We start from the raw sequence: 144179 nt of genomic DNA, 5'->3' as shown, positions 1-144179 counted from the left end.
ATATATATATATATATATATACATACATATACTAGAAGGTGGCCCGATTCTACGCATCGGGTTTTCTAAAATTTACGTATTGTGTAGTTCATGTATGATTTTTGTTATAGATATAGATATAGATATAGATATATATATATATATATATATATATATATATTGATGTTGTTGTGTGTAGTTACCAAGTGTTTGTGTAGGGCACTGTACATGTTCTGGGTGTTGTCTGGGTGTGGCGGGGGGTGAGAGCGGTGTTGTATGTGTGTTGCGTTGTTTGTGGAGCGCTGTGTGTCTGTCGCGTTGTGTGTGTGTGTGTTGCGCGGTTTGCGTGGGTGTGGTGTGTTTTGGGGGGAGGTATGTTTTGTGCAATGTGTGTGTTGTGCGGTATGTGTGTATATTTATGTATGCCGCGGTGTTTGTGTGTTGGGTGTTGTGTGTGTGCAGCATTGTCTGTGTGTGTGGGTGTCTGTGTATGGCGGTGTTTGTGGTTCCCTGTGTGTGTGTGTGTGTGTGTGTTGGGGGAAGGTGTGCACCTCCCATCGTGCTCCATCCCCCATGCTGCACACCCTCCATCATGCCCCATCCCCTATGCTGCGCATTCCCCATTGTGCTCCATCCCCCATACTGCACACCCCCCATCGTGCTCCATCCCCCATGCTGCGCACTCCCCATCGTGCTCCATCCTCCATGCTGCGTACTCCCCATCGTGCTCCATCCTCCATGCTGCGCACTCCCCATCATGCTCCATCCCACATGCTGTGCAACCCCTATCGTGCTACATCCCCCATGCTGCGCACTCCCCATCGTGCTACATCCCCCATGCTGTGCACCCCCCATCGTGCTACATCCCTCATCGTGCTACATTCCCCATCGTGCTACATCCCCCATGCTGCGCACTCCCCATCGTGCTACATCCCCCATGCTGCGCACCCGCCATCGTGCTCCATCCGCCATGCTGCGCACTCCCCATCGTGCTACATCCGCCATGCTGCGCACTCCCCATCGTGCTACATCCCCCATGCTGCGCACTCCCCATCGTGCTACATCCCCCATGCTGCGCACTCCCCATCGTGCTACATCCCCCATGCTGCGCACTCCCCATCATGCTACATCCCCCATGCTGCGCACCCCCCATCGTGCTACATCCCCCATCGTGCTACATCCCCCATTGTGCTACATCCCCCATGCTGCGCACTCCCCATCGTGCTACATCCCCCATGCTGCGCACCCGCCATCGTGCTCCATCCGCCATGCTGCGCACTCCCCATCGTGTTACATCCCCCATGCTGCGCACTCCCCATCGTGCTACATCCCCCATGCTGCGCACCTCCCCATCGTGCTACATCCCTCATGCTGCGCACTCCCCATCGTGCTACATCCCCCATGCTGCGCACTCCCCATCGTGCTACATCCCCCATGCTGCGCACTCCCCATCGTGCTACATCCCCCATGCTGCGCACTCCCCATCGTGCTACATCCCCCATGCTGCGCACTCCCCATCGTGCTACATCCCCCATGCTGTGCACCCCCCATCGTGCTACATCCCCCATGCTGCGCACGTCCCCATCGTGCTCCATCCCCCATGCTGCACACTCCCAATCGTGCTCCATCCCCCATGCTGCACACTCCCCATCGTACTACATCCCCCATGCTGCGCACTCCCCATCGTGCTACATCCCCCATGCTGCGCACTCCCCATCGTGCTACATCCCCCATGCTGCGCACCCCCCATCGTGCTCCATCCCCCATGCTGCGCACCCCCCATCGTGCTACATCCCCCATGCTGCGCACTCCCCATCGTGCTACATCCCCCATGCTGCGCACTCCCCATCGTGCTACATCCCCCATGCTGCGCACCCCATCGTGCTACATCCCCCATGCTGCGCACCCCCCATCGTGCTCCATCCCCTATGCTATAATAGTTCTTCTATTATACTCAGAGAGGAGTATAATAGGAGGACTGTAATAGGAGGAGTAGTCCTGGGGGGAGAGGAGTATAATGCCGGCTCTCTGCACATGTGTACCGGGAGCCAGTGTACACTGGTAACTATGATACACATCGGGTAACCAAGGGACCTTAGTTACCCGATGTGTATAATGTTTACCAGCGTTCACGGCCTCCGTCAAGATCCCAGCATCGCAAGGTTATGTCTGGCGCTGCTGGGATCCTGACGGAGCCGGTGTAGAAGCAAGCGATATCCGAGGATGTTGTGAGTGTGTGGATGTGATGTGTGAGGTGTGTGTGAGAGTGAGTGTGATGTGATGTGTGTGTGTGTGTACTCACCTAGGAGTCGGAGCTCCGTGTCAGTTGGGCCAGAGCGAGCGTGTATTGCGTGAGGGGGCGGGGCCTGCAGAGAGCCGGGGCGAGAGGCCAATCCGTGTGGGGGGGCGGGGCCATGGCGAGCCCAGCGGCCAATCAGCTTTGTGTCACCGTAAGGACACAATTTTGGAGCATGACAGACAGACAGACAGACAGACAGACAGAAAGAATAAGGCAATTATATATACTAGAAGGTGGCCCGATTCTACGCATCGGGTATTCTAGAATTTACGTATTGTGTAGTTCATGTATGATTTTTGTTATATATATATATATATATATATATATATATAGATGTTGTTGTGTGTAGTTACCAAGTGTTTGTGTAGGGCGCTGTACATGTTCTGGATGTTGTCTGGATGTGATGGGGGGTGAGAGCGGTGTTGTTTGTGTGTTGCGTTGTTTGTGGAGCGCTGTGTGTCTGTAGCGTTGTGTGTGTGTTGCGCAGTTTGTGTGTGTGTGGTGTGTTTTGGGGGGAGGTATGTTTTGTGCAATGTGCGTGTTGTGCGGTATGTGCGTATATTTGTGTGTGCAGCGTTGTCTGTGTGTGTGGGTGTCTGTGTAGGGCAGTTGTTTGTGGTTCCCAGTGTGTGTGTGTGGTGTGGTGTGTTGTGTTGTGCAGTGCGCGCGCGCGCGTATGTGTGTGTGTTGGGGGGAGGTGTGCACTTCCCATCGTGCTCCATCCCCCATGCAGCGCACTCCCCATCGTGCTCCATCCCGTATGCTGCGCACCCCCCATCGTGCTCCATCTCCCATCCTGCGCACTCCCAAACGTGCTCCATCCGCCATGCTGCGCACTCCAAAACGTGCTCCATCCGCCATGCAGCGCACTCCCCATCGTGCTCCATCCCCCATGCTGCGCACTCCCAAACGTGCTCCATCCGCCATGCTGCGCACTCCCCATCGTGCTCCATCTCCCATGCTGCGCACTCCCAAACGTGCTCCATCCGCCATGCTGCGCACTCCCAAACGTGCTCTATCCCCCATGCTGCGCACTCCCAAACGTGCTCCATCCGCCATGCTGCGCATTCCCAAACGTGCTCCATCCCCTATGCTGCGCACCCCCCATCGTGCTCCATCTCCCATCCTGCGCACTCCCAAATGTGCTCCATCCGCCATGCTGCGCACTCCCAAACGTGCTCCATCCGCCATGCTGCGCACTCCCAAACGTGCTCCATCCGCCATGCTGCGCACTCCCCATCGTGCTCCATCCCCCATGCTGCGCACTCCCAAACGTGCTCCATCCGCCATGCTGCGCACTCCCCATCGTGCTCCATCTCCCATGCTGCGCACTCCCAAACGTGCTCCATCCGCCATGCTGCGCACTCCCAAACGTGGTCCATCCGCCATGCTGCGCACTCCCAAACGTGCTCCATCCGCCATACTCCGCACTCCCCATCGTGCTGCATCCTCCATGCTGCGCACTCCCAAACGTGCTCCATCCGCCATACTCCGCACTCCCCATCGTGCTGCATCCCCCATGCTGCGCACTCCCAAACGTGCTCCATCCGCCATGCTGCGCATTTCCAAACGTGCTCCATCCGCCATGCTGCGCACTCCCAAACGTGCTCCATCCGCCATGCTGCGCACTCCCAAACGTGCTCCATCCGCCATGCTGCGCACTCCCAAACGTGCTCCATCCGCCATGCTGCGCACTCCCAAAGGTGCTCCATCCGCCATGCTGCGCCAGCATCAGCCTCTCTACCTGCAGCATCAGCCTCTCTCCTCCCAGCATCAGCCTCTCTGTCCCCAGCATCAGCCTCTCTGTCTCCAGCATCAGCCTCTCTGTCTCCAGCATCAGCCTCTCTGTCTCCAGCATCAGCCTCCCTGTCCCCAGCATCAGCCTCCCTGTCCCCAGCATCAGCCTCCCTGTCCCCAGCATCAGCCTCTCTGTCGCCAGCATCAGCCTCTCTGTCCCCAGCATCAGCCTCTGTCCCCAGCATCAGCCTCTCTGTCCCTAGCATCAGCCTCTGTCCCCAGCATCAGCCTCTCTGTCCCCAGCATCAGCCTCTCTGTCCCCAGCATCAGCCCCTCTGTCCCCAGCATCAGCCTCTCTGTCTCCAGCATCAGCCTCTCTGTCCCCAGCATCAGCCTCTCTGTCCCCAGCATCAGCCTCTCTGTCCCCAGCATCAGCCTCTCTGTCCCCAGCATCAGCTTCTCTGTCCCCAGCATCAGCTTCTCTGTCCCCAGCATCAGCTTCTCTGTCCCCAGCATCAGCCTCTCTGTCTCCAGCATCAGCCTCTCTGTCCCCAGCATCAGCCTCCCGCAGCATCAGCCTCTCTGTCCCCAGCATCAGCTTCTCTGTCCCCAGCATCAGCCTCTCTGTCGCCAGCATCAGCTTCTCTGTCCCCAGCATCAGCCTCTCCGTCTCCAGCATCAGCCTCCCCATCCCAGCCTTCCCCAGGATCAGCCTCTGTCCTCTCAGCCTCCTCCAGCACGCCGTGCTCCTCTGCCGACACTCACAGATCCGATCGCATACACGCACACACACCCACACACACCCACCCGATCGCATACACTCACACACACCCGATCGCATACACTCACACACACCCGATCGCATACACTCACACACACCCACACACCCCCACCCGATCGCATACACTCACACCCACCCGATCGCATACACTCACACACAAAGACACACACACTGACGATATTGCACATACGCGCTGATACTCACAACATCCGGGGATATCACATGCTTCTGGCCATGTGATCCCCCGGCAGGTCCTGGAAGCTCACAACAGCACAGTATCGCCGCCGAGAAGCAAGCGATATCCCAGGATGTTGTGAGTATGTGGATGCGATGTGATGTGTGAGGTGTGTGTGAGTGTGATCTGATTTGTGTGTGTGTGTGTATGTGTGTGTGTGTGTGTTTGTGTGCTGTTATGTGTGTGTATGTTCCGCAGCTGCAGGACCTTGATGTGTGGATGCGATGTGATGTGTGTGTGAGGTGTGTGTGAGAGTGAGTGTGAGCCGGTGTACACTGGTAACTATGATACACATCGGGTAACTAAGGGACCTTAGTTACCCGATGTTTATAATGGTTACCAGCTTTCACGCGCTCCGTCAAGATACCAGCATCGCAAGGTTATGTCTGGCGCTGCCGGGATCCTGACGGAGCCGGTGTAGAAGCAAGCGATATCCCAGCATGTTGTGATGTGTGAGGTGTGTGTGAGAGGGAGTGTGAGAGTGAGTGTGATCTGATGTGTGTGTGTACTCACCTGGGAATCGGAGCTCCGTGTCAGTTGGGCCAGAGCGAGTGTGCATTGCGTGAGGGGGCGGGGCCTGCAGAGAGCCGGGGCGAGAGGCCAATCCGTGGGGGGGGGCGGGGCCATGGCGAGCCCAGCGGCCAATCAGCTTTGTGTCACCGTAAGGACACAATTTCGGAGCATGACAGACAGACAGAAAGACAGATAGACAGACAGACAGAATAAGGCAATTATATATATATGTACAATATATATTGGATCTGGGGTAAAGGACTGGATTCATCTTTTGTCCTTAAGACCCCGTCTCTGGCTGAGTTTATAATGCTCAGCCTTATAGAGATAATTGTTTTTGCCATTTGGGTTTTGCACTGCAAAGCTGAGTTTTTGACCAAAGTTCTGCAACAAAATGGCTGCAGTTTGAACTGCATAGTGCGGTCTAGAAAACAAATTCCCATAGACTTTGCTTGAAAAGCAGAACACAACCATTTTGGCATTAAACGCTGCAGTTGAAAAAGCAGCAAAAAAGCAGGTAAAAAGCAAAGTGCGGTTGAACCCTTAGAAGTTACAAGTGTGGTACATTCTGTTATCCTCCATTTTTCGTTATAAGTGCTTTGTAACATCACTTTATTTTATTTTAGTTAGCCATTAAAAGGTATCACAAGATTATAATTTTGTTCCTCTCACTGAGAATTCATTCAACAATATTAGAAGTGTGATGTAACTTTGGGAATGTAAATGAACAAACACTCCCATCCTCCCGCCATGACACTGGAATCTTTATATCCCAGTCTCCTTATGGCTGAAATCATAGTATCATAGTATCATAGTTTTTAAGGTTGAAGGGAGACTCTAAGTCCATCTAGTTCAACCCGTAGCCTAACATGTTGATCCAGAGGAAGGCAAAAAAACCCCCAATGTGGCAAACAAGTTCCAATGGGGAAAAAATTTCCTTCCTGACTCCACATCCGGCAATCAGACTAGTTCCCTGGATCAATACCCTGTCATAAAATCTAATATACATAACTAGTAATATTAAATTTTTCAAGAAAGGCGTCCAGGCTCTGCTTAAATGTTAGTAGTGAATCACTCATTACAACATCATGCGGCAGAGAGTTCCATAGTCTCACTGCTCGTACAGTAAAGAATCCTCGTCTGTGATTATGATTAAACCTTCTTTCCTCAAGACGTAGCGGATGCCCCCGTGTTCCAGTCGCAGGCCTAAGTGTAAAAAGATCTTTGGAAAGGTCTCTGTACTGTCCCCTCATATATTTATACATTGTGATTAGATCCCCTCTAAGCCTTCGTTTTTCCAAACTAAATAACCCCAAGTTTAATAACCTGTCTTGGTATTGCAGCCCACCCATTCCTCTAATAATCTTGGTCGCTCTTCTCTGCACCCTCTCCAGTTCAGCTACGTCCTTCTTATATATCGGTGACCAGAATTGTACACAGTATTCTAAGTGCGGTCGCACTAGTGACTTGTACAGAGGTAGAACTATATTTTTTTCATGAACACTTATACCTCTTTTAATACATCCCATTATTTTATTAGCCCTGGCAGCAGTTGCCTGACACTGTCCACTAAAGTGAAGTTTACCATCCACCCATACACCCAAGTCTTTTTCTGTGTCTGTTTTACCCAGTGTTCTACAATTAAAGTACATAATCATAAATGTTATTTCCTCTACCCAAGTGCATGACCTTACATTTATCTACATTAAACTTCAATTGCCACTTCTCAGCCCAATCCTCCAATTTACATAAATCTCCCTGTAATATAAAATTATCCTCCTCTGTATTGATTACCCTGCAGACTTTAGTATCATCTGCAAATATTGAAATTCTACTCCGCATGCCCCCAACAAGGTCATTTATAAATATGTTGAAAAGAAGCGGGCCCAATACTGACCCCTGTGGTACCCCACTATGAACTGAGACCCAGTCCGAGTACGTACCATTAATAACCACCCTTTGTTTCCTATCACTGAGCCAGTTTTTAACCCAGTTACACATATTTTCCCCTATCCCCATTATTCTCATTTTATGTACCAACCTTTTGTGTGGCACCGTATCAAAAGCTTTTGAAAAGTCCATATACACAACATCCACTGCATTTCCCTGGTCCAGACTTGAACTTACCTCTTCATAGAAGCTGATCAAATTAGTTTGACAGGATCGATCCCTCATAAACCCATGTTGATACTCTGTCATAAGGTTATTTTTCTTGAGATACTCCAGTATAGCATCTCTCAAGAAACCCTCAAGGATTTTACCAACCGTAGAGGTTAAACTTACCAGCCTATAATTTCCCGGCTCAGTTTTTGTCCCCTTTTTGAATATTGGCACCACATTTGCTATGCGCCAGTCCTGCGGTACCGACCCTGTTATTAAGGAATCTGAGAATATTAAAAATAATGGTCTATCTATCACAGAACTCAATTCCTGTAGTACTCTGGGGTGTATGCCATCCGGGCCCGGAGATTTGTCAACCTTAGTGATTTCGAGGCGGCGGCGTACTTCCTGCTGGGTTAAGCAGGTAATTATTCAAGGGTGAATTTATGGTATCACTGGTCATGTCATCTGCCATGGCATTTTCTTGTATAAAAACCATAGAAAAAAAGTCATTCAGCAGGTTGGATTTACCCTCATCCCCTTCCACTATTTCACCAAGACTATTTTTAAGGGGGCCAACACTATCGCTTTTCAGTTTTTTACTGTTTATGTAGTTAAAGAATATTTTAGGATTATTTTTACTTTCTCTCACAATGAGTCTCTCTGTCTCAAACTTAGCTAACTTAATTTGCTTTTTACATATTTTATTTAATTTTCTATAATTATATAATGCCTCATCACTACCTACCCTCTTTAATTCTTTTAAGGCTTTCTGTTTTTCTTTTATTGCTTCCCTTACAGCTCTATTTAGCCATAGGGGTTTCCCCCTATTTCTAGCATGTTTGTTCCCATAGGGTATATTTTCTGCACAAGCCCTATTCAGGATGCTCAAAAAAAGTCTCCCATTTGCTTTGTGTACTTTTATTACTTAGTACATCATCCCAGTTTATTGCACTAAGATCATCTCTCAACCGTTTAAAATTTGCTTTCCTGAAGTTTAGTGTCCTTGTAGCCCCTCTACTAGACATCTTACTAAAGAATACATGAAAACTTATTATTTTGTGATCACTATTCCCCAAGTAACCCCCAACTTGTATATTTGATATGCGGTCTGGCCTATTGGTTAGTACAAGGTCTAGTAGTGCTCCCCCTCTTGTGGGGTCCTGTACCATTTGTGAAAGGTAATTATCTTTCATTGCTATCAAAAATCTATTTCCTTTGCTGGAACTGCAAGTTTCTGTTCCCCAATTTATATCAGGATAGTTAAAGTCCCCCATAATAATTACCTCTCCGAGACTCGCTGCTTTATCAATTTGCTTTATGAGGAGATTCTCTACCTCTTCCATAATATTCGGCGTCTTATAACACACCCCTATCAGTATTTTATTATTCATTCTCCCCCCCCTTATCTCCACCCATAGGGACTCTACATTCTCAGTACCCTCACATATGTTGTCACGCAGGATGGGTTTTAAGGATGATTTTACATATAGACACACACCTCCCCCTCGCTTATTTGTACGGTCATTCCTGAATAGGCTATAACCCTGTAAATTAACAGCCCAGTCATAGCTCTCATCCAGCCATGTCTCTGATATCCCCACTATATCATAATTTTCTTCCAACAATATTAATTCTAATTCCTCCACCTTATTTGTGAGGCTTCGGGCATTAGTGTACATGCACGTTACGTATGACTCTGTACCTGTATTCCTGCTTACTGTATTAACTGTCCTAACCCTTCCCCCCCGTACCACCCCCAATTTCATTACTTGTGCCCTGGTCACTATCTGCACTACATTCCCCTTCTATAAAGTGAATACCCTCGCCCCCCATTCCTAGTTTAAACACTCCTCCAACCCTCTAGCCATTTTCTGCCCCAGCAGAGCTGCACCTTCCCCATTAAGATGCAGCCCATCCCTAGCATAGAATCTGTAGCCAACTGAAAAATCGGCCCAATTCTCCAGGAACCCAAAACCCTCTTTCCTACACCAATTCCTGAGCCACCTGTTAACCTCCCTGATCTCTCTTTGCCTCTCTGGTGTGGCTCGTGGCACAGGTAGTATTTCCGAAAATACCACCTTTGAGGTCCATGCTTTAAGCTTACAACCTAATTCCCTGAAATCATCTTTAAGGACCTTCCACCTACCTCTAACTTTGTCATTTGTGCCAATGTGTACAATGACCGCTGGGTCCTCCCCAGCCCCTCCCAGTAATCTGTCAACCCGATCAGCGATGTGCCGAACTCGAGCGCCAGGAAAACAACACACTGTTCGGCGATCCCTGTCTTTGTGACAGATTGCCCTATCTGTCCCCCTAATAATTGAGTCCCCCACTACCAGTACCTGTCTTGCCTGCCCTGCACTCCTATTCCCCCCCTTACTGGAGCAGACACTCCTCTGGCGTTCAGAGGTCATGCCTTGCTGCAGCAATGCTACCCCTGTAATGACATCCCCCTCATCTGCCAAGTTTGCAAACCTATTGGGGTGTGTCAGTTCAGGACTAGCCTTCCTAGCACTTTTCCCTTTACCCCCCTTTCTAACTGTCACCCAGCTACCTACATCACCGTCCTGCCGCTCCCTACTACGATCCTCCCCCACATCTGACCCAGCAAGCTGCTGCTCAGTGAGCAGCACACTCCTTTCCATATTGCTAATGCATCTCAGAGTTGCCAGCTGCTCATTTAGATCCAGTATCTGGGCTTCCAAATGTGCAACTTGCTCACCTCTCGAACAACAGTATGCACCCTCGAACGGCTTTTCAAGGACTGCATACATGAGACAAGATGTACACTGGATCGCATTAGCAATAGTGGAGCACATTTTCTAATGGGGATAGCACTAAACAAATGTTAAGTAATTAAACAACTAAATACAAACAATTCTACTCACACTTACTTTTGCTCACACTTTGCTCACTCACGCTCACAATGAAGAAGACAGGCTAAAATTCTTTTCAGAAGTCTTCCTTCCGGCTGTAACGGCCAAAACCCGGTTCTCCTTGAGCTCGCGGTGACAATTTTAAGCAAAAAATTTGGTCATGACACACTGTTATGGGGCGAGGATCTGCTGCTGATACTGTTATGGGGTAATGTCCTGCTCATATACTCCCCAGCCTACTCATATACTCACCAGCCTACTCATATACTCCCCATGCTGCTCATGTACTCCCCAGCCTGCTCATGTACTCCCCAGCCTGCTCATATACTCCCCATGCTGCTCATAATATACCCCTATCCTGCTCATATACTCCCCATGCTGCTCATATACCCCCATCCTGCTATATACCCTCATCCTGCTCATTTACTCCCCATGCTGCTCATATACTCCCCATGCTGCTCATAATATACCCCCATCATCCTGGTGTATGGCCGCATCCTGTGGCACGTAAAAAAAATAAACGTTCATACTCACCTTATCTCACCTCACTCCCTGCAGCACCGCTGAATGGAGCCGTCCCCGTTCCCCTGCAGCATCGCGATGTCCTCCGGTCTGTTCCGGTGGCTGCGTGTGGACACGTGCGCACAGCGATGACGTCATCGCTGTGCGTGCCGCTAGTCTCCACGCAAGTCAGCTGACAGACAGGAGGAGATTGTGATGCTGCAGGGGAACGGTGAGTGTACTGATTCACTGCCCCCCGCACTGATGATGATGTGCGGGGGGCAGTGAATACAGCCGCAAATGATCACTCCAGCCTGCAGTTGCCAGGGGTGATCATGTGGGCCGGCTGTTTATCCCTCGCCCATCATCCCGCCCACCTGTCAGTGCCGGCTTCATCGCTGAGAGATGATGGGCGGGAGGATGGGCGTGCATATTAAATGAGCGGGTCCACATGGTCACGGCAGGCTGCTACAGCCTGCTCGTGCCCCCGATGACCCGTTCAACCGCAGCACCCTCATTCCCCGCAGCCCTATACTCAGACCATAAGACGCACCCCCCCACTTTCCCCCAACATTTGGGGGGGAAAAAGTGCGCCTTATGGTCCGAAAAATACGGTATATATATATATATATATATATATATATGTATATATACAGTTAGGTCCAGAAATATTTGGACAGTGACACAAGTTTTGTTATTTTAGCTGTTTACAAAAACAGCCGGCTGTTAATCCCTGAGTTCAAATTCTTGTACTCAGGGTCTAACACAAACAAAGTGAGATCCTCATATAATTCTGAAATTTTAGCCATAGAGGCTAAAGCAATATTGGTTCTCTTATCATGCAAGCATAATAAGATACCTTGCATACAATGGCTGAATAATTTGTCCCATCTCTCTGTGAAGTCCAAATCCTGTGGAAATGGTGAAACTCGTTGGATTTGTAGTCCTTTAGGGCATAGTTTCTCATCCATATACAGTTAGGTCCAGAAATATTTGGACAGTGACACAAGTTTTGTTATTTTAGCTGTTTACAAAAACATGTTCATAAATACAATTATATATATAATATGGGCTGAAAGTGCACACTCCCAGCTGCAATATGAGAGTTTTCACATCCAAATCGGAGAAAGGGTTTAGGAATCATAGCTCTGTAATGCATAGCCTCCTCTTTTTCAAGGGACCAAAAGTAATTGGACAAGGGACTCTAAGGGCTGCAATTAACTCTGAAGGCGTCTCCCTCGTTAACCTGTAATCAATGAAGTAGTTAAAAGGTCTGGGCTTGATTACAGGTGTGTGGTTTTGCATTTGGAAGCTGTTGCTGTGACCAGACAACATGCGGTCTAAGGAACTCTCAATTGAGGTGAAGCAGAACATCCTGAGTCTGAAAAAAAAGAAAAAATCCATCAGAGAGATAGCAGACATGCTTGGAGTAGCAAAATCAACAGTCGGGTACATTCTGAGAAAAAAGGAATTGACTGGTGAGCTTGGGAACTCAAAAAGGCCTGGGCGTCCACGGATGACAACAGTGGTGGATGATCGCCGCATACTTTCTTTGGTGAAGAAGAACCCGTTCACAACATCAACTGAAGTCCAGAACACTCTCAGTGAAGTAGGTGTATCTGTCTCTAAGTCAACAGTAAAGAGAAGACTCCATGAAAGTAAATACAAAGGGTTCACATCTAGATGCAAACCATTCATCAATTCCAAAAATAGACAGGCCAGAGTTAAATTTGCTGAAAAACACCTCATGAAGCCAGCTCAGTTCTGGAAAAGTATTCTATGGACAGATGAGACAAAGATCAACCTGTACCAGAATGATGGGAAGAAAAAAGTTTGGAGAAGAAAGGGAACGGCACATGATCCAAGGCACACCACATCCTCTGTAAAACATGGTGGAGGCAACGTGATGGCATGGGCATGCATGGGTTTCAATGGCACTGGGTCACTTGTGTTTATTGATGACATAACAGCAGACAAGAGTAGCCGGATGAATTCTGAAGTGTACCGGGATATACTTTCAGCCCAGATTCAGCCAAATGCTGCAAAGTTGATCGGACGGCGCTTCATAGTACAGATGGACAATGACCCCAAGCATACAGCCAAAGCTACCCAGGAGTTCATGAGTGCAAAAAAGTGGAACATTCTGCAATGGCCAAGTCAATCACCAGATCTTAACCCAATTGAGCATGCATTTCACTTGCTCAAATCCAGACTTAAGACGGAAAGACCCACAAACAAGCAAGACCTGAAGGCTGCGGCTGTAAAGGCCTGGCAAAGCATTAAGAAGGAGGAAACCCAGCGTTTGGTGATGTCCATGGGTTCCAGACTTAAGGCAGTGATTACCTCCAAAGGATTCGCAACAAAATATTGAAAATAAAAATATTTTGTTTGGGTTTGGTTTATTTGTCCAATTACTTTTGACCTCCTAAAATGTGGAGTGTTTGTAAAGAAATGTGTACAATTCCTACAATTTCTATCAGATATTTTTGTTCAAACCTTCAAATTAAACGTTACAATCTGCACTTGAATTCTGTTGTAGAGGTTTCATTTCAAATCCAATGTGGTGGCATGCAGAGCCCAAGTCGCGAAAATTGTGTCAATGTCCAAATATTTCTGGACCTAACTGTATATATACATATACATATATATATATATATATAATGTCATATGATAAAGTTTGGGCACCCCTATTAATGTTGACCTTTTTTCTTTGTAACAATTTGGGTTTTTGCAACAGATATTTCAGTTTCATATATCTAATAACTGATGGACTCAGTAATATTTCTGGATTGAAATGAGGTTTATTGTACTAACAGAAAATGTGCAATCCGCATTTAAACAAAATTTGACCGGTGCAAAAATATGGGCACCCTTATCAATTTCTTGATTTGAACCCTCCTAACTACTTTTTACTGACTTACTAAAGCACTAAATTGGTTTTGTAACCTCATTGAGCTTTGAACTTCATAGGCAGGTGTATCCAATCATGAGAAAGGGTATTTAAGGTGGCCACTTGCAAGTTGTTCTCCTATTTGAATCTCCTATGAAGAGTGGCATCATGGGCTCCTCAAAACAACTCTCAAATGATCTGAAAACAAAGATTATTCAACATAGTTGTTCAGGGGAAGGATACAAAAAGTTGGCTCAGAGATTTAAACTGTCAGTTTCCACTGTGAGGAACATGGTAAGGAAATGGAAGAACACAGGTACAGTTCTTGTTAAGCCCAGAAGTGGCAGGCCAAGAAAAATATCATAAAGGCAGAGAAGAAGAATGGTGAGCACAGTCAAGGACAATCCACAGACCACCTCCAAAGACCTGCAGCTTCATTTTGCTGCAGTTGGTGTCAATGTGCATCGGTCAACAATACAGCCCACGTTGCACAAGGAGAAGCTGTATGGGAGAGTGATGCGAAAGAAGCCGTTTCTGCAAGCACGCCACAAACCGAGTCGCCTGAGGTATGCAAAAGCACATTTGGACAAGCCAGTTACATTTTGGAAGAAGGTCCTGTAGACTGATGAAACAAAGATTGAGTTGTTTGGTCATACAAAAAGGCGTTATGCATGGAGGCAAAAAAACACAGCATTCCAACAAAAACATTTGCTACCCACAGTAAAATTTGGTGGAGGTTCTATCATGCTTTGGGGCTGTGTGGCCAATGCCGGCACCGGGAATCTTGCTAAAGTTGAAGGTCGCATGGATCCAACTCAGTATCAGCAGATTCTTGACAATAATGTGCAAGAATCAGTGACGAAGTTGAAGCTACGCAGGGGATGGATATTTCAGCAAGACAATGATCCAAAACACCGCTCCAAATCTACTCAGGCATTCATGCAGAGGAACAATTACAATGTTCTGGAATGGCCATCCCAGTCCCCAGACCTATCATTGAAAATCTGTGGGATGATTTGAAGCGGCTGTCCATGCTCGGCGACCATCAAACTTAACTGAACTGGAATTGTTTTGTAAACAGGAATGGTCAAATATACCTTCATCCAGAATCTAGGAACGCATTAAAAGCTACAGGAAGCGACTAGAGGCTGTGATTTTTGCAAAAGGAGGATCTACAAAATGTTAATGTCACTTTTATGTTGAGGTGCCCATACTTTTGCACCGGTCAAATTTTGTTTAAATGCGGAAGCAGGGCAGGGCCGCCATCAGGGCATTACTACTGTGCCTGGTGTACCGGGCCCGGTGAAGAAAGGGGGCCCGGTCAGGCCCTGGGTAATTACTTGGGTTTGTTAAGCCCCAGGCAGGACGGGCCCCTTCTCTTCACCGGGCCCCAGTCATAGGCGCAGCAGAGAAGCCCGGCCGTGTCGTTTCTTCCACTGCACACATGGCTAAATTGCAGGTGAAGCCCTTCTACGACATCGCATGCAAATTAGCCATGTGGCCGGATGCGAGTAGAGCAGGGAGGCGGCGCGTCATCACACAGCACTGTGATGAGGTCATCACTCTGCACCTCATCACAGTGCTGCGTACAACACGGAGGTGGCGAGGACCTGGCATCCGGCGGGGACAGGTAAGCGCTGTAAGGTGAAGACGATCGTCGGGGTGGTGAGGTGCTGATCCCAGCCTGAGGGGGGCCCGCTAAGCTCTGCCTGGGGCTGCCCGCAGACCCGCCGACTGCCAGATCACAGACCCGCCGACCACAGGCCCCGCCGACCGCAGACCCGCCGACCGCAAGCCCGCAGACCCACCAACCACAGGCCCTGCCGACTGCAAGCCCGCAGACCCACCAACTGCAGGCCCCGCTGACCGCAAGCCTGCCGACCACAGGCCCCCCAACTGCAGGCCTGCTGACCCCTGCCTTGCTTCAGCTAGATCAGGGGTGGGAAACCTCCGGCCCGTGGTCTCATGCCTCCCTGCTGTGGTCCTCCTGCTCCTCTCCTGTGGGCCTCCTGCTCCTCTGCTGTGGGCCTCCTTGAAAATGTCTGTATATAATTCTTTATGTATAGTGAAGTGAGGCTGATGGGCTGTGCAGCAGTATATTGGGGTAAGGGGGATGGGTGAGGCAGGGTACAGTAGATGAGGGCAGAGTTGGTCGTGCACTGGTATAGTGGGGTGAGGGGGATGGGTGAGAGTACAGTAGATAATGTGCATGCCTCCCAGCATTCCTCAGTAATGTGTATGCCCCCCAGCCCCCAGTAATGTGCATGCCTCCCAATATTTCCCAGTAATGTGAATGCCCCCCATTGTCCCTCAGTAATGTTTATATTCCACAGTCCCCCAGCATCTCCCAATAATGTGTACGGCCTCCCTCAGTGTCCTCAAGTAATGTGTACTTGACCGACCATGGCTTGCCCCCCCCCCTAGTTTTGATCCTGGGTACGCCCATGGTTATTAGATATATGAAACTGAAATAGCTGTTGCAAAACCCCCAATTGTTATAAAAAAAAAAGGTTAGCATTAATAGGGGTGCCCAAACGTTTCCTCTGGGTGTCACTACTGTGAGGAGGAGGAGCTAAATTTGGCTCACAACCCTATTTCCAAGCTAAATGTGGCTCTCAAGGTCAGAAATGTTGGGGACCACTGACATACACTACACCTCTAGACTTGTCTATATTGTGAACTTAGGTACAGTGCTTATACCATGCTATTTTTGACATAGTGCCACCTAGTGTAATTTTATTTTTTTTATATTTACACCATTATTACCTGTGGGTAGATCATTTCATTATATTATATTGTTGGATGTAGCTGTACATATTGTATACTATTGAGTCTTGTAGGGTTTTTTGTACATCTCTTGTACTTTTATTGCATTATAATCTCACCTTTTTTATTGGAATCAAGCACATCTGTGACCTGTCCTTATTCATTTGATGTAATTGAGTTACTACATTAAGGGTGAGTGCCCATGATCAGTGTTCACAGCGTTTTGGACACAACTTGTTTTCATTGCATCCAAAATGCTGCATTGTACATTACAAGCACAGTGGATAGGATTTATAGAAATCTCATGCCCTCTGTGCTTGTTTTTTCCACTGCATAAACTGACATGTGGAGCGGCTTCCCAAGCCGCAGCATATCAATATATGCTGTAGAGCCACGAGTGCGCACCCTAGGGAGAACAGAGAGAAAGTCCACAGCACCCAAATCCTGAGTGTGGGCATGAAACGCTGCAGTCTCCTGTGGACAGCACTCGTGGGCACGTACCCTAACACTTATATTGTTTTTACCTTTTAGTTTACTAAAGATGTTTTTACATACCTCTAGGCATTATTTCGGTATTTTTTTAGTGATTCACAACCTGAAGTTGGCAGGCCTGGGGGATGTTACTAGACCTGACCTTTGGTTGCCATTAATACTCGAGTAATCGAGAAGGGTGTGCCATTCTTCATTTAACCAAACAGATCTCAGACTCTATAGACTGCTGCATTTAGGGGGTTAAACAAACATGATCGGTGCACTCATCATAGTCATTGCAGCAGTGTCAGCTACAATACTTAGCTGACATTCGCTGTGCAAGCTCAGCACAGTACAAGGCCCCCTGTCAGTATGTTCTGGGAAGTTATCAGAGCACTAAATTGAGCAGAGCATAACAGCCATGTACAATTAAGTTAAAGCACCACTCCAGTTTTTCTTTTTATTGCACTACTGGAGTGATGCGTTAACCCCTTCACCCCGAGCGATTTTCCATTTTTCGTTTATTCCTCCTGTTCTTCCAAAAGCCATAACGCCTTTATTTTTCCATCAATATAGCCATATGAGAGCTTGTTTCTTGCAGGACGAGTTGTACTTTTGAATGAAAATATTAATTCTGCCCCATATTGCACTGGAAATCAGAAAAATGTGGTGAAATTGCAAAAAGTGTGCAATTGAACGATTGTTTTTTGGAATTTTTATTTACCATCTTCACTATATGGTAAAACTGACCTAGCAGTATTATTCCCCAGGTCAGTACGAGTTCATAGGTACCAAACATGTATAGTTTTACTTTTATCGAAGTGTTGAAAAAAAAATTCACACGTCTGTCAAAAAAAAAAAAAAGAAAAGAACTGTGCTCTCGTCATTTTCCGAGAACTGTAGTGTTCTCACTTTTCCAGATCTGGGGCTCAGTGACTGCTTAGTTTTTAGGTCTTCAAGTGACATTTTTAATTATACTATTTTTGGGTAGATATGATGTTTTGATCGCCTGTTACTGCATTTTAATGCAATGTTGCGGCGACCCCAAAAAACATAATTCTGGATTTTTGATTATTTTTCTCGCAGCACCTTTTACCGATCAGATTAATTGATTTTATATTTTGATAGATCAGACATTTCTGAACTCGGCGATACCAAAGATATGTAGATTAGAAGGGGGTTGATTTGAACTTGCACATTTTTTTAATTTTTTTTTTCTAAATTTTTTTTGCATTTTTGCTTGATTTTACTAGTCCCCTTTGGGCACTTTATGACTACTGTCTGATCGCTTCTGATCAGAATGGTGCTTCAGCAAAAATGCTTTCCTCCTGTGTCTGTCACAGGAAGTGATTTATGACAGCAACAGGTGTCATCAGCTGATTTCCTGCTGTAATGACAACCCACTGGCACCCAGTGATTACGTCATGGGGCTGTCGATGTTGGTAGGGAATAGCGCGATCCCCACCAATGCGCAGTAGATCAGAGTTTGACAGTGCGATCTAAGGAGTTCCACCGGCGCCTGTGACCTGCACTTGTTGGCTATTCATATCAGCTGACAAGTGCGGGGAAACAAGTGGGCTCACCGTATGAGTCCACATCAAAGAGGTAATTAAGTGGTTAAATGCAAGTCTCCTGCTCCCGGTCATATACTCACCAGCCAGCGGCTTCATCTTTCATCACCATTGCCCCAGTCGGTCTCCTGTGATCTGTGACCTGCCGGCAGCTCCAGTGTTTCGTGGAGCGCGCTGGAGGTTACAATTCAATATAAGTCTATGAGAGCTAGGATAATGGACGAGTTTATACAAAGGCATCTCATTCAATTTACATCAGGAAAATAAATCTCAACATGCTTGGTTGTGGAAATGCAGATTTTCACTCCAGATTTCTTCTGTTGAAAATCTGCAACAAAATCTGCTTGTAAAGCTATGTGTGCACACGCTGCGTTTTTTTGGGTTCAGTTTTGGTCTAAAAACTGCATGAATTTCCTTCCCCAGCAGAGTCTATGAGATTTCATTTTTGCTGTCCACACGTAGCAGTTTTTGTTGGTTGCATCTTTGTGGTGACTACAAATATGCAGCATGTCAGTTCTTTTGATGTTTTTGACTGCGTTTTTCACGCATTGAATTCAATGAGGTGTGGAAAACTGCAATGAAAAACGCAAGTTGTTATTTTACATGCATTTTGGTGCGTTTTTCTGACTTGACTCCGGGTCGGCGGGGATTGATCGCTGGTATTTGGCCAGATAATTCTCCCCATATAAAGTCTATGGGGACCAGAATCGGGCGTAGGGGTAGGAGCAAGCGCTTCATACTCACCGATCACCGGGCAGCTGTCACACTGCTGCCGCAGCAGCTCTTTCATCTTCCATAGCCGGCCGCTCATTAGCTTCATAACATATTCACGGCTTCCCTGCTCACTGGTGGCTGTGATTGGTTGCAGGCAGACCCCGCCCCCACGCTGAGTGACAGCTGTCTCACTGCAACCAATCACAGCCGCCGGTGGGAGTGTATATTGTGCAGTAAAATAAATAATTTAAAAAAAAAAAAACGGTGTGCGGTCCCCCCCCTCCCTTCAATTTTGATACCATCCAAGGTAAAGCCACACGGCTGAGGACTGGTATTCTTAGGAAGGGGAGACCTACGTTATGGGGAGCCCCCCAGTCTAACAATATCAGCCATCAGCCGCTCGGGAATGCCGCATCCATTCGATGAGACAGTCTCGGGACTCCACCTGGCTCATCTCGATTACCCTGGTGCGGTGGCAATCGGGGTAATAAGGAGTTAATGGCAGCCCATAGCTGCCACCAAGTCCTAGCTTAGTGATAGCAGGCATCTGAGACACCCCCTCATCACTAAGCTGTAAGTGAAAGTAAATAAACACAATCACCCAAAAAATCTTTTATCTAATATATAAAGCTAAATGTGTGTATGCATGTGTGTGTGTATGTATGTCCGGGATTGGCATCCGCACCGTCGCAGCTACAGCCACAAAATTTTGAACACTCACACTTCTGGACCCCGAGAGCGTCATAGGCTATGTTTTGAGGGGATATTTTAACCCCGCGCTTTACAGTTATTCACCAAAAAACCTGCCTCCATTAAAGCAAATGGAGCTGGGAGTCAAAGTGCAGCCAGAACTTCAGAAGAATGCGCAGCCACACCCTTATATGGAATGTTGGCATGCCACAATGCAGCCAGGGAAAGAGACAGACACAGACAGGGAAAGAGGCAGACTCAGACAGGGTAAGAAACAGACACAAAGAGACAAAGACAGACTGACAGGGAAAGAGACAGACAGGTTAAGAGAGACACAGACAGGTAAAGAGACAGACACAGGAAAACAGACAAACAGGGAAAGAGAGGGAAAGAGACAGACAGGGTAAGAGACAGACAAATACAGGTAAAGAGACAGAGACAGACGCAGGGAAAGAGAGAGGGAAAGAGAGACAGGGAAAGAGAAGGAAAGAGACAGACAGGGAAAGAGACAGACAGGGAAAGTGACAGAGATAGATAGACAGACAGGGAAAGAGAGAGACAGACAGGGAAACAACAGTTAACCCGGGCAAAGCCGGGTAGTACAGCTAGTTTGAAATAAAACACAAAAAAGCACTCTCTTTCATCACTTTATTAACCCCTAAAACACCCCTCCAGGTTCAACGTAATCCACACGAGGTCCCACGACGCATCCAGCTCTGCTACACCTGACACTCACAGCCAGCAGCCATACTACATTACTGCTCGCTGTGAGGGTCATGCCAAAAGTGAAGTGAGCCACAGGGGATCAGCAGTGACTCCAGCTGTCACCGCACATCACCTGACTGGAGTCCTGTTACCGCATATCAGGTCACGGCTGAATTGAGCCGTGAGATCAGCGGTGACTTCAGTCAGGTGATTTACGGTTTCACCGCACATCACCTGAATGACGTCAGCGCTAATCTCGCAGCTAACTTCAGTAGAGGCCTTACACGTGGAGGACTCCTACGTTTTTTTTTTAGGCCAAAAACGGTGCTCTTTGTAGTCACCACAAAGATAAAAACGTTGCATCTTTGTGGTCACCACAAAGATAAAAACGCTGCATCTTTGTAGTCAAAAAAGATGCAGCGTGTGCATGTAGTCTAACACACGTGAATACGGAAAATACCAGTCTACAGTAAGTGGTATACTTTGTAAATTTACATACTGTGTTGGGTAACGTTTGAGCCCTTCGCTATGGTTGTCATATCAGCGAGGCATGTTAATACCTTTTTGCGAAATGACATATTAAATCGCTTTAGAATGTGGATATGATTGACACTCATACTTTTACAATAACATTTAGGATGCGGACTAAATGAGGCTTGCTTTGTGTTATTCCAGCTGCTGATATGCCAATTGTCAGGAATGATAAAGAAATAGTGACAACTCTGCGCCTAGTAAATGCCACATGACAGTGTATTATGGTGAAAACAAATAATGTTTAATCATTTTGCTGACAAGAATTTTTTTTTACATTTTGTGCCTATGGCATTCAGGACAATTGTCACATTTTTGACTTGTGCAAATAAAAGCTAAATTTCAAAATAAAAATGTATATTATAACCCGATTCTTACATATATCCTGAATATAGGCACCTTGGCACATTGTCAAAATGCAATTCATATAGGCTTTATACATATAATCACCTTCATGAAATTTTCTATCAAAGTGATTTTTTTTTTATTAGAAAAAACCCAAAAACAGAAATATTGATATTAGTGCATAAATGAGTGGCTCAAAGAGAAAATTAAGTATACCTCACCTCCTTACCCCATCCCTGTCAAAGCCAGTTTTCATCTTTATGACCAGGCCAGATTTTTCAAATCTGACATTTGTCATATTGTTTCCACTAGTAATGAGCGAACACTACCATGCTCCGGTGCTCAGTACTAGTGATGAGCGAGCACTACCATGCTTGGTACTAGTGATGAGTGAGCACTTGCATGCTTGGTATTAGGGATGAGCGAGCACTTCCATGCTTGATACTAGTGATGAGTGAGCACTACCATGCTTCAGTGCTCGGTACTAGTGATGAGTGAGCACTACCATGCTTCAGTGCTCATTACTAGTGATGAGCGAGCACTACTATGCTCAGGTGTTCGTTACTAGTAATGAGCGAACACTACCATGCTCCGGTGCTCGGTACTAGTGATGAGCGAGCACTACAATGCTTGGTACTAGTGATGAGTGAGCACTTCCATGCTTGGTACTAGTGATGAGCGAGCACTACCATGCTCCGGTGCTTGGTACTAATGTGACGCCCTGGCAAAACCAGGTAGTCACAGGTAGGCCCCTGCATAACACCTTCCCTCATTAGGCAACACACATCCAACATAGAAACCCTAGTCACCCCCCCTTAGGGAAAGATAGACACACCAGTGGGCATGACCAGGCGGTTGGACACGCCCACCCAGGGGTCTAGACAGCCCGGGGCGGGAAAACAAGCAGTGAAGTTTAGAGTTCAGTTTTGAGAGGAGTGTGGGCTGGAGCTAAGTGTAGCTCCAGCAGGTGAAGTTCAAGTTGAACGGTGCCAGGGTTGGAGCCCTGGTGTCTTGGCTAGGAGTTAGACGGTGGTCTCCGTCAGCAGGAGACGGGAAGACGGCTCGGCAGAACCGAGCTGGACCGGGACAGGGTTGTAGCCCACCGGTACCGACACGGGGAACAGACCCGGAAACCGTAGCACAAAGGGGGGTACTCGGACCCTGAGGCCAGGACCGGAAATAAGTGGACTGGTTAATTCACCGATTGAGGCCAGGACTAGAAGTCCTGTCCCACCCAAAGTCCCTCATAGAAGACAACAGCTCACCAATAGGGATAAGAGGTCACCGCCAGGGCCCATAGATCCCACGGGCCAGCGTCAGTGGGCACGGCTCCTTAGGCCATATCCAGTCGGGAGCGGACTCCTAAGTTCCAGACTAGGAAGTCCACCTTGCACAAAACAGTGCAGAGGAAAAGGATAGAGACCACCAGCCGGGTGGGGGACCCGAATGCAGCTGGCCGCGGCACCGGCCACCAGCACCTTGGTTTACCAGAGACTTGTGTGATTTATTGACTGTGAGTAAACGCGCATTCCCCTGCCATCGCTATACCCTGCACCAGAGCCACTGGGTCCCGGGGCCACCATCCCTACTCACGGAGGGGTTAACATCTTGCTGCCACTACATCTTCCCCGGGTGCCCCATAACAGCAGTGGTGGTGTCCCAACTCACCGCACACCGTGGGTGGCGTGACGAACGTAATACGGCCTAGCCCGTACATCTACGTCCTCCCATTTATTCGGTGTGTCCGCGAGACCCCTGGGTCCGGAGACCCTCAAGCCACCACCCCTGAAGGCCCGGATCCGAGCAGCGCCGGCAGCTGGTACGGGGGCGGCACACTAGTGATGAGTGAGCACAACCATGCTCCGGTGCTCGGTACTAGTGATGAGCGAGCACTACCATGCTCAGGTGTTCGGTACTTGTAAGAAGCAGTTGGATGTTCGAATTGGCATGACTTGAGTACCCAAGTATAATGGATATCAATGTGGAACTTAAACATTTTTCTGGGAAATCTTGAAAAATGCTCGAGTTCCTCATTGACTTCCATTATACTCGGGTGCTCGAGTCACGCCCATCCAAGCATCCGTCTGCTCTTTACAAGTAGTGAGAACTCACTAGTACTGAGAAGCCGAACATGGTAGTGCCCGCTCATCACTAGTATACAACAATCATACATGGTAGTGCTCACTCATCACTAGTTTCCACTTATCCCAGTGATTCTGAGATTGATTTTTGGAGCCACTTTCTACCAGAGGTAATTTTAAGATTATTTGATTTTGATTTGCATCTATTCATTAAAAGATCTCAAATTTGACAAACATTTTGGAAACTATGCAATTTTAAAAAATTTATTTTTTTGCTCCTAAAAATATAATCCTACTACACAAAATAGGTAATACAATTTTCCATGTCTACTTTATGTAGGCATCATTTTTCAATTTATTTTTTCTCTTTTTTTTTAGTTAAAAAGGTAAGGTGCCGTGCTTTATATTTTTATATTCATAACAGTGATTATGGAATCAAGTATTTTTAATACAAAATTAAACTCACTGTGTATTTTTTATTTAATTCTAATTTTACTGAAACACAGCAGGGGGCTGCCATCTTGGATCTGCTGTGTGTAACGACAGTTACTCACCTCCTTTATGGCAGCCCTCAGTGTTACGAGGGGGACCCGGGGAAGCGTGCCAAGATGGGAAATGGACTGCTTCCGCCGGTCAAGGTCCACTGTGCGGTGTAAGGGACCGCCGCTATGGTGGGTGAAGAGTGAGCGGGTTGCTGCTAGCGATCGTCTGGAATGTCACAGACGATCTATGTACACCGATCTGCCCTAACCCGTGAGGGTTGTATGGCACAGATCTCATGGCTCGGTGTACCTGTTGCACGGGGAAGCACAGAGGTGCCCACGCACGTGTGCCAGTGGAAGTCACGAGAATATGGCACGAAGGTAGCACAGAGGTGCCCACGCACGTGTGCTTTCAAAAACCAGGTGAGTCCAATGGAGACTTGAGGAGCTCACCTGGGACAGGAACACGGCCTGTTGACGGGGGTACTGCCAGAGCAGCAAGGCAGGAACACGGCCTGCAAACGAGGTACTGCCGGAGCAGCAAGGGCCAAGCCCACAAGAGACAGTAATGCCTGAGCAGTGGCGTGGCAGCACGCTGCCAGACATCCAAACATAGAAGGACGGTCGCGCGCCGCCATGATGGCAGGGGGAGCTTTTAAGGAGGTGCAGCTCCACCCGAGGGCGGGCGCGAGGCGGAGATGACGGACTTGACCCAATCAGGGTCCACGACATCCCAGCCTGGCCAGTCAGGATTCACCACGTCACCAGCCTTGTCATCAAGCCATGTGACGTCAGTGAGCGAATCAGGACCCACCATGCATTGCACATGCTCACCCTCCTGCCTCTGGGAAATAGAGGCGGGATCCTCGGTCTCACAATGTGCAGAGATAACGGGAATCTCACTGCTTCCCTGAGCAGTAAACCTCTGCACATTGCGCAGCCTCGCAGACCTTCGGGGCCGCTGAGCAGGAGAGTCTGCGGCAGGCCAGGAATGGGAGACCGCCTCACTCCTTGTAACAGGAGAACCACTAGGTGTCACCCTTCTGCTGCCTCTCTGAGAAGGTATCTCCTGCACACTGCGCAGTCTGGCAGACCTTCGGCGCTGCTGAGCAGGAGTGCTCGTGGCAGGCAAGGAATGGGAGACTGCCTCAGTCCTTGCCTCAGGAGAGCCACGAGATGTAACACCTCAGTGCATGGACTCTGTCGGGTTGAGATCCTATTTTCTAACACAGAGAGCTCCCTGCTGTGACCTAGACACACCCCCTAGGCCAGTCATGGCGAACCTTTTACAGGCAGAGTGCCCAAACTGTAGCTCTAAACCCAATTTTTTTTCCGAAGTGCCAACCAATCCTATTATATAAAGAATTGATTTTAATCTTACCTTTGCAGTCTTCTCTTCAGCAGGGGGCATCACGCTCATCCATGCTTACCACACATTGAAGCTGAGCCCCTGCCCTTTCCAGACACAGCAGTTGGATTGATCTTTCTGGGAAAAAAATTGCAGCATATTAGACAGAGAATTTAGCCTGGAATGCAATCAGATGTCACCCTGTAATCCACATCTACATTTCAAAGTCTTGAAATCCCTTAAAGACGTACGAGTGGCTCCCCTCCCCATCATTGTGTAGTTCTGTCCCCCTTCCTCGGCCACTTCCTGGTAAACATGTCCCCCATCCTGATATTTCCTACATTCTGGTATATTTGTCCCCATCACGGCCCCATCCTGGTAAATGTCCTCCATCCTGGTAAATGTTACCCATTCTGGCATGTTCCCCCATGCTGGTAAATGTACCCCATCCTGACATATTGCCCATCCTTGTAAATGTTCCCCCATCCCGGCATGTACCCCATTCCTGGTAAATGTTCCCAATCCTGGTTAATTTACCCCATCCAGGTAAATGTACCCCTTCCTGGTAAATGTACCCTATCGTGGCATGTTTCCTCCATCCTGGCATGCATGTTTTCCTCCATCCTGGCATGTATGTTTCCTCCATCCTGGCATGTATGTTTTCCCCATCCTGGCATGCATGTTTCCCCCATCCTGGCATGCATGTTTCCCCCATCCTGGCATGCATGTTTCCCCCATCCTGGCATGCATGTTTCCTCCATCCTGGCATGCATGTTTCCTCCATCCTGGCATGCATGTTTCCTCCATCCTGGCATGCATGTTTCTCCCCCATCCTGGCATGCATGTTCCCCCCCACGCTGCCATGTGCGTTCCCCCCCCCAAGCTGCCATGTGCGTTCCCCCACCCCACGCTGCCATGTGCGTTCCCCCACCCCACGCTGCCATGTACATTCCCCCACCCCACGCTGCCATGTGCGTTCCCCCACCCCCACCGCACGCTGCTATGTGCATTCCCCCACCCTGCCATGTGCGTTCCCCCACCCCCACCCCATGCTGCCATGTGCGTTCCCCCACCCTGCCATGTGCGTTCCCCCACCCTGCCATGTGCGTTCCCCCACCCCACGCTGCCATGTGCGTTCCCCCACCCCCACCCCACGCTGCCATTTGCGTTCCCCCCACCCCCACCCCACGCTGCCATGTGCGTTCCCCCACCCCCACCCCACCCCACGCTGCCATGTGCGTTCCCCCACCACCCCGCTGCCATGTGCGTTCCCCCTCTCCCACCCCACGCTGCCATGTGCGTTCCCCCTCTCCCACCCCACGCTGCCATGTGCGTTCCCCCACCCCACGCTGCCATGTGCGTTCCCCCACCCCACGCTGCCATGTGCGTTCCCCCACCCCACGCTGCCATGTGCGTTCCCCCACCCCACGCAGCCATGTGCGTTCCCCCACCCCCACCCAGCCATGTGCGTTCCCCCACCCCCACCCCACGCTGCCATGTGCATTCCCCAACCCCCACCCCACGCTGCCATGTGCGTTCCCCAACCCCCACCCCACGCTGCCATGTGCGTTCCCCAATCCCCACCCCACGCTGTCATGTGCGTTCCCCCACCCCATGCTGCCATGTGCGTTCCCCCTCTCCCACCCCACGCTGCCATGTGCGTTCCCCCTGTCCCACCCCACGCTGCCATGTGCGTTCCCCCACCCCATGCTGGCGCTGCCGCACACGAGTTATAAAAAAAAAAAAAAGCAACACACAACTTACCTTCCTGCACCCGCTCCACCGCTGCACGCTGCTCAGTTCCCACGCGGCCAGCAGACGGCGCTGGCGCCGCTCTCTGACGCTCCTCCGTCTCCTAGGCAACACACTGCAGCCTGGGGGAGGAGGAGTGTCAGAGCGGAGGAGAAATGTCTCCTCCACTCCAACACAGATTTGATCTGCCGGCGCGACTGCACTAGCAGACCAAAACTGCAGGATCGGGTGACAGCACGCGTGCCAACAGAATGGGCTCACCGTGCCCCTGGTGGCACGCGTGCCATAGGTTCGCCATCACTGCACTAGGCTGTCCAGCTCACAGCAGAGGGAGAAGATCGGCACCATCTTTGTGGAGCCCACAGTGTATGTTCCACCACTCCTCCGCCCACAACCCCCCTCCTCCACCGCCGGAATGAATACTTTACATTTTTTTCAGTTATTGAAAATTTATTATTTTTTATGACACCTTCCCTTTAAGATGTGTGAGGTAGCACGGTCGGCTGCGCAGCAGAAGACACGGGATCCAGGCATTAAGGTTCACAGCACACGGTTTTAATGTCCAAACAAAAGTCCATAACAAAATACATGTGCCTCTCCAGCAGAAAGCTCAGGGAGTTCTGTTCACTCCCTCACACCCGGCACACCTGCCCTCGTTCCTGTTTCCATTTAACCCTTCCTTCAGCCTGTAGGGAAACAGCATTAACCCTAGAGTGGATTTACTTTCTATCATGGAGTGAGCACAACCGGGGTGAGACATACCGGCCGTCATAGATAACCCCGGTCACAGTCTCACATACCCCCCCCTCAGTTCAAGCGTGCGGGGTTGAACTCCCGCCATCAAGCACGGGCCGCGGGACAAGGCATCGGCGTTGCCCTGCAACCTACCGGCCCGGTGTTCAACCGTAAACCGGAAGTTCTGCAGAGAAAGGAACCACCGGGTAACCCGGGCATTCCGTTCCTTGGCGGACCTCATCCAGACCAGTGGAGAGTGATCCGTCACCAAGCGAAACTGCCGTCCCAGCAGGTAATAGCGTAGGGACTCCAAGGCCCACTTGATCGCCAGGCACTCCTTCTCCACTACGCTATAATTCCGCTCGGGAGGGGTGAGCTTCCTACTTAAGAAGGTGACGGGGTGTTCCTCCCCCTGAACCACCTGAGACAGCACTGCCCCCAGGCCGATCTCAGAGGCGTCAGTCTGTACTATGAACTCCTTCCGGAAATCAGGGTGTACAAGAACGGGCTGTCCGCACAGGACCTCCTTCAGGGCCCGGAAGGAGTCCTCGGCCTGCGGAGTCCAGCGCACCATGACGGACTTCTTGCCTTTGAGAAGGTCTGTCAAGGGGGCTGATAGTCCCGCAAAATCCTTTACAAACCTCCTGTAGTACCCCACGATACCCAGGAAGGCCCTAACCTGCTTCGTGGTCAGGGGTCTAGGCCACTTCTGGATCGCCTCAACCTTGTTAATTTGGGGCTTAATCACTCCTTGGCCTATCACGTAGCCCAAGTAGCGGGCTTCCGTGAGTCCCAATGCACATTTCTTGGGATTGGCTGTTAATCCGGCTGTTCGAAGCGCGTCCACCACCGCTTGTACCTGTTCCAAGTGGGTCTGCCAATCGGAGCTGTAAATAATGATGTCATCCAGGTACGCTGATGCATACGCCTGGTGGGGTTCCAGCACTAAGTCCATCAACCTCTGGAACGTGGCCGGAGCGCCATGTAACCCAAAAGGCAAGACAACATAGTGGAAGAGACCCTCCGGCGTAACAAAAGCGGTTTTCTCCTTGGCGGACTCCGTCAGTGGCACCTGCCAGTACCCCTTGGTCAGGTCGAGCGTGGTAAAATATCGCGCCTGTCCCAGCCTATCAATCAGCTCATCCACCCGGGGCATGGGGTAGAGATCGAACTTGGATATTTCGTTCAATCTCCTAAAGTCATTGCAGAACCTTAAGGAGCCATCGGGTTTTGGTATTAGGACAATGGGACTAGCCCATTCACTCCGGGATTTTTCGATGACCCCCAGGCGTAACATTGTCTTTACTTCCTCCGATATGGCTTGTCTTCGAGCCTCTGGTACCCGGTATGACTTCAGGCGTACCTTCAGGTGGGGCTCGGTGACAATATCATGTCGTATCAGACTGGTCCTACCGGGCAGCTCGGAGAAGACATCGGGGTTCTGCTGAACCAACCGTCTGGCCTCTCGCCTCTGTTGCTTGGTGAGGGCTTCTCCAATCCTTACTTCCGGTTCGTCCTCTCCGGAGGTCGCTGGAGCCGGATGTGAACGACCCGAAGAGGAGGGAGGTGGGGAAAAAACAGCCATCAGGCTTTCCCGTTCCTGCCAAGGTTTTAATAGGTTGACATGGTATATTTGTTCAGGTTTCCGCCTACCGGGCTGCAATACTTTATAGTTGACCACCCCGACTCTTTCCTTTATCTCGTAGGGGCCTTGCCACTGAGCCAGGAATTTACTCTCCGCCGTGGGGATTAATACCAACACCTGATCCCCGGGTTTAAAGGTCTGCACGGTGGCTTGTCTATTGTAGCGGCCGCTTCGCGCGGCCTGAGCCTCCTGTAAATGCTCCGTCACAATTGGCATGACCGCGCTTATGCAGTTCTGCATACCCAAAATGTGTTCGATCACACTTTTATCGGGGGTGGGCTCTTGCTCCCATGTTTCCTTTGCCAGGTCCAACAATCCCCGGGGATGTCGCCCGTATAACAATTCAAAAGGCGAAAACCCCGTGGATGCCTGTGGCACCTCTCGTATGGCAAACATCAAATAGGGAAGCATCATATCCCAGTCTTTCCCGTCTTTTGAAATCACCCTTTTGAGCATGGTTTTCAGGGTTTTATTGAAACGCTCGACTAAACCGTCCGTTTGAGGATGATACACAGACGTACGCAACTGCTTGATCTGGAGTAGCCGGCATAGCTCTTTGGTCACTTTAGACATGAATGGGGTCCCCTGATCCGTAAGGATCTCCTTGGGCAATCCCACCCGGCAGAACACAGCAAACAACTCCCGAGCTATAAGCTTTGCTGCAGTATGTCTGAGAGGTATCGCCTCGGGATACCGGGTGGCATAGTCAACGATCACTAGGATGTGTTGGTGCCCTCGAGCGGACTTTACGAGGGGCCCCACCAGATCCATCCCTATCCGTTCAAAAGGGACTTCTATAATGGGTAACGGTACCAACGGACTGCGAAAATGGGTCAGGGGTGCGGTAAGCTGACACTCCGGGCAGGTTTCGCAGAACCGTTTTACCTCCCCAAAGACCCCGGGCCAATAGAACCTTTGCAATATTCGCTCCTGCGTTTTCTTGACCCCTAGGTGGCCACTCATCAGGTGTTTATGAGCCAAGTCGAGGACCCGCCGGCGATGCGGCTGGGGCACCACCAACTGTTCTACCCCCACGCCCCGTATTTCATCTACCCGGTAGAGTAAATCCTGTTTAAGAGCGAAATGGGGGTACCTTACCTGGGCACCGGGCAGCTGTGCCACCCCGTCAACTACTGTCACCCGACTCCGAGCATGTATTAACCTAGGGTCCTGCAGTTGGGCTGTCCCAAACGTATCCGGGGACGCCTCCAACTCCGGGATGGGCTCGACCGTCTCAGCCTCTCCTGCCAATACCTCTAGGGGCGACCTATCGGGTTCACACTCTGTCCCTATCATGGTGACCCCTACGGCAGGTGTCCCAGATTCAGGATTGTAGGGCTCAGGTCCCGGACCGACCAATAACTGAGGGGACTTAGGGGGTCCCCTCCATAAAGTCCAAAAATAGGGCAGATCCCTTCCTAGGATCACGTCATAAGGAAGAGTGTTAAGAAGTCCCACCTCATGTTGCACCTGACCGCAAGGTGCTGTGATGGTGACAATCCCCGTGGGATAGTCGCGGCGGTCCCCATGTATGCAAACCACCCCCACGGTGCGTCCTGTGGCCTTTACTTTAGCCCTCAAGGTGGATCGCACAAGGGTCACTAAGCTTCCGGAATCCAACAATCGTGTAACCGGACAACCATTCACCTGTATTTGGCACAAGTGGGGCTCCGTCTCTGGGGAGACCAGGTCAGCGGTACACACCACCTGAGCATACATTGAACCCCGCCGGGTAACCCCACAATCCATGGGCTCCGTGGTGAGTGGACACTGGGCTTCCATATGTCCCACCCGCTGGCACCGCCAACATCTAATGGGGACGGAAACCCCCTTGACGGGTTGTCGTTTAGGGTACAGAACCTTCCGGACCTCAGGAATGGTGGGCGCGGCCTCAGACGGGACGGTAGGGGACTCCTGCACCGTTGTCAGCGGTGGGTCCTTCGCCCTAGGCTTGGAGGGGCCGGACCGACGGGCGGTACGCAAAGTCTCAGTGTCCCGTATCAAGTCCTGCGTAGCCACATGCCACTCTACCAGGGACACTAATTGGTCCAGGGTACTCGGGTCACCCTGTCCGACCCACCGTTGAACGGTGACGGGTAAAGTGCGCACAAAACGATCCACTACTACCCTTTCCACCATTTGCACCGGGCTCAGAGTGTCAGGCTGCAACCACTTTTTTACAAGATGCAACAAGTCATAGGCCTGGGAGCGTACGGGTTTGGCTTCCTCATAGAACCACTGATTTACCCGCTGAGCCCGTACATAGGTATTCACCCCCAACCGAGCCAGTATTTCGGCTTTCAGGGTCACATAGTCAATGGCGTCCTCGGTACAGAGGTCCAGGTACGCTTTTTGGGGTTCCCCCGTCAGATAGGGCGACAATACCTCAGCCCACTGGGGGGTCGGCAGCTTTTCCCGCTCGGCCACCCGCTCAAACACCGCCAAGAACGCTTCCACATCATCACCCGGGGTCATCTTTTGCAACGCTTGTCTCACCGCTTTCCGGACGCTGCCGTCGTCACCCGATCCCGGGGTTGTTGCTGCCGGTCCGGCACGGATCGACTTGGCCAGGAGAACCATCTGTTCTTGGTGCCTTTTTTCCTGCAATTGCAAGGCTTGCTGCTGACGTGCATTGGCCTGATCCATCTGTTCTTGGAGTTTTTTTTTCTGCACTTCCAAGGATTGGAGCAGGTGTGCATTGGTCTGTTGCTGCTGTGCATTAGCCTGTTGCTGCTGTGCATTAGCCTGAGCCAAATGCTTTAGTATGTCTTCCATGGCGTCGCCGGGTTTGGGCTGTAGTATAGCCGCTCGAATCCAGGACATGCGCAGCTGGGTCACCAGGGATGGATGCTACACCTCACCGGCTGTCATGCCCGCATTCTCCACCATATGTGAGGTAGCACGGTCGGCTGCGCAGCAGAAGACACGGGATCCAGGCATTAAGGTTCACAGCACACGGTTTTAATGTCCAAACAAAAGTCCATAACAAAATACATGTGCCTCTCCAGCAGAAAGCTCAGGGAGTTCTGTTCACTCCCTCACACCCGGCACACCTGCCCTCGTTCCTGTTTCCATTTAACCCTTCCTTCAGCCTGTAGGGAAACCGCATTAACCCTAGAGTGGATTTACTTTCTATCATGGAGTGAGCACAACCGGGGTGAGACATACCGGCCGTCATAGATAACCCCGGTCACAGTCTCACAGATGTTAGAAGGCTTCACAGTTTAACAGCAATATTTCATTTTTTTCTCTATGAAATATAAAAAAAACTATTTTTTCTTTGGGACTTCATTGTTGAAGTGACTTTGATGTGTCTACAAGTGAATCTCAATTAATTGGAATATCATCAAAAAGTTAATTTCAGTAATTCATTAGAAAAAGGACAACGCATAGATTATATAGAGTCATTACAAACTCTAGATTTCAAGTGTTTATTTCTGTTAACGCTGATGATTATGGCTTACAGCCAATAAAAACCCAAAAGTCATTGTCTCATAAAATTAGAATAAATTACCTCAAAACACCTGCAAAGGCTTCCTATGCATTTAAAATGGTCCCTTAGTCTGGTTCATTAGGCTACACAATCATGGGGAAGACTGCTAACTTGACAGGTTTCCAGAAGGCAGTCATTGACACACTCCACAAGTTTTTCTGGCATTACGGGTCACCTCGTATATGGTATAGATACTCACAATTATATCAGATTACCTCTATACTCTCCTATCTGTATATAATTGTTGAGGCATAACAAACATACATCGCTCTGCTACAGGCAAAACAATAGGTCGCACTAGAGTTCAACTCCTCTTTCTCTCTTAAGAGGCAGTTTGCATATTACATTTCCCAGAGGAGCATGCAAGACTTTTAAGTCTCCTCATGCTGGCAAGCCAGACCTAGCGTGTCACTCTCCATAACGAAAAAATTAACCCCATAGATCCCAGTCTTAGCCCCTCACCTAGAAAAATTAGAACTCATACTTTGCACTGATGAGGGGCAATATCCCGAAACAGTGTCTGCAAATTGAGATTCTGTTTTGGTTTATATATCCTAAGTCATATGACAAGACTTGTTAAAGGGTCGATATTGACTTTTAGGATTGCCATTTCCAATAGGTGCCACTAAAGTTCAAATCCTCTAGTCCTCTTCCTCTCTGTAGAGACAATTTGCATATAAAGGAGAAAACTTACCCCTTAGATAACAGGCAAATATGCACACACAGCTCTGCTACAGGCATAATACACAGCTCTGCAATAGGCATAATAAACACAGCTCAACTACAGATATCTTCAATAAGATTTACAGGAGAGATCCAAGTATCACACTGACAACAGATCCAACATTGTCACTATTCGACAGGTTCATGAAGTACATTCACCAGTTCTTCTTGCTCAAGTGTCCTCTTCTTCTTGCACACATGACGTATAAGATCTTCATGACTTCATTTGGTTCTTCAGTTTACTAGTAACTATCATCTACTGGTGCACCAACAGACTGAATACATTTGCATACAGTCTATTTACTTGTCTCCTTGGTATAATGATCTTTGCTAATGTGTTGGTCATTTTATTCTACAACAGTTTCCATATGGGTGAATGCCGGGTAGTGGGTAGGCCTGTTAAGCATCAGGCCCCCCAACTTAAGGGCCCCATAGCAGATTCAAGGTCTGTCACTATTGGTGGTACACCACTGCCTTTGTGTGAAGTCTGTTAGGAAATGTTGAGATATGGAATTAGTGGTAGTGGATGTGTGCTTGTCTCCTAATAAAAATGATATCCTTTTAGTAGAGATCCGCTGTGCCAGTCATGAGATCTAGCATAGAAGCCATATGCCAATCAGGCTGACAGTGCATTGCTGGTGTGTCATTGTACCAGGATGGTTTGTTACAAGTCCACCCTGATTTGCATATGGTTTCTACCATAGATTTCTTATAACTGCCACATCAGCTCTCTAAAAGAAAAGTACATTTTTTTTAGTTTGGGATTACGTGTGTAAGGGAGTCAACTGACAAATTGCGTGACCAAAAACATTTATGCATCTTGTCTACGACTTGCGATCACGTAACTATTTTACAGATCTAATTTTCACATAAATAAAACAGCCAAGTTGCAAACAAGTCGCATGAGACTTGCCTTGAAGTCTATGGCGTGTCACATATTGACAAGCAACAGAAAATTCAACCCATTTGGAAACATTTGTGACTCTGTATCGTAGGTCACAATGCAACACTATGTAGCCCTAGCCTTATTGTGAAGCACTTATACAGCCATACTACCCCTTCTATATGTAAAAATAAGCCAACAAGTTTCCATTAAAGGTTAATGAGCTATTTCCATGAAATGAGCAAATCAATAATGAAAAGTAATTCTGGTGATCTCACGTCATGTTTATTACTCTCCACAGGAATGTACAGGCATACTTCCTATAATTCCCAATTCATACAGGATGGACAATGTCGCAAAAACCAGGTACATGATTAGACAGATGACACCCAACTTCTTATCGAGCTTCCATCCATTTACATGTACTGCCACAAATACAAAAACGATTGAGAACAATAAAGAAATGGTAGTATAGGTTATTCCAGTGCTGTTCACTTCCACTGGTGTTGATCGGTCTATGAAAACAGTTTTAATAAACCAAGGAACTCCCAAACAAAGCATGTCAAATACATTTGATCCCACAATGTTCGACATGGCCATGTCACCCTTTCCTGTAAAAACAAGAGGAGACGTGTAACTACAATATTTCAAGTAGACCTCAATGTCATGTCACAAAAAATACAAAATAAAAATACAACTCACTACAAAGCCAGAGAGAGAGCTTACACCATGAAGACATAGGTCCTATGTGTTCTTTGGTAGCATTAACCAAATTGCACAATGTTTTTTGCATATGAACTTGCATGGTTCTTATATTAGTTTTTAGCTTGGGCCTATAGAACATAGACTACAGCAGTTCTCACAAAACTGATGGTCATCTTGGACAATTCAAGCTTGTTGTAGACAAACCTAAAAGGGATTATCAGCACAGAATGAATGTTCAAACCAAATACAGGCGCTCAGTGCATCATGGAAGGGCAAATCATTTATGGGCACCTTCTCAACTGCTTGTTTTGCCTCTTTCTCCTGTTATATCTGGCACTATAAAGCCAGAGCTATTAAAGAAGAGGAAGTGGGAGGATAGTGGTAAAGGAAACAAGTGTGAGGTTCACTTTAATGTTTGGCTATGACATGATGCACCGAGCACCTTTCCTTGGTTTGAACAGTCATTCTGTGCTGACAAACTCTCCTTAAAGGGGTACCGTAATCATATCTTCAGGCGATGATGTCCCAACTCAATCACAGATACATGTAGGCTCACAGGAGTAAGCGGCATGTTCTATATGTTATTCATGCAGAATTAGAGGAGCCAGATAGAGCTTGACGTAGCTTTTCATACATAGAATTACTGTACAGTGTGAGGTATAGACTTTATATTACTCAGAGTGCAAACCACTAGAGCAACTACGTGCAGACATTGAACTAGTAAATGATGCTGAGAAATTTAAGTGAGACTTCACAGGGCACAATTTAGGTGTCGGCACATCTGTCAAATTTTTCCAGGCAGAGCCACTTCAGGAAAATACTGGAAGCCGTTTCTTGCTTTCTTTTCAATGTTTTATTTAAATTTTCATATAAACATACAGCCCATTAGAGCATTTTGCAAAAAATAACATTATATATCACGAACAACAAAATTGTGAATACAGGTACCTATTACAGCATAGTCACTCAAAAAGCCAGAGTTTAGCCTCAGCCACGTGGTGGCCCCACCTCACTGCCTACTTTGGGCCTTTAACAAAACCTGGCCGATGTAAAGTAGAACTATAATTAAATGTCCATTGGGAAAAAGGACTAAGCGAGAGGAGAGGTCACTGGTAGTCTGAGGTAATTAATTAAAGCACTCAGGGCATAACAAACCAAAATTGAAGATATACAATTAGAAAAACAGAAGACGAGGAAGACATTGGAAAGACAAACTAGGAAAGGAGGGGAGGATTGTAGGTGTTCGGCTCAGATGGCTGAAAACAGATTTAAGTGTGCAGCAGTTTCATTTACTGGTCAGGAGGGCAGGCATCAGTTGCGGGCCTTAATGCCATTTCAGAGATAAACTCTGTTGACAATCTGTAGCTTATCCATGGGCTCCAGATCTTCTGGAAAGAGGTCAAATTGTGTTGAGTAAGTGAAGCCAGCTCCTCGGTATGATACAAGAGTTCAATTTTACTTCGGAGGTGTTTCTTAGATGGTATGGTGGTCGCTAGCCAATAAGTTGGAATCAGGAGTTTTCCCGCTGCCACAATAAAAGCAGCTAACTTAGATAGGGGTTTGTTAGCCGGCCAGATGGGGAAGTTGAGTAGAGCCTCCTCTGGAGTTAACTGGACTTGAAAACTAGTAAGGTTGGAGATGAGTGATGAGATACCCGCCAAAAGCTACGTAGAGAGGGGCACGTCCACCACAAGTGGAGATAAGTTCCCATCTCGGTTCCGCACCTCCAACATATAGGAGAGGAGGATGAGTGCCATTGGTGTGATTAAAGTGGGGTTGTGTACAAGCGGGAGACTATTTTGTAAAAGTTTTCCTGGAACCTAATGCAGTGTGAGGGACCATGTGAAAGGTTGTTTATGAGATTAATTTGAGAGTCTGAAAATGTAGTACCTAGGTCTTTTTCCCAGCAGGACACAAAAGCTCTTCTCGCCGTAGAATTCCGGGTGAGAAGCAAGTTGTAAACTTGCGAGAGGACCTTCCTGGGAGGATTCAACTGAGAGCAAAATGACTCATTTTGTGGATGGTCAAAGTAGGCTACTGCCAGAGTGAAAGTGAAGGACGACATTTTTTAACTTGTTATAATGAAGGAAAGTTAAGTTTGCGAGAGCAGGAATTCCTCTCATCTTTTGGTAGGTCATTAATGAGCCCTCTATTAGTAAGCTGTCAACCATAATATCTAAATTAGGAGATTGGCCTGCGGTCCTTGCGTTAGGGTTCAGAGAGAGTATGTCTGAGACACGAGTCAAGGGGGATAGAGGAGGTGCTAGTGTAGTAGATGGGGTTCTCCAGCAAAATACTGCAGCTCCAGTTAGGTGGTTGTTTATTCTCCTTTTAGGTCCATAGCCAGGTGGTGAGCATGCTAAAGAGCGAAGGGGGTTAAGGGACATATGGTCCTCAATAGCAACCCATTGTTTTCCTTTGGATTCCCAAAACCACTCAAGGATTCTAGCAGCCAGGGCAGCCTGGTAGTATTTGTGTAGGTTCGGAGCGCCCATCCCCCTTTACTTTTGGGTAGAGAAAGGGTGTGAGAATTAATACGTGGCCTATTGTTATTCCAAATATAGTTATAGATTAATGAGTTAGCCTTGGATAAAAAGGATTTTGGGACCAAGATGAGTGGGTGGTTTTTAAATGGAAGCTGCCTGAAAAACGAACATGCCACTTCTTTTAATTGGTCCAGAGTTTCCGAGGCCTGAAGTGGTTAAATTACCCAAGACAGAACATATACAGAGCAATGTCATTTTGACATTGCTGTGCATTAAAAGAGGTTCTGTGCATGGTATGCCACTTGCCCAGATCAGTATCCGACCACTCCCCGGTATTTGTCGGCATTAAATGGGAGGGATGTAAATCACACAGATTGTCGCGGAAAATTAACCCTTGTTGGCTTTCACTTTTCGGAACCAATTATAGGATTCCTGACCAAATTATGGCATATACTGAGACGAATTCCATAGAGGAAAATCACTCGGCCTATTGGGACGCACTTAAAGCGTATTTGAGGGGATGCTGTCACTCCTCCATCTCATATATCAAGAAACAAAATAGAACACTAGAACATAGATTTACTTCGGACCCGTCTGAGGAAAACAGAATTCAATGGTTACAAGCTGGGAGGAAATATTTTATATTTACAGGATAAGGCCAAGAGACATATCTTCTTCACGAACCAGAGGTATTTCGAGCAAGGGAACCAATCTAGTAGCCTACTAGCATTCTTGGTGCACCAGTCCAATAGCTCACCTGCAGTCCTTAAGATTAGAGCCCCTAATGGCGAACCAGTTACTTCCGTCAATGACATTCTGGAAGTGTTCTTGGAATTTTATAGGAACCTATATGAGTTAAGACGGACCATGTCGAGGGAGGACATTGCTGATTACCTGCGAGGTCTGGAGCTTCCCAGATTGACTTCGGCCCAGAGATCGGCCTTGGATGAGCCCATTAGTATGGAGGAGATGGTGGACGCGATGGGGGCCCTTAATAAAGGTAGGGCATCTGGTCCTGACGGACTCCCGATTGAAATATTTAGCAAATATCAGGGGGAGCTTGCTCCAGCCCTCCTGGAAACGGTTGAGGCTTCGTTCCGAGTGGGACGGTTGCCTGACTCTATGAGGCAACCATCGTTCTGCTACTGAAACTAGACAAGGACCCATTGGATTGCAGCTCATACAGGCCGATCTCTTTGCTGAACTCGGACTATAAAATTCTTACCAAAATATTGGCAACTAGACTTAAAGTGATCTCCTCCATAATACATGAAGACCAGTTGGGATTCATTCCGAGCAGGAGTACCTCGGATAACCTGAAGAGGGCACAGGTGATCTTACAGATGGGTACCAAGTTAGGGGAGGATTGGGCTCTGGTCTCATTGGATGCGGCCAAGGCCTTTGATTCTATAGAATGGCCATACCTGCTGGAGGTGCTGTGGGCATTTGGTTTCGGCAACAAATTCATCAGATGGATTGAGATTATATATAAAGCACCGGCTGCTAACATCCAGGTGGGTGGCGGGGTGGCAGAAACTTTCTCCCTGGGGAGGGGAACCAGACAGGGATGCCCCCTATCCCCTCTCCTGTTTGCTCTGGCCATGGAGCCGTTGGCGGTGCGCATTCGGGCGGATCCTGTTTACCAAGGAGTGAAGCACCGACAGGGAGATGAACGCCTGTCTCTGTAAGCAGACGACTTGATATTGTTTGCATCCAAACCGGATTCCTCCATTCCTAGGGCTGTGGAGCCTATTGACCGATTCGGGGAGTTCTCGGGCCTGGCAATAAACTGGTCAAAGTCGTACCTCCTCTTTTTGTCCTGGGACAGAAAGGACACGGCGAACACTTACATACGTAGGATTCCGGTGGTTGATCACTTTAAATACCTAGGGATTATACTGACAAAAAGCCCTTCGGAGATGATAGCAAGAAATATCGCCCCTCTTATCACACCTCGGGGAGAAATTTAATAGATGGAGCCAGCTCCCGCTTTCAGTGGCGGGAAGGATTAACCTTCTCAAAATGATAGTACAACCAAAATCTCTCTACATTACCCAGCATGTATTTGTGCAGATTCCCCGCTCCTTCTTTCGGACCCTGGACTCCTTAATGATCACCTTTGTCTGGGGTGCTTCCAGATCGAAAGTCCAACTGGCCAAATTACAGAGGCCTAAAGATCTGGGGGGTATGGCCCTTCCTGATCTCTATATATACACTACCTGGCCGGACAACTGAAATATCTGGGTCAATGGACACTACCTGGGGTGATGGGTTCTCCGTAGGGATTTTTGGCAGAGTTCACGGGTGTGGATCTCCTATGGCCCTTATTGACAGATTACAAGAGAGCCTCTGAGGGTCGTATCCTCCCGATACACAAACTGGGGGCCAGGATTTGGAAGGAGGCTAAAGCCATATTCGGATCCCATGATGTACCAATTAAGACCCCCTTATGGGGTAACCTGGACCTTCCGCACTTTTGTGGGTTGCCGGGCTTTGGTGAGTGGAGGAATTGCGGAATAGTAATCCCTGAGCTCAATTGTCCGTGATGGTGAATTCCGTCCTTTTGCACAACTGCAAGCTGAATTCGGGTTGCCGGAATCCCATGGGTTTCAGTACCTCCAGATCAGGCACGCCTTTCGGGCTCAGTTCTCTGGTCGTGGGGTTAGATTTTCTTCCTTCCCAATCATTGGAATGATCAGATCACAAGGTCCTGGCGATCTTATCTCCAAACTATACTCCTCTCTCATTCGGGCTAAAGCCATGAATAACCCTCTTTCTGTCCGGGATAAGTGGAGAGCCAGGATCCCTGAAATAGATGATGTAGTTTGGGACGACATCGTCGAATCCCACACTTTGGTCTCTCCTGCAATTAATAACAGACTGATCCAATTATACATAATACACCAGAGTTATATCACTCCCCAGAGACTGAACAAGATGAACAACTCGGTGGGGGAGGGTTGTCCGAGGTGTGGGAGAGACGGTGCAGATTTCTGGCACATGATATGGGAATGCCGGATCATTCATTCTTATTGGGGCGAGGTTATAGCTTCTCTTTCCTCCATACTTGAAAAACTTGTTTCTATGAGCCCGACTCTGTGCCTATTTGGTGTGGTAGATGTACACTCTTGGTCCCAAAATGAGAATCTATTATTAAAAAAGGTCCTGTTTTTGGCCCGGAAGGGCATTATACTAAATTGGATGAGTACTCATCCCCCATCTAGGGCCTCTTGGATTGCACTGGTAAATGCTATAATCCCGCTAGAAAAATTTGTATTTAAGACGAGATGTTCTTTAAATAACTTTGACAAAATATGGGGCAGATGGTTGGGTTCGCCCTTGACTGGGGGCTCACCCGGTTCCCTGGCTAACAACCTACAGACACTGCTGTCGTAGTAATATTTTGCTATCATACCAGTGATACGGAAAGGGAAGGGGAAATCTATAGATCATAAGGTTATGTATCAACAATGTGACGCGGTCCCCGACACCAAGTTTGCATATTCCTTGTCAATAGGGGTTCTTTACCCCGTGTTAGATATATCTTGTGAGCAGACACATCTGAGGTATCTACTGTTTATTGCCATACTAAGAGTACAGTATGTTGACTTGATTATTGATGTATTATCACTCTAGATATTAAGCAATATTTACCCATATCCTGACTGTACAACATGTTGATTTGATTTCTGATGTAATGCCATATTTAACCTTCAATAAAACGAGTTTAAAAAAAAAAAAGAGGTTCTGTGCACACACTTTTAATGTGGAGCTTTTTGGGAGAAAGGGATATAAAAAAGATCAAAGAGGTGTGGAATGATGATAAAATGATAAAAGATGAGTATGTACCTCATAAATCACCCACCATCCCAGTGCTGTACCAATCTGATGTTACCAAATGTTCTCAGTTTACTTTGGCAGACATGTCTACATGCAGAGGCAATTACTAATGTCAGCAATTTTGTAGCTTTAGACCAGTGATTGCATGTTGTGCTCATGTGTTTAGGCAGTAGCACCTTGCAGCCAAGTAAATAGTGAAGGGTGGGGAGCACTAGAATGGCCACCTGTAGGCATGGCGGATTTTAAGACCGATACGTATTTGATCACATTTTTCCCCTTGCCCATTTTTTTTTTAATGAAAATGGAAAAGCTCTGTTAGAAGGACTAGTAGACGAAAGGGTAAGTAATGTATTTACAGTTACATATTCTTTTACCTTACCTTATTAGATAATAAGGCTTCTCGCTCCACTTATCAGAGTCCCTCCACCTCTAACTTATCCAGCCAAAATCCATACAGGAGACAGTGATTAGGCAGATTGAGCAGCTACTGCACACAGAGGCATAAAGCAGCGTCTGAAGACTGCTATCTTGGTGTGGTTTTCATCTCGCTCACCTCAGGGCTGGATTCCCAGCACTACTTCTACATAATTATGTCCTCTATTCTGCTGGTCTGTGTTTGTCAGGAAATCTTTCTCTTTCTTAACACAGACAAAAGCCAGTAGAAACCTCGCCCCGACATATTTACTATAATTTGTGATAGAAAGTAGCGCAAGTTATATTTTCTAGTGCACACAAAACAAGAGATATTCCAAATGTATTAATATTTATTAAAAGATATGTTCCTTCTTTTATATTAGGCACAGCTTACTCAAGCGTAATGGAAAAAAACAATGGCCTTAATAAATTCCCGCAATGGTTTTTATTCACGCACGGTCTTATTCTAAAAAGTTACATTTGAAATTCAGTTTTATGCTGGATTGTTGACTTTCTGCAGACTGAGTGTATAGTCGCACGCTTATGAACTTCATTTTTATTGGTTCAAAAGTGTCATAAATACAATTATCTTAATACGTATGGCCACTTTAAGTAGATGCAAAAGAGTAAAACACTCATACTTGCCTTCTCTTGCCACAAGCACGCTGGCGACAGTGTCTGGTATACTTGTTCCTGCCGCTAGTAGAGTAAGGCCCATAACCGTGTCTGGAATGTTCAGTGTTTCACCTGCAGGTGTTAATGACATGAAAGGATAGTAAATGTATGGTAAAATGTCATATTATGTGCTTTTGTCAATATTTTGTATTCTCTTCCTAAAATAGAGCACAAGTCAGACATGTCTAAATATTTCCAAAAAATGTATATGGAAAATTGTCGATTACAAATGGTATATAGAAAACTTACACAAAAAGCAGACATCCAGAGGTACACAGGCTATTTTTTTCTTAAAAAGTAGCTTTTATTGCTTACAGTTAAAATCAGAGCGGGGGATGGTGACTTAGCTTCAATGAGGAATTAGAATATTAGAATATGGTCACAAATGTGCTGTATTGTTTTTTTTGCACATATCAGATTAACCCCAGAGGAATAAAATAAATATTGATACTAGCGTAATGTGCAATGTGATATGGTATTACCGCATTTAGTTTACTACTAGTGCAGGTGATCCCTTAGACTTTCATATGTTTCAGGAGCTACACACTAAAGCCCGCTTTACACACTACAATATATCTTACAATGTGTCAGCGGGGTCACGTCGTAAGTGACGCACATCCGGCATTGTAAGGTATATTGTAGCATGTAACAGCTCCGTGCGATTGCGAATGAACGGTAAAACGTTCATCGCACGCACGTCGTTCATTCCTCATGGATTGAACGTCAGGTTGTTCATCGTACCCGGGTTAGCACACATCACAGTGTGTGACACCCCGGGAACGATGAACAGATCTTACCAGCGTCCTGCAGCTCCCGGTCAGCAATGCGGAAGGAGGTGGGCGGGATGTTTACATCCCACTCATCTCCGCCCCTCTGCTTCTATTGGCCGGCTGCTGCGTGACGTCAATGTGATGCCGAACGTCCCTCCCACTCCAGGAAGTGGACGTTCGCCGCCCACATCGAGGTCGTATGGACGGGCAAGTACAGTTAGGTCCAGAAATATTTGGACAGTGACACAAGTTTTGTTATTTTAGCTGTTTACAAAAACATGTTCAGAAATACAATTATATATATAATATGGGCTGAAAGTGCACACTCCCAGCTGCAATATGAGAGTTTTCACATCCAAATCGGAGAAAGGGTTTAGGAATCATAGCTCTGTAATGCATAGCCTCCTCTTTTTCAAGGGACAAAGAGACAAGGGACTCTAAGGGCTGCAATTAACTCTGAAGGCGTCTCCCTCGTTAACCTGTAATCAATGAAGTAGTTAAAAGGTCTGGGGTTGATTACAGGTGTGTGGTTTTGCATTTGGAAGCTGTTGCTGTGACCAGACAACATGCGGTCTAAGGAACTCTCAATTGAGGTGAAGCAGAACATCCTGAGGCTGCAAAAAAAGAAAAAATCCATCAGACAGATAGCAGACATGCTTGGAGTAGCAAAATCAACAGTCGGGTACATTCTGAGAAAAAAGCAATTGACTGGTGAGCTTGGGAACTCAAAAAGGCCTGGGCGTCCACGGATGACAACAGTGGTGGATGATCGCTGCATACTTTCTTTGGTGAAGAAGAACCCCTTCACAACATCAACTGAAGTCCAGAACACTCTCAGTGAAGTAGGTGTATCTGTCTCTAAGTCAACAGTAAAGAGAAGACTCCATGAAAGTAAATAAAAAGGGTTCACATCTAGATGCAAACCATTCATCAATTCCAAACATAGACAGGCCAGAGTTAAATTTGCTGAAAAACACCTCATGAAGCCAGCTCAGTTCTGGAAAAGTATTCTATGGACAGATGAGACAAAGATCAACCTGTACCAGAATGATGGGAAGAAAAAAGTTTGGAGAAGAAAGGGAATGGCACATGATCCAAGGCACACCATATCCTCTGTAAAACATGGTGGAGGCAACGAGATGGCATGAGCATGCATGGCTTTCAATGGCACTGGGTCACTTGTGTTTATTGATGACATAACAGCAGACAAGAGTAGCCGGATGAATTCTGAAGTGTACCGGGATATACTTTCAGCCCAGATTCAGCCAAATGCCGCAAAGTTGATTGGACGGCGCTTCATAGTACAGATGGACAATGACCCCAAGTATACAGCCAAAGCTACCCAGGAGTTCATGAGTGCAAAAAAGTGGAACATTCTGCAATGGCCAAGTCAATCACCAGATCTTAACCCAATTGAGCATGCATTTCACTTGCTCAAATCCAGACTTAAGACGGAAAGACCCACAAACAAGCAAGACCTGAAGGCTGCGGCTGTAAAGGCCTGGCAAAGCATTAAGAAGGAGGAAACCCAGCGTTTGGTGATGTCCATGGGTTCCAGACTTAAGGCAGTGATTGCCTCCAAAGGATTCGCAACAAAATATTGAAAATAAAAATATTTTGTTTGGGTTTGGTTTATTTGTCCAATTACTTTTGACCTCCTAAAATGTGGAGTGTTTGTAAAGAAATGTGTACAATTCCTACAATTTCTATCAGATATTTTTGTTCAAACCTTCAAATTAAACATTACAATCTGCACTTGAATTCTGTTGTAGAGGTTTCATTTAAAATCCAATGTGGTGGCATGCAGAGCCCAACTCGCGAAAATTGTGTCACTGTCCAAATATTTCTGGACCTAACTGTACGTGTGACGGGGGTTAATCGTTTGTGCGGCACATTCAACAAAATTGAACGTGCCGCACATACGATGGGGGCGGTTACGATCGCATACGATATCGTATGCAGCAGGGCCGGCGTCAGCACGCGGCATACCCGGGCAAATGCCGGGGCCCTGGAGAGCTGGGGGGGCCCACTCAGCCTCGTCAGTTCTGCTGCCCCCGGGCCGAGTTCCGGGGACCGCAGTCCTTGGCACTGGAAACTGTGGCTGCCGGCCCTTTAAGGCCCGCAGACCACAGCATTCACTGTGTTCTCCTGCATTGAACATCATCTGTGAGCTGAGCTACCACCCGGCGTCCTGCTCGGTCGCACAGATGAAGGAGTCACAGTGCCAGCCAGCGACCCCCAGCACATCGCTTCCCTCCAGCGCTGTGTGGGCCCCATTTGCACTGTGACCTGATCAGTATGTGAGACATCACTCCCTCCCCGCCCCTCCCTGTCCCCCCGTGCGTATATGGGCCCCGCAGAGCCGCGTGTGTGGGCCCCGCAGAGCCGCGTGTGTGGGCCCCGCAGAGCAAGGTGTGTGTTTGTATGTATGTATGCATGCAGCACAGCAGTATGCGTGTCTATATGTATGTATGTATATATGCAGCAGAGCAGTATGCGTGTCTATATGTATGTATGTATATATGCAGCAGAGCAGTATGCGTGTGTATATGTATGTATGTATATATGCAGCAGAGTAGTATGCGTGTCTATATGTATGTATGTATATATGCAGCAGAGTAGTATGCGTGTCTATATGTATGTATGTATATATGCATCAGAGTAGTATGCGTGTCTATATGTATGTATGTATATATGCAGCAGAGCAGTATGCGTGTCTATATGTATGTATGTATATATGCAGCAGAGCAGTATGCGTGTCTATATGTATGTATGTATATATATATATATATATATATATATATATATATATATATATATGCAGCAGAGCAGTATGCGTGTCTATATGTATGTATGTATATATGCAGCAGAGCAGTATGCGTGTCTATATGTATGTATGTATATATGCAGCAGAGTAGTATGCGTGTCTATATGTATGTATGTATATATGCAGCAGAGTAGTATGCGTGTCTATATGTATGTATGTATATATGCAGCAGAGCAGTATGCGTGTCTATATGTATGTATGTATATATGCAGCAGAGCAGTATGCGTGTCTATATGTATGTATGTATATATGCAGCAGAGCAGTATGCGTGTCTATATGTATGTATGTATATATGCAGCAGAGCAGTATGCATGTCTATATGTATGTATATATGCAGCAGAGCAGTATGCGTGTCTATATGTATGTATATATGCAGCAGAGTAGTATGCGTGTCTATATGTATGTATGTATATATGCAGCAGAGTAGTATGCGTGTCTATATGTATGTATGTATATATGCATCAGAGTAGTATGCGTGTCTGTATGTATGTATATATGCAGCAGAGCAGTATGCGTGTCTGTATGTATGTATGTATGTATATATGCAGCAGAGCAGTATGCGTGTCTGTATGTATGTATATATGCAGCAGATCAGTATGCGTGTCTGTATGTATGTATGTATATATGCAGCAGAGTAGTATGCGTGTCTGTATGTATATATATATGCAGCAGAGCAATATGCGTGTCTGTCTGTATGTATGTATGTATGTATGTATGTATGCATGCAGCAGAGCAGTATGCGTGTCTGTATGTATGCAGCAGAGCAGTATGCGTTTCTGTATGTATGCATGCAGAGCAGTATGCGTGTCTGTATGTATGCATGCAGAGCAGTATGCGTGTCTGTCTGTATGCATGCATGTATGTATGCAGCAGAGCAGTATGCGTTTCTGTATGTATGCAGAGCAGTATGCGTGTCTGTATGTATGCAGCAGAGCAGTATGCGTGTCTATGTATGTATGTATGCATGCAGCAGAGCAGTATGCGTGTCTGTCTGTATGTATGCATGCAGAGCAGTATGTGTGTGTGTCTGTCTATATGTATGTATGCAGCAGAGCAGAATGTGTGTGTCTGTATGTATGTATGCATGCAGCAGAGCAGTATATCTGTGTGTCTGTATGTATGTATGCAGCAGAGCAGTGTGTGTGTGTGTGTATGTCTGTCTATATGTATGTATGCAGCAGAGCAGAATGTGTGTGTCTGTATGTATGTATGCATGCAGCAGAGCAGTATATCTGTGTGTCTATATGTATGTATGTAGCAGAGCAGTATGTGTGTGTCTGTCTATATGTATGTATGCAGCATAGCAGTGTGTGTCTCTGTATGTATGCATGTATGATGTGTATCTATGTATGTTAGTGTATATGACTGTATAGATTTGTCTGTTTATATGTATTTTTGTGAGTTTGTCTTTAAATATGTATATGTACGTGTATGTATCTGTGTATGTGTGTGTGTGTGTGTGTCTGCGCGTTTATGGGGCCCACTGGGACTCTTCCGCCCGGGGCCCACAAAAACCTGGAGCCGGCCCTGGTATGCAGAATCGTAACATGTAAAGCTGGCTTAAGGCTACGTGCCCACGGGGGAAAGTGTCCTGCGGATATATCTGCAGGATCTCCCAGAAACCTCAGCACAACTTTGTCTGTTTACATGCTGCGGTTTATTTGCGGAATGTCCTGCGGATATGGTGCGGGCATTCTCCATTGAGGATACAGTACCATGGCTTGGGCACTGCATCCTCAATGCAGAACAAGTGCTGAGTGATCGGGGGCGTTCATACCTCCATCAGCAGCAGTTCTCTCCAGTCTCCGGCCGTGTTTACACTGTGAAGGAGAAGGTGGGTGGGCCTGAACTAGCTCTGGCTGTCACATGACCGGAGCTCGTGCAGGCCCCGCCCACTTCCTCCTTCCTGCTCCTGTGCACCGAGGGAAAATGACCGGGTGTCTGCTATCAAGGCAGGTAAGTATGGGCCAAAGCAGGGGATTTCCACAGGTAATACCGCAGGAAATAATTGACATGCAGTTATGTGCGGCTGCGGGATATCCGCAGTATATTCCGCAACGTGGACACAGCACTCCCCATGTCCCATAGGATAACATGGGGAGTGTCTGTGCATGCTGAAACCTGCGGATTTATCTGGAAAATCCAGATAAATGAACAGGTTTTCCGCGGCAAAATCCGCAGAAGCAAGCTCCCGTGGGCACATAGCCTTAGTGCCCATGGCCATCTGATGTCTTTATAATGATATACATACATTGATCCTTCGGGTTTGTAAAAATATTGTGGAGGAAAACAGAAAAAAAAACCCAAAAACAAACAAACAAAAAAAACCCTCTTGTATCTACTTTTGATAGTAAATGTTCTGACATTACTACATTTTCTGTAGAGAATTGAATTACGTTAAATGAGTTCCAACTAATAATGTAAAACAAGTAATACTTGTTTTCTCTTTCTTTTTTAGAGCTGAGAGTTCAAGACATTGAATTCTTATAATGTATATTTATGTACATTGTTTTTAAGACACAGATGTATGTTTTTAATGGGACACTTTTTTCGTATGCACAGGTGTAATTGTTGGGTGTGGGAATTTACTAATTGTGATCTGACCTGTTGCATTATGGGCTTTGTTTTGCAAAGTAACCTTTGTCAGGCTGCATAATTTTGCCAAAATTTCTCGACCCCTTATCTCGGAAGAGGGTGGAGATATATTATTGAAATTTGGCCAATAAATTCTGGATCAAAACTGCAGAGATGTCACGAAATTTCAGCCCTCTACGGCTTTTCGAAAAAAAAATATTGCAATTTAAAAAGGGAATAGTTACAATTGTACCTATTCAGCCGGACGAAGGTTAAAGCCGGTGTTCTAATGAATTAACATCCATGAATAAGACTGTATAACACTGATATTGAAACGCGTTGGATGAACTTTATGCACTGTACCCTTTGTCTGCCGGAAACCACCTGCAATGGATTTTAAATGTAAGCAATAAAAGCTACTTTTTTAAAGAAAAAATTACCTGTGATCCGCTGGATATCTGCTTTTTGTTTGTGTTTTGGACGTCCTTGCCGAGGACTTTCCGTGCAGGATCTAGTGTCAAATCCTGAATGTCCTACGATCAGAGAGCTGGACTGAATATTGTTTGATAGAAAACTTACTGTATGTCATAGGTACATACAAAGGTCTCAGACAAAATCAATTTAATATTTGTAGTTAAAAGGGATTTTACAGGTTTTAAATTGAATGACCTATAGTAAGGACTGGCCATTAATATTAGATTGGTCATCTGATTATCTATTTAAAAGGGGATCAGGCCCAATGATGCTACAGCCTCTTCATTGTCTACATTAGAGGTCTCCAACACGCAGCTCGCGCATGCGGCCCCTCAGGCTGCTTCGTGCGGCCCGTGCCCCTGTTGACTATCACGGCAGATGCAGGGGCCGCAGCCACTGTCTGCGCTGTATGTCAGATGAATGTTTTGTCGGCGCTGCACGCTCAGAGTCAAGCACTCTGTGCACAACTATTCCTCAAATGGAAACTGCCTGACCTCAGCGGCTTACCTCTGATTGGCGGACGGCTATGGCTGCATTGGAAACGTTGTGCACAGAGAGTTGGACTCTGCGCGCGCGCAGCGCTGGCAAAACAATCATCTGACATAAAGCGCTGACAATGGCTACTGCCCCTGCACCGGCCGCGACAGTCAACGGGGGCACGGGCCAGCAGACAGCAAGAAGCAGAGATGAAGCAGCCAAGGGAACGGGGCACAGGTGAGAAGAATGGTTTGGTTGTGTGTGTGTGTGTGTGTGTGTGTATGTATGTGTGTATGTATACAGTATATATATGTGTATGTGTATGTGAAGAACGGCACATTGAGGGACCAGTATGAGACATAACTACAAGCAGAGGACCAGGAAAGGGCACATTACTACAAGAAGAGGACTTGCATGGGCAGATTAGTAAAAGGGGACAATGATGGGACACATTACTACAGATTGGGCACATTACTATAGAATGTAGGATGGGGACAAGGATGAGGCACATTACTGCAAGATGGGGACAAGGATGGGCACATTACTACAAGATGGGGACAAGGATGGGCACATTACTACAAGATGGGGACAAGGCTGGCGACATTACTATAGGATGGGGACAAGGATGAGGCACATTACTGCAAGATGGGGACAAGGATGGGCACATTACTACAAGATGGGGACAAGGATGGGCACATTACTACAAGATGGGGACAAGGCTGGTGACATTACTATAGGATGGGGACAAGGATGAGGCACATTACTGCAAGATGGGGACAAGGTGGGCACATTACTATAGGATGGGTACAAGGCTGGCGACATTACTATAGGATGCGGACAAGGACGAGGCACAATTTGGAGTATTATGGAGCACAATACTACAAGGGGACAAGGATGGGCACATTACAACAAGATGGAGATCATTACTAAAAGATGTTGGCCAAAATTACTATATGGTGCTAATTGTAACACTATTAATTACAAGAAAGGGATAAAATGTTAAAAAAAAAATAAAATCAAAATAAAGCATGACTTTTTTTTACCATCAATAATGTTTTTTGTTTTTTTTTATATTTAAACAAAGAACGTGCACGTTTGTTATAATAGACAAGTGAAAATGTTCAAAACCAGTGATCCAAAGGTGTGAAAAACACAACAAAATATGGTACCAATAAAAATGTCACTTTGTCCTGCAAAGAATGTGGCCCCCCAAATTATTTTTTTCCTCTATGCGGCCCATACACCCAGCTGAGTTTGAGACCCCTGGTCTACATCCTGTTTTGCATTGGTTTGTAATGCACATGTTCTTAGTGACAGCTGTGCGTCATATTGCAGCTAAAGGCCGCTTTAGACGCAACAACATCGCTAATGAGATGTCGTTGGGGTCACGGAATTCATGACGCACATCCGGCCTCGTTAGCGACGTCGTTGCGTGTGAAACGCAGGATCGACCGTTAACGATCAAAATTATTTACCTTATTGTTGATTGTTGATGCGTCGTTCCATTCCCGATTATCGCTACTGTTGCAGGATGCAGGTTGTTCGTCGTTCCTGCGGCAGCACACATCGCTACGTGTGACACCGTAGGAATGAGGAACAACCTCGTACCTGCGGCTGCCTGCAATGAGGAAGGAAGAAGGTGGGCGGGATGTTCGTCCTGCTCATCTCCGCCCCTCCGCTTCTATTGGGCGGACACTTAGTGACGTCGCTGTGATGCCGAACGAACCGCCCCCTTAGAAAGGAGGCGGTTTGCTGGCCACAGCGACGTCGCTAGGCAGGTAAGTATGTGTGACGGGTGTTAGCGATGTTGTGCGCCACGGGCAGCGATTTGCCCATGACGCACAACCGACGGGGGCGGGTAAGCTCACTAGCGATATCGATATCACAGCGTGTAAAGTGCCCTTTAGTCCCATTCACTTAAATTGATCCTTCATAAGCCAGAACTGTCAGAAGTCTTCAATACTGCAATGATTAACTTTTCCAAATTTTGACAAATAATCTAAAAGGGTTTCCCACTACAATGATATTGGTGATTTAGGATTGGTCATCAATATTGCCCCTATCAGAGCTGGTAACGGATGGTGTTCCTGAAATTGATGATCAGCAAAGGTCATCATTAAAGACCCCTTTTATCTTTAGGTTCTCAGTTTACTCTCTGTAAAGCAGGGGTGGGGAACCTCCGGCCCGCGGGCTGTATGCGGCCTGCAAAGACTTTTTCTGTGGCCCTCGGGCTGATTCCCAGGGACCGCAGTGCTGGGGCGGCAGCCGCATCATGCCGGCTGCTGGCCCTTTAAAACCCCGCACGTGCTGAATGCACCTGAAGGACTACGTCCTCACGCTGGCACTGGCTACGTGAGGACGTACTTTGTAGGTGGGGTAGAGGTGCTCTCCAATCCAACAGAAGCGGAGCGACTGCCCCATCATCCCCAAGGTCCTACTATGCCCCGCGGCAGCGCTGCGTGTGCTTGGGGGCAGCGTTGTCTGTTCCCGGCTGCAGTGATCCTGGCCTCCCCCAGGTCTGCCTGTGTTCCCAGGTCTGTCTGTGTCCCCAGCCTCCCCCCAGGTCTGCCTGTGCTCCCAGCCTCCCCCCAGGTCTGACTGTGCACACAGCCTCCCCCAGGCTTGCCTGTGTCCCCAGCCTCCCCAGGTCTGTCTGTACTCACAGCCTCCCCCCAGGTCTGACTGTGCACACAGCCTCCCCCAGGCTTGCCTGTGTCTCCAGCCTCCCCCCAGGTCTGCCTGTGCTCCCAGCCTCCCCCCCAGGTCTGACTGTGCACACAGCCTCCCCCAGGCTTGCCTGTGTCCTCAGCCTCTCCAGGTCTGTCTGTCTCCCCAGCTTCCCCCAGGTCTGTCTGTGTCCCCAGCGCGCTCTGTGCCCCCCAGTCACCCCAGTGATCTCTGTGCCCTGAACCTCCCCTAGTGCTCTTTGAGCACCCAGTGATCTCTGTGCCCGAGCCTCCTCCAGTGATCTCTATGCGCCAAGTGCTCTCTGTGCCCCCAGCCTCCCCCAGGTCTGTCTGTGCCTCCAGCCTCCCCCATCATTTTCTGTGTCCCCAGGGCTGTCTGTGCCCCTCCGGCATCCCCCAGGGCTGTCTGTGCCCCTCCGGCATCCCCCAGGGCTGTCTGTGCCCCCAGCTATGTATATAACCCCAGTAATGTTTGTGCCCCCAAGCTATGTCTGTGCAACCGAGTGTTGTGTATGCATCCGCAGTGATGCCTGTGCCGCCCAGTGATGTATGTACCCCCAGTGATGTCTATGCCCCGCTGCTCCCCTAGTGATCTATATTCCTCCCTGCCCTCCCCAGCAATGTTTATGCCCTCCAGCTATGTCTGTGCTCCCCATGAATGATGTATGTACCCCCCAGTGATGTCTATGCCCACAGCTACGTCTATGTCCTGCAGCTTTTCTAGTGATATACACTCCTCCCAAGTGATGTATTTGCACTCAGCATCTTCTTTGATGTCTATGCCCCCAGCCTCTCTGGTCATGTCTATGTCCCCCAGCCTCCCCAGTGATCTATATTCCTCCCAACCCTCCCCTGTGATGTATATACCCCCATCTCCTCCTGTGATGTATATACAGCAGTCCCAGCCAACTCAAACCTGGAAAAGCAGTTGTGAAAAGCAACAAGTTCAATATCACCTAATATTACAGTTGCACCAAAGAGTAGATGCTCCAGCTGCCACAGTGAGTTAATTGTTTGACCAAATATATTAGAGTAATTTTCAAGTTGATAGTTTTGTGCGGCCCTTGAAGGTTGGTAGTAATTTCCAAATGGCCCCCGGCAGAAAAAAGTTGCCCACCCCTGCTGTAAAGTAACTGTTTGAAAACTTGCTTACATTGTTAGCCCTTTATCATCCTCCCTCTTTGCTAGCATTTACAGTCTAAGTATCAGATAATCGTACGTGGAGCCCATTGAATATAAAATCAAGTTTTCACCCATGTTGAGTGAAATTTTGCATAGACCTTCTGTAACATCATACTTAAAATACTGTGAACATTAAAACTCGAAATCCACTGCCCCTGTTCACGAGATTTGCACCCCCCTCAAATTTAGACTTTATAGAAATAAAGAAAAAAATGGGTGTCTGTATTGAATGCAAAACCACAGCTTTTGTCAAAAGGGTCCTTTTGACAACATCCAGAGAGTCAAAGCAACCATATAGTCACTAAGGTGGGGCAACATGATAACTCGCTCTAAAGTCTGTAACTATATAAATGGCTGTGAATAACCAGTGCAGAAGTAACTGGGGCCTCATTTGTGAGAATTGCCTCATAGTAAAATCCTCACAGTTGCCTATAGTCACTGCAGAAGCAGAAGTAACTAGGGCATTGCCTCACAGTAAGGTTGTTCTGGTTGCCTATAGTAACCAAAGTGCAGCTTTCAGCATTGAAGTTGCTGGGGTAACATGAAAGCGGAGCTCTGATTGGTTGCTATGGACAACTAGAAAAGTCTGACTGTGAGGCATTTTTCATACCTGTAGATTTAACCTTGGCAAATTGTAACCAACAATATAATATATCATTTCAGTGAGCGAAGCCGCTGGTATCTTGCTAGTTAGAAATAGAATTTCTTGTGTCTTTTTCAGTTGCAGGGGGAAAACGTAAGGCTTCTTCGTGAGTGTCTGATCTGAGAGCAGAATAATAATCTCATTCTATCCGTAGGGAGTCTTCCATACAAACTGCAAGTCATCTGACGATTTTTTTTTAAAATCACTTTTTTTTTTTTAAGTAAGGACATGTGACAGTAATCCCTGGGCTATTAATGAAAGACAGGGGTCTCAAAGAATTTCAGCAATGCAGTTCTTGGCAAATCATTAGTTTAATTGTGATATTTGTCCACTTAAAAGGCCAGAGAAAATATAAATAGACGTCAGCACCCGTATAGGCAGTAAAAGGATAGAACACAGGTTTAATTCACATTTCCAATGTTTCAATCCTTCTCTGAACTATTGATATGCCATATGTGTCTTACCAGGAAGCTCAAACAGACTGCAGTATCCTATGATGTATGTCTGCTATGATCATAGTCTTAAATAAGAATCACTATTTACTTTGACAGGAAATAATATGTTCTGCTACTTTTCAGTCTTGTATTCCAACAGGGAGAAACATCATTATTGTCACCTGTCCATGCCACAGGCATGCTGAATTTCAACAGGCACCTTAGTCATTCTGTCTGCTCAAGAGAAATAAAGAGAGGTGTCCCTCGTAATCATGTGAAAAGTCATAACCGAGAGGTTTAGGAACAGAATATGGCCACACTGCTGGAAAGTCACCATCAGGAGCCTAACTTAGGGTTATCTTAGAGGAACATACATTGTATCAAACTGTTATTTTCCAGCCAAATATTTCTTTACATTATTTAAGGTTAGAATTAAAAGGTGGACATTTGGCTTGGAGGTTTGTGGCTCCCTGCACTGATCAGAGGAAATAGAGAAAGCCTTGCCTTTCTGACCAGATATGAGATGATGGCGTCTGGGATTCCTTATTTGTACCAGGATTCTCGTTTAGCATTTATTGTCAATTGTGTCATGAAACTAAACCACAAATACATTACCTTTCATGCTACAATTCACCTACCTACTATTGTCACCATCCAAACCAAAATGTAGGTTACTCCAGAGATCCAAACGGCTGACATAATAAAGGTCAAAATGAAGCATTTCTTCCGCGATTTTCTCCTGCAGTCGGGTATGGTTAAGAAGAGCAATGTAATAATGGGCAGTGAGAGGACCCAGAGAATCCTTTTGAAGTCATTCTCCGGCATTGTGAAAACGCTTGGAGGGTCTGATATGATCAGAAAAGAAATATGGTAAGAACAAAGACTCTGAACACAATTAATACATTAATAGATGGCGATATTACTATTACAGACCCGAATGGCAAAGTGTATGATACAGACATTCTGTTTCTTTTCTAGTCACTATGTCATAAACGACACTATGAGAAACTGTGTATACTTTCTGCCAAAGTATTCATTTAAAGAGGATATGTAATGCTCCTTTTCTTCCAAGGTGCCTAGCAGGTATTGTACATGTATATTAATTAATTGGTCATATGTACATGAATTCTGCTGCACATCGAATTGGAAGGAGGACTTTTTGTTCCTTCATACAGTTGAAACTAGAAGTTTCCATACACAATCAAAAAAGACATCACAGGTTTTTCTCACTATCTGACATGAAATCAGAATAAACATTTCTCGTTTTAGGTCAATTAGGATTAAGAAATTATTTATATTGCCAAATACCAGAATAATGAGTGAGAGAGATAGTGTTTTAAGGTATTTTTATTACTTTCTGCAAAGTCAAACGTTTACATACATTTCATTAGTATTTGGTACCATTGCCCTTAAACTGTATGACTTGGGTAAAAAAAATGTTGGATATCTCTCCACAAGCTTCTCACAATAGTTGGTAGAAATTTGGGCCCATTCCTCCTGACAGAACTGGTGTAAGTGAGCCATGTTTGTAGGTCGCCTTGCTCACACCTGCCTTTTCAGCTTTGCCCATAAATTTTCAATAGGATTGAGATCAGGGCTTTGTGATGGCCACTCCAAAATATTGACTTTGTTATCCTTAAGCCATTTGTAACCACTTTGGCACTGTATGTTTTGGGTTATTGTCCATTTGGAAGACCCATTTCCGTCCAAGCGTTAAGTTCCTGGCTGATGTCTTGAGATGTTGCCTCAGTATTGCCACATAATCTTCTTTCCTCTTGCTGCCATCTAATTTTGTGACGTTCACCAGTCCCTCCTGCAGAAAAACAATACCAAAACATGATGCTGCCACCCCCGTGTTTCACAGTTTGGATTGTGTTCTTAGGCATCAAAGCTTTTCCCTAATTCCTCCAAATGTAACAATGATCATTATGGCCAAACAGTTCAATTTTAGTTTTGTCAGACCACAGGACAGGTTTTCAAAAACCAAAGCACATTCAATTCTGGTACACAGAACCCATCTCGTTACTGAGCAGTATGATTTGCTAGACATTCCCATCATGTTTTTACTTGTGTATAATTGTTTGTACAGATGAACGAGGCACGTTCAGGTATCTGGAAATTGCACCCAAGGATGAACCAGACTTGTGTAAGTCCACAATTCTCTTCCTGGGATCTTGGCTGATTTCTTTTGACTTTCTCATGATGCTACACAAAGAAGCAGTGTGTTTCAGGTGTGCAAAAAAATACATACACAGGTGTGTATCTAATTAACTTAGATGTTACCAATAAACCTATTAGAAGCTTCCAAAGACATGACATCACATGGGCTTTCTCATATTGTTTAAAGGCATAGTACTCTTAATGTATGTAAACTTTTGACTTTGCAAAAAATAATAAAAATGCTTTAAAACATTCGCTCTCATTATTCTGGCATTTGGCAAATTTAAAGAATTTTGGTTCCTAATTGACCTAAAATGGGAAAGGATTATTCTGATTTCATGTCAAATAGTGAGAAAAACATGCATGTGTGTCTTTTTAGATAGTGTATGCAAACTTCTGGTTTCAGCTGTATGAAACAATGTAACTTCTTTATGCAGTCATATATACAGAAATTATTACCCTAGAATTCTGCTAGAGCATGCCACAATTCCTAAGGTCCCCATACACATTAGACTAATGTCAGCTGAATCTGCCAAAATAAATGGGTTCGGATGAAGTCTAATGTGTATATGGGCGCCTGCCGATTGATGGTCGGGAGAGATGTTGATGGAACATGTCCAATTTAGGGCCTCCATTCACATTGTTCTCCCTAAGATAAGCCGCCTTCTGACGTGTCATCTCATGTATTTGGGACCGCCATCTCCAGCATCGGGTCCCATTTTTTTTTTTTTAAAGATCCAACCTTAATTGATGCCAACTCTTCTACTACTTTGGAATAATTTAAAGCAAGCACAAGTAAAGATGTCATGTTTAATAGTGTTATTTTTTCATACTGTATTGAAGTTTCAGGCAGCACATACTATCTGTAAGAGGGACTCCACTGTGCACGTGTTCCAGCTTCAGAATACACAGTACATGTCAGCCATGTGGTGCTCCAGTCTCATAGTGTACAGTATGGTGAAGAATAAACACAGGGCAGGAGCAGTAAAGTAAATTATACCACGTCGGAGCGGAGATCTGGTATTTTTCCTTAGGTGTAGGGGCTGTATTTAATTTGAGACTTAAATGATTCAGGTGATCTGGCCTGAGATCTAGTTTACTAAGGGGTTCTACTCTGAGGTCTCAATTAATTTTGAGCCCTGCTCTGGAGTTTATATTAGTTTAGGGTCTGTCCTTATTACTTTCACGTTACATTTTTTGGTTAGTGTGGGGTACAATTGTGTGTTTCTTCCACCCCATAGCGAATTCTCAGAAGCACCACTTCATAGCAGGGGGTAGCCAGTCAGCAGAGCCTGAGGAGGGGAAGAGCCCACAAGTTTGGACTGTTGTAAGTAAACGGAACGTCTGGCTTTGACGCTGTGAAATCATGTTGGCCACTGAGTGGCACAGGGTGCAAATAGGGGGCATAAAGGAGAGAGGCTGCATCTGCAGGATACCACAACTACCCCCATCTGAGCTGGATCTCTGAATACTGCATAGCATAGAGCATTCAAACACCTCTGCCAGCCCAGAGGCATCTCTGAAAATGCCAATATTTTAAACAAGGGGCCATTTAAATCAATGCCACTCTATGTGGATGTTGAGCCTTATTTGCAGTAACTCTAAAGTCTGAGCAGGACCAAAGCAGTTAATTTACTCCATAAACTACAATAACTACCAACCCATGACAGTGAAAGCTTCTGCTAGGTACCTAAAAGAAGAAGTAATTTGTGGAGGTTTTCCTTTCAACTTTTCCCCACTGCTTCTTATGGGAAACAAAATTACACGAGATCTAGATTTAAAATCAATACTGACCGTCTGAAATTTCACTAAGGTCATGTAAGCTTATTGATAGATGAGAATAATCCGAATCTTCCTGAAAGATGCCGCTATCAGATCGGGAGTGCTGCCGGACAACTCGCACACTCTCCTCTTTCCATCCCAGTAAGGGCTGCTGTTCATTGTTTTCTTCCAGGGCTTCAGCAACACATGTACAGCAAGGACTAAACTTCTTAACCATGTATTGACTAATCCTAATGTCAAAGCACAGCATTATAATGTAGAGCCCATAGATCAATAGCAATGATGCAGATTCATACCTAAAGAAAAAAAAAACAAAACTAGATATTATAGCTTTAACATCCCTTCTAAACATAACTTCTATGTTGAAGAAATAGAAGACATTGGTGTTTGGTTGGTTAAAATGATAGATTAAAGCCAAAAAGCAAAAATTGGATAGAGCCACGTGCAATATTTGCAGTTGCTCATTGCACAATTATTGATCTATAAAAACTGCTACAGATGTAAGAATAAAGTTCTTAAATTGGGTTAGGAAGTGCTAATGATACATTATTAAATATTTGTGGGGATTTCTTCTTAAAATGAAACCAGCTTCCTTAATCTACAGACAACTATTATTGCTAACGGAATCTGCGTCTGGGTATACATTTTTCTAGCATTGGCCATGCAAAGTTGGCTAACTACTTAATACATGGCTAGGTGGGTGTGCCAGTGCTAGATATGGGACAGTGGTGGAGGTTGACTGACTCCTCCATCCTTTAAGATATCCGTAAAGAAAAGGTAATATTGGAGAGGGATTGTGTCACTAAATGATAATCACACTCCAATAAGTTTTAGATCTTTAAGTTACAAAATCTTTAATAGCAAAAGGGATCATAAATTTTCTTTTATGGACGCAGACATCTTGCTTGAGAGATTACTCTCCTCTGGGACGTATGAAAAAGGTTATGGACCGTAAAGGTTGGTTACATATTGTGAATGGTGGATCCTGTGTTACTCATGTTATAGGCATTACTTTTTTTTGTATTCCTACCTGTAATGATATCACTGCTGAAATTAAATCTCTACAAAACACATAAGGCACCATTTGCAACTGTATTTTGTCACATTTCCTTTTTTGTCTTGTGATATTCCTTGACATTTTTTTACACCTCATGCTTCACAATGGTGCACATGGTTGATGAATTTTGGACAATAAAAAACTCTGTCAATTTTTTAAGCGTTTTGTGTGAACAGTAGCATGTTCAGATAAAATGTCGTTAAGTTTGAGCAAAAATGTCAAACATCTGGAAACCTCAAACCCTACCCACAATGACAAGCAAAAAAAAAATAAATAAAAACATTTAAAAAAGAATTAGATGGAAAATACTAATAAACACAGAAAACTAGAAAAAAAGGTAATATAATGTATTGGGGCCCAAGTGTCAGTATATTGTGACGATTACAATTGTAAAAACAGCAAGATCTCATGTTTTTTTTTAATAGGAACATGAAATAAAAAAAAAAAAAAAAAAAAAAAGTTTAAAAAAGAGGATATTTTCTGATACATTCCATTTAATACTGTCCTACATGTTAGAGAATCACATACACATAAATGCTTCCGATATATACCAGTCGCCTAGATGTTCTATTGATAACCACGATGATTCACTTGAAGAAGCTTTCCAGAAGTTTTTTTTCCCTATGGGGCGAAGAATTTACCAACAGGTAGTTGCCACCTACCTGCCTTTTCTGTCTTGTAACATTGTCTCCAGGCTCAGGTGATAAATCTCTTCTTTTGACCTCACGTTGACAGTGCAGCTCTTCTTTTGCTCTGGTCTCTTGATGGGGCGTCACTGCTGACGTCATGTTGATCAACATTGCACTCCGCACCCCATTGACAGCAAAAGAAGAGAAAGAGCTGCTCTGTCAGTGTGACCGCTCTCAGCAGGAGGATCGTCACAGGGAAGAACAGAAAGGTAACTAACAAGCTTGCTGCTAAATTCTTACACCCATAGAAAAAAAAAAAAGTCCCAGATAACCCCTTTAAAGCTTTAGTCCCATCTCAGCCATTCATAGTTGAGTTGGGAATCTCTCTCTCCATAGGCTGTCCACAGTAGCTGGGGACTCTGGAATTGCACCCTGCTTTCTTATGGGCACATTCACATGTCCGTGATTTTTTACATCTCTGTAAAACAGACCATTTTCTGCTCATGTGCATCCATATTGCATCCAATTTTTTTCTCATCCATTTTTAATCTGGAGACAGTAATGTTTCTGAACTTTTATTTATCCATGGACTGTGAACAATTGAGCAGAAAAATAGATGAAATGCTGAAGTATAACAGAAAATGGATGAATAGATCCGGCATCCCTTCTTCATAAAATTATTCCTCTATTAGATCATTAAAATCCAACAAAAAAAATGAACGCATACTCCGAGCTTTTGGCCCCGGCTTACGTGTTTTGGAACTATTCCTCCAATATCTGTATTGCTGTACTGAACGCCAGCCAATGTGATCTGGACATCTGTGAATCCTTTGGAATTGATGGTGAGCTGCATTTCCTCTTTTGATGTTCAGAATAAAGCTGGCTTCACACACTGTGATCTCGCTAGCGAGATCGCAAGCGATTCTACCCGCCCCCATCGGTTGTGCGACATGGGCAAATCGCTGCTCGTCGTGCACAACCTCGCTTACCCCCATAAAACGGACTTACGTGTCCTGCGACGTTGCTCTGGCCGGTGAACCACCTCCTTTCTAAGGGGGTGGGTCGTGCGGCGTCACAGCGACGTCACACGGCAGGCGTCCAATAGAAGCGGAGGGGCGGAGGTGAGCAGGACGTAACATCCCGCCCACCTCCTTCCTTCCGCATAGCCGGTGGAGGCAGATAAGGAGAGGTTCGTCGCTCCTGCGGTGTCACACATAGCGATGTGTGCTGCAGCAGGAACGAGAAACAACATCGCTAATTAGAAGAAAACGATTTTTTGTTTCAGGACGACCTCTCCGCGGCAAACGATTTTTGCCACTTTTGCGATCATTTTAGGTCGCACATAAAAGTGTCACACACTGTGATATTGTTAATGACGGCGGATGTGCGTCACAAACAACGTGACCCCGACGATAATTCATTAACGATATCGTAGCGTGTAAAGCCCGCTGAAGTCTTCCATTTTTCATCTGGGAGTCTGATCTACAAAATGGATCATAGCATAGGACATGCTCTTGTGGATCGGAGACAGGGACATGTGTATGGATCAATGACACCTACTGGCGAGGTAAGAATGGAAAGCACAGCTACGGTTACAACGACAATGGATGTCTGAATGTAGCTTGACTCCCACTCTTTACCTAGGAATTACCGTATTTTTCGCTTTATAAGACGCACCTGAATTTAAGACGTACCCCCCAATTTGGTGAAGGAAAGAAGGGAATTTTGTTTACTTACCGTAAATTCCTTTTCTTCTAGCTCCTATTGGGAGACCCAGACAATTGGGTGTATAGCTTCTGCCTCCGGAGGCCACACAAAGTATTACACTTTAAAAAGTGTAACCCCTCCCCTCTGCCTATACACCCTCCTGTGGATCACGGGCTCCTCAGTTTTGGTGCAAAAGCAGGAAGGAGAAAACTTATAAATTGGTCTAGGGTAAATTCAATCCGAAGGATGTTCGGAGAACTGAAAACCATGAACCAAAAGAACAATTCAACATGAACAACATGTGTACACAAAAGAACAACCAGCCCGAAGGGAACAGGGGTGGGTGCTGGGTCTCCCAATAGGAGCTAGAAGAAAAGGAATTTACGGTAAGTAAACAAAATTCCCTTCTTTGTCGCTCCATTGGGAGACCCAGACAATTGGGACGTCCAAGAGCAGTCCCTGGGTGGGTAAAAGAATACCTCAATAAACAAGAGCCGAAAAAACGGCCCCCTCTTACAGGTGGGCAACCGCCGCCTGAAGGACTCACCTACCTAGACTGGCGTCTGCCGAAGCATAGGTATGCACTTGATAGTGTTTCGTGAAAGTGTGCAGACTAGACCACGTAGCTGCCTGACACACCTGCTGAGCCGTAGCCCGGTGCCGCAATGCCCAGGACGCACCCACGGCTCTGGTAGAATGGGCTTTCAGCCCTGAAGGGAGCGGAAGCCCAGAAGAACGGTAGGCTTCCAGAATCGGTTCCTTGATCCATCGAGCCAAGGTTGACTTGGAAGCCTGCGAACCCTTACGCTGGCCAGCGACAAGGACAAAGAGCGCATCTGAACGACGCAGGGGCGCCGTGCGAGACACGTAGAGCCGGAGTGCTCTCACCAGATCCAAAGAGTGCAAATCCTTTTCACATTGGTGAATTGGATTAGGGCAAAATGAAGGCAAGGAGATATCCTGATTGAGATGAAAAGGGGATACCACCTTAGGGAGAAATTCCGGGACCGGACGCAGAACCACCTTATCCTGGTGAAACACCAGGAAGGGGGCTTTGCATGACAGCGCTGCAAGCTCAGACACTCTCCGGAGTGATGTGACTGCCACTAGAAATGCCACCTTCTGCGAAAGACGTGATAAAGAGACATCCCGCAGCGGCTCGAAAGGTGGTTTCTGAAGAGCCGTTAGCACCCTGTTAAGATCCCAGGGTTCCAGCGGACGCTTGTAAGGTGGGACTATGTGGCAAACTCCCTGCAGGAACGTGCGGACCTGCGGAAGCCTAGCTAGGCGCTTTTGAAAAAATACGGAGAGCGCCGATACTTGGCCCTTGAGAGAGCCGAGTGACAAACCCTTGTCCATTCCGGATTGAAGGAATGAAAGAAAAGTGGGTAAGGCAAACGGCCATGGAGGAAAACCGTTATCAGAGCACCAGGATAAGAAGATTTGCCAAGACCTGTAATAGATCTTGGCGGACGTTGGCTTCCTGGCCTGTCTCATGGTGGCAATGACATCCTGAGATAACCCTGAAGACGCTAGGAGCCAGGACTCAATGGCCACACAGTCAGGTTGAGGGCCACAGAATTCAGATGGAAAAACGGGCCTTGTGACAGCAAGTCTGGGCGGTCTGGAAGCGCCCACGGTTGACCCACCGTGAGATGCCACAGATCCGGGTACCACGACCGCCTCGGCCAGTCTGGAGCGATGAGAATGGCGCGACGGCAGTCGGACCTGATCTTGCGTAACACTCTGGGCAGCATTGCCAGAGGAGGAAACACATAAGGCAGTCGAAACTGCGACCAATCCTGAACTAACGCGTCCGCCGCCAGAGCTCTGTGATCCTGAGACCGTGCCGTGAATGCCGGGACTTTGTTGTTGTGCCGTGACGCCATGAGATCGACGTCCGGCGTTCCCCAGCGGCGACAGATCTCTCGAAACACTTCTGGGTGCAGAGACCATTCCCCCGCATCCATGCCCTGACGACTGAGAAAATCTGCTTCCCAGTTTTCTACGCCCGGGATGTGAACTGCGGAGATAGTGGAGGCTGTGGCTTCCACCCACTGCAGAATCCGCCGGACTTCCTGGAAGGCTTGACGACTGCGAGTGCCGCCTTGGTGGTTGATGTATGCGACGGCAGTGGCGTTGTCCGACTGGATACGGATCTGCCTGCCCTCCAGCCACCGATGGAAAGCCAATAGGGCTAGATACGCTGCCCTTATTTCCAGAATATTGATCTGAAGGGATGACTCTGTCGGAGTCCAGGTTCCCTGAGCCCTGTGGTGGAGAAAAACCGCTCCCCACCCTGACAGGCTCGCGTCCGTGGTGACCACAGCCCAGGTTGGGGGTAGGAAGGATTTTCCCTGCGATAGAGAATTGGGAAGGAGCCACCACTGAAGTGACGTCTTGGTTGCAAGGGAAAGAGAGACGTTCCTGTCGAGGGAAGCCGACCTCCTGTCCCATTTGCGGAGAATGTCCCATTGGAGTGGCCGTAAATGGAATTGCGCGAACGGCACTGCCTCCATAGCTGCCACCATCTTCCCCAGGAAGTGCATGAGGCGCCTTAAGGGGTGTGACTGACTCCGAAGAAGTGATTGCACCCCTGCCTGCAGAGAAAGCTGTTTGTCCCGCGGTAGCTTGACTACCGCTGGCTGTGTATGAAACTCCATCCCGAGGTAAGTCAGTGATTGGGTCGGTGTCAACTTGGATTTCGGGAAGTTGATGATCCACCCGAACTGCTGGAGAGTCGCCAGAGCAACGGTAAGGCTTTGTTGACATGCCACCCGAGAAGGGGCCCTGACTAGGAGATAGTCTAAGTAGGGGATCACCGAGTGGCCCTGAGAGTGCAGGACCGCCACGACGGATGCCATGACTTTGGTGAAAACCCGTGGGGCTGTCGCCAGGCCGAAAGGCAATGCCACGAACTGAAGGTGTTCGTCCCCGATTGCGAAACGCAAGAAACGTTGATGTTCGGGTGCGATCGGCACGTGGAGATAAGCATCCTTGATGTCGATCGATGCTAGGAAGTCTCCTTGTGACATCGAGGCGATGACTGAGCGGACAGATTCCATCCGAAACCGTCTGGTTCTCACATGTCTGTTGAGTAGCTTGAGGTCCAGAACGGGACGGAATAATCCGTCCTTTTTTGGCACCACGAACAAGTTGGAGTAAAAGCCGCGACCACGTTCCTGAAGGGGAACGGGGATCACAACTCCTTCTGTCTTCAGAGCGTCCACTGCCTGAAAAAGTGCGTCGGCCTGAGCGGGGGGCGGAGAGGTTCTGAAGAAACAAGCCGCAGGACGAGAGCTGAACTCTATCCTGTAACCGTGAGACAGAATGTCTCTCACCCATCGGTCTTGAACATGTGGCCACCAGGCGTCGCCAAAGCGGGAGAGCCTGCCACCGACCGAGGATGCGGCTAGGGGAGGCCGAGAGTCATGAGGAGGCCGTCTTGGAGGCAGTGCCTCCTGCGGCCTTTTGGGGGCGTGACTTGGACCGCCACGCATAGGAGTTCCTCTGGCCTTTCTCCGGCCTGCTGGACGAAGAGGATTGGGGCTTGGCGGAGGGACGAAAGGACCGAAACCTCGATTGTATTTTTCGTTGCTGAGGTCTCTTAGGTTTGGACTGGGGTAAGGAGGAGTCCTTTCCCTTGGATTCCTTAATAATCTCATCCAATCGTTCGCCAAACAAACGGTCGCCAAAAAACGGCAAACCGGTTAAGAACCTCTTGGAGGCCGAGTCTGCCTTCCATTCGCGCAGCCACATGGCCCTGCGGACTGCCACAGAGTTAGCGGATGCTACAGCTGTACGGCTAGCAGAGTCCAGGACTGCGTTCATGGCGTAGGATGAAAGGGCTGACGCTTGAGAGGTCAAAGACGCAACTTGCGGAGCAGAATTACGTGTGACAGCATTAATCTCAGCCAGACAAGCCGAGATAGCTTGGAGTGCCCACACGGCTGCAAAGGCCGGGGCAAAAGACGCGCCCGTGGCCTCATAGATGGACTTCACCAGGAGCTCTATCTGCCTGTCAGTGGCATCCTTTAGCGATGAGCCATCTGCAACCAATACCACGGATCTAGCCGCCAATCTTGAGACTGGAGGATCCACCTTGGGACAGTGAGCCCAACCCTTAACGACTTCAGATGGGAAGGGGTAACGCGTGTCAGTGAGGCGCTTAGTAAAGCGCTTGTCCGGGACTGCTCTGGGCTTCTGGACAGCGTCTCTGAAGTTAGAGTGATCGAAAAACGCACTGCGTGTACGTTTGGGGAACCGAAACTGGTGTTTCTCCTGCTGAGACGCCGACTCCTCTACAGTAGGAGGCGGGGGAGAGAGATCCAACACCTGGTTGATGGACGAGATAAGATCATTCACTAAGGCGTCCCCTTCAGGTGTATCTAGGTTAAGGGCGACGCCAGGGTCAGAGCCCTGAGCTGCGACGTCCGCCTCGTCCTCCAGAGATTCCTCAAGCTGGGAACCCGAGCAGCGTGAAGAAGTCGGGGAAGATTCCCAGCGAGCCCGCTTAGCCGGTCTAGGACTGTGGTCCGGGCAGGAGTCCTCCGCCTGAGACCTAGGGGCCAAACTGGGAGCGCGCTGCGGCGCGGACCGAGAGGGGCCTGCAGGCGACGAGCCAACAGGGGCCGGGGCCTGTGAAAGGACCGGTCTGGACTGCAAAGCTTCTAGCAGCTTGGCAGACCATTTGTCCATAGACTGAGCCATGGATTGTGAAAGTGACTCAGAGTTTCTCAGCAAAAGAGGCGAACTCTGTCCCTGCCGCCTGGACAGGGGGAGCAGGGGGGTCTACATGAGCCGAGGGGCCCACTAGTGACCGAGGCTCCGGCTGAGCAAGCGAAACAGGGGTCGAGCATTGCTCACAGTGAGGGTAGGTGGAACCCGCAGGTAACATAGCCCCACAAGAGGTACAGGCCGCAAAAAAACCCTGTGCCTTAACAGCTTTGCTCCTTGTGGACGACATGCTGTTGTCTCCTAGGAGAGTGATCACTGAGGGTATATGGGAAAAAAGGGGTATACAGCCCGACCGAACAGATATATATATATACGTATCTATTCCGGCACCCTAGGGGGACCAGCACCGGGTGACCGGTGTGGCTTACTGACCGCTAACAAGCGAAGTGTGTCCTCCAGATTCCCTGCCTTAGGTCCCCCGGAGCTGCAGAGCTGTTCACTGAGAATCCTCCACCGGCAGAATGCCAAAAAATGGCTGCCGGAGCTCTCAGGGGAGGAGTGGAGCCGTGGGCGGCGCCAGGAAAGTGCGGGAATCTGGGGTCCCCACAGTGATCAGTGAGGGGGAGGAAAACATGCAGGATGCTCCAGCCCTCACATCCGACGTCAGGTCGGTAATCCCGCCCTTACCCCTGACAGGCAGGCCCGGGGGCGGGATTTTTGCGACTAGGCCGCGATGAAGCCGGGGACTAAATTTGAGACCGCGCCCGACAAGCAGGCACGGTCGGCGCGGAAGTCCACCGGCCTTCTCAATTCAGCAGCTGCCGCAGCTTCCGGGAAGAAGGTGCGCTCCCTGCACAGTCCCCAATGGGGACACAGAGTACCTTTGAGTTGCAGGGCCCAGTCCCTGAGGTTGAATAGGCTCCGGTCCGGCAGGTTCCCACAGAGGCTGCGGAGGGAGCACGGTCCCAGTAAATGGATGGTGAAGGAGACGGCATGTGGCTCCAGCCTTTGTACCCGCAATGGGTACTTCAACCTTAACAACACCGCCGACGTAGTGGGGTGAGAAGGGAACATGCCGGGGGCCCTCTTTTCTTCCAACCGACATAACTAATATGAGAATGCATGAGTGGATGTGTGCCTCCTTCCACATAAAGCATAAAACTGAGGAGCCCGTGATCCATGGGAGGGTGTATAGGCAGAAAGGAAGGGTTACACTTTTTAAAGTGTAATACTTTGTGTGGCATCCGGAGGCAGAAGCTATACACCCAATTGTCTGGGTCTCCCAATGGAGTGACAAAGAAAGACAATTTTTTTTTTTAAATGTTAAATGGGGTCCATCTTATAATGCTAGTGTCCGTCTAACAAATCATATAGGGTATATGTCCCTCATAGCCCCCATCCTAAAATTAGCCCCCTTAATCTGGATATGGCCCCCTTATATTGAATATAGCCCCCTTGTGCTGGCACACGTTCCCCTGTGCTGCCTATGGCCCCCTATGGATTGCACACGTTCCCCTGTGCTGCCTATGGCCCCCTATGGATTGCATACATTCCCCTGTGCTGCCTATGGCCCCCTATGGATTGCACACGTTCCCCTGTGTTAGATATCACCCCCATGCTGCTGCCCATTGTAAAATAAAATTCTCTTTCCTTACCTCCTCCAGCGCGGATCTCCCTCCCGTCTCCCTCCGTGCTTCTGTTCCTCCACTTCCTGGTTCTTGGTGCCGGTCATGTGATCGGCACAGCAGAGTGACTTCATCTCTGCGTGCCTGATCACAGTGGAAGCAGGGACACCGGGGAGAAACGCTGGAGGGGGTAAGTAAAGCTTTTTTATTTTAGGATGAGCAGCAGCATGGGGGCCATATCTAACACAGGGGGGGCATGTGCCATTACAGGGGAGTGCAGGGTCATATAATATGCACCGCTCCCCCAGCCCGTCACCGCGGTGCGATTTCAGCACCATGGTGATGGACAGCGGCTGTGCATATTATATATGAGCGGGAGCAGGAGATCTAACACTGTCGCCCGCAGCGTTCACCTGCCCCCACCTCCCCTGGACCCTGCAGTGTATGTGTGTATATATATATATATAAAATTATATTAATATACACACACATAAACCCCCCCAAATTTTGGGGGAACAAAAGTGCGTCTTATAAAGCGAAAAATATGGTATATATCCAGACTAGAGCAGTCCACTCAGTTGCTTTTGGGGATGTGGTATATAGACATATATTCCTGTTTCAGCTATAAATGACCCTGATGGGAACACTCCTTTATTAAAAAGGAGAGTAGGCATTGAAAAGGATTGAAATAGGCTTTTAATTTGTAGTAATAGACATGCAAATTAAATTACATAATGAACACTGCAACAGGTTACTTACCAGTAAATATTATTGTCGAATGTTATAGCAATTACTGCTCCCACACTAATAGCATATGCAACACAATCACGAAATAGGGGCCAACAAGTTAACTTGCAAATCTGCAAGAGAAGAAAAAAAATGGATTTTTTTTAAATTAAGAGAGAGAGTCACACAAGGTTCAATTTGTCTCTGCCAAAAGAACACATGTGGTGACAGTACTAGATTTCAGGGCATGGTAGTGGGTAATACAGACTCAACAGAATGGTTCAAAGCACCCCTTAGACATGCTGACATTTTAATTTTTCTTCTGTGAATTGCTGTGCAGAGAGTTTATAATAGCTTCTTGCAGTGCTGCTTATATATTCAATCTACATCTTTTAAGATGTGGTGCTCATTGAATATGGCAGGAATCTGCAAGAAGCCACAATCTTCTGCTTGCCTTCCATCTAACATCATTCAGAGAGAACAGAGAGAAGATCTGGAATTGTTTGCTTTGAGGCGAGTGTTAATAATGGCACACAGTAGTGGTGGCTAGGTGTTTTTTTTTTCTTTCATGGGGTGAATAAGTGCAGTGGCTACATGTTTATTTAGGGTTCGTAGTCATTGATACATAGTTATTTAGGGCAGGGGACTCAATAGCTAGTTACAGTGAGGTCCAGAAATATTTGAACAGTGACACAAATTGTCATTTTGCCTGTTTACCAAAATCAATCATTTTCAATACACAGTTATGTAATCATATGTGTTTTAAAATGCGTATTCTCAGCTTTAATTTGAGGGTATTCACATCCAAATTGGAGTAAGGTTGGAGTCACAGGCGCTGTCTCCGGGTCTATATTGTGGTATAAAATAAATAAAAATCAAAGAATTGGCGTAGGGTCCCTCCTGTATTGATACCAGCACAGATGGTGCAGGCTTTTTTTTTTTTAATTTATTTAAATAAATAATTAAGAAAAAAAAAAAAAACAGCATGTGGTCCCCCCCCCCCCCCCCCGAGACTTTTGATGCCTAGAAGCTGGGGGCTCCTATTCTCAGCCTGGGGAGTTCTACTGTTATTACACTGTCCCACACGCTAAGAATAGCAACCTGTAGCTGCCCGGGATTGTTGCATCCATTAGATGTGACAAGCCCGGCGCTTTATTGGCACTTCCCGATTGCCCTGCAGTGGCAGTCGGGGTAATAGAGGTTAATAACAGCCCAGAGCTGCCACTAAGCTCTAGATTAGTGATGGCAGGCGTCTATGACACCCCATCACTAATCTGTAAGTGAAAGTAAATAAACATAAAAGCACCAGAAAAATCCTTTATTTGAAATAAAAGAAAAAGAATCACCCTCTTTCACCACTTTATTAACCCCAAAACACCCCTGAAGGTCTGATGTAATCCACACGAGGTCCTACGACGCTTCCAGCACTGCTACATCTGAAATGACAGCGCATGATCATGGAACATGACCGAACGCTGTAACTGCACTCACGAGACCTGTGTGACATCACAAGGTGAATCGCGTTCATGCCAGTGGATCACCGGGTTTCCTACAGATCCACCGGCATGACTGCAATTCACCTTCTGACGTCACCAGGTTTCCCTGTACCTAGGCCTCGTGGTCTTGCAGCAACCTGTCTATATGGTGTAAGGTTTTTTTTATTTATTCAAGTAGGGTAAAAACCACATGTACCATTTGCCGAAACGTAATGCTTACAGCAAAATTACAGACACCCATCATCAAAATTTAGAATATGGCATCCATTACTTTCTCTAGGCTCATACTATAGGAAGCTGCTATAAACTATAAGTGCTGCTATAAACAGTTCTACTTTTTCATATGTGAGATCATATGGCACATTTCAAATAAAATATTTTAGAGTAGGACTGCCCCAAAGAGATTTGCCGTGATGTGGCAGAATAGCTCACGAAATTGCAATTTTTTGCCAAAAATCTCAAATTTTGAAATAGTACAGTTTGGAATTTTTAGTGCAGTACACATCTTCTAATACATGCCATTTTTAAGTTGAGCTGGCTTTTTTGTTTTTTCTTCTTTATAGGAAGCTATGGTATGTACACATGTGCTCTAACACATGCCGTATTACATAGGCTTCCTTCTTCTTTTCCTCATTGAGCTTACAAAGTCCATATGGATAGGCAATAGGGCTCTATACAGACTGTGTGATGCTGTACATGGTCTGTGCATGTAATATACAAATTCCATTGGTATTGGTATATATTGTATTGTATTGTTTGGATAAATGGGAGGGCTTGGAATGGAAGGAGCACCATTCGAATTTTGGAAAAGTTGAAATAAATTGCGCACACCATGTCACATTAGCAGGGCCCTTTGGGTACCTATACATCAGAAACCCCCCACAAGTGACCCCATTTTGGACACTGGACCCCTCAAGGTTTTTTTTTTCAGGAGTATAGTAAGCATTTTGAATCCACAGATACTTCACAAAAATGTTGCTGTAGCAACAATATTCTCACTGTTAGGCTCTGTGGCCGTGATCCAGCGACACGGCGTCTAGTACACAGTGCCAGCCTTCCTGCAGAGATGCGAGTGTTGTCCATGGGAGAACGCAGCTGCCCATGCCCACGATTTGGGTTCAGGCTGCTGTGGACTTTAGCTCTATTCTACCTCTCTTGAACACTCGTCTCTGCAGCATAAATTGACATGTTGAGGCTCAGGAAGCCATGCCGCAGGTCAGTTTATGCTGCGGAGAAAAGAAGCACAGTGGGCATGAGATTTCTAAAAATCCTTTCACTGTGCTTCTACTGTACAAAACAGCGTTATGGACGCAGGGAAAACACTCTGCGCCCAAAACACTGCAAACCCTGATTGTGGGCACATAGCCTAAAACGCTACAATGCATGAATGGATAGATGTCAAACATATATATAACATCCCACCCCCCTGCATATTCGAAGCTGGCGCACTTTAGTGCTTTTCATGTGGCACGAAAGGGTGCCTAGCCTTGTATTTAGGCGCCCCCCCCCCCAAAAAAAAAGTAATTAAAATAAATGACGTGGGGTCCCCCCTATTTTTGATAGCCAGCTAGGGTAAAGCAGACAGCTGTAGCCTTCAAACCACAGCTGACAGCTTCATCTTGTCTGGTGATCAATTTGGAGGGCTCCCCAGGCTGTTTTTTTTTTATTTATAAAGAACTAAAAAAAACAAAAACAAATGTGGGGTCCCCCCAAATTAGATCATCAGCCAAGGTGAAGCTGACAGCTGGGGTCCGGTATTCTCAGGGTGAGAAGAGCCATGGTTATTGGACTTTTCCCAGCCTAAAAATAGCAGGCCGCAGCCGCCCCAGAAGTGGCGCATCCATTAGATGCGCCAATCCTGGCGCTTCGCCCCAACTCATCCCGTTGCCCTGGTGCGGTGGCAAACGGGGTAATAAATGGGGTTGATAACAGATGTGTAATGTCACCTGGCATCAAGCCCAGCAATTAGTGATGTCATGGCGTCTATCAGATACCCGACATAACTAATTGACAGTAATAAAAAAAAATAAAAAAAAAGACAAAAAAAAAAATTATTTGAAAAAACACTCCCCAAGACATTCCCCTCTTTCACCAATTTATTGAAAATAAAAAAAAAAATAGAGTCCCCTGTAATCCGATAAGGGAGTCCCACTATGATTCTGGACCTTCTAGAATATGGGGGGCACGCTCAGGGAACGTATCCCCCATTTTCTAGGCGTGCAGACCCTCCATTTGAGGAGAGTGGGTGCAAAGAATCTGCATCCACTCTCCCCGGGTCACAGCAGCAGCCAGCGTCTCTGAACACAGGAACCTGAGCTGTCAGCTGCTCTGCACGTGTGACCAGCGTCTGCTGTGAAGGAGGAGGGGGCCGCGGGGGATCAGCGCTCCGACAGGTACGGGGGACACCGGAGAACACCGGGGGGAAATAGGGGGTGACCTGGCAGGACCTGGGGAGCAGTTTTCTGTCGCATGTGTAATGGCACATGCGACAGAAATCATAGGAAGGTGAATGCGGGCGGCGCGCTGCTGTGCGCGCCACCATCTTGGATTTTCGGGAGGGGGTTGGGGGTCAGGGGGGCACTTTAGCGACACCGAGGGACCGGGGAGGAGTTTTATCTCCCATCTGGCATGTTTGATCATGCCAGATGGGAGAGAAATCATTTTTTACTGGCGCTGTTATTTACTGTAATGTGATCATCAGTATACTGTGTATACCGGTGATCACATGATCGGGGGACCAGAAAAACAGGCCTGAATCATGATCTCCAGGGTCTCCGCTACCCCCGGTAGCTGAAGCCCCGGAGATTTTGCACCCCTGGGGGGCGCTATTTACATTTTTCTGACCGCCATTTTAAAATGGCAGAAAGGAATAAGTACTCTTTTTTACTGCCGTTTTAAAACGTGACGCGGTTGTAATGGGGTTAAAGCGCAGATAGCATCATGAAGACCAAGGAACACAACAGGCAGGTCCGTGGTACTGCTGTGGAGAAGTTTAAAGCCGGATTTGGTTGCAAAAAGATTTCCAAAACTTTAAACATCCCAAGAAGCACTGTGCAAGCGATCATATTGAAATGGGAGGAGTATCATACCACTGCAAATCTACCAAGACCCGGCCATCTATCCAAACTTTCATCTCAAACAAGGAGAAGACTGATCAGAGATGCAGCCAAGAGGCCCATGATCACTCTGAATGAACTGCAGAGATCTACAGCTGAGGTGGGAGAGTCTGTCCATAGAACAACAATAAGTCATACCCTGCACAAATCTGGCCTTTATGGAAGAGTGGTAAGAAGAAAGCCATTCCATAAAAAGTGTTGTTTAATGTTTGCCACAAGCAACCTGGGAGACACTTCAAACATGTGGAAGAAGGTGCTCTGGTCAGATGAAACCAAAATCGAACTTTTTGGGCACAATGCCAAACGATATGTTTGGCGTAAAAGCAACACAGCTCATCACCCTGAACACACCATGCCCACTGTCAAACATGGTGGTGGTGGCAGCATCATGGTTTGGGCCTACTTTGCTTCAGCAGGGTGCAGGGAAGATGGTTAAAATTGATGGGTAGATGGATGGAGCCAAATACAGGACCATTCTTGAAGAAAACCTGTTGAAGTCCGCAAAAGGCCTGAGACTGGGACGGAGATTTGTCTTCCAACAAGACAATGATCCCAAACATAAAGCAAAATCTACCATGGAATGGTTCACAAATAAATGTATCCAGGTATTAGAATGGCCAAGTCAAAGTACAGACCTGAAACCATTTGAGAATCTGTGGAAAGAACCGAAAACTGCTGTTCACAAACGCTCTCCATCCAACCTCACTCAGCTCCAGCTGTTTGCAAAGGAAGAATGTGTAAGAATTTCAGTCTCTCAATGTGCAAAACTGACAGAGACATACCCCAAGCGACTTGCAGTTGTAATCGCAGCAAAAGGTGGCTCTACAAAGTATTAACTTAAAGGGGACGAATAATATTGCACGCCCCAATTTTCAGTTTTTTATTTTTTACAAAAATGTAAAATAAGCAATAAATATAGTTCAACTTCACAATTGTGTCCCACTTGTTGATTCTTCACCATAACATTACATTTTTTATCTTTATATTTGAAGCCTGAAATGTGGGAAAAGGTTGAAAAATTCATAGGGGCCGAATACTTTCGCCGCAAGGCACTGTACAGGATAAATGATAACCTTCTCATCAGTGAAGTCTCCAGTCTGAATGGAGAGGAGATGGATTGGGCTCTTCCCCATGCAATGGTTGGGAAGAGCTCACCTATCGTCATAGATTTGTTATGACTAGTAATATTGGGGATAACCTTTTAAAGACCAAGTAATTTTATTTTACCTCAAGGGCCAGAAGAATATTTACGGATTTTTGCCCATCCCTTCATACCTTCCCACTTAGGTCCATAAAAATATGCCTATGCTCTTTTTACATACATTCAATATATATTTAAGCCCGTAATGTATATGCTGCTTTTATAACTTCAGTATATATTATTGTTTAGAGTACCAATTTCACAAATTGCTTTCTGAACTAAACCTCACACGGCTAAATTGATGTGAGGACTGTACATCAGTAGTTGTAACATTGTTCTATGCATAGCAAACAGATGTATTACAAAACAGGCTTTGCTTATATTCCAATAACATAGAACATTTGTGTTATCACCAAGTAATGACATGCACCTTATTTATTATTTTTCTCCTGATATACAATTTTCATGTATTCTTGTATGCATAAAATAGTCTATAAAATATACATGCTGAAAAGAGAGGTTGTACTGAGTACTATACCGCAGATGATAATAGGCAGCAGGCGGCACATATCCCAAGGAGATTGTATACAGCTGAGCCAACAATAGTGCTCACTCCAATATCCCCCTTAGTGACAAACACACCTGCAAAAAAAATACAATTAACGGGGATTAAATATAATATGTATCTGAATAGTAAATTTTGTTAGCTTTAGATCTGACATTTCATAAGCTATCCCTTATGTATGAAGACTAATGAATCATCCTGCATTATTCAGGCAGTTTCACTATCCCTCTTCCAATTAGATTGTGCAGCAATTCTTTGTGTAAAGGTATATTCACACAAAGCAGTTGAGGTTCTGTTAAAAAAAAATTACATCAAAGCGGCATCTGAAAAAAAATACTTTGAACATGAACGTGATCTATGTGGGCAACCATATACCGTGTTTTTCCAAAAATAAGACAGACACTGTCTTATATTTTTTTTGCCCCCCCCCCCCAAAAAAGCACTAGGGCTTATTTTTGGAGGAGGTCTTATTCTTGGAGAAACACGGTTGGGGGTAAGTTTACCCCCCCAAAAAGCAGACCCCCCCCCACTTCCCAGGAGACTCATACTCACCAGACCAGGACGTCTGCGTGGTTCCCAGGTCCTCCTGTGATCTCCGGTCGGTGCTGCACGCCGTCCTACCCTGTTGCTAGCTGACACACACAGAAGATCCCAGACACACACAGCAGATCTCACACACAGCAGATCACACACACACACACACACACACACACAGCAGATCGCAGATATACACAGGAGATCACACACAGCAGATCCCAGGCACACACAGCCATCACAGATACACACATCCGATCGGAGGCACACACATCCGATCACAGATACACACATCCGATCGCAGGCACACACAGCCGATCACAGATACACACATCCGATCACAGGCACACACAGCCGATCACAGATACACACACACAGCAGATCACACACACACACACACACACACACACATCCAGCACTTATGGCAGCAGGGAATGAGAGCAAGTCACGTGTCCGGCCGCAGGTCCTGTTCGTCGCGCTGCACCGCACTGCCTCTCAGGATTCTCCCGGCAAGAAGAGATCGGTGTCACTGGATGAGGTGAGTGTGTATGTGAGATTTGATGTGTGATCCGATGTTTGTGTGTGCGATCTGATTATGTGTGCGATCCGATGTGTATGTGTATGTGTGTGTGTGTGTGTGTGTGTGCTGATGTGTGCGGGTGTGCGATCACTGCAGGTCCTGCTGCTCGGCGTCTAGTGAGTGTGATTGCCGGGTACCGCTGTGTATAATGAAGTGTCCTGCAGGATCTGTAACTTTTTTAGCTGCACGGACACTTCATTATTGATCCGGGACTAGGGCTTATTTTTGGGGGAGGGCTTATATTTAAGCCTTTCTCCGAAAATGCTGAAAATCCCTGCTAGGGCTTATTTTTGGAGGAGGTCTTATTTTTGGAAAAACACGGTAGCAATTACAGCTAAAGTTTTTTTCATTTGTGGTTTTGAAACATTAAGTGTGAACATAATCTAGAATTTATTGTACCCCTCGTTGCAAAAAAATTCTGCATATAACATTTGAGACCTGTAATTACTTTGTGGGGAATTAATCTCAGATTTCCCCTTCTTCTGGGCAAATTTACAACAAAATCTACAACAAAACTAATTTTTCTGTCGAAAAAACGTGAAAAGATTTGAAGCAAATTATGTACTTGAGGAAATGGCCTTGCACTGAAGACTGATGGCGGGCCCTCCATTAGTAATGGCCTTAATGGCGGTAGTATATGACCCATAAGACCATAAGTGAATTAAGCACCCCTCCCATCCTCTGCCATGGTTATTAAAGGGAATCTTTCAGCAGGTCTTGCTACTTCATCTGACAGCCAACATAATGTAGGCAAGAAGATTCTGAATCCAATGGTGTATCACAAAGATTATTTTGTGAAGCCGCTCTCACATAATCAAAGAATTGCGTTTTAAGCATGTAGCTGAGCCCTGGAAGCTGTCCTGCCCACACCAGGCTCCCAAAAGGAGATTGTACATTGAAAGTGAGATGTCAATTACAGCAGGTGGCATGATGGAATGTTGTTAATTCAGGGTAATAAAGCCATTAGTTTAAGTAAAGAAAAGCACCCACACTGATAAGAGAATCACAGTTGCTTTTTCTTTTTTTAACCCTTACAGCATAATGTCCTCTGCTTACATAGCAAAAACCTGCTGACAGATTCCCTTTAAGTGGGAGTCTGGTGAGCCCTCATTAAGTTAGAGGTGATATGGATGGAGAGAGTGCTTCAATCTTTCCTAAATGATGAGCGCCTTCTCCCATGATCACTCATATTACCCCTGACAACACTACCCCACATACAACTCATGTCACCCTCAACTAGCTAAAAGCCACCCCCTTCCACTGCTTTAACCCCTTCAGCCCCCAGGCACTTTCCGTTTATGCGTTTTTTTTTTGCTCCCCTTCTTCCAAGAGCCGTAACTTTTTTATTTTTCCGTCAATCTTGCCATATGAGGGCTTGTTTTTTGCGGGACAAGTTGTACTTTTAAATGAAACCATAAGTTTTACCATATGGTGTACTGGAAAACAGCAAAAAAAATTCCAAGTGTGGAAAAACTGCAAAAAAAGTGTGACGGTACAATAGTGTTTGGGATGTTTTATTCACAGTGTTCACAATATGGTAAAACTGATGTGTCGCTGTGATGCCTGAGGTCGGTGCGAGTTTGTAGACCTCAAACATGTATAGGTTTACTTGTATCTAAGGGGTTAAAAAAAATTCACAAGCTTGTCCAATAAAAGTGGCGTACGTTTTGCGTCATTTTCCGAAACCCGTAGCACTCTCAATTTTTGGGATCTATGGCTCAGTGATGGCTTATTTTTTGCGTCTCGAGCTGTCGTTTCTAAATGGTACCATTTTTGCGCAGATGCTACGTTTTGATCGCCTGTTATTGCATTTTGCGCAAAACTTGCAGCGACCAAAAAACCGTAATTTTGGCGTTTGGAATTTTTTTGCCACTACGCCGTTTACCAATCAGATTAATTGATTTTATATTTTGATAGATCGGGCATTTCTGAACGCGGCAATACCAAATATGTGTATATATTTTAATTTTTTTTAACCCTTTAATTTTCAATGGGGTGAAAGGGGGGTGATTTGAACTTTTAAGTTTTTGTTAATTTTATTTTTTAAAACTTTTTTTTTACTTTTTTTTTAATTTTACTAGTCCCCCTAGGGGGCTATAGCGATCAGCAATCCGATCGCTCTGCACTATCTGCTGATCACAGCTATACAGCTGTAAACAGCAGATACGGTCACTTCCTGCTTCACTGGCCTCCGGGCCGAGTGAAAACGGAAGTGACTCATCATAGCTGCAGGCGTCATCACATGACCCTGTGCTACCATGGCAACCACTGAAAGTCACGTGATCACTCATGTGACTTCCGGTGGGGGCGGCGGTAAGTAAAAATCGTGACTGCGCGTATATACAGCTCACTGCCAGACTTTGGCAGCGAGATGTAAGGGGTTAATGTTACAGGTGGAATGTGATTCCACTCGTAACATGCAGGCACACGTCAGTTGTTGAAAACAGCTATGTGTGCCGATCGCCGCATCCTGCCCGCGGCAGCGGGCGGGGCTTAATGGCACACGCTCCATGACGGAAAGATCCGTCAAAGGTCGTTAAAGGGTTAATAACCCCTAACTGGAAAGGGAACCCTCAATCAGTTAAGTGTGATAATAGTGCCAGAGCTTGGTAAATTTACTACCTGAAAGCGATGCAGCAGCAGGGTGCCATCTTCCATCCCCCTCAATCTTCTTTCTGCAGCAGTGCAGTCCAGAAATCAAAGTTTAGCTCGTGACCTGAATGTTGCTGCTCTGGTTAAGGGAGAGAGGAGGATCCAGAGGGCAAAAACAACCCTAGTACTAATTGACTGACTGATGTAACACAGACTAAAAGCTTAATCTAAGTGTCTTAGCAAAAGATACTTTGTAATGACAAGAGGCTGATTCTAAAGCCGCTTATATACTTTAGATAGCTATCAGGTGAATGATGGTTTACCTGATCATTTCACTGTTAGCTATGTTGCCCGACTCTCCCATACATAGAAGCACTTCACTTTGTTGAGGAATAATGTGTTTTATAAGAGAGCATCACTGTCAGTCTCCTCAGGCGGTGGCTTCTCTCTAGAGAACAAAAGGATCGGTAGTCGGAAATTGGATACGCAGGATCCTTAACTTCCCAGACAATCATCTGTCCGTGGGCCCCATACACATTACACGATTCATAGTGACAGGTTCCGCTGACTTTAGTCTGACGTGTATGGAGGCCTTTACAAGTAGAAAAAGAAAATGGAGTTGCACCAGTGTTGAAAAATGTGGGTGCGGTCCTCCAAATCCACTGGTAAATGGATGAAAATAACAATATACAGTATAAGAGATAAAGAGGTCGCACTCCACACATAGTAGACCTAAAGAAAAATTTATTCTATGCTAAAAAGGTACAGAAGTAGATATTTCAGTAAGCAGAGATCTCTCTTACAACATTTTGGTAATCATTCACATCCCCATTTTATATCACATACCTAGAAATGCTGTGACAAGTTCTGGTGCAGAACTTCCTACTGCCATAAAGGTAGCTCCTGCAACATCCTGGGATAGGCCAAGACCTTAGAAAGCCGCACATATACAAGAAACAACAACATTTTGTTCAGAAACCATAAGCCATCACGGATAAATATATCTCACAAAATACATGCAGATGAGAGAACACTAAAAACTAGATAGCTCACCTTGTATCACAAGACTTACGGTAATATGAGACAACCATACACTGGGTGGGGGAGGGCAGCAAACTCTTAGTAAAATTCACTTTGGGTACAAATAATACTTAAACTGGTAGTGGGAACAGGGTGATTAATGGCATGTAAGGCTGAGAGTACTGAACCCAGTAAGAGTGAATATAAGAAAACTACCACAGGACCCACCACTAGTGATGGTCGGACCCGGACTTTAAAAGTCCGGATCCACGCTGTTTCAAACTTACCCAAGTGCCAGACTCAAGATTCCGGGTGTTGATCCGGATCCGGCAACTCAGGGAATAAAAAAAAATAAATAAATAAAATAAATAAAAAAAAAGGAAAAATAAATCTGGGGCCTTAGTGAGTATAACGCACCTGCTCCTATCCCCCTATTCCTTCAACCACCATTTTTAATCGCTAGATTCTGGTCCCCATACACTTATATGGGGACCGGTATCTGGCCGGATACGGATTTAAAAAAAAAAAAAAATGATAACAGGGACCCGCCGGTCCTGGTTATTTGCGCGGCTACTCATCACTACCCACCAAGCACTGCAAAAGAAAATATACTTCTGCAGATAAGTGAAATGTGTCTTGAAAGTGGTGGGTGCCCTGAAAGCAGTTTTATTATTCTTAACAGCAGGAATTATTGCTGGTGTCTCCTGGAAGGTAAACCTCTAGGATAAAAAGTAAAAGTTTCATATTGGTGATTGATCCAGTGATTTATTCAGATTTCTAAACAGAATGAAGAGGATCACCATAGCATAAAAATAAAGGGATGAACTTTCTATGTAATCCTGTAATACAGGTATATTGAATTATCGGGTTGCAATAAATTACATCATAGTTATGAGAAAAGATTTTAATGGAAAAACTGAACTGTAAAATTACTTTGCAGATGAAGCTTCTCCAGTAGAAAAAAAACCCCATATAGGCTACAGTCAAGCTTTAGTATAATAATATCTTGCAATTCTAAGTACTAATTACATTTTGTTTTTTAGCGGACGTATTATCTGGTAGCATACAGTTCTAATACTAAATAAAACACAATGAATAGTTTATTCCAGCCGCAGTTCACGGTTCATCTGTAACTTGGCATGGTAAAATGTTCACCACTATCCATCACTTACGGTCACTGATGACTTCAAGGGAGGGGATGAAATACTCATCACAGACAATAGCCACAGCTAGAAACATGTACAGAATGACTAGGAAATGAATGATGAGTCCGCCATCTCTTCTCTCCTGTTCCGTGAATAGTCCTTTAGGAAACTCAGATGATGGTGAAAAGATGCAGAGACTTTCATTCTCTGAAACAGAAAAGCATGTAGAGCGTCTTTATGGCAGATAAATCACATTTATTTTAATGTATACATTTTTATTCAAAATGTCACAAATAAACAAAGAAGTTACAATAAATTCTAAAACGTTGAAGTGTACTGAGTCTCTTGTTTTATAGCAAAAACATCCAAGAGCAGTTAGCGAGCAAGGAAAGATCGTAAGTGCATTACACATCTTATTGTTTTTCTGAAAAAAATCTTTCCCATGGAGAGAACATATTATTGACAAAAAAAAGAAAAAAAATAACAAGGACAAAATCATTCAAGCTATATAATAGTATATTTATAAAGACTGACAAAACGCGACCATTCAGAGACATAGCGAAGGTCAATTCACATGAAGTAAAGCTGGGTTTACACACCGCAACATCGCAAAGGACATCGCTGTAACGTCACCGGTTTTGTGACGTAACAGCGACCTCCCTAAGTCTCTGCTAAGTCGCTGGTGAGCTGTCAAACAGGCAAACCTGGCCAACAACTCAACAGCGATCCGGACCTGCAGAGCGACTTAGCTGGTTGTTGGGGACGTTGATAAGCAGCCTTTTGAAAGGGAAGTTGCTAACAAAGTCTCTGCAAAGTCTTCACACACTGAAACTTCATGCTGCACAGCGGGAAACAAAGGACCTAGGAATGGTCCTGAACGATTTGTAACGATTACAACTTCACAGCAGGGGCCGGGTCGCTGATAAGTTTCACACACTGCAACATCGCAAACAACATCGCTATTGCGTCACAAAACCGGTGACGTTACAGCGATGTCGTTTGAGATGTTGCAGTGTGTAAACCCAGCTTTAGAGAAGATAGTTGGATTTCTTTATTTAGTTGCAGAACTCCAAATGTTCCTTTCAGGACTTTTGTGAGATACCAAGTGGCATGTTGGAACTTAATACATGATATCTCAAGATCGTTAAGGACTATGTGTAACCCCTGCATACCTGCAAACGCTGCAATAGCCAAGCCTTTCTGTGGGGTCCATAGTAGTAGGGGCAACCACAACAAAGCAGATTGTTGCAAAATCAACGGGAAGAAGAAAAACAGTTACAAAACTCCCCTGCTATATCTTCTCACAATGTCTCCAATTTACAAAAGATTTCTGCTAATTTTCTGATTAATATCCTAGTAATAGAATAGTGCCATACGTCACACGTTGAATTACAATGAATCATATGCTATTAGGTACTCAACATTATGCAAGTATACGTTATTAGGGCAAATATGCCTTCAACGTTTAAAGAATTATTTTTCAGACAAAGAAAATGTACTTTAAATTTTATTTCTCCACCTGATGGGAACAAGGGGGAAAATACAATGACATGATATTTCAGCATAAACATATTTGTTACTTTCACTGACATTTCTATTTTAGTAGACACTTATTTCTGAGATATCATCAATTTTGGAGCTCTTTTTTAATCTGCCTTCCAGATATGTATGAATAAATAGACAACTGGGGGTTAACATGTCTCTATATATTCTGATACTCCTCAAATACTAATAATTTTGGAAGATGGTATAGGGAAGCCCCCTAGGCACAAGAAGTTTGGTGATACTCAGTTTTCATTTTAGTCATACATTTTGTTGGGAAATAATAAGATAGCACAATGCAGTATTCTACAAACATTGCTCCAGAATTGCTATTTCACAGAGAATACAAGAATTGTGCAGGACAAGTTGTAGTTTCCATTTCTATTCTTATTGCAATTTTCTGTTCTTATTTCAACTTTTGACAGAGAGGTAGTTTAAAATTAAAATGTACTATAGAATGAGCTTGCAAAAAGTGTCAAATGATCGGCTGAAAAGAAATCCAACCTGACAGGTCAAATTTTTTGCAGACAGCCTGCTGCCAGCTGTCACATTTAATTTCCAAGCAACAGTAAGTCAAAATGGTCAGCAGTAGACATTTCAACAGACTTTTATCTTTTGTGTATGGACAGATTTAGTGTTGAGGGTCTGTGTGAGCATTGCTGTATGAATGGGTCTGCTATATGTGTACTTGTGAGTGTAGCGACCCTGAAGACCTCAGGGTGCTACAAGGTTCTGCATCCCCACAAGAATGCAGGGCCTACCCCCAAAAACCCAGGTAATCCCAGTTTTCCCCAACAATCCCCCATAGACTGGTACCTAGCTAGGGTGGGACCCATGCATGGCCGCCTAGAGGTGGAGCCACTCTAGTCCACTAGTTGACCAGGTGGGAGGGGCAGACTGTGGAGAGTAGTCAGTTCAGAGTTGACAGCAGGAGTGTGAAGGTGGAAGCGAAGTAACTCCCTGACTCGGGTTAACGGTGACCTGGTACCCAGGAGAAGTAGTTGCCGGTGGAGTACTCCGGGAACTACGCACTGACGGGGTACAGAACCCTAGGACAGGAAAAAGAGCTTCAAGCCGACCTGTTAATGCCTGCACAGCAAAGGGGACAATCAAGGACCTTGCTGACCTTAAAGAATCCGAAGACTCAGTAGCAAAGGGAGAACTGGGGACAGTACCGAGACTCCAACCCCACAGGGTTCACGCTACCATCAGGCAGACAGAAGTGGACCAACCACAGAATGGGGACCGCCAGTGTTCTATACCACAGGGACCCACTTACCAGAGACAGGTGCAGGGCATGAAGGTACCAGAGAACTAGACTGGCACTGGGACGAAGGGGACCTGAAGGCGAAACCAGCCGGCCTCGGGCAACCAGTTAACATCTTAAGTGAGTAAACCAGTTGCACTGAATACCTGTCTGGACTCCCTTCTTCCGACGCCCACTGCACCATACACCCGCTTGGGCAATAACCTACTTGCGGAGGGACTACCATACTAGCTGCTAATACCACCAGCCCCAGTAGAGACATTCTGCAGCTGCGGCTCCTTACACTTAGCTGCAACACCACAAGTGGCGTCACAAATAAACTTTATTCACCAATCCCCTGTAAATATCCCCATTACAAAAAGGGCCCAGGGCACGAAACCCGGTACCGGCCACCATCATGACATTCCCAAGACGTTCACTGCCCAGAACAGAGTACCCCATATCCCTGGGTGCTACAATGAGTACAAGCCTGTACCTCCCCATCATTACGAGTGAGTGTTATTGGCCCATTTTAAATCCTTGCACTTGTAGTTTCTACAGACATACTTGTGAGCTAGTGCTAGAGTCTCAGAAGCAAGTAACTAAACCACTGAACATAAGGGGATATACCCTTTTTCTGCTTCACTGCCTTAGACCTCATTCACACAGTGTTTACTGTAAACATTTAGAGAATGCTTCAAATGAGAGAAGGAAGGCAGCACTCTCCATGGTCATTGTGTGAAGACGCAACTTCACCATAGTAACAGACCACAACCCTCTCAGCTGGCTACACCGGGTGGCCGGTGACAATGGTAAGCTACTGCGGTGGAGCTTGGCACTACAGCAGTATGATTTTACCATTCAACACAAGAAGGGTGTTGAGCATGGCAACGCAGACGGGCTGTCCTGGCACTGGGATTCCAGCGAGGTAGGCTTAGGAGACGATCGGCAAATCAATCTCCCATGCTACCTCAAAAAGGGGGAGGTGTCATGTAAAACTCTTGAAGGGTCCTAACCCCCCTTCCCACCATCAGCCACAGATCGCCGATTATCTCATCGGCCTAAAAGTTTAGGAATTTACGACTCTGGGATGGTAGAGCTACAGCCAAAAGATGCACAGAAAAGACAATCCTTGACAATCCTTTGTTCTGTTGGAGGGAAAACTCCTAATACAGTTTTTTACGTGGCCCGTTAATGCTAGAAAAATGAAAAACATACTGCCAGAATCCCTGTGGAGCACCGTTTAGCTTGACTGGGAGATCGCTGGTATCACGACAAATTAGTATTAGCCAGTAAAATCATGCTAGATGCGTTGTGTTTGGTATCTATGTAAATGTAAAATCGAGATATGACATATGACGCTAATATCTTTCACCTGTGTGGCCCAGTGGCAAAGATATGTGAAAAGCTAGAATTAAAGAATTTTGTGACACTCTTGGCACAGCCCACAAGAGACTGTAAAATGAGGTCCTGGAGAGGGGGGGTTACCTGAGGGCATAAGAGCGATTAGCTCCTTCCGGGGGAGAGTCAGTATTGGAGGGCATCAGTAAGTGGTGATGCTGGTCGTCTCTACCATCTTCTTCTCTTGGAGCCCCCCCCCATTACTAAATTCGGACGTCACATCTATGGCACCAGTTTAGTAAGTTTCACGGTTATACCTTTTATTTTTATGTAACTTTCTATACTGTATTTGTATTGTTCCCTTTTATAAATTCTTGTATATTTTTTAAACCCTGCCTATTTTCGGATTAAATATATAAAATTGAATAGTTCGTTTCCTTCTGTTGTATATACCAAACCCGTCCGAAAAGCCTTCTGCTATCTGAAACGGGTCCCCAGCTACCTGTAGAAAGTCCGGGTGGTGGCAGCGTAATTATTATTGCATAGAATTATTGGGGTGCTATCATTAAGGGTACCGAGGTATATATATATCTATATATATAATTGCCTTATTCTGTCTGTCTGTCTTGCTCCAAAATTGTGTCCTTACGGTGACACAAAGCTGATTGGCCGCTGGGCTCGCCATGGCCCCGCCCCCCCGCACGGATTGGCCGCTCGCCCAGGCTGCGCCCCCACACGGATTGGCCGGCCGCTCGCCAAGGCTCCGCCCCCCCACAGATTGGCCTCTCGTCCCGGCACCCTGCAGGCAGTGGCAACTCGGCCACGCCCCTCCCCCCTCACGCAATGCACGCTAGCTCTGGCCCCGCCTCCCCCACGCATTCCCCGAACCGACACGGTCACGGAGCCACGACTACCAGGTGAATACTGTACCCCTGGGAGCCCACATCAGCGTACGCCGCCAAACCAGCCGACACATACCCTCGCATTGCTGGGGCTGGCCGGCATATGCTGGTGTGGGCTCCCGTGCGAGCGGGGGACGAGATACGCTAGTAACCATGGTAGCATAGTTACCAGCGCATCAAGGTCCTGCAGCGGCGGAACATACACACGCACACACATAACAGCACACACAGACACACACACACACACACATCAGATCACACTCACTCTCACACACACATCACATCGCATCCACACACTCACAACATCCTGGGATATCGCTTGCTTCTCGGCGGCGATACTGTGCTGTGAGCTTCCAGGACCTGCTGGAGGATCACATGGCCGGAAGCATGTGGTATCTCCGGATGTTGTGAGTATGAGCGCGTATGTGCAATATCGTCAATGTGTGTGTGTGAGTGTATGCGATCGGGTGTGTGTGAGTGTATCCGATCGGGTGTGTGAGAGTGTATGCGATCAGGTGTGTGTGGGTGTGTGTGAGTGTATGCGGTCGGATCTGTGAGTGTCGGCAGAGGAGCACGGCGTGCTGGAGGAGGCTGAGAGAAGAGAGGCTGATGCTGGGGACGAGAGAGGCTGATGCTGGGGACGAGAGAGGCTGATGCTGGGGACGAGAGAGGCTGATGCTGGGGACGAGAGAGGCTGATGCTGGGGACGAGAGAGGCTGATGCTGGGGACGAGAGAGGCTGATGCTGGGGACGAGAGAGGCTGATGCTGGGGACGAGAGAGGCTGATGCTGGGGACGAGAGAGGCTGATGCTGGGAGGAGAGAGGCTGATGCTGGGAGGAGAGAGGCTGATGCTGGGAGGAGAGAGGCTGATGCTGGGAGGAGAGAGGCTGATGCTGGGAGGAGAGAGGCTGATGCTGGGAGGAGAGAGGCTGATGCTGGGAGGAGAGAGGCTGATGCTGGGAGGAGAGAGGCTGATGCTGGGAGGAGAGAGGCTGATGCTGGGAGGAGAGAGGCTGATGCTGGGAGGAGAGAGGCTGATGCTGGGAGGAGAGAGGCTGATGCTGGGAGGAGAGAGGCTGATGCTGGGAGGAGAGAGGCTGATGCTGGGAGGAGAGAGGCTGATGCTGGGAGGAGAGAGGCTGATGCTGGGAGGAGAGAGGCTGATGCTGGGAGGAGAGAGGCTGATGCTGGGAGGAGAGAGGCTGAAGCTGGGAGGAGAGAGGCTGAAGCTGGGAGGAGAGAGGCTGATGCTGGGAGGAGAGAGGCTGATGCTGGGAGGAGAGAGGCTGATGCTGGGAGGAGAGAGGCTGAAGCTGGGAGGAGAGAGGCTGAAGCTGGGAGGAGAGAGGCTGATGCTGGGAGGAGAGAGGCTGATGCTGGGAGGAGAGAGGCTGATGCTGGGAGGAGAGAGGCTGATGCTGGGAGGAGAGAGGCTGATGCTGGGAGGAGAGAGGCTGATGCTGGGAGGAGAGAGGCTGATGCTGGGTGGAGAGAGGCTGATGCTGCGGGTAGAGAGGCTGATGCTGCGGGTAGAGAGGCTGATGCTGCGGGTAGAGAGGCTGATGCTGCGGGTAGAGAGGCTGATGCTGGGAGGAGAGAGGCTGATGCTGGGAGGAGAGAGGCTGATGCTGGGAGGAGAGAGGCTGATGCTGGGAGGAGAGAGGCTGATGCTGGGAGGAGAGAGGCTGATGCTGGGAGGAGAGAGGCTGATGCTGGGAGGAGAGAGGCTGATGCTGGGAGGAGAGAGGCTGATGCTGGGAGGAGAGAGGCTGATGCTGGGAGGAGAGAGGCTGATGCTGGGAGGAGAGAGGCTGATGCTGGGAGGAGAGAGGCTGATGCTGCGGGTAGAGAGGCTGATGCTGCGGGTAGAGAGGCTGATGCTGGTGCAGCATAGGGGATGGAGGACGATGGGGGGTGCGCAGCATGGGGGATAAAGCACGTTTGGGAGTGTGCAGCATGGCGGATGGAGCACGTTTGGGAGTGCGCAGCATGGCGGATGGAGCACGTTTGGGAGTGCGCAGCATGGCGGATGGAGCACGTTTGGGAGTGCGCAGCATGGCGGATGGAGCACGTTTGGGAGTACGAAGCATGGCGGATGGAGCACGTTTGGGAGTGCGAAGCATGGGGGATGCAGCACGATGGGGAGTGCGGAGTATCGCGGATGGAGCACGTTTGGGAGTGCGCAGCATGGCGGATGGACCACGTTTGGGAGTTCGCAGCATGGCGGATGGAGCACGTTTGGGAGTGCGCAGCATGGCGGATGGAGCACGTTTGGGAGTGCGCACCATGGCGGATGGAGCACGTTTGGGAGGTGCGCACCATGGCGGATGGAGCACGTTTGGGAGTGCGCAGCATGGGAGATGGAGCACGATGGGGGGTGCGCAGCATAGGGGATGGAGTACGATGGGGAGTGCGCTGCATGGGGGATGGAGAACGATGGGGAGTGTGGAGTATGGCGGATGGAGCACGTTTGGGAGTGCGCAGCATGGCGGATGGAGCACGTTTGGGAGTGCGCAGCATGGCGGGTGGAGCACGTTTGGGAGTGCGCAGCATGGTGGGTGGAGCACGTTTGGGAGTGCGCAGCATGGCGGATGGAGCACGTTTGGGAGTGCGAAGCATGGGGGATGCAGCACGATGGGGAGTGCGGAGTATCGCGGATGGAGCACGTTTGGGAGTGCGCAGCATGGCGGATGGACCACGTTTGGGAGTACGCAGCATGGCGGATGGAGCACGTTTGGGAGTACGCAGCATGGCGGATGGAGCACGTTTGGGAGTGCGCAGCATGGCGGACGGAGCACGTTTGGGAGTGCGCAGCATGGGAGATGGAGCACGATGGGGGGTGCGCAGCATAGGGGATGGAGCACGATGGGGAGTGCACACCTCCCCCCAACACACACACACGCGCGCACTGCACAAGACACCACACACACACACACTGGGAACCACAAACAACTGCCCTACACAGACACCTACACACACAGACAACGCTGCACACACAAATATACGCACATACCGCACAACACACACATTGCACAAAACATACCTCCCCCCAAAACACACCACACACACACAAACCGCGCAACACACATACAACGCTACAGACACACAGCGCTCCACAAACAACGCAACACACATACAACACCGCTCTCACCCCCCGTCACACCCAAACACCCAGAACATGTACAGCGCCCTACACAAACACTTGGTAACTACACACAACAACATCTATATATATAACAAAAATCATACATGAACTACACAATATGTAAACTCTAGAATACCCGATGCGTAGAATCGGGCCACCTTCTAGTATATATATATATATATATATATATATATATATATATATATATATATATATATATATCTATATATATAATTGCCTTATTCTGTCTGTCTGTCTGTCTGTCTGTCATGCTCCGAAATTGTGTCCTTACGGGGACACAAAGCTGATTGGCCGCTGGGCTCGCCATGGCCCCGCCCCCCCACACGGATTGGCCTCTCGCCCCGACTCTCTGCAGGCCCCGCCCCCCTCACGCAATCCACGCTCGCTCTGGCCCAACTGACACGGAGCCCCGATTCCCAGGTGAGTACACACACACATCAGATCACACTCACTCTCACTCTCACACACACTCTCACACACACTCTCACACACACTCTCACACACACTCTCACACACACTCTCACACACACTCTCACACACACTCTCACACACACTCTCACACACACTCTCACACACACTCTCACACACACTCTCACACACACTCTCACACATCACAACATGCTGGGATATCGCTTGCTTCTACACCGGCTCCGTCAGGATCCCAGCAGCGCCACACATAACCTTGCGATGCTGGGATCTTCACGGAGGCCGTGAAAGCTGGTAACCATTATACACATCGGGTAACTAAGGTCCCTTAGTTACCCGATGTGTATCATAGTTACCAGTGTACACCGGCTCACACTCACTCTCACACACACCTCACACACACATCACATCGCATCCACACATCAAGGTCCTGCAGCTGCGGAAAATAGACACATAACAGCACACACACACACACATACACACACAAATCAGATCACACTCACACACACCTCACACATCACATCGCATCCACATACTCACAACATCCTGGGATATCGCTTGCTTCTCGGCCTCGATACTGTGCTGTTGTGATCTTCCAGGACCTGCCGGAGGATCACATGGCCAGAAGCATGTGATATCCCCGGATGTTGTGAGTATAAGCGCGTATGTGCGATATCATCAGTGTCTGTGTGTGTGAGTGTATGCGATCGGGTGTGTGTGAGTGGATGCGATCGGGTGTGTGTGAGTGGATGCGATCGGGTGTGTGTGAGTGGATGCGATCGGGTGTGTGTGAGTGGATGCGATCGGGTGTGTGTGAGTGGATGCGATCGGGTGTGTGTGAGTGGATGCGATCGGGTGTGTGTGAGTGGATGCGATCGGGTGTGTGAGTGTCGGCAGAGGAGCACGGCGTGCTGGAGGAGGCTGGGAGCAGAGAGGCTGATCATGGGGAAGGCTGGGAGGAGAGAGGCTGATGCTGGGGGAGGCTGGGAGGGGGAGGCTGGGACGAGGGAGGCTGATGCTGGTGGAGGCTGATGCTTGGGGAGGCTGATGCTGGGGGAGGCTGGAAGGAGAGAGGCTAATGCTGGTGGAGGCTGATGCTTGGGGAGGCTGATGCTGGGGGAGACTGGGAGGGGAAGGCTGATGCTGAGGGAGGCTGGGAGGAAGGAGGCTGGGAGGAGAGAGGCTGATCCTGGGGAAGGCTGGGAACGGGAGGCTGATGCTGAGGGAGGCTGATGCTGAGGGAGGCTGGGAGGGGAAAGCTGATGCTGGGGAAGGCTGGGAGGACGGAGGCTGGGAGGAGAGAGGCTGATCCTGGGGAAGGCTGGGAACGGGAGGCTGATGCTGGGGAAGGCTGATGCTGAGGGAGGCTGGGAGGGGAAAGCTGATGCTGGGGAAGGCTGGGAGGACGGAGGCTGGGAGGAGAGAGGCTGATCCTGGGGAAGGCTGGGAGAGGGAGGCTGATGCTGGAGGAGGCTGGAAGGAGAGAGGCTAATGCTGGTGGAGGCTGATGCTTGGGGAGGCTGATGCTGGGGGAGACTGGGAGGGGAAGGCTGATGCTGAGGGAGGCTGGGAGGAAGGAGGCTGGGAGGAGAGAGGCTGATCCTGGGGAAGACTGGGAACGGGAGGCTGATGCTGAGGGAGGCTGATGCTGAGGGAGGCTGGGAGGGGAAAGCTGATGCTGGGGAAGGCTGGGAGGACGGAGGCTGGGAGGAGAGAGGCTGATCCTGGGGAAGGCTGGGAGAGGGAGGCTGATGCTGGAGGAGGCTGGAAGGAGAGAGGCTGATGCTGGCGGAGGCTGATGCTGGGAAGGCTGGGAGAGGGAGGCTGATGCTGGAGGAGGCTGGAAGGAGAGAGGCTGATGCTGGCGGAGGCTGATGCTGGGGAGGCTGGGAGAGGGAGGCTGATGCTGAGGGAGGCTGGGAGGAGGGAGGCTGGGAGAGGTAGGCTGAGAGAAGAGAGGCTGATGCACACACACACACACACACACACGCGCACTGCACAACACACCACACACACACACACACACACACACACACACACACACACACACACTAGGAACCACAAACAACTGCCCTACACAGACACCCACACACACAGACAACGCTGCACACACACAACACCCAACACACAAACACCGCGGCACACACAAATATACGCACATACCGCACAACACACACATTGCACAAAACATACCTCCCCCCAAAACACACCACACACACACAAACCGCGCAACACACACACAACGCTACAGACACACAGCGCTCCACAAACAACGCAACACACGCAACACACATACAACACCGCTCTCACCCCCGTCACACCCAGACAACACCCAGAACATGTACAGCGCCCTACACAAACACTTGGTAACTACAGACAACAACATCTCTCTCTATATATATATATATATATAACAAAAATCATACATGAACTACACAATACGTAAATTCTAGAATACCCGATACGTAGAATCGGGCCACCTTCTAGTATAAGTATATATATATATATTCCATTAGCGTGAATCGGTGATATATACATTTACCCTTGCTGTGAGACCTCCAATATTTGGCATGATTAGCTCAGCAGCCTCATTTTATGTATTGTCCTGCAGTACCAAAAGTGGCCTGCAGACAAGGGGGGGGGCGCTAGAGAGTAGTCGTGTTCGTGACAAATTAGTGAACAGCTGCGGGATATCTGAGTGACTCCCCTGGCTGTTCGTGACAAAAAGTATAGCCCTGCACCAGGTTGGGAAGTCTGAATCTGCAATAGGCAAGCAGATTGGTGTGATGAAATCAACTGTGGGAGCAATAATAAGAAAATGGAAGACATACAAGACCACTGATAATCTCCCTAGATCTGGGGCTTCACGCAAGATCTCACACCGTGGGGTCAAACTGATCAGAAGAACTGTGAGCAAAAATCCCAGAACCACACCTAGTGAATGACCTGCAAAGAGCTGGGACCACCATAACAAAGGCTACCATCAGTAACTCAGATCCTGCAGTGCTAGACGTGTTCACCTGCTTAAGTCAGTACATGTCCGGGCCCGTCTGAAGCTTGTTAGAGAGCATTTGGATTATCCAGAAGAGTATTGGGAGAATGTCATATGGTCTGATGAAAACAAAGTAGAACTGTTTGGTAGAAACACAACTCGTCGTGTTTGGAGGAGACAGAATGCTGAGTTGGATCCAAAGAACACCATATCTACTGTGAAGCATGGAAGTGGCAACATCATGCTTTGGGGCAGTTTCTCTGTAAAGGGACCAGGATGACTGATCCATGTACATAAAAGAATGAATGGGGCCATGTATTGTGAGATTTTGAGTGCAAACCTCCTCCATCAGCAAGGGCATTGAAAATGAAACATGGCTGGGTCTTTGAGCACGATAAGATCCCAAGCATACCGCCAGGGCAATGAAGGAGTGGCTTCGTAAGAAACACATGAAGGCCCTGGAGTGGCCTAGCCAGTCTTCACATCTCAACCCCATAGAAAATCTTTGGAGGGAGTTGAAAGTCCATGTTGAATTTACCGTATAAACAGAAATCCCTTTAAACATTATCTTTATTTAAATATATTAAAAAAAAAATTGCCCAGGTGAACACCCGCACACACATATATTCATGAAGGGGAGTAGAAAGATTTCAAAGATAAATATATACTTCTATCACAAAAAAGGGGATCAGCAGGATAGCCCTATTTAGATGCCTGAAGCTGACCACTACCTGTCAATGGAGGGTATGACACCCTAAATTAGCTGGGCGCCCCAGTTCCATGTCGACTTGCCCTCACTCAACCTTCACTTAGCCTATCATGTGAAGACTACATTACACCCGTTGATATACTGATGCAAAATGCAACTGACTACTTGTGCCACAGCCAATGTATATAAATCACACTTTATATTGATAATCAATCCATATGGATACCAATCAATAATTAAGGAGTGAACAAGATATGTATTGATCATTCCCCCCTTATTCACAAACCGATATTCAATATTGGCTGAAATTCAATCCAAACAATAGCCATATGCATTAGGCGTACACTATATACTGGTCCAAAACCAGTCCAGCATCATGCAAGCGATTAAAGATGCATACAATAATTAAATAAATCACTTTAGTATCATACAAAGGATTAGAGATGCATATATTAATAAAATAAATCACTTCCCTTAAAGGGAAGGTATCGTCAAAAAAAATAAAAAAATAATAACTGAAAAAATTTAAACATTATTACTTTACATGTTTTGTTTAAATATTTTTTATTCTTAATTGTGCAAAATATAAAAAAAAAAATTAAAAAGTTTGATATTTTCCACTGTTAAACACTAGGGGGAGCAGCTTCTGAAATCCTACAGAAATTCTACTGTATAAAATGCTCAGATTACAGCCTGCAGTAAAGTGGGCGGAGTCTGCTCTCCTGTGTGTGATGGCACACCTCCCCTCTCCTAATCTGAGTGTTTACAACAGATAACAGAGAATGACATGTAGGGACACAATGCACAGCCATTTTCCTGGTGACCAGAAATGTCTAAAGTGTCACCAAGGACAGGATTCAATACACAGCTGTTCAGACAGTATCACAGGATAGGATTATATACACAGCTCAGCAGACAGTATCACACAGGAGAGGATTAGATACACGGCTCAGCAGACAGTATCACACAGGAGAGGATTAGATACACAGCTCAGCAGACAGTATCACACAGGAGAGGATTAGATACACGGCTCAGCAGACAGTATCACACAGGAGAGGATTAGATACACGGCTCAGCAGACAGTATCACACAGGAGAGGATTAGATACACAGCTCAGCAGACAGTATCACACAGGAGAGGATTAGATACACGGCTCAGCAGACAGTATCACACAGGAGAGGATTAGATACACGGCTCAGCAGACAGTATCACACAGGAGAGGATTAGATACACAGCTCAGCAGACAGTATCACACAGGAGAGGATTAGATACACAGCTCAGCAGACAGTATCACACAGGAGAGGATTAGATACACAGCTCAGCAGACAGTATCACAGGATAGGATTAGATACACGGCTCAGCAGACAGTATCGCAAAGGATAGGATTAGATACACGGCTCAGCAGAGAGTATCACAAAGGATAGGATTAGATACATGGCTCAGCAGACAGTATCACAAAGGAGAGGATTAGATACACAGCTCAGCAGACAGTATCACACAGGAGAGGATTAGATACACGGCTCAGCAGACAGTATCACAAAGGATAGGATTAGATACACGGCTCAGCAGACAGTATCACACAGGAGAGGATTAGATACACAGCTCAGCAGACAGTATCACAAAGGATAGGATTAGATACATGGCTCAGCAGACAGTATCACACCGGACATCATTAGATACACAGCTCAGCACAGTATCACAGGATAGGATTAGATACACGGCTCATCAGACAGTATCACAGGATAGGATTAGATATACGGCTCAGCAGATAGTATCACACACGAGATTATTAGATACACAGCTCAGCCGACAGTATCACACAGGATAGGATTAGATACACAACCCTGCAAACAGTATCACCGGTACACACAGGTACTTACATGCAGTGGCGCGCACACACACACACACACACACACACACCACACACACACACACATCACCCCTGATGGGGACCTTGTGCCACACACATCACCCCTGATGGGGACCTTGTGCCACACACACATCACCCCTGATGGGGACCTTGTGCCACACACACATCACCCCTGATGGGGACCTTGTGCCACACACACAATCACCCCTGATGGGGACCTTGTGCCACACACACACACACACACACACAATCACCCCTGATGGGGACCTTGTGCCACACACACACACACACACACACACACACACACACACACAATCACCCCTGATGGGGACCTTGTGCCACACACACACACATCCCCCCTGATGGCGACCTTGTGACACACACACACACATCACCCTTGATGGGGACCTTGTGCCACACACACATCACCCCTGATGGGGACCTTGTGCCACACACACACACACACACACACACACACACACACACACACACACACATCACCCCTGATGGGGACCTTGTGCCACACACACACACACTCACCCCTGATGGCGACCTTGTGCCACACACACACACACACAAAATCACCCCTGATGGGGACCTTGTGCCACACACACACACACATCACCCCTGATGGGGACCTTGTGCCACACACACACACACACACACACACAAAATCACCCCTGATGGGGACCTTGTGCCACACACACACACATCACCCTTGATGGGGACCTTGTGCCACACACACACACACACACACAATCACCCCTGATGGGGACCTTGTGCCACACACAATCACCCCTGATGGGGACCTTGTGCCACACACACACACACACACACACACACACACACATCACCCTTGATGGGGACCTTGTGCCACACACACACAATCACCCCTGATGGGGACCTTGTGCCACACACACACACACGCACAATCACCCCTGATGGGGACCTTGTGCCACACACACACACATCACCCTTGATGGGGACCTTGTGCCACACACACACACACAATCACCCCTGATGGGGACCTTGTGCCACACACAATCACCCCTGATGGGGACCTTGTGCCACACACACACACACACACACACACATCACCCTTGATGGGGACCTTGTGCCACACACACACAATCACCCCTGATGGGGACCTTGTGCCACACACTTACAATCACCCCTGATGGGGACCTTGTGCCACACACACACACACACACACACACACAATCACCCCTGATGGGGACCTTGTGCCACACACACACACACACATATACCCCTGATGGGGACCTTGTGCCACACACACACACACACACACACACACACACACATACACACATACACACAAAATCACCCCTGATGGGGACCTTGTGCCACACACACATCACCCTTGATGGGGACCTTGTGCCACACACACACACACACACACACACACATCACCCCTGATGGGGACCTTGTGCTACACACACACACACACACCACCCCTGATGGGGACCTTGTGTCACACACACGCACACACACACACAATCACCCTTGATGGGGACCTTGTGCCACACACACATTACCCCTGATGGGGACCTTGTGCCCCACACACACTCACACTCCCCCCTGATGGGGACCTTGTGCCACACACACACACACACACAATCACCCCTGATGGGGACCTTGTGCCACACACACACACACACACACACAGACATCACCCCTGATGGAGACCTTGTGCCACACACACACACACACACACACACACACACACACACACACAATCACCCCTGATGGAGACCTTGTGCCACACACACACACACACACAATCACCCCTGATGGGGACCTTGTGCCACACACAATCACCCCTGATGGGGACCTTGTGCCACACACACATCACCCTTGATAGGGACCTTGTGCCACACAGACATCACCCCTGATGGGGACTTTGTGCCCCACACACACACACACACACACACACACACACACCACCCCTGATGGAGACCTTGTGCCACACACACAATCACCCCTGATGGGGATCTTGTGCCACACACACACACACACACACACACACACACAAAATCACCCCTGATGGCGACCTTGTGCCACACACACATCACCCTTGATGGGGACCTTGTGCCACACACACACACACACACACACACACACACACACATCACCTCTGATGGGGACCTTGTGCCACACACACATCACCCCTGATGGGGACCTTGTGCCACACACACACACACACACACACACACACACACACTGCGGCGGGCAGAGCTGGAGGAGCTGCTGCGGCAGGCGGGCAGAGCTGGGGGAGCTGCGGCGGCGGGCAGAGCTGGGTGAGCTGCGGCGGCGGGCAGAGCGGGGGCTTGGGAGAACGGAGGGAGGGGGGTGTCATTGGAGACGGTAATGGCGGGGGGGAGGGGCTGCTTCTGTAGCGGGGGCAGAGCAGGGGCTGGAGAGAACGGAGGGATGGGGTGTCATCGGAGACTGTAACAAGGAGAGGGGAGGGGAGGGGAGGCGGCCCGTACTCACACATCCCGTTGACAGGGGTAAAGTGGAGCAAACAGCACACGCTGTGAGCTCCACATTAATGGCGCTGATCTCCTCCCTTTGCTGTGTACTGGACAGCCCAGGGGGCGCGTCCAGGTCACAGCAGACGCCCACTGTAACGTACTTCATGGGGTTGGAGCCCGACTATCAGAGTCTATGCACAGGGGCTGCCATAAAGGGATGAGTTACTGTCGTTACACACACGGCAAATCCAGCATGGCAGCCCCCAGTGCCTCCAGTAAAATAAGAATTAAATAAAAACTAAACAAGCTGCGATTTTCATTTTGTATTAGAAATACTTGATTTCATAATCACTACTTTTAATACAAAAATAAAAAAACGTGATACCTTCCCTTTAAACATTGTGCATACTGCACCGCCTCAACGCGTTTCTCTGCCCATTTACCGGATCATCAGGAGACCCAGTGAGGAAAAAAGGGAAAAGGAAGGTCTTCATATGCTGATGTCTTCCATGATTCACTATCATAAACTTACAGAAAATGTTTGACCTCAGTGCCAACAAAGGGTGTATAGCAATATATTGAGATGAACTTTTGTTATTGACCAAATACTTATTTTCCACCATAATTTCATAATTTGCAAAAAAAAATATTGCCAAATCACACAAGGTGGTGATTTTCTGCATTTGTTTTCTCATTTTGCCTCTCATAGTTGTGGTCTACTTATGATGTCAATTACAGGCCTCTCTCATCTTTTTAAGTGGGAGAACTTGAACAATTTGTGGCTGACTAAATACTTTTTTTTACCCAACTGTATAGCCAAGCTGCAAATCAAGAACAAAGGCTATTCCCTTCAGATCACCCCAAATACTTAAAGGAGTTGTCCGACAAACTCAAAAATTTTTGGTAAGCTAATCTGTGCTGTATTGTCATATAAAACACCCCTACATTGTTATTTTTTGTTTTCTAACTTTTGTTCTTCTTGAATTATGACTTTATTGTCTGCAGCTCTTTGTTTACATTCAGCTCCAGCAAACACGATAACTTCCTGTGCCACACCCTCCCAGTCACAGCTGGCACCGCCCAGACTCACTGTCCAGCCCTGCCCCCTGTCCACGCACATTCCATGTCAGTATTCTAACCAGCACTGACATGTTATAACAACAGCATTGGAAATAACAGCCCCTCATAGGGCTCTGCACCCCCACACACACACACATCGGGCTCTGCACCCCCACACACACACACATCGGGCTCTGCACCCCCACACACACACATCGGGCTCTGCACCCCCACACATTGGGCTCTGCACCCCCCCACACACACACACACACACATCGGGCTCTGCACCCCCACACACACACACACACATCGGGCTCTGCACCCCCCCCACACACACACACACACACACACACACACACACATCGGGCTCTGCACCCCCACACACACACACACACACACACACACATCGGGCTCTGCACCCCCACACACACACACATCGGGCTCTGCACCCCCCCCCACACACACACACACACACACACACCGGGCTCTGCACCCACACACACACACACACACACATCGGGTTCTGCACCCCCCCCCCCACACACACACACACATCGGGCTCTGCACCCCCACACACACACACACACACACCGGGCTCTGCACCGCCACACACACACACACATCGGGCTCTGCACCGCCACACACACACACACACACACACACACACACATATCGGGCTCTGCATCGCACACCACATCGGGCTCTGCACCGCACACCACATCGGGCTCTGCACAGCACACACACATCGGGCTCTGCACTCCCCACACACACACTTCAGGCTCTGCACCGCACACACACATAGGACTCTGCACTCCCCACACACACACACATCGGGCTCTGCACACCACACACACATAGGGCTCTGCACACCACACACACATAGGGCTCTGCACACCACACACACATAGGGCTCTGCACACCACACATAGGGCTCTGCACACCACACACACAGGGCTCTGCACACCACACACACATCGGGCTCTGCACACCACACACACATCGGGCTCTGCACACCACACACACACACACATCGGGCTCTGCACTGCACACACATATGGCTCTGCACTGCACACACATATGGCTCTGCACTGCACACACATATGGCTCTGCACTGCACACAGATATGGCTCTGCACTGCACACACATATGGCTCTGCACTGCACACACACATCGGGCTCTGCACCCCACACACACAGCAGGGCGGCAACATGCTGTTCCCAGATTTGCATGTCAACATGGTCCTGCCCCCGTTGACATGAAATAACTGGAAGAAGCAAAATCGTGTCAGGAGCGGTCACATGACCACTCTGAGCCGGGGGGAGAGGGGCTGACAGCAGGGCAGGTAAGTTGTCACTATCTACTTACCTGCCCCAATGTAGCCCAATAGGGAAATAATAAAAAAAGTCAAAATAAGCCGGATAACCTCTTTAACTTGCAGCATAAGAAAGAGGAATATATGGATTTTTGTTGCCATGATGAAGTGCCGCTTTTAATCTAGTTTTTGAAGAGTATATAAAAAAAGTCTCCATTCTTGACATCTGTGCTTTTGTCCCATTGCATCTAGCAGAGAGTTTACATCATTGCAGTAAACTAGGAGCCCTTTCATTGAAAATAAGTGTTCAAACTAATGCTAACTATGGTGGAAGGAACATATTTTGGTCCCCTGATCCAGCAAATGCCAGCCTTTTGAGCCTTGAGCGGCCGAGATGGGGCGTTGCAGCAGCGGCGGCGGCCGAGATGGGGCGTTGCAGCAGCGGCGGCGGCCGAGATGGGGCGTTGCAGCAGCGGCGGCGGCCGAGATGGGGCGTTGCAGCAGCGGCGGCGGCCGAGATGGGGCGTTGCAGCAGCGGCCGAGATGGGGCGTTGCAGCAGCGGCGGCGGCCGAGATGGGGCGTTGCAGCAGCGGCGGCGGCCGAGATGGGGCGCTGCAGCAGCGGAAACATAGCAAAAGTTGTTGGGGTGGTGTATATGTTTAGCAGAATGACTAAAGGCTGCTTTACACGCAGCGACATCGCTAGCGAAATCGCTTGTGAAAGCACCCGCCCCCGTCATTTGTGCATCACGGGCAAATCGCTGCCCGTGGCTCACAATATCGCTAGGCCCGTCACATGGACTTACCTACCTAGCGACGTCGCTGTGGCCGGCAAACAGCCTGTTTTCTAAGGGGGCGGTTAGTGCGGCGTCACAGCGACGTCACACGGCAGGCGTCCAATAGAAGCGGAGGGCAGCCGCATGAAAGACACGCCCACCTCGTTGCCTGAGGACGCAGGTACGGTGTTGTTCTTCGTTCCTGGGGTGTCACAAATAGCGATGTGTGCTGCCTCAGGAATCACCAACAACCGGCGTCCTGAACCTTCCAAAATGATGCGGTCTTTGAGGTCAGTCAGGGTGTCGACACTTCCCCGATAAACATGCTCTTTCAAGTGTCCCCACAATCAAAAATCACAAGGATTGAGATCGGGCGAACGTGGTGGCCATGCGTTAGGGAAGGAACGGCTCAATATCCTGTCATCGAGAAAATGTGCGCTCAGAACGGTCTTCACACGATTTGCAATGTGAGGAGGTGCTCCCTCATGCAAGAAGGTGGTCGTCTGAAGACATTGCCACTGTTGGAGTTCCGGAACGGCCAGTTTCCAGCATTGTCTGGTAATTTGCTGTCAGGTAGCAACCCTAGTTGGCCTCATTTCTTCGTAAAAGAATGGTCCGAGGATGAATGATGAGGTGAAGCCACATCAAAATGGTTACCTTTGGCGAATGCAGCGAAACCACCTTGACCACATAAGGATTTTCGGTAGCCCTTATGCGACAGTTTTGTGTGTTCACCATTCCATTCACGTAAAAATGCGCTTCGTCGCACCACAGAACATTCCATGGCCAATTGCCATCCACTCCCACTCTCGCCAGAAACATGAAAGCAAATGTCATGCAGGTATCATTGTCATGAGGAAGAAGTTGTTGATGATGGCTAATTTTGTACGGGTATGCCCGCAAGACCGTTCAGAGAACTTTCCACACTGTGCTGTATGGGAGTCCCAATTGCTTGGAAACACTGCGTGCACTGCTGTTCCCAGCAGGTTTGTTTCTGCCCAGTTCCACGACAGCAATGGCAATGTCCTCCACAACCGCTCTGCTTACCGGTCATTGCCCGCGCCATGGCTGAACACTCAGTAACCCTGTTGCCTCAAAACAGGTCATCATCTGTCTCAGTAAATTGACAGCCATTGGACAGTGGGATTATCCCATTCAATGAGAAACCAGCATCAGATTAGTACGTGGCCGCTAGGTAATTTGCAAAAGGCTAGAAAGGTCCTGTTGTATGGGTAAATGCCCAGTAAGTATGGCTGTAATGAGCCTGCAATGGTTGTTAGGTGAGTAACATATACGTCCTTCAAATTGCAGGCATATAACAGATTCCCTCATTACTAGCCAGCCTCGCAGATTACAGAGTGATTTTTCTGACAACCATTGTTCCATCTGCATTTTATAGTACCAAGCCTATTGACTTCCTGTATACGCCGCTCCCTTTCTTGGTTTCATCTCACCATTATATACTGGATTATTCCTCGACACTTGGGATACTCTGGCTATGTCTCATTAGACACTAGAGCCTTTACCTATTCATTCCTAAGGCATATATTTCAAAGATCAACATATATCTCCTGTGGACACTGTACATGCACACGTACCTTAATAGATCATATGTCCGTGATAAAGACCCTTAAAGGGTCGAAACGTTTGACCTTTTTTGTTTCATGTATGCCTTATCAAAAAACAGCGAGTTTTTTGATCAACCTTTTCCCTTCTCATTTGGTGTGCCGAAGATATTCTACACTTGTTATAAAAACAAGGATCTCCCCCCGAATGTCTGGAGTATTCACTGTAGTTAGGGCAGCGTGAATCAGCTAACAGGTTCTCTTTAAAGACATACTCCTCATTCAGAAGAAACAGTCTACTGACTACTCCATCTGTCCCCCACTAAAAAAAACGTTCAGTTAAATGTCAGGAGATGTTTGAAGGAACCTATACCCATAACTATAATCCTCAGAAGGCTTACAAATGCAGACAACACATTACACAGCAGCCATGATTCATAAACTGGATCACTGGCTTTTTATATGTCTGGGAGTAATAGCATCATAATCGTGGAAATTGTAATATAATCACTGTAACAGGGGCTGAATGTACAGTCTGCATCGCTGTTATTCTTCTTTACAGTTATAATATTAGAAAGTAGATAAATGAACATAAATGCAATTGTGCATTAATAAGCCTTCTATAAAATGCAGTATTAATTCTGCTGTATTTGACATAAGCGCACAGATGATCCGGTGTTATCAGCATGTTGAGAAGTAATTGCTTGCTAAATTTAACCTTTTTACATACCAATAATTTACCATGAAAATAATCCTCCTAAAGTCAGACCTTTGTATTTCTAAATTTAAAGATAACCTGACCTACGATACCTGCTGTCCAATACATGGGTGGCATGTATCAGGCACTGGCTGTATCATCTCAGCCAGGTATGTTTGACTCTAAAATACTGAGGAGATTCAGAGAAAAAACAAACTTAATAGCCAGGGATTGATCCGCATTGTAAACTAGTTGGACAGGCAGGTCTCTGGCAGCTTCTCCCCTCCCGCTGCCCTGGATTGACAGATATCTGCCTAAGTGCGCAGATACTATGTTTTAATCGTCTGTAATTGCGGCGATACCAAATATGTGTATATTTTTTTAACCCTTTAAATTTTCAATGGGCAATTTGAACTTTTTTTTTTTTTTTAAATGTTTTCTTGTTAACTTTTTGTTTTAATTTTACTTGGTCCCATAGGGGACTATAATGATCAGCAGTCTGATCGCTCATTCATTTCTCCAGATCACAGCTACACAGCTGAGATCTGGGGGAAAAACTGGTTTACTCTCACACACTGCCCTCTACTGGCAGTGAGTGAAAGTGACTCATAATAGCTACAGGAGTCATCACATGACCATGTGCTACCATGGCAACCACTGGAAGTCACGTGATCATGTGACGTGACTTCTGATGGGGTTAGGTAAGTTATGCTAATGGCGGCGCGCCGATACCTCTCGCTGTCAGATTTTGGCAGCGAGATGTAAAGGGTTAATAGGTGCGGGTGGAATGCGATTCCACTCGCACCTGGCAGGCACACATCTCAGCTGTTGAAATCAGCTGAGATGTGCGCGGATCGCTGCAGACTGCCCACAGCAGCCTGTGGGAATTAACCTCACACGATCCATGACGTACCAAATACCAAGTGTTGTGAAGAGGTTAAAATATAAAATAAATTAATCCGATTGGTTAACAGTGTAACGAGAAAAGTCAAAAACGCCAAAATTGCAGTTTTACGGGTGCTGCAACCACAGAAATTTTTTGTAATAAACAGGTGATCAAAATATTGTATATACCCCAAAATGATATCAATAAAAACATCAGCTTGGGGCGCAAAAATCAAGCCCTCACACAACTCCATATCCCAAAAATTGAAAACATTATGGCTTTCAAATTCACAACACAACCAATATTTAAAAAAAAAAAAAATCTGAGGTTTTTTTTTTCACCCCAAACAAAAAACTATACATGTATAATATCTAAGTACTTATACTGACAGGTCAGTTTATGGTAAATTGAACTCTGGAAATAAAAAAAACAAAAACTAAAATACAATTGAATTCCATTTTTTTGCTATTACACCACACTTGGAATTTTGTTCCAGTTTACCGTTTCATGATATGCTAAAATGGATGGCGTCATTCAACAATACAAATCTGCCCACAAAAAACAAGCCCTCACATGGCTATATTAAAGTGTCAGCTGGCTGGCATCAAGCCCTGGTGTTAGTAATGACGTAGTTAGATTCTAACGTAGTCTACAAAAGGAAAAACATAAAAAAGAGAAATAAAAACAAGACGCTGTCCCTCATTCACCAATTTATTAGAAAGCAAAGATCCGAACGAGGCTTTGAGCAGCAACCACTCCTGGCTCACACTGGACTCTTTGAGACCCGGCGACTGATGAGCGGTGACGTCAGAAAGATTATCGCTCATCACTGTATTACGTTGGAGCTGCGTGGGAATTTTACTTTATAATAAATTGGTGTACAAGGGACAGCCTCTTGTTTTCATTTTTCCCTTTTTATGTCCTCAGGATTCCATTTTTGGACTATGTCAGATTACCTGAACTAATGTCATACCTATATGGCTAATTTTTGTTTAAATAAATTGGTGAACCAGAGAAAAAAAATGCAGGGAGTGTTATTTAAAATAAAGTGTGTGAGTGTGTGTGTGTGTGTGTGTGTGTTTTACTTTTTACTTATTAGGTTAGTAATAGAGATGGCTGGCCAGCTGACATCAACAACCATTATCATCACCCTGATTGCCAGAATTGGAACATCTAATGTAATGCGCCACTTCTGGGGCGGCTGCTATGACTAGGCTGGGAGGCGCCCAATAATCATGGACCTTCCCTTCCCAGTCTAATATCAACCAGCAGCTGTCTGCTTTACCTTTGCTGGTTATCAAAAATAAGGGGGACTCCACATCGGGTTTTTTACATTTATTATGTTAAACCAGACTAAACCAACTTTAGTGCCACATGAAAGATACTAAATAGCGCAAATGTATAATATATAGGGGGTGTGCACAATTTGGACATTTTCATTTAGGAGTGTACTCACTTGTTGTCAGTGGTTTAGACTAATGGCTGTTTGTTGAGTTATTTTGGAGTGCAAATTTGCACTGCTATACAAGCTGTACACTGACTACCATTGTATCAAAGTGTCATATTGAAAAGATATAATAAAATATTTACAAAAATGTGAGGAGTGTACTCGCTTTTGTGATATACTATCTATAGTGTTATATTCTTTTTTTCTTTAACATTTGTGAGTAAAAATCAGATGGTATATAGATGGTCTGTGTGCCGTCCGATATTTTTCTTGCACCCATTGACTTGCATTGGTGAGTCTCGCGAGATATACGTGGCCATACGCAACATACTGTGATTTTTTTTCAGCTCAGGAAAGACTCGCAGATGAACACTTCCTCAATAAATAACATTGGTGTGAGTGGAATGCTATTTTTTCTTGCAGTGCACTAGTCCGAATTATACGCATGTGAGAGCGAGGCCTTAAAAGGGGTTTTTCCACAAAGTTCATTTTAATCAATAAATCTTGGAATAATATTTTCTACATTTGGATGTGTTTGAAAAAATGTTTCTGTACTGCGATAATCTTAAATACAGTCATGGCCAAAACTGTTGGTATCCTTGAAATTGTTCCAGAAAATGCAGTATTTCACCAAGAAAATTATTACAATTACACGTTTTGTCTTATACTTTGTGTGTATTTGAAAAAAAAAAAAACTGAAAAAAGGCAAATTAATTTCACACAAAACCCCAAAATTGGTGGACAAAATTGTTGGCACCTTTCCAAAATCGTGGATAAACAACTTTGTTTCAAGGATGTGATCCTCGTTCAAACTCTGTGGCAAGTAACAGGTGTGGGCAACATGAAAATCACACCTGAAACCAGATAAAAAGGGGAAGTATTCACTCAATATTTACATGGTGTGTCTTTGTGTGCCACAGAAAGCATAGAGAACAGAAAGAGAAGAAAACTGTCTGAGAACCAAAATTGTTGAAATACATCAACAATCTCAAGGTTACAAGTCCATCTCCAGAGATCTTGATCTTGAAAGATGAGCGAACCTTTGTAGGTTCGATTCGCTGGCAGCAAATGAATCGAACCTTCACGTGTTCGAACCTTGCCCGAGGAGATTCTGAAACACTAAGGCTGCTTTCACACATCCGGTTTTTGCCGTCAGGCACAATCTGACACTTTGCAGAAAAACTGGATCCAGCGCCTGCTGCAGCCGTCCCCGTTTTTTACCTTATAGACTTGCATTAGCGCCGGATTGTGCTGCATGGCTCTGCGGTCTATCTGGTTATCGCTGGATCCGGCAAAATTTGCTTGTCTGGTGGCCGGAAAGAACGTAGAATGAAACGTTTTTTGTCCCCGACAAAAAAGCGCATCTTGGCGCCATCCGGCGTGTTTTACAATGAAAGCCTATGGGCGCCAGATCCGTCTTAATGCGGCATACAACGTTTTACAGTGACATATTTCGTTTTTTGCTGCTGAGCATGCTTAGTAGCGCAACGGATCCATCCAAAAACTGAAGGAACTGATTGAAAAAAGTGATGTGATGGATACGTTTTTTCGCCGGATCGTGTCTTATGGCAAAAAACTGATTTGTGAAAGTAGCCTTACTGGCAATTTGAGTCTTCTCCCACATGCAGCCAGCCATAAGCTGATCACTTACACTAGAGGGTGAGCGGGCATTTTCAAATTTTTGTTTGGGGTTGCACACTACATGTGATCACGCTGATGTTATCCTCAGTGCGAGACGTTCAAACACCTCAAGTGGCTCGCATAGGGCTGAGCACCAAGCGTACCTGAGCCCAGCGTTGCTTGTGCGAGTTAGTTTGCACATAAAGCATTCAAATACTGAATCTGAGCCCTGTATTGTTAAGTTGGTGTTCGGTTCAAAAACCAAACCTCAGGTTCGCTCATCTCTAATTTTGATGTTCATTTGTCCACGATGCACCACATAATCAAGAAGTTTACAAACCATGGCACTGAAACTTATCTCCCTGGCCAGCAAAGCAAAATTGTTGAAAGGTTCCAACGCATGATAGTCTGGATGGTAGATAAGCAGCCCTAATCAAGTTCCAAAGAAATTCAAGCTGTCCTGCAAGCTCAGGAAGCATCAGTGTGAGTACGAACTATCCATCCACATTTGAATGAAATTAAATGCTATGGCAAGAGACCCAGGAGGACCCCATTGCTGACAAAATGTACATGAGTAAGTCAAAATCATTCACAGAAAGCATCTAGTGGACAAATGACACCAAGATAGAGCTTTTTGTTAAAGCACATCATTCTACTGATCATGGAAAATGGAATAAGGACTGCAAGGAAAAGAACACAGTACCTACAGTCAAATATGGTGGAGATTCAAAAACTGACTGCCTGCAAGGCATCATGAGATCTGAAGATTACCAAAGGATTTTGGGTCACAATGTAGTCCCCAGTATCAGAAAGCTGGGTTTACTTCCTATGTCACGGGTCTTCCAGCAGAACAATGACTCCAAATATACTTTAAAAAGCACCCACAAATGAATGGAAACAAGATGCTGGAGAGTTCTCAAATGGCCAGCAACAAGTGCAGATCTAAATCCCATTGAACACCTGTAGCGAGATCTCTAACCCCTTCACAACCTTGGACGTACATATATGTCCTAGAAAGGGACGTAAATGTACGTAATGGCAATTGCACCAGCACAGGCGACATTCTGCTTTCCCTACAACCGAGCCACAGCTTTCTGAGCCAGGAACAATAACAGCGCCGTCCCTGACTGTTTAACTCTCTAAATGCTGTGATTGACATAGATCATGCCACATATAAGATTGCCAAAGGGATCACACTCCCTCCACCCTCCCATTGGGGCTCCCACGATATAATCGCAAGGCCCCGATTGTCGCCATGGTGACCTGACGACCTTCGGATCAACTGACTACGGGAAGCCTCAATGATCATGCCTGCAGCATAGTCACTGAAGCTTCTCAGTGCATCTTTGACAGCTCCACTGTACTGCAGTGATTGATCAGATCACTATAAGGCAATGTCCTATATAAGGGCTAAGTAAAAAAGATAAAAATAAATTGTACAAATTAGTGATGGGAGGACCCGCAGATACCAGAGATTGGCGGGGCCAACCAGGTTAAAAAAACAAAACAAAACCCGGTTCAGGCCCGGAAATGTTCTGTGCCTATGTGCTGTCACTTCAGTATGTAGCAGAGCTGGAATCACCGTGGGACCTCATGTGGACTACATTGGAACTGGGTGGTTTTCGGGTTGTGTGTCATTTTGTATTTTATTTCAAATAAAGGATTTTTTCGGTGTTTGAGTATATTTCTTTCCAATTACAGATTGGTAATGGTGGGTCTCATAGACGCCTCCCATTACTAATCAAGAGCTTAGTGGCAGCTGTGAGCTGTCATTCACCCCTTATCACCCTGATTGCCACCACACCAGGGCAATTGGGATGAGCCTGGTAAAGTTCGAAGATGGATTCAACAATCCTAGGCAGCTGCAGTCTGCTATTTTGAGGGGGGGGGTGGCAAATAATCATGGATCTCCTCAGTCGGAGAACACCAGCTCCCAGCTGTTGGCTTTATCATGGCTGAGGATCAAAATTAGGGGGGACTGCAGGCCGGTTTTCTTAATTATTTAAATTATTAAAAAAAAAAAGAAAGCCGCATGCTGTCCCTCTTATTTTGATACACAGGCAAGATAAGCACACAGCTGGGGGCTGCATACTTTAGCTGTATGCTTGATCTGTGCTGGGTATCATAATATGGGGGGACCCTATGCCAATTTTTTTATTTATTTTTACACCAACGGATTCACTGCGGTTTCCCTGTATTTGAGCTGCGTTTTGGACAGTGCGTTTTTAAAGGAGAAATAAAATAGGATAGGATTTGATAGATAGCTAGAGTACATAGATAGAGGGATAGATAGAAAAAATAGATAGCATGATTGCCCGCAAACAGCTGACAGAGACATGTGATGAGAATGAACTCCGGTGAACTTCTGAGGTCAGTGCCGTGACACAGGCAGTACTGCGGGGCCCACAGCTGTGACGTCAGAGCTTCACCTGAGTTCACGGTCATTGCGTGGCTCTGTGTCGTGGCCCGATTTGCTGTCACAGGTGAAGGACTCACCTGTGATCGCAAATTACCTGAGTGACGTCCCGCTAATCACGCAGCTCACTTAAGTGACTCGGGCGACTTGCTGTCACAGGTGGAGGACTTCAGCTGTGGCCTCAGATAACCTGAGTCACGTCACCCCTGATAGCGCAACTCACTTCAGTTGCTGCGTGTGTAGCGGCCCACGGGGCAGGTGTTTTAACCTACTCATTGCCGGGGCGGGGGTGCAGATCCTTTGCGGTGTTAAGGGGTTGCCTGGCCCGGTTCCGTTGCCCCGAGGTGTACAGGAAGGAAGATTGGAGGGTTGTAAGGAGGATGGAGGTAGTAGATGGAGGTTAGGAAAGTCTAATAGGATCGTGACGCCACCTGCGGTAAGCGGCCAGGTAATAGCCGCCGTTGCAGTTGCTGTCCTCTGGGGCAGATGTCAAGGCAGCTAGGATGGTTTTGCTTCCCGCAGGAGAAGCTAAGCCCCAGGAATATGCTGATGGTTGAATGGAACAATACGTTGGGGGTGCAGGGCTGAGGGCGGCGGCAAGCACTGGACGACACAGGTTGGAGTTTCTTTTTACCTTTTACTACTATTTGGTGAAGTCCAAGAGCTAGCGGCCCGATCAGCCTGGAAGCAGCAGGGGAATTTCTCTCTGCCTGGTACTTGTAAGAATCCTTTTTTGTGCAGGTGTAGGTCGCTGTAGCCTGAAGTCGCACAGCGTCCCTCTTCTATGTGTATTTATGTCCTCTGTCTGACTGGTAGCGTGAGCCGGTGCTGGAGCCCACACTGTAGCAGTGACTCCTGGCTCTTTCTTGCCACTTCGCCTCTGGATTTTGGGTGGGCCAGAGGAGGTGAACTCTTCTGCCCTCCGGCATTACTACTGGACTGTTAGCACCCAGTAGCCTGGGACGCCAGTGTCCCGCTCGATGTGCTCAGTCCTTGAGAGCTGGGTAGAAGCTCTCAGACAGCGACCGTTCTTTTTGCTGTGTACTACTGTTCTGAGGTCTCACTTTCCTGTTGTTCCCTAATCCCTCCTCCAGGTCAGTATGTCCAGAGAGACTCCCTTCAAAACAGGTTATGACCTCCCACTACTGGTCCGGAGGAGGAAGTGGTGTTGCATGTTAGTGAACCTGGCAGAGATTTCCCCACTGCCTTCAAGCATGGCATTGCCCCCAGTAATGAGAACAACGCCACTGTGGCTCCCAGAATCACTGGGGTGCCAAAACGTGGAGCTCATATAGAGCAGCTGTGTTCTATGGCCGCTCGTTGCGAGCTTCCAAAGTAGCAGAGCTGGAAGTGTCGTGGGACCTCATATGGATTATGTTGGACCTATAAGGGTGTTTGGGAGGTTAATAAAGTGGTGAAAGAGGGTGTTTTTTTGTCTTTTATTCTAAATAAAGGATTTTTGGGTGTATGTGTTTATTTACTTTCACTTACAGATTAGTTTTGGGTGTTGTCTCAGATGCCTGCCATGATTAACCTACGACTTAGTGGTAGCTATGGGCTGCCATTAACTCCTTATTACCCTGAATGCCACCGCACGAGGGTAATTGGGTGGAGCAGGGCAAGGTCCCGGGACTGTTGCATCTAATGGATACTGCAAATCTGGGCGGCTGGTGGCTGATATTTTTAGGCTGGGGGCAGCCTAAAAATGATAAGCCTCCCTAGTCTGAGAATACCATCTGGAAGCTGTGAGGCTTTATCTTGGCTAAGTATCCATTGGGGGACAGCTCGTCTTTTGTTTTTAATTATTTATTTTACTGCACGATATAGACCCGCCTGGCTGTAATTGGTTGCAGTGAGACAGCTGTCACTCAGCGTGGGGGCGCGTCTGACTGCAACCAATTATAGGCATCAGTGGGCGGGGGAAGCAGTGAATATGAGATGGGCCTAATCATCAGCAGCATCAGAAGCAGGAGAAGCTGCAGGAGCAGTGTAACAGCAGTGCAGCGCTGGTGATCAGTAAGTATGAAGGGAGAGAGCGCGACACCGACACAAAGCGCGACACCGGCACAGACAGAGAGACCCGACACCGGCACAGACAGAGAGACCCGACACCGGCACAGACAGAGAGACCCGACACCGGCACAGACAGAGAGACCCGACACCGGCACAGACAGAGAGACCCGACACCGGCACAGACAGAGAGACCCGACACCGGCACAGACAGAGAGACCCGACACCGGCACAGACAGAGAGACCCGACACCGGCACAGACAGAGAGACCCGACACCGGCACAGACAGAGAGACCCGACACCGGCACAGACAGAGAGACCCGACACCGGCACAGACAGAGAGACCCGACACCGGCACAGACAGAGAGACCCGACACCGGCACAGACAGAGAGACCAGACACCGACACAGACAGAGAGCGAGAGAGAGACCGAAAGACCTGCGTTTTCGTTGACAAGAACGCATCAAAAATGCAACCAAAATGCAGTGCAAACGCACAGCTAAACATTTTGGTTGCGCTTTGACACACCTCATTCATTTCAATGAGTGGAAAATGCAACCAAAACGTAATGAAGAAGTGACATGCTGCTTTTTTTTTACGCAACAGTTTTAACAAATATTTGTCAAACAAAAAGCTGCTGAAAAAAGCAACGTGAGGATGGAATTTTGCGACTTCTCATAGACTTTGCTGGGGAAGCAAAATGCATGCATTTTGTCATTAACACGGTGCAGTTTAACCCCTTCACGACCTTTGAAGGATACATCCGTCATGGTGCCCTGGTACTTAAAGACCCATGACGGATGGCGAAATCACTGCACCGGAGCCCCGGTGACTGTGATCGGTTCACACAAACAGCAGATTTGGGAAGGAGGGGACCTGTGCCTGACCTCAGGAGGGGTGGTGCCTTTTGGGGTGGAAGATTTTTGTTGCAAAAGCAAAAAGTAAAATGTTCATTTTTTCCTTCCACATTGCTTTAGTTACTGTGAAGCACCTGAAGGGTTAATAACCTTCTTGAATGTGGTTTTGAGTAGCCTGAAGGGTGCAGTTTTTGGAATGGTGTCACTTTTGGGTGTTTTGTGTCATGTAGACCTTTCAAAATCGCTTCAAATGTGATATAATCCCTAAAAAAAGTGGCTTTGTAAATTTTGTTGTAAAAATGAGAAATTGCTTTTAAACTTTGAACCCCTATAACTTCCTTAATTTTTTTTTTTTTCCCAAAATTGTTCTGATGTAAAGTAGGCATTTTGGAAATGTTATTTATTAATTATTTTGTGTCAGATGTCTTGTTGGTTTTAGAGCATAAAAATGCAAAGTTTGAAAATTACAAAATTTTCGCGAAATTTCCGGGTTTTTTTTTTTTACAAAGAAACGCAAAAAATATCGGCCTAAATTTACCACTAACATGAAGCCCAATATGTTACGAAAAAACAATCTCAGAATCACCGGGATCCGTTGAAGCATTCCAGAGCTATAACCTCAATGTGACACTGGTCAAAATTGCAAAAAGTGGCCTGGTCTTTAGGGTCAAAATAGGCTGGGGGCTGAAGGGGTTAAAATGCAACCAAAACGAAAGAAAAAACACAATGTGCGCACATGGCCTTACAGTCCAAGTCCGCCCATTACTAATAGAAATACTTAAAAAAAATAATCAGAAAAAAAAAATTCCAATAAATATTTATATTTGTGTAAGAAAACAAAGTACACATATTTGGTATCACAACGTCCATAACAACCCGATCTATAACTGTCACAATAGTTAATACCGTAAAAATAGTGAACACCGTAAAACAAACTGCTATACACCTCCATCATCGAAAAAATAAAAAATGCTATAGCTTTCTAACAAACCATATACAACTGGTATTCCTGTAATCATACAGATCCAAAAATGAAAGCTGTATTACCACTTTTACGACATGGGTACGGCGTAAAACAAAATTCCTGAGTTGCTGTTTCCTCCTGATTCTGCCTTACAAAAAGTAGCAGAAAAATAAAAAAAAAGCTTTAGCCTTCAAAATTCAGTGATAAAAAACCCTTTATTTTGTAAAAAGCAGTTTTAATATGATAGTCGCAAAACCTAAAAAAAAAAAAAATAATATATATAAACCTGGTATCGTTGTAATCGTACTGATTGTAGGAATAAAGGGCGCCTCATAATTTATACTGCACGATGAACGGCGTAAAAAATAAATAAAGCCAATTCTTCAAATGCTGTTGATTTGTTTATTTTGCCTCCCAAAGATCGCAGTACGGCACGGCTCATATTTATCCTGTGCTTTATGTTGAGCACTTATACCAGGGATTACGTGAATCTCTGAAAAACATGATTCTAATAAAATTCCCACTGAAAAATTTAGTTTAATGAGGAAGAGGGAATCACTTTGAACTCCTGTCTGGCCTGTGATGCAGCGGTGTCCATCTTTTTACGAGTCATTTTTACACATGCACAAAACTGCGATTTTCAAAAGTTTTGTTTACCTTTAGATGTGTGCGCACGTTGCGTTTTTTCATGCGTTTCCGCAGCGTTTTGAGCTGCAGCGTTTTAATGCAAAGTTGCATGCGTTTTGATTTCCAGGCAAAGTCTATGGGAAATAGGGCTTTCTTGTGCGCACGATGCACTTAAAAACGCAGCGTTATAGTTGCTTAAAATTTGTCAAAATCTCTGCGTTTGAAGAAGCAACATGTCAATTGTTTTTGCAATTTTGGCTGCGTTTTGCTAACATTGAAGTCAATGATAAATTATAAAAACGCATCCTAAAAGAAAATTCTAGCGTTTTACATGCTTTTTTCACAAAATCAAAGCATGCATTTTTGATATTATTGTGAGGGTAAGCAGTTTCTAATTGCCCTCACATCCATTCAGACATTAAAAAATGAGTGAAACAATACTGTTAGTTTTTTTTGCACATTATTCAATTGCTGTAATAATTTGATAAATCATTATAATGTATGATTTAAAGATTATTATTATTTTTAATTTTTTTCAATTTTTCCTACTGTTTGAATGTTCAAACTTTATTTACTTGTGTATCTGTGTTGAAAACGCATCTCAATATAAGCACTGCAACTGCATGCAAAACGGACAAAACGCGGCTAAAACGCTATAAAAACGCTTGCTTATTTCCTGCGTTTATGTGGTAAACACCAATTTTGACACTGACAATTTCTGCCAGAGGATGGGTTCATTTCTGCAAGTTACTGAACGCACCGTGCGCACATGGCCTTCAAAAGATGCACACCACTGAACAGAGGCAAAATAGGGTCTGGAGTAATTGTGTTGCCTCATTAGTGAATTCATCTGTCGGGGGTTTCACCTGAATCACGTACTTCGGAGATGTAGATGGAAACCCTGATGTAGGTTTTCAGCATAGGAGCATGGGATAAATGTGGACTGATCCAAAATGTTCAGTACCCAAATCGCCACCAAACAGCATTCAACTCAACCTACAAAAACACAAGTCCCCACTCAGGTCTGCCATCTGTTACTGGAAATATAGGGGGCTTTCATGTTACTGGTAACACAAAGGGTCTGAAAAACCACTAAAGGCCCCGTCACACTAAGCAACATCGCTAGCAACATCGCTGCTAACGAACAACTTTTGTGACGTTGCTAGCGATGTTGCTGTGTGTGACATCCAGCAACAACCTGGCCCCTGCTGTGAGGTCGTTGGTTGTTGCTGAATGTCCTGGGCCATTTTTTAGTTGTTGCTGTGTAGTGGGTGGGCCTACCCCCTACCAGTACCAGCATAGTTAACCCGGAATTGTAACTAATAAAAATGTTGATGTTTATTATTATATGTTGTGTTAGGGCACCCCTAGTGGCCGGGTGGGACGGCTGTCGCCACCGGGGAGGAGGAGCTGGCTGAATCACAGGGGAGTGTATGTGTGTGTGAGAAGAGTCGGATCCGGGACAGCAGAGTGTGAACATCGAGGGGCAGAGTGTGTGAGCGGGACCACCAGGGGGCGCCGGAGAACAAGGAGGAGAACGTAACCTCAGCGTGTGAAGCCACTGGTGTGTGTCCGGTGTGTGAGGAACCAAAGTGTGGGAGCCCGGCGAAGTGGAGTACCCCGGGCATATCCCCACCAGAGGGTGCGTTAGGGCAGGGTGCCCCCAGCTCCACCAAAAGTGCCTGATTTTACCGCCGGATAATATTGTGCAAATAAAGGATGTCGTTTGTTACCAGCACCCTTTGTCTGAAGATCGTTTGTACGACGGCCGGCGAATGCACTATGACACTCTGCCCCACCAAGTCAGTCCCCGACCTTGAAGAAGTGGTGAAGCCAGGGACCAGCCTGAGAACTACTGCCACGACTACAAGGCCGGAGGCTCCCCTGGCTCATCACTTCATGTGGCGTAGTCGGCAGGATGCGATGCCCCTGCCAGGAACCCAAGAAGCCGGAGATCAAGTGGTGCCGAGTGCACCGTATCCGGGCTATGAGAGAAGATTTCCAGTCCCATGGTGGGAGGAAGAAGTGCCCAAGGCGTTGGACCGGGCACAAGATGGCGGCAAGATGGCCGCCGTCTGTGAAGCTGAGGAAAAAAAGGCGCGAAGAATTGGCGCCAAAAGAAGAGCCTGGGGCTGGCCGGTGCCGAGAAAGAGGTACAGAGTACTCCGCCTAAAGAGGGGAGGCACCAGTCCCCGGACACGAAGAAAGAAATATGAAGTGGGCGGTATTGTAAAGAAAAAGAAGAACCGCCGCGGAGGAGTCAAGATGATGTGTGAGGCTGGGGGTGGAGCCTGTTTAAGAGCGGGAAACATAGGCCCGCCTCTTCTTCTTCCAGTCTCAGCATTGACCTCGCCGCCATTGCATACTACACAGCAGGAGAAAAAGATGGAGACTTCCGGCCGACAGCAGGATCTCGCCACCGCCATGGCCCTGACCAGTCTAAGCCGGGAGCGCCCTAAACAAGCTGCCGTAGCAGGAGTGTTCTTGCCAGAGATCCCGACCGGGTCAGGAGACCCAGCACGTCCGGAGAAGGTGACTTGGCTGACCACCTGGGACGCGACAACCGGGGGCACGACCACTGAGGTCCGGGCAACGTATGCCACCCAGCTACCGGTGGGGAACCGCCCCCTTTGGATTACCTATTCCCCTGTGGAGACACCTCAGCACGTCGCCACAGCCACAGCATCCGCAGCACCATCTGTCCCCGAGCGGGAACCGGCCGAAGTGTATGCCGAGCGGCTGGAGCAAGATCACCGGGGCTTCTTTTGGGACCCTGTAGTCCCGTCCTCTACCCCCTATCCAAGGGCTCCGTCTCCGGTGCCAGACCTGTCCAGGAGCGGTTGCTTGCAGAGACCATTGTCCGGGAAATGATGTCCGGTCCCGGCGGTGAGGAGCTGGCCCTGCAATTCACCACTGGTATAGTGGTGAAGTTCAACCAGCAGGAGGGCTACGGATTTATCCGCGAAGCAAGCACCGGGGACAATTACTTTTACAATCGGGTCCACCTGGACGTGGAGGGCCTACCTAAGAGGCTCCACACTCTTTACCCGGGCGAGAAGGTACAATTCTTACCTGAGGCGGGAAGTCGCGGCCTGTTCGCAGTTGGCGTGACCCGGACGCCGACCGCCCGTGAAGCGGCTCAGTGGCAACAGGAGCTGGAGTGGGAGGAGCACCAGGAACGACGCCGGAGCCAGCAGAAACCGACGCCGCTGGATGCCTCCCATTCCCGGCGTACTCTGGCGGGACCACCGGAGGTGCAGTCTGACCCGGAAAAGGGTACCCCGGTCGTGGCGGTTAACCAAAGTGTCACCAACAGACCGGTAATAGTTTTGGACGTACCGCAACCTGTGCCTCAACCGCCTCGAGTGGCGACTCCATCGCCTCCACCGGAAACTGAAGAGGCCACGCCATCGGAGCCGCCTTTCGCTCCTGTTTCATTCCGGAGGGTCCGCCGCCAACCTGGGCAGTCCCTGGGCGCCTACATCCAGGCCCAGGCGGCCGAATGGAAGCGGTCCTGGCCTCCGGAGTAAGGTCGCTCGAGCTGGCTTGTTAAAGACCGGTGTTGTTGGTCGACCGGCAAAAAGTTTAAGTTCAGTTGTTAAAGCCCGGAGAGAGCTCGCTGTCAGACTGAGTCGGGTACTCCTCCACAGGGCGAAGAGTTTACAGTTGATACGAGTTGATATGCCTGTTGCTCGCCATCGAAAGACCGGGAGCGCTGTTGAGCCTCCGGGCGCCATCACAAGACCGGGAGCGCTGTTGAGCCTCCGGGCGCCATCACAAGACCAGGAGCGCTGTTGAGCCTCCGGGCGCCATCACAAGACCGGGAGCGCTGTTGAGCCTCCGGGCGCCATCACAAGACCGGGAGCGCTGTTAAGTCGCCTATTGTGGACTGGGCTGAAGGGTATTTTTATGCCATGTTCATTGTTTTTAGTTATATGTTTTATAGTTAGAGCCTTGCCGGGAGGCTCGGATTTTAAGAGGGGAGGCATGTAGTGGGTGGGCCTACCCCCTACCAGTACCAGCATAGTTAACCCGGAATTGTAACTAATAAAAATGTTGATGTTTATTATTATATGTTGTGTTAGGGCACCCCTAGTGGCCGGGTGGGACGGCTGTCGCCACCGGGAAGGAGGAGCCGGCTGAATCACAGGGGAGTGTATGTGTGTGTGAGAAGAGTCGGATCCGGGACAGCAGAGTGTGAACATCGAGGGGCAGAGTGTGTGAGCGGGACCACCAGGGGGCGCCGGAGAACAAGGAGGAGAATGTAACCTCAGCGTGTGAAGCCACTGGTGTCGGTCCGGTGTGTGAGGAACTAAAGTGTGGGAGCCCGGCGAAGTGGAGTACCCCGGGCATATCCCCACCAGAGGGTGCGTTAGGGCAGGCTGCCCCCAGCTCCACCAAAAGTGCCTGATTTTACCGCCGGATAATATTGTGCAAATAAAGGATGTCGTTTGTTACCAGCACCCTTTGTCTGAAGATCGTTTGTACGACGGCCGGCGAATGCACTATCACACTCTGCCCCACCAAGTCAGTCCCCGACCTTGAAGAAGTGGTGAAGCCAGGGACCAGCCTGAGAACTACTGCCACGACTACAAGGCCGGAGGCTCCCCTGGCTCATCACTTCAGCTGTCCCGCTGTGAAGCACAGATCGCTGTGTGTGACAGCGAGACAGCAACAACTAAATGTGCAGGCAGCAGGAGCCGGCTTCTGCGGAGGCCGGTAACCACAGTAAACATCGGGTAACCAAGAAGCCCTGTCCTTGGTTACCCGATATTTACCTTTGTTACCAGCCTCAGCCGCTCTCACTGTCAGTGCCGGCTCCTGCTCTGTGCACATGTAGCTGCAGCACACATCGGGTAATTAACCCGATGTGTGCTGTAACTAGGAGAGCAGGGAGCCAGCGCTCAGTGTGCGCTGCTCCATGCTCTCTGCACGTGTGGCTGGTCACTGGTTGCTGGTGAGCTCACCAGCAACTCGTGTAGCCACGCTCCAGTGATCCCTGCCAGGTCAGGTTGCTGGTGGGATCGCTGGAGCGTCGCAGTGTGACATCTCACCAGCAACCTCCTAGCAACTTACCAGCAATCCCTATCGTTGTTGGGATCGCTGGTAAGTTGCTTAGTGTGACTGGACCTTAAGGCTCCCGCCTCAAAAAAGAAATGTAGCAAAATCTGCGCTCCAAAATCCAAGTGCCCCCCTTCTGAGCCCCACAATGTGCCTAAACCACAATTAGCATCCACATATTTGGCAGTATTGTAGCGAGGAGAGCTCACTTAATTTTCAGGCTGCAGGTTTCCAGAAGCACGAGCTGGGCACAATGTACGGGCACTACAATGTACTGGACACAACAAAGACCTATTTGCCATTTTTAATTCTACAACATTGACTACGTTTGACACCATGGGTGTTTTCTATAGACTTAATTGACTGTACACTCGTAGATGAATTCCCAAAGGGGTGTAATTTTCAAAATGTGTTCACTTAAGAGGATTTCTTCTGTTCTGGATCTTAGAGGCTCTGCAAATGGAGTCCGCAAATTATTCGAGGAAAATCTATGCTTCAAACATTAAATGGCGCTCCTTCCCTCCAGAGCCCAAACAGTACTGTACAGTCACATGTGGGGTATTGACACTTGCAGAAAAAATTAAGTAACACATTATGGGGTATTTTTTACTTATTCCCCTTGTGAACATTGCAAATCTGGAGTTAAAACAACATTTTAGTGGTAAAAATGTAATTATTTTTTGTTCACTGCCCAATAGTATACATTTTTGTAACACAGCTGTGGGGTCAATATGCCCACTGCACCCCTGGATGGGGGTTTTCTGCTGGTAGGGCACCTCAGGGTCTCTACCAATGTGACATGGCACCCACAAATCATTCCAACTAAATCTGAACTCAAATATTGGGCCCGTTCTCTTCTTCACTTTGCACTGTGCCTCAAAAGTATTTTTTGACCACATATGGGCTATTGGCATACTCAGGAGAAATTGCACAACAAATTGAAAGATCCATCATCTCCTGTTAAGCCTGCTTTACACGTTACGATATCACATACAATATCGTATGCGATCGTAACCACCCCCATCGTATGTGCAGCACGTTCAATTTGTTGCCCGTGTCGCACAAACGATTATTTCCCGTCACACGTACTTACCTCCCGGCCGACCTCGATGTGGGCGGTGAACATCCACTTCCTGGAGTGGGAGGGACGTTCGGCGTCACTGCGACGTCACGCAACAGCCGGCCAATAGAAGCGGAGGGGCAGAGATGAGCGGGATGTAAACATCCCGCCCACCTCCTTCCTTCCGCATAGCCAGCCGGGAGCAGCGGGACGCAGGTAAGCTGCTGTTCATCATTCCCGGGGTGTCACACACTGCGATGTGTGCTGCCTCAGGAACATTGAACAACTGGACGTTCAATTTTTAGGAATTGAACGACGTGCGTGCGATGAACGTTTTAACGTTCAATCGCAATCGCACGTAGCTGTCACACGTTACAATATAGCTTACGATGCCGGATGTGCGTCACTTACGACGTGACCCCGCCGACACATCGTAAGATATATTGTAGCATGTAAAGCGCCCTTTACCCTTGTGAATTTGAAAAATTTAGAGTTAAAGCAACATTTTTGTGGTACAAACACTATTTGTTCATTTTCACGGCTCAACGTTCTAAAATTCTGTGCAGCACCCAGGGGTTCCAGGTACTCAAACATTTAGATAAATCCCTTGAAGGGTCTGGTTTCCAAAATGAGGTCACTTGTGGGGGGTGTCCTCCGTTTAGGCACCTCAGGGGCTTTCCAACACTGTCATGGCGTCTTATCTATTCCAGCCAATTTTGTGCTCTAAAATTCAAATGGCGCTTCTTCCTTTCCGAGACCTGCTGTGCGCCCAAATAGTAGATTTCCATCACATATAGGGTACTGGTGTACTCAGAAGAAACTGCACAACAAATTGCATGGTGCATTTTCTCTTGTTACCCTTGTGAAAATTTAAAATTTGGGGCTAAATTAACATTTTTTTTTCCCTTTCCACATTGCCTTAGTTATTTTGAAGCACTTAAAGGATTAATAAACTTCTTGGGTGTGATTTTGGTTACTTTTAGGGGTGCAGTTTTTAGAATGCTGTCACTTTTGGGTATTTACTGTCACATAAAATGAGAAATTGCTGAAACTTTAAAACCTTCTAACAAGAAAAAAAAATGTTTAAAAAATTATGCTGATATAAAGTAACTTTATGGTTTAAAGGGAACCCATCAGGTGCAATATGCACCCAGAACCACGAGCAATTCTGGGTGCATATTGCTAATCCCTGCCTAATTGTCCCAGCATCTAGTAACATAGATAAAGTGATCTTTAGAAAAAGTATTTCTAAAGATACTTTATGATATGCTAATGAGCGCAGGGACTCTTCACAAGGGCGTTATATTCCCCGACCAGTCTGCCATCTTAGCACGCCCCTGTGGGCATACTAACATGCTATTCTATGCCCAGCGTTATTGGCATGGATGCGCGTTATCTGTCAATTGTTACTGCCTCTGATGCCAGATTTGAGCTTAGTGCACAATATCAGAAGTCACTGCACTTCTGGTCATGCGCACTAACTATGAAGCCGGGTGTGTCACGGCTTCAGAGAGGTCTAGTGCGCATGACCGGAAGTGGCAGGAATTCTGATTATGCGCACTGAGCCTAAACGACCGCGCCTGAGGCAGTGACAATGGACAGGTACGTGCATCCATGCTGATGATGATGGGCAATGGATGGCACATTAGGACACCCATGCTAATATGTGAAGAGGGCGAACTAGTCAAGGGAAATAACCCCCTTGTGACTTGTCCCTGCGCTCATTAGCATCTCATAAAGGATCTTTATGAGAACTGGTTGTGGTTCTAGGTGCATATTGCACCTGACAGGTTCCCTTTAAGGGTATAAAAATTAAAAGTTTGAAAATTGTGAAATTTTATAAAATTTTTGACAAATGTACGATTTTTTACAAAGAAATGCAAAAAAGTATTGTTTTAAATTTACCACTAACATGAAGTCCAATATGTAACAAAAAACATTCTTGGAATCACTGGGATCCATTGACGCGTTCAGAGATATAACTTGTCAAAGTGACACTGGTCAGAAAAGAAAAAATTATCTCGCTCATGAAGATGAAAACAGGCTGGGGAGTAAGGGTAAATTGCGTTGGGAAAAGGCATCCATCAAATATGAGGGACCTGGAGCAGTTTGCAAAAGAAGAGTGGAACAAAATTCCAGTTGTGAGGTGCTAGAAACTTGTTGATGGCTATAGGAAGCGATTGATTGCAGGTATTTATTCTAAAGGGTGTGCAAACAAATATTAAGTTGCGGGTGCCAGCAATTTTGTTCAGCCAGCTTTTGGGGGTTTGTGTGAAATTATGTCCAATTTGCCTTTTTTTCTCTGTTTTTTTTTTGTTCCAATACACACAAAGGACATAAATGTGTATATAACAAAACGTGTAATTGCAATAATTTTCTGGGAGAAATACTTCATTTTCTGGAACAATTTCATTTTCTGGAACTATTTCTAGGGTGTTCACACTTTTGGAATATAAAAAAAAATTGGTCTGCACTTGGTAAAAGGAGGTTAGAGGTGCACGTGAAAATAGGGAACTGCCCTGAGTCACAAGACCACTTTCAGCCATGGCTGCATGTGCCCCTGCTATGTACTATGTAATGACTGTGTCTGACCATACGGGAACATGGTCTGACCATACCACATCTCCTGGGCTGGGGAGGACGGAAAAGAGCATACAGACATTACAGCATGAGATCATAATGAAGAAATGATTCTTTTTGTGAGGTAAAACATTTTCGTTTCCATTTTAAAAAAAACTGTTTTACCTCAAAGAAAGAATTCTATGCCATCCCACCTATTGTCTCCTCCCCAAAATCCTATGGAATGTAAGCCCGCAAGGGTAGGGCCCTCTTCCCTCTGTACTAGTCTGTCTATTGTAATTTGTATATGTATTTTGTATGTAACCTCTTCTCATGTACAGCACCATGGAATCAATGGTGCTCTATAAATAATATTAAAGGGGTGGTTCACCCATTTTTTTTATTTTCTGTATGAGTTATACATACCTTTCTAGGCGTCTTCTCCATTGGCTTCTGTTTCCATTTCTGGCACTGAGCGGCGCTATGCTGCACGCTCAGTGCCGGTCACATGACCCCCTGGAGCTGTGGCCGCCGGCATCCTCTGACGTCCCGGCATTTCCGGGCTCTCAAACTGGACGGGTACGTCACAGGATGCCGGCGCCACTCAGATTGAGTGACAGGGCTGTGGGCGGTAACTACCGCACGTCACAGCTCAGCATCGAGGGGAGGATCCGGAGGACGTCAGTGTGGAGCCGGAAGCGTCCTGCAGATGGTGAGGCACGGGGCGCCAGTGTGCAGTACAGGGGGGGTTCTTCAGCTGAATCCCCCCCTGCACGTAAGTATGTGATCACACGGTCCACCCGCCCGCTCTGCTGCGATGTCAGGAGAGCGGCCGGTGTCGGGCAGTGTGATCTTCTGCTCCTCCCAGCAGCAAGACACTGACAGGCATGTCACCGCTGTGCTCTGCCATCTGTCCTGCTGCATGGGACCAACTGTCTGCACTCTGTCACCTGCACCACAAGTCACAGAGTGGAGACAGTTGGTGACAGAGCACCTCTGCCCCCCCCGTTCTTTCCCCACTCTCTTCTCCCCCCCTCTCTCTCTTCCCCCCTCTCTTCTCCTCCCCCTCTCTCTCTTCTCTCCCCCCCTCTCTCTCTTCTCTCCCCCCCTCTCTCTCTTCTCTCCCCCCTCTCTCTCTTCTCTCCCCCCCGCTCGCTCTCTTCTCTCCCCCCCGCTCGCTCTCTTCTCTCCCCCCCGCTCGCTCTCTTCTCCCCCCCCGCTCACTCGCTTCTCCCCACCCGCTCGTTCTCTTCTCCCCCCCCGCTCGCTCTTTTTCCTCTCCCCCCGCTCGCTCTTTTTCCTCGCTCTCTCCTGGCATGGTCAGTACAGAAATCTCTCCATCGTGGAGGGGTGAGAGGGAGTAATAAACATGGAGTCCCTACTGTGTCTGTGTATTTATTTCTAATAAAGTATTTTTCTCTGTGTGATGTCTTTTTTTTTTTTAAACCCTTTGTTGGAGATTCTTAATGGCCAGGTTAAACTTGGCCTGACATTAAGAATCTCGGGCTTTATACCAGCTGGTAAAACATAGCTGGTATTAACCCCTTATTACCCAGCATGCCACCTGCCACCAGGGCCACTGGAAGAGTTGGATACAGCGCCTGAAGATGGCGCTTCTATGAAAGCGCCATTTTCTGGGGCAGCTGTGGACTGCAATTCGCAGTGGGGGGCCCAGAAAGTTTGGGCACCCTACACTGTGGATTCCAATCCCCAGCTGCCTAGTTGTACCTGGCTGTACTCAAAAATTTGGCGAAGCCCACATCATTTTTTTTTTTTTTTAATTATTTCATGAAATTCATGAAAAAAAAGGGCTTCTCTATATTTTTGGTTCCCAGCCGGGTACAACTAGGCAGCTGGGGGTTGGGGGCAGCCCGTAGCTGCCTGCTGTACCTGGCTAGCATACAAAAATATGGCGAAGCCCACGTCATTTTCTTAAAAACGTTTTCAGGGAAAAACCTTTATAAAAAAAAATGCTTCCCTGCATTTCTATTGCCAGTGAAAGTAACACCAAGCAGCGGGGGCTAGCAGCCAGTAGCTGCTTTGGTTACCCTTAGCAATAGAAAATGCAGCGGGAGCCCACAAAAAATGTGATTATTTTTTTATTATTTTTAATGAATTTTTTAAAAAAAAAAATCGGCATGGGCTTCGCCCATCGAGCACCAGAGCATTTTACTGCTCAATTCATCCCAAGTAATCAGATGACTCCAGTGTCGGCCGATTACTTGTTCTGTGTCCCCCTGCATCCATCGCAGCGTGTACGGGCTGTGAGGTCAGCGGAGTGGAGACAGTGACATGCTCTGCTCTGACACAGTGTGCTGCATGTCACTGTCTACACTCTGGGACTTGTGCAGGTGACCGGATGATACATGTCATTAACTGTCTCCACTATGGGACTTGTTGTGCAGGTGAGAGTGTATACAGTTGGTACTATGCAGCAGAAATCACAGAGTGGGGCAGTTAGTGACATGTATCATCCGGTCACCTGCACAACAAGTCCCAGAGTGGAGACAGTGACATGCTCTGCTCTGACACATAGTGTGCTGCATGTCACTATCTTTCGCCACTCTGGGACTTGTTGTGCAGGTGACCGGATGATACATGTCACTAACTGCCCCACTCTGAGACTTGTTCAGGTGAGAGTGTATACAGTTGGAACAATGCAGCAGAAGTCACAGAGTGGAGCAAGTTAGTGACATGTATCATCCGGTCACCTGCACAACAAGTCCCAGAGTGGATACAGTGACATGCAGCACACTGTGTCAGAGCAGAGCATGTCACCAACTTGCTCTGCTCTGTCACCTGCGGTGCTGCATGTCACGTTTTTGCCGCGATTTGGTGCGTTTTTTGCTGCGTTTTTGCTCACTGCGTTTTTAATCAGTGCACAATGCCATTAAAGATTGTTGATGAAAAAAAAAAAAGGTCTGATGTCATTTCCTTATTCAAAATGTTCATTGTATGCAGGAGAGCAGACAGCAGCTGCAGAACTACAAGGCTCAGCATCCTCCATTCACTAGTGTATGCAGGAGAGCAGACAGCAGCTGCAGAACTACAAGGCTCAGCATCCTCCATTCACTAGTGTATGCAGGAGAGCAGACAGCAGCTGCAGAACTACAAGGCTCAGCATCCTCAATCCAGGACTGTATGCAGTTGTTTACCCAAAAAGAAAAAAAAAATGACATGGGCTTCGCCATATTTTTGTATGCTAGCCGGGTACAGCAGGCAGGTACGGGCTGCCCCCAACCCCCAGCTGCCTATTTGTACCCGGCTGGGAACCAAAAATATAGAGAAGCTCTTTTTTTTTTAATTATTTCATGAAATAATTTTAAAAAAAAATGACGTGAGCTTCGCCTAATTTTAGTGTCCAGCCGGGTACAACTAGGCAGCTGGGGATTGGAATCCACAGTGAAGGGTGCCCAAGCTTTCTGGGCACCCCCACTGCGAATTGCAGTCCGCAGCAACCCCAGAAAATGGCGCTTTCATAGAAGCGCCATCTTCTGGAGCTGTATCCAACTCTTCCAGCTGCCCTGATGCCGGGTGGCTAGCTAGGTAATAATGGAGTTAGGGCTAGCTGTATATTATCAGCTGGCCCTAAGCCCGAAATTCATGGTGTCACGCCAATATTAGACATGGCCACCATGAATTTCTAGTAATGATAAAAAAAAAAAAAAAACACAACACACAGAAAAATATTTTTATTAGAAATAAAACACAACACAATTAGTGACTCCATCTTTATTGAAATAAACCCCCCTCCGCAGTAATCCTGGGTTAGGGTCCCGCGCCGTCCAATCAGGATCCAATATCATCTGATCGGTTTGCTGGAAGGCAGAGCGATCAGATGATGTGTCAGGTTAAAGGATGTGAATCACATGACACAGCAGCTGATTGTATAAAAGCCGATTATACAATCAGCTGAAGCATCAGTGCAAAAAAAAAAAATAAATAAATACATACATACTCACGTCTGTGCTGATTACCGGCAGCTCCTGCAGCGATCGAATGAGAGTCTGATCCTGTCCCATCGCTGCAGGAGCGGCCGGTAATCAGCTGATGAAGTCCCCTGACGGCAGGATCAGCTGATAGCCGGCCGAGCGCGAAGAAGCCGGCGAGACTACGAGAATCGATCAGCTGATGCGTCAGGTGACTGCATCAGGTGATCCACAGCCAGGTCCTGCAAGCTTCGTACGTGCCCCGGGGAGACTGCACACAGCCGAAGCGGCGGTACCGAGACAGGGGCTGGAAGCAGGCATGGCACCCGGACCCTGCAGACAGGTGAGTATGACATACACACACACACACTGTATATATACACACATACACTGTATATACACACACATACACTGTATATACACACACACACACACTGTATATACACACACACACTGTATATACACACACACACACACACACACACACACACACACACACACACACTTTCTTCCCCTGGCTGTGTAGAGCTGCTGCTGTCTGTGTGATTGATGATCTCAGTGCATCCACTGGGAAGAGGCAGGGAGGAGGGTTTGGGTGGGAGCAGAGTGGGTGTATTAGACACAATGGGTGTGTTAGATAAGCTAGACACCGCCCTAGACCACAAAGAATTCTGGGACTTGTAGGAACTGAACACAGGAAGTCAGAGGAGAGATTAACCCCATCAGAGCTGGAGCCAGCAATGAGCATGTGCTGTTAGTGCACAATAAAAGCTAAGGCTGGTTTCACACTACATTTATTTAACATCCATCCTGAACGTTTTTTTAACGCAGAAACGGATCCAGTGCAAATGCGTTTTCATTTCAATGCATTTGCAATGGACTCGCGTTAACATGCATTCACCTGCGTTTGCGTGCGTTATAGTGAGGATCCAGCGACTTGCAGTTTTTTAACATCTTTCAAAAACGCTACTTGTAGCGTTTTTGAGCTGCGTCCAAATACTGCAAATTGCTGGATCCTGACTAAACAGCATGCACACGCAGGTGAACGCTGGCATACTGATAGGCAGGATCCTGCTTGCTCTACTGAGCATGCCCAGAACCAGCCTCCGTGATCAGTCCCTCTCTCTCCTCCCTCTCTCTCTGTCTTTCCCCCTCCCTCTCCCCCACCTGAGAGCTGCGGACACTCGTAACCAAGGTAAATACCGGGTAACCACTTATCTTAGTTACCCGATGTTTACATTGGTAACGTGTGCAGGCAGCCCGGCTCCTAGCAGCTGCAGACGCTTGTAACCAAAGTAAATACCCGATGTTTACCTTGGTTACAGCCTCGCAGCTGTTAGAAGCCGACTCCCAGTCTGGCACGTTTAGTTCCCCTCACTCCCGATCACATGACTCCAATGCCCGCCCCTAAACATCCAGTGACAGGATCCTGCAAAATAAGACATGCGTTTGCATGCGTTTTTTGCTGTAAAAGCAGGATCCGCTTTTGCAGCAAAAAAACGTTATGGACGGATGTTAAATAAACGTAGTGTGAAACCAGCCTAATTTTGCTGAAAAAACATAATAGATGTGTTGAGGGGCACATATTAGCAAGATTTATCAGAAAAAAAAAAAAATCAGTTTTGGTAACTGGACAACTTCTTTAATAATAATAATCCCATGCTGTTCTGTCATGTATACTTTTTTACTTTTTCCCCTGCCCAGGGGCTGTTATTATCAGACCATGTCTCTGTACGTGGCGGGGTAGCTCGAAACATTGCAATTTTTTGCCAAAAATCTGATTTTTCAATAGTACAGCTTGGAATGTTGGTACTGTGCACACTTTGCAATACATATTATTTTGAGTAGAGGTTGTTTTTTTGTTCTTCATTGTCATAGGTTTTTGGCATGTCCCTGTACAGTCAGACATGGTGATTACACAGTTATCATTATAGAACTCCAGACTAATGTTTTACAAAACCGGCTAGACTCGACCAAAGGCATTTTTGTTCATTTCACCAAATGTTTTTTAAGCAAAGTGCATACAAAAAACTTTATTAGAGTGCATTAAAAACAGAAGGAATTTTTAAAATTATTCATTCACTGGTAAAATACACGAATACAGGAAAAATGGGGCCTTTTAAGCAAGGTGAAATGACTCATTTTTTCTGAACAAAAATGGTTATTACATAGAACATTGCAGGGGCAATTTAAGGCCTAAGCCACACGGCATGAAAATCGGAGCAAGTGGAATGCGATAAAACATCGCATTCCACTCGGACCAATATTAGCCTGTGTGCCAGCACACATGAGAGAACATTTTCTCAGCGTTAATCAGACCGAGAAAACAATCGCAGCATGCTACGGCTGCAATGCGAGACTCTCTCGCACCCATTCAAGTGTATGAGGCACTCACGGTACACCAGTGTAATGCGAATGTAGAGCGAGAATGGCAATAGCCAGCTACGGAGGAGAGAAAGAGATAAATCCCTCCCTCCCCTCCTCAGTGCCGGTATGATCGCACCTCAGTCACAGTGACACTTGCATGACACTCGGCTCTGCTGTGCTGCCAGCATGAGCTGAGTGTCATGCGAGGGTCGCAGTAATACCCCGTGTGGCCACGGCCTAAGGCGCTGTCCACACGGTGCAGTTTTGTTGTGACAACAAAACTGCACCTTTGGCCAAAGAAAATGCACCTTGTCCCAAAAAATGCTTTAAAAAAACGCATGCCTTTTTGTCACTTTTTTTCCATGAGTTTTTCAGTGAAATCAATGACAGAAAGGTCTAAAAATGCTGCACAATAATGCACAAAGAATTGACATGCTGCAGTTGTTTTGTCACTTAAAAACTGCACATAAAAAAAAAGCACCATGCGCACTGCATTCTGGAATGCTGTATATAAGAGTTCCCGTCAGCTTGTGTGTGATAGTCGGCGTCCGACCCCATACTTAACACTCAATGCTCCCTGCAGTGAGCTGGATGTGCCCCCTGCGCTGTCCAGATCACAGCAGAGGGAGGAGATTGCTGCCATCTTTGTGGAGACAACAGCATATGCTGTGTGCTGCACTTTCCCCTGTCACCTGCCTGGATGCGGTGAGTACCGGTGGCGGGCAACTGTTCCTGGTGTGTTCCCTCCTGTTGCCTCTGCTCACCTCGGGCCTCCCCCCCAGAAACTCCTCATCGCTCTGTGCTGTGATCGCTGACAGGAGGAACAGACACCAGGCTGACAGGTGAGGATGCAAGGGTGGAGGTCTGAGGTGAGTGCACGCGGCTGGGAGCGGTGACATCTGTAGTGCAGTGATGGGTTCTGTGCTCAGGCTGCAGATCACCCCTCCTTGCCACATGTCACCTCGGACCTCCGATCCCAGTCGGCAGCTACTCTTGTCAGCCTGGTGTCTCAGCAGCTCCTCCTCTCAGAGCACAGTATATGGGGGCAGAGTATATGGGGCACGGTATACAGTGGGGGACAGTATAGTGAAGCACTATGCCAGCGGTCCTCGGTGACACTTTAGGCTGCTTTCACACTACATTTTTTTTTAACATGCGTCATGAACGTTTTTTTGCTATAAAAGTGGATCCTGTTTTTACAAAGAAAAACGAATGCAAACGCAAGTATTATTTTGCAGGATCCTGTCACTGGATGTTTATTGGCGGGCATTGAAGTCATGTGATCAGGAGTGAGGGGAACTGAACGTGAAAGACTGGGAGCCAGCATCTGAAAGACGCGGACGCTGGTAACCAAGGTAAACATTGGGTAACTAAGCGAAGCGCTTTGCTTGGTTACCCGATATTTACCTTGGTTACCAGTGTCCGCCGCTCTCGGGAGGGGGAGAGAGGGAGGCAGGGAGAGGGTGAGAGGGTGAGAGAGACTGATCACGCCAGGCTGGTTTCTGGGCATGCTCAGTAGAGCAAGCAGGATCCTGTCTATCAGCATGCGAGCGTTCACATGCGTTTGCATGCAGTATAGTCAGGATCCAGTGAAAACCAGTATTTGGACGCAACTCAAAAACGCTACAAGTAGCGTTTTTGAAAAAAGTTAAACTGCAAGTCGCTGGATCCTCACTATAAAGCACGCAAACGCATGTGAACGCATATTGACGCAAGTCCATTGCAAATGCATTGAAATGAAAAAGCATTTGCACTGGATCCGTTTTTGCGTTAAAAAAACGTTCATGATGCATGTTAAAAAAACGTAGTGTGAAAGCAGCCTTAGACATAGTAGGATCACTGGTTCCGCACTCTGATCCTAAACTTCATTCCCTTATCCTTTTGGAAACACCCAGATTGGGAGGGGGAGGCGACATCACACACACAGGAGAGCAGACTCCACCCACTTTTACTGCAGCTGTAATGTGAGCTAGTTCTACAATCTGATTTCAGCAGCTGCTCCCCCTAGTGTTTAAGAATGGAAAATATCAAACTTTATTTTTTTTCTATACAGTCATGGCCAAAAGTTTCGAGAATGCTACAAATATTAATTTTGACAAAGTCTACTGCTTAAGTTTTTCTAATGGCAATTTGAATATACTCCAGAATGTCATAAAGAGTGATCAGCTTAACAGCAATTACTTACAAAGTCAATATTGGCTAAGAAAATGAACTTTAACCCCCAAAACACATTTCAACATCATTGCATTCCTGCCTTAAAAGGAGCAGCTAACATTGTTTTAGTGATTGTTCCATTAACACAGGTGTGGGTGTTGATGAGGACAGGGCTGGTGATCAGTCATGATTTAAGAAAAAAATGACACCACTGGACACTTTAAAAGGAGGCTGGTGCTTGGTATCATTGTTTCTCTTCAGTTAACCATGGTTATCTCTAAAGAAACACGTGCAGCCATCATTGCTCTGCACAAAAATGGCCTAACAGGGAAGAGTATCGCAGCTACAAAGATTGCACCTTAGTCAACAATCTATCACATCATCAAGAACTTCAAGGAGAGAGCTTCCATTGTTGCCAAAAAGGCTCCTGGGCGCCGAAGAAGGACCAGCAAACGCCAGGACCGTATCTAAAAAAACTATTTCAGCTGCGGGGTCGGACTACCAGCAGTGCCGAGCTAGCTCAGCAATGGCAGCAGGCTGGTGTGAGTGCTTCTGCACGCACTGTGAGGCGGAGACTCTTTGAGCAAGGCCTGGTTTCAAGGAGGGCAGCAAAGAAGCCACTTCTCTCCAGAAAAAACATCAGGGACCGACTGATATTCTGCAAAAGGTACAGGGAGTGGACTGCTGAGGACTGGGGTAAAGTCATTTTCTCAGATGAATTCCCTTTTCGATTGTTTGGGACATCTGGAAAACAGCTTATTAGGAGAAGAAGAGGTGAGCGCTACCACCAGTCCTGTCTCATGCCAACTGTTAAGCATCCTGAAACGATTCATGTGTGGGGTTGCTTCTCAGCCAAGGGAATCGGCTCACTCACAGTCTTGCCTAAAAACACAGCCATGAATAAAGAATGGTACCAGAATGTCCTCCAAGAGCAACTTCTCCCAACCGTCCAAGAGCAGTTTGGCGCCCAACAATGCCTTTTCCAGCATGATGGAGCACCTTGTCATAAAGCAAAGGTGGTTCACTAAATGGCTCATGGAACAAAACATAGAGATTTTGGGTCCATGGCCTGGAAACTCCCCAGATCTTAATCCCATTGAGAACTTGTGGGCAATCATCAAGAAACGGGTGGACAAACAAAAACCAACAAATTCTGGCAAAATGCAAGCATTGCTTATGCAAGACTGGACAGCTATCAGTCAGGATTTGGTCCAGAAGTTGATTGAGATCATGCCAGGGAGAATTGCAGAGGTCCTGAAGAAGAAGGGTCAACGCTGCAAATATTGACTTGCTGCATTAACTCATTCTGTCAATATAACCTTTTGGTACTCATAATATGATTGCAATTATATTTCTGTATGTGATGTAAACATCAGACAAACACAATTAAAAACCAGAGGGCAACAGATCATGTGAAAATAGAATTTTGGTGCCATTCTCAAAACTTTTGGCCATGTCCATTTTGCTTAATTAAAAACCATAATAATATTTAATTAAAACATAAATACTTTACATTTTTTCAGTTATTGAAAAATTTTATTTTGCTGACGACACCTTCCCTTTAAAACAAAGTGTTTTGGCTACAAGGCCCCGCGCACTCTCATCCGTGGCTCTCCGCACAGGGCCCCGCGCACTCTCACCCGCGGCTCTCCGCACACGCCGCTGTGCACACACCTGCGGCTCTCCGCACACGGCGCTGTGCACTCTCATTTGCGGCTCTCCGCACACGGCGCTGTGCACTCTCACCTGCGGCTCTCCGCACACGGCGCTGTGCACTCTCACCTGCTGCTCTCCGCACACGGCGCTGTGCACTCTCACCTGCTGCTCTCCGCACACGGCGCTGTGCACTCTCACCTGCTGCTCTCCGCACACGGCGCTGTGCACTCTCACCTGCGGCTCTCCGCACACGGCGCTGTGCACTCTCACCTGCGGCTCTCCGCACACGGCGCTGTGCACTCTCACCTGCGGCTCTCCGCACACGGCGCTGTGCACTCTCACCTGCGGCTCTCCGCACACGGCGCTGTGCACTCTCACCTGCGGCTCTCCGCACACGGCGCTGTGCACTCTCACCTGCGGCTCTCCGCACACGGCGCTGTGCACTCTCACCTGCGGCTCTCCGCACACGGCGCTGTGCACTCTCACCTGCGGCTCTCCGCACACGGCGCTGTGCACTCTCACCTGCGGCTCTCCGCACACGGCGCTGTGCACTCTCACCTGCGGCTCTCCGCACACGGCGCTGTGCACTCTCACCTGCGGCTCTCCGCACACGGCGCTGTGCACTCTCACCTGCGGCTCTCCGCACACGGCGCTGTGCACTCTCACCTGCGGCTCTCCGCACACGGCGCTGTGCACTCTCACCTGCGGCTCTCCGCACACGGCGCTGTGCACTCTCACCTGCGGCTCTCCGCACACGGCGCTGTGCACTCTCACCTGCGGCTCTCCGCACACGGCGCTGTGCACTCTCACCTGCGGCTCTCCGCACACGGCGCTGTGCACTCTCACCTGCGGCTCTCCGCACACGGCGCTGTGCACTCTCACCTGCGGCTCTCCGCACACGGCGCTGTGCACTCTCACCTGCGGCTCTCCGCACACGGCGCTGTGCACTCTCACCTGCGGCTCTCCGCACACGGCGCTGTGCACTCTCACCTGCGGCTCTCCGCACACGGCGCTGTGCACTCTCACCTGCGGCTCTCCGCACACGGCGCTGTGCACTCTCACCTGCGGCTCTCCGCACACGGCGCTGTGCACTCTCACCTGCGGCTCTCCGCACACGGCGCTGTGCACTCTCACCTGCGGCTCTCCGCACACGGCGCTGTGCACTCTCACCTGCGGCTCTCCGCACACGGCGCTGTGCACTCTCACCTGCGGCTCTCCGCACACGGCGCTGTGCACTCTCACCTGCGGCTCTCCGCACACGGCGCTGTGCACTCTCACCTGCGGCTCTCCGCACACGGCGCTGTGCACTCTCACCTGCGGCTCTCCGCACACGGCGCTGTGCACTCTCACCTGCGGCTCTCCGCACACGGCGCTGTGCACTCTCACCTGCGGCTCTCCGCACACGGCGCTGTGCACTCTCACCTGCGGCTCTCCGCACACGGCGCTGTGCACTCTCACCTGCGGCTCTCCGCACACGGCGCTGTGCACTCTCACCTGCGGCTCTCCGCACACGGCGCTGTGCACTCTCACCTGCGGCTCTCCGCACACGGCGCTGTGCACTCTCACCTGCGGCTCTCCGCACACGGCGCTGTGCACTCTCACCTGCGGCTCTCCGCACACGGCGCTGTGCACTCTCACCTGCGGCTCTCCGCACACGGCGCTGTGCACTCTCACCTGCGGCTCTCCGCACACGGCGCTGTGCACTCTCACCTGCGGCTCTCCGCACACGGCGCTGTGCACTCTCACCTGCGGCTCTCCGCACACGGCACTGTGCACTCACCTGCAGCTCTCCGCACACGGCACTGTGCACTCACCTGCAGCTCTCCGCACACGGCACTGTGCACTCACCTGCAGCTCTCCGCACACGGCACTGTGCACTCACCTGCAGCTCTCCGCACACGGAACTGTGCACTCTCACCTGCAGCTCTCCGCACACGGCACTGTGCACTCACCTGCAGCTCTCCGCACACGGCACTGTGCACTCACCTGCAGCTCTCCGCACACGGAACTGTGCACTCTCACCTGCAGCTCTCCGCACACGGCACTGTGCACTCACCTGCAGCTCTCTGCACACGGCACTGTGCACTCACCTGCAGCTCTCCGCACACGGCACTGTGCACTCTCACCTGCAGCTCTCCGCACACGGCACTGTGCACTCACCTGCAGCTCTCCGCACACGGCGCTGTGCACTCTCACCTGCGGCTCTCCGCACACGGCACTGTGCACTCACCTGCAGCTCTCCGCACATGGCACTGTGCACTCACCTGCAGCTCTCCGCACACGGCGCTGTGCACTCTCACCTGCGGCTCTCCGCACACGGCGCTGTGCACTCTCACCTGCAGCTCTCCGCACACGGCACTGTGCACTCACCTGCAGCTCTCCGCACACGGCACTGTGCACTCACCTGCAGCTCTCCGCACACGGCGCTGTGCACTCTCACCTGCGGCTCTCCGCACACGGAACTGTGCACTCTCACCTGCAGCTCTCCGCACACGGCACTGTGCACTCACCTGCAGCTCTCCGCACACACCTGCAGCTCTCCGCACACGGCACTGTGCACTCACCTGCGGCTCTCCGCACACGGCACTGTGCACACACCTGCAGCTCTCCGCACACGGCACTGTGCACTCTCACCTGCGGCTCTCCGCACACGCCACTGTGCACTCACCTGCAGCTCTCCGCACACGGCACTGTGCACTCTCACCTGCAGCTCTCCGCACACGGCGCTGTGCACTCACCTGCGGCTCTCCGCACACGCCACTGTGCACTCACCTGCAGCTCTCCGCACACGGCACTGTGCACTCACCTGCAGCTCTCCGCACACACCTGCAGCTCTCCACACACGGCACTGTGCACTCTCACCTGCAGCTCTCCGCACACGGCGCTGTGCACTCACCTGCAGCTCTCCGCACACGGCACTGTGCACTCTCACCTGCAGCTCTCCGCACACGGCGCTGTGCACTCACCTGCGGCTCTCCGCACACGCCACTGTGCACTCACCTGCAGCTCTCCGCACACGGCACTGTGCACTCACCTGCAGCTCTCCGCACACACCTGCAGCTCTCCACACACGGCACTGTGCACTCTCACCTGCAGCTCTCCGCACACGGCACTGTGCACTCACCTGCAGCTCTCCGCACACGGCGCTGTGCACTCACCTGCGGCTCTCCGCACACGCCACTGTGCACTCACCTGCAGCTCTCCGCACACGGCACTGTGCACTCACCTGCAGCTCTCCGCACACACCTGCAGCTCTCCACACACGGCACTGTGCACTCTCACCTGCAGCTCTCCGCACACGGCACTGTGCACTCACCTGCAGCTCTCCGCACACGGCACTGTGCACTCACCTGCAGCTCTCCGCACACGGCGCTGTGCTCTCACTTCCTGCGCCGCCAGGTACAGCAGGTATATGGCCGCCCATAGCAGTAACATGAAGGTAGATGCCGCCAGTGTGGTCCTGCCCGCGCCCCTGCTCCTCCGTCCTGTTCCCGGCTCCATGCTCTCACCCGTGGATAACCTGACTGACTGCCATGGAGTGAGGAGGCCGCGCTAATCTCTGTCATGTGAGGCCGGAGTGCACCTCATGCGCCAATCATTCCCCCCTCGGGCTTTACAGTCTGACTGATGTGGGACAAGAAATCTCTGCGGAGACGGAGAACAAAGTGGTGACAGATGCTGCGCAGTCACGGGGCGAGGAGAAGTATGTTCCCGGGGGCTGAAGTCAGGGCGCCATGTCCGGCTGTACTCGGTGCCGTACTGGCCGGTGTCTGCTCTGCTCTGTGCCGGCCATACTTGGTGCGCACCTATACTGAGGGAAGGGCTACTCCAGGAATAATCTCCTCAGGTGCAAAATACCTCAGGACGTCCTGAGAGAGAACGGTGTATCTGGGCTCAGGATAGCTTTACTGTTTAATCCCCTCAGGTCTCTGCTGTTTAGGTCTCGGCTGTTTGGGGCCTGTAGGATGGAGCACTCCAGCAGGCGCCAGCCATTACCGCCATTATTTTCCCTGATAATGTCATGAGGACCTTTTTTTTTTTCTTTTGGAGGGCTTATTGTATTCTTTAGTGACACCATATTGAGGTTATTTTACGTGGGGACAGTGGAATCCACAATAAGGCCGGGTTGTCACTATGGGTACTTTCACACCTCCGGTTTTTCTTCTGCGGCACAATCCGGCACTTTGCAGGAAAATCGCAACCGGTTTTTTTTGCTGCCGGTTGCGATTTTCCTGCATAGACTTTAATTAGTGCCGCATTGTGCCGCATGGCCTTGCGTTCCATCCGGTTTTTGCCGCATGCGGCAGATTTAGCCGATGCGGCGGCCGGATGGAACGTTGCCTGGCACGTTTTTTCGTGCGGCAAAAAAACCCGCATCGCGCCGCATTCGGCCGATGCGGCGCATCTCTCAATGCATGCCTATGGCGGCCGGATGCGGCGCGATGCGGCAAATACCGCATTCGGCCGCCGCATGCGGTTTTTGCCACTGCGCATGCTCAGTAGCATGCCGCAAGCGGCAAAAAACGGGCGGGCCGCATGGGAAAAACTTATGCAAAGGATGCGGTGTTTTCACCGCATCCGTTGCATAGCTTGCACAGCCGGATTGAGCCGCAGGGCTCAAGCCGGATGTGTGAAAGTAGCCTTATACAGCCTCTCTATCAGGCACTATGTTGGATTTCTATCTGAATTCTGGGATCCATCAGAGCAGTAAGGCCGGTTTCACACATCCGGCTTGAGCTCTGCAGCTCAATCCGGCTGTGCAAGCTATGCAACGGATGCGGTGAAAACACCGCATCCTTTGCATAAGTTTTTCCTTTGCGGCCAGTCCGGTTTTTGCCGCTTACGGCATGCTACTGAGCATGCGCAGTGGCAAAAACCGCATGCGGCGGCCGGATGCGGTTATTGCCGCATCGCGCCGCATCCGGCCGCCATAGGCATGCATTGAAAAATGTGCCACATCAGCCGAATGCGGCGCGATGCGGTTTTTTTTGCCGCACGAAAAAACGTGCCAGGCAACGTTCTATCCGGCCGCCGCATCGGCTAAATCTGCCGCATCCGGCAAAAACCGGACGGAACACAAGGCCATGCGGCACAATGCGGCACTAATTAAAGTCTATGCAGGAAAATCGCAACCGGCAGCAAAAAAAAACGGTTGCGATTTTCCTGCAAAGTGCCGGATTGTGCCGCATAGCAAAAACCGGAGGTGTGAAAGCAGCCTTAACATCATCGGCCAGAGTCAAGACCTCCGCCCCTGTGTGGGGGCTATACATTATGGCTTCATTGAAGTGAATGGCTCTGTTCAGGTTCTTGTCAGAATCCAGTTTTTCGGGGATTTTGACATACCCACTTGCACTGCTCATGAAAGAGTACTGTAAAGGCCGCTTTACACGCAACGACATCACTAACGAGATGTCGTTGGGGTCACGGAATTCGTGACGCACATCCGGCCTCGTTAGCGACGTCGTTGCGTGTGAAACGCACGAACGACCGTTAACGATCAAAATTACTTACCTTACCTTATCGTTGATCGTTGACACCCCGTCCATTTCCCAAATATCGTTGCTGACGCAGGTTGTTCGTCGTTCCTGCGGCAGCACACATCACTATGTGTGACAACGCAGGAACGAGGAACATCACTGTGGCTGCCCGCAATGAGGAAGGAAGGAGGTGGGCGGGATATTCAGCCCGCTCATCTCTGCCCCTCCGCTTCTATTGGGCGGCCGCTTAGTGACGTCGCTGTGACACCGAACGAACAACCCCCTTAGAAAGGAGGTGGTTTGCCGGCCACAGCAACGTCGCAGGGAAGGTAACTCCGTGTGACGGGGCCTAACGATATTGTGCGCCACAGGCACCAATTTGACCATGACTCACAAACGACGGGGGCGGGTGCGCTCGCTAGCGAGATCGCAGCGTGTAAAGTGGCCTTAAGTGTGAACCTAGTCCAATTCTGTTGTATTTTCACATTTTAAATGGTCACTGACCCTAAAAGCTGACTAGTCATCAGACGCTGCCTCTTGCTACTGTCTCATTCACATTAGCACTTAGGATAAGGATGAATTTCACTGCCAGGCACATGTACTGTAGGCTGTTCACCCCCTGAAAACAACAGCATCAGGCATTGACATCTCAACTGGGCCCCTCATCAATTTCTGTAAGGATAGACTGGGGATCCCATACACATTAGGTGGCCAGTTGGCTTTCATTTAATGCATGCAGGGAATTTAAAGAAATTTTCCGATACGTAGAATGTCCTTTATAAATATGTTTTTATAATTACTTTTGTAACTAGCGTTATTGGAAAATTCCCTACACTTTGCCCTATCCAGCTAATCCATAAATGTTTTTTTTCCTTTTTACTTCATTCACTGATGTTTTGAAGATTCTCTAAACGAGGCGTCATCAGGAGGCTGGGGCTGCACTAACTTCCTCACAATGTCTATCACCTGCCCTGGAACTTATCATCTGGGGAAGGCGCTGCAGCCATTTACCACAGCTTATTTCATCATTGCACTTTGATGTAGTCTTGGATACATGGTGCTGATAGAAGCTGAGGGAGAAGTGCCCGAGGCACTCTGCTTCTGTTGCTATCACAGCTTCTTGCTGTAAAACAAGATGTCATCAGCAGTCAGTCAGTGACACCAGCACCACCTCCGAGCTTAGCATCCATCTAAAACAAATTGTCATGAGGGGCGGTGATAGGAGCAGGGTGAGTGACACCAATGCTGATGGTTTATTTGATGGCTGCGTTGGTGTCATTCAAGATAGGTAGAATTTTCTTGACTGTCGTATTTAAGAAGTCTGCAAAACAAGAATGTCGTGGAGACACCATCACATGTTTCTCAACGTTGGCAGGAAACTAGCCAGGTCTTTCACTGGGAAGGAACAACCACGGGAAGGGCAGTCTCCAGTCAAGGAGACCACCTATGCCAAACATGGTATCCGTCCATAGACAGCTGTTTCGGGGTAATGGGGTGTGGGAAAATATGCAAAACAAGAATGCCACGGAGACACCATCGCATATTTCTCAACGCTGGCAGGAAACTAGCCAGGTCTTTAACCGGGAAGGAACAACCACGGGAAGGGCAGTCTCCTGTCAAGGAGACAACCTATGCCAAACATGGTATCCATACACAGACAGCTGTTTCGAGGTATTTGCCCCTCATCAGTGTGGAGTAAGAAACTGCCTAGTGGGAGCAATGCCTAGTAGAAGACTACATAGGTAAGGATGATTGACCTCGGGGAGATCAACATCCAACACCGCAGAGACACCATCACGTGTTTCTCAACAACATGACCTGAGGTCAACTATCCTTACCTATGTAGTCTTCTACTAGGCATTGCTCCCACTAGCCAGTTTCCTACTCCACACTGATGAGCGGCAAATACCCCAAAACAGCTGTCTGTGGATGGATACCATGTTTGGCATAGGTGGTCTCCTTGACTGGAGACTGCCCTTCCTGTGGTTGTTCCTTCCCGGTGAAAGACCTGTCTAGTTTCCTGCCAGTGTTGAGAAACATGTGATGGTGTCTCCGCGGCATTCTTGTCTTGCATATTTTCCCAGGGGGCCTTGTTCTAGTATTACTGCGTTGAGAAACATGGAATGATGTCTCCGCGGTGTTGGATGTTGATCTCCCCGAGGTCAACCATTCTTACCAATGTATTTAAAAATTCTGGCCACAAGAGTGGTACAAAATGTTAAGTGAAGAGATGATTGCCTAGCGCAAACCAGGAAAGGGATACAAAAAGATACCACAGGCATTGGATGTTCCTAGAGATAGAGCTGGAAGCCAAGTTCACAAGTTCAAACTTGAAGAAACATCTGGACATTGCAGAAAGCAGAAGCTATCACTGGCTGGCACCAAGTTCATGAGAAATCAGTTGATCAAAAACCCTTGAGTGACTGCAAAAGAACTGCAGCAAGATTTGGTGGCATTGAGGCTTCTGTTTGCACAAAGGCGCTTGTTAATGATGGAGGCATCATGCCCAAATTCCAAGATGTGCACCTCTAATGAGTCCACAGCACAGGGTGGGCCATTTATATGGATACACCTAAATAAAATGGGAATGGTTGGTGATATCAACTTCCTGTTTGTGGCTAATTAGTATATGGCAGGGAAGGAAACTTGTCAAGATGGGTGGTGACCATGGTGGCCATTTTGAAGTCGGCCATTTTGGATCCAACTTTATTTTTTCCAATGGGAAGAGGGTCATGTAACACATCAAACCTATTTAGAATTTCACAAGAAAAACAATGGTGTGTTTGGTTTTAATGAAACTTTATTCATTAGTTATTTACAATTTTATGACCACTTATAAAATGTGTTCGAAGTGCTGCCCATTGTGTTGTATTGTCAATGCAATCCTCTTCTCCCACTCTTGACACACTGATAGCAACATCGCAGAAGAAATGCTAGCACAGGCTTCCAGTATCCGTTGTTTCAGATGCTGCACATCTTGTATCTTCACAGCATAGACAATTGCCTTCAGATGACCCCAAAGATAAAAGTCTAAGGGGGTCAGATGGGGAGACCTTGGTGGCCATTCAACTGGCCCACGATGACCAATCCACTTTCCATCACTGAGTCCCAGATATCGAAAAATGGGAATGATACGGGTCTCGTAAAATGGCAACAAAAGCACAATTCTTTTTTTTTTTCTGTTTTGTTTTTCTTCCAACACTTAGAAAAAAGTAAAACTATACAGGTTTGGTATGTATGAACTCATCCTGATTTGAGGAATCATATTGCCAGGTGGTGATGGGCGGACCCGGACTGTAAAAGTCCGGATCCGCGCGGTTTCAAAGTTACCCAGGTGCCGGTCCCAGGATTCTGGGTGTTTGATCTGGATCTGGCACTCAAGAATTTAAAAGAAAAATAAAGAAAATAAGAATGAAGCGAGCGCTTCATACTTACCGAGGCTCTATTGCGACTGTACACCGCTCCTGCACAGCTGAACACTGCTCCTGCGGCCTCTCCTTAACTTCCTGGGCTGCTCATCATTGCTCATCCATAAGCACTGCTTTCCCAACCCACCAGCCATACTGGCATTTATGATTGGTTATAGCCAGATGCACCCTTCGAGCCTGTGTGACAGAATCTGACTGCAAACAATCACAGGTACTGTCTGCGGGTCAGTACCATGGTATAAAAATAAAACAATTGACGTAGGGTCCCCCCATATTTTGATACCCAGCACAGATAAAGCTCACTGCTACAAGCAGCAGTTTCCAGCCCTGCACTTATGATGGCTGTGTACCAAAATAAGAGGAACCGCATGCGGCTATTTTTTAAAATGATTTAAATAAATAATTAAAAAAAAACCGGCGTGCGGTCCCCCCCGTTTTTGATACCCAGCCATGATAAAGCCAGAGAACTGGGGGCTGATATTCCCAGACTAGGGAGGCCTATGGTTATTGGGACCCCCCTAGGCTAGGAATAGCAGCCTACAGCTGCCCCAGTATTGTCGCATCCATTAGCTGCGACAATCCCAGTGCTTTACCCTGCTCTTTCTGACTTAAATTTGCAGTCATTTAATAGTTTATACTGCAATACAACAGTACTGCAGAAAATAAAGAAAATCTTAATAAAGAAAATCTTGGTCTCTGATGGACCTCTGTCTACATCTCCTGAGCCACCTCCACACATGAGGAGCCCTTCATAGGACTTGAATAGAGATGAGCAAATCCGAGGTTTGGTGTTCAGTGTCTGTACCAAACACAATCTTCACAAAAAAAACAAAGAGTTTGAGCTTGGAGTTCAGGTGCTTTATATACAGTGCCTTGAGAATGTATTCAGCCCCCTTGAATTTTTCAACCTTTTCCCACATTTCAGGCTTCAAACATAAAAGATAAAAATTTTAATGTTATGGTGAAGAATCAACAACAAGTGGGACACAATTGTGAAGTTGAATGAAATTTATTGCTTATTGAAACTTTTATAAAAAATAAATAACTGAAAAGTGGGGTGTGCAATAGTATTCGTCCCCTTTACTTTCAGTGCAGCAAAATCAATCCAGAAGTTCATTGAGGATCTCTGAATGATCCAATGTTGTCCTAAATAACTGATGATGATAAAAATAAGCCACCTGTGTGTAATGAAGTCTCCGTATCAATGCACCTGCTCTGTGATAGTCTCAGTGTTCTGTTTAAAGCGCAGATAGCATCATAAAGACCAAGGAACACAACAGGCATGTCTGTGATACTGTTGTGGAGAAGTTGAAAGCCGGATTTGGTTACAAATAGATTTCCAAAACTTTACACATCCCAAGGAGCACTGAGTAAGCAATCATATTGAAATGGAATGAGTATAATACCACTGCAACCTGGCTGTCCATCCAAACTTTTATCTCAAACAAGGAGAAGACTGATCAGAGATGCAGCAAAGAGGCCCATGATCACTCTGGATGAACTGCAGAGATCTACAGCTGAGGTGGGAGAGTTTGTCCATAGGACAACAATCAGTCGTACACTGCACAAATCTGGCCTTTATGGAAGAGTGGCAAGGAGAAAGCCATTTCTCAAAGATATCCATAAAAAGTGTTGTTTAAAGTTTGTCACAAGCCACCAGGGAGACACACCAAACATGTGGAAGAAGGTGCTCTGGTCAGATGAAACCAAAAACAAACACTTTGGGCACAATGCCAAATGATATGTTTGGCGTAAAAGCAACACAGCTCATGACCCTGAACACACCATCCCCACTGTCAAACATAATGGTGTCAGCATCATGGTTTGGGCCTGCTTTTCTTCAGCAGGGACTGGGAAGATGGTTAAAATTGATGGGTAGATGGATGGAGCCAAATACAGGACCATTCTTGAAGAAAACCTGTTGGAGTCTGCAAAAGACCTGAGACTGGGACAGAGATTTGTCTTCCAACAAG

At 47.5% G+C, this 144179-nt stretch overlaps 1 protein-coding gene across 4 annotated transcripts; it reads right to left on the bottom strand.

Moving 5' to 3' along the window:
• Positions 1-35123: 35123 nt before the first annotated feature.
• SLC24A5 (solute carrier family 24 member 5) lies at positions 35124-137093 on the bottom strand. Of its 4 annotated transcripts, none has more exons than XM_075342748.1 (11): positions 136686-137093; positions 136234-136267; positions 81617-81796; positions 80271-80354; positions 75692-75795; positions 69434-69534; positions 58992-59275; positions 55676-55882; positions 49581-49673; positions 42940-43041; positions 35124-35460 (listed from the first exon to the last, which is right to left on the bottom strand). In XM_075342748.1, the coding sequence occupies exons 1-11, from the start codon at positions 136800-136802 to the stop codon at positions 35138-35140; spliced, it is 1629 nt and encodes a 542-aa protein (XP_075198863.1). In that variant the 5' UTR covers positions 136803-137093; the 3' UTR covers positions 35124-35137. The 4 variants fall into 4 exon arrangements, with proteins under 4 accessions (XP_075198863.1, XP_075198862.1, XP_075198861.1 ...); XM_075342747.1 differs by lacking the exon at positions 136234-136267 and adding an exon at positions 136164-136197; XM_075342746.1 differs by lacking the exon at positions 136234-136267 and having other exon boundaries at positions 136652-137093.
• Positions 137094-144179: the final 7086 nt, after the last annotated feature.

This window comes from Anomaloglossus baeobatrachus, chromosome 4 (assembly GCF_048569485.1).
Source record: "Anomaloglossus baeobatrachus isolate aAnoBae1 chromosome 4, aAnoBae1.hap1, whole genome shotgun sequence".
NCBI lineage: Eukaryota > Metazoa > Chordata > Amphibia > Anura > Aromobatidae > Anomaloglossus > Anomaloglossus baeobatrachus.
This window is presented reverse-complemented; position numbering and strand designations above follow the sequence as displayed.

Coding starts and splice junctions, on each gene's coding strand:
- SLC24A5 (XM_075342746.1), bottom strand. CDS start 136,802: ATGGAGCCGGGAACAGGACGGAGGAGCAGGGGCGCGGGCAGGACCACA. Junction 80,355..81,616: donor CCTTGAAGTCATCAGTGACC/GTAAGTGATGGA, acceptor CGGCTTTCTAAG/GTCTTGGCCTATCCCAGGAT. Junction 59,276..69,433: donor TTCGACAATAATATTTACTG/GTAAGTAACCTG, acceptor TTTTTTCTTTAG/GTATGAATCTGCATCATTGC.